At 40.4% G+C, this 138,120-nt stretch overlaps 3 protein-coding genes and 3 long non-coding RNA genes across 8 annotated transcripts; 1 reads left to right on the top strand and 5 right to left on the bottom strand.

Moving 5' to 3' along the window:
• Positions 1-18,957: 18,957 nt before the first annotated feature.
• Positions 18,958-26,383, bottom strand: LOC124282018 (glutamate receptor ionotropic, kainate glr-3-like). Its single transcript, XM_046718020.1, has 10 exons — positions 26,340-26,383; positions 25,512-25,708; positions 25,032-25,208; positions 24,178-24,330; positions 23,216-23,313; positions 22,692-22,782; positions 21,889-22,204; positions 21,177-21,391; positions 20,789-21,051; positions 18,958-20,560 (listed from the first exon to the last, which is right to left on the bottom strand). The coding sequence occupies exons 1-10, from the start codon at positions 26,374-26,376 to the stop codon at positions 20,344-20,346; spliced, it is 1,764 nt and encodes a 587-aa protein (XP_046573976.1). The 5' UTR covers positions 26,377-26,383; the 3' UTR covers positions 18,958-20,343.
• Positions 26,384-55,984: 29,601 nt separating this feature from the next.
• Positions 55,985-57,652, bottom strand: LOC124281997. Its single transcript, XR_006900033.1, has 3 exons — positions 57,615-57,652; positions 57,251-57,299; positions 55,985-56,440 (listed from the first exon to the last, which is right to left on the bottom strand). It is a non-coding gene; the product is annotated as an uncharacterized LOC124281997 (long non-coding RNA).
• A 1,291-nt stretch (positions 57,653-58,943) lies between these two features.
• On the bottom strand, positions 58,944-69,012 carry LOC124281996. Its single transcript, XR_006900032.1, has 2 exons — positions 68,779-69,012; positions 58,944-59,365 (listed from the first exon to the last, which is right to left on the bottom strand). It is a non-coding gene; the product is annotated as an uncharacterized LOC124281996 (long non-coding RNA).
• Positions 69,013-71,578: 2,566 nt separating this feature from the next.
• On the bottom strand, positions 71,579-104,896 carry LOC124281992 (lysine-specific demethylase 7B-like). Of its 3 annotated transcripts, XR_006900029.1 has the most exons (14): positions 104,775-104,896; positions 92,852-92,937; positions 87,945-88,000; positions 87,497-87,555; positions 87,094-87,257; positions 85,969-86,110; positions 84,879-85,077; positions 84,178-84,428; positions 82,117-82,223; positions 81,838-81,932; positions 81,231-81,248; positions 73,782-73,881; positions 73,272-73,431; positions 71,579-71,737 (listed from the first exon to the last, which is right to left on the bottom strand). XR_006900029.1 is itself a non-coding variant. In XM_046718002.1 (12 exons), exons 1-12 carry the CDS (start codon positions 104,876-104,878, stop codon positions 74,152-74,154), a joined length of 1,287 nt encoding a protein of 428 aa, XP_046573958.1. In that variant the 5' UTR covers positions 104,879-104,896; the 3' UTR covers positions 73,888-74,151. The 3 variants fall into 3 exon arrangements, 1 of the variants encoding a protein (XP_046573958.1); XR_006900030.1 differs by lacking the exon at positions 81,231-81,248; XM_046718002.1 differs by lacking the exons at positions 71,579-71,737; positions 73,272-73,431; positions 73,782-73,881 and adding an exon at positions 73,888-74,157.
• LOC124281993 lies at positions 78,081-95,075 on the top strand. Its single transcript, XR_006900031.1, has 3 exons — positions 78,081-78,173; positions 94,399-94,404; positions 95,035-95,075. It is a non-coding gene; the product is annotated as an uncharacterized LOC124281993 (long non-coding RNA).
• Positions 104,897-113,506: 8,610 nt separating the features above from the next.
• LOC124281991 (mitogen-activated protein kinase 14-like) lies at positions 113,507-134,493 on the bottom strand. Its single transcript, XM_046718001.1, has 13 exons — positions 134,230-134,493; positions 126,789-126,918; positions 125,312-125,370; positions 124,074-124,185; positions 123,630-123,659; positions 121,969-122,016; positions 121,280-121,394; positions 120,641-120,712; positions 120,008-120,087; positions 119,169-119,247; positions 118,603-118,776; positions 118,245-118,293; positions 113,507-117,728 (listed from the first exon to the last, which is right to left on the bottom strand). Coding segments are annotated over exons 1-13 (1,068 nt in total). The 5' UTR covers positions 134,349-134,493; the 3' UTR covers positions 113,507-117,727.
• Positions 134,494-138,120: the final 3,627 nt, after the last annotated feature.

Raw genomic sequence — 138,120 nt, 5'->3', positions numbered from 1 at the left:
TTGTTGTGCTTCGTTTGGTACGTATTGCTTCTGATATCTTTAAATCTTAAACAATATTCTTCATACATGCCATATTATGTTTTAAGCACAAATGATAATTAGGATAACTTACATATTGAATAACAATAACAACATGGTAAATAAATATTATACATGCATTTTGATTAAACAATCTCAACCAATTTTTACCAATTAATCTTTATTCTCTGAATAATGCGTGAAGGATATTTCTGGTGTCCGCAACGAGATAGTGCTGGAATGCTGCTGAAAGCGGCTAAAACTAAACTCACTCACTACCTCCATGGCTATGAGATGGGTTTGTCATCTCAGAAACTCTCCAACTGCTTGAGAAGGATTTTCTGTGTTACAATGCCAAAATGTAATCAATATTGGAATCGTTTCAGAGAGATCAGAGAGAAACTGTTAGGATACATAAGTTTAAGTAATGTTTACTTTAGTTGGGAAAATTTCATTATGTAAGAAAACGTGTGTTTTACTGCCAAGATGCAAGTAATCTTATTTTTGAGAAAGTGAATAATTTTCAATTTACCATTACACTCGAAACACATATTGTGGTTAACATATTGATAATTTGTTGTCCTAAAAAACAAGTGATCTTATTTGAAGAAAATGGATAATTCAAAATGCGTGCCCATGCTACGCCATTAAATGTAATTTAGAAAAATGGTCTTACCTGAGTGGCAGCGTCTTTGTTGAGGTATAGATAATCCTGTTTTAAGTGCGCGTTCAGTTTAGAGATAACTGCGTATCTCTTTCTTGGCTGTATGCAAAGTGACACCTACCCTGAGGGATATGGTGTTTTGCACTAAGATTTCTTTTGTCAGTGCTAGTTGTCGATTTTAGAATTAAGCATTCATCGTCACCTTCGTCTGATGACGAAGGAGATAGTGGAATAGTTTCATCACCATCGTTCATTGAAAATCCATCATCGTCACGTTGAATTTCCTCTTTTTAGGCAGGGACATGCCACTTCGATGCTATTGGTTCCATTTTGTCTCAACTTTGCTGTGGTGCTTTGACGAATGATATGGAACTTTCCACAGCATTTATATTAGTTTTACACTTAACCCTTTTAACTGTTGGGATTCACATTATATAAGATAATTTCCCAACAGATGAAGAGATTAATTATTCCATTATCCAAATATTCATTATTGGTATTTAATTTGTTTTGGATGAGTGAAAATCCTCTTATTAAGATTTGGGTGTGGGTTATAAGTTCTACCACTTTTAGAGTGTCGCCACATTTCTGATAAGACATTTACGACTATATTTTACAAATCATGATAATCTGAGGTTATGTATTCAACTTATATATACCATCAAATATTTTGAGGTGAAAGGTATTCTTATTTGAAATAGATTAAGCTCTCAGCTTTTAAGCTGATTTGATGAAATTCTAACGTGGGGATAGGAGTACACAAGCTGTGATGAGAGGTGATAGCTTCAATGTCTTTATCAGCTTGCGACACAACAAAACCTTTTATCCTTCATTGTTCCACGGGGATGGCAAAATAGGTGTTATGTTCCCAACTACCTTCACATTCCTAAACCTGAAGGTAATATCCAGAGAAGGGAAATACTCAGTTCATTGTTCGGTACTTTGTTAGCACACTGAAAACCATTGATGTGATGTGATGTGACATTAGGTTTTACGATATAGTTTGAGAATATTTCTTGCTCATATGACGTGTGTGTGTGTGTGTGTGTGTGTGTGCGGCTGCTTGTACTAGCCCAGACTAAAACTGGTTTTATAGTAAGCTAGCCCACTAAGATACCATGCCACGGTGAAGCACGAATACCCCACTCAGACACATTATACTGACTCCGAGCTGATCCGTCCTTGGTGTACCCGTTAATGCTGAGCGCCAAGCAAAGGGACCAACAAGTATCAAGTCTTTGGGTATGATGTTCTTACCAACTACACCATGGAGGCGGTGGTCGAAAACCATTGAAGACATGGTGGTGGTAATAGAAGGAGAACAGTGAATGCAGTTAAATAAAGTTACTCTTTTTCCCTTGTGATCTGACTAAGAATAATATATGAAAAAAAAAGAAGAAGAAAGAAATGGGAGGATGACTTCATCAAAACTTAGACCACCACATACACGCAGTAACCATAAACAAACTTAGACCACCACATACACGTAGTAATTCATAAACAAAACTTAGACCACCACATACAATGTAGTAACCATAAACAAAACTTAGACCACCACATACACTCAGTAACCATAAACAACTCAACTAACATATTATTTCAAATCTTTATTATGTAACAACAATCATGGCATTCAAATGATATACAAACATTGGTAGTAATACCAAATATAAATAATGAGTTGTGAGAGGTAGTTGATTGTTTGGGGTTTGTTTTGTTGTTGTTGTTAAGTTATTTTTTTTTTAAAGATAAATACTTAGTTGTGATAGGTAGGTCTTGAGGGGTATGTCTTAAATATGTACATTTGAGTACCAAACACAGGATATCAACAAATATAATATTTAATAATCAAATCATTCAAATGTAATACAGACATTAAGCAGTAATATCAAGATACAATTAGTTGACAGTATATTGAGTATTAACACAAAAGATTAAAACATATCATCATTAAAACAGACTTATTGTGTCCTGAAACAACATTTAAAATCTCTCAATATAAGAGAACAAATGAAACCAACATCTAAAACACATTTTTCTACACAGTTTTGGATTATGACTTGAGAAGGGTGATCTCTCTTTGTTCTTTAGAAGTATAATAATACTTGGTATGTCTTAAATAATAAGTATATATATCTGAATATTTAACACAGGATTCATAATGTTGAATAATATAAATAATACAAGTCAATAATTTATTATTTGACAATCATGACATCCAAACGTAATCCAAACAGCACCAGTAATAGCAAACACAAATAATTAGTTGTAAGAGGTTAGATAGGGTATCTGTTAAGTAAAAAACCAGGTTCTATGGATAGTCAACTTAAAAATCAAATACAGAACATCAGCAGTAATATTCAAGATAAATACTTAGTTGTGAGAGGTAGTTTGTTTTGTCTCTGCTTTTTGTTTGAGGTATTGTTTTTGATATGTCTTAAATAAGTACATTTGAGTACTCAAACAAAGGATTTAGAAACAATATCAATGCAACACATAAAGTCAAATATTTATCAATTTAACAATTACGCTATTCAGATGTAATACAGAGATTATAAAGTACAAAATGAAATAAACAACTAATAAACTAAATAAATAAATATTGTATTATTAGGAATTATCTAGGACAATCAAATCATCAACTTATGATTAAAATGAATCAAAAAAATGTCTTATAATACTACACTGAGCATAATTTAACAACACAAAGAACATACTATATCATTACGAGATTATCCAGGACAATCAAATAATCCCAACTAATGAATTATGATGAATAAAAAATGTCTTATAATACTACACTGAGCATAATTTAACAACACAAAGAACATACTGTGTTATTACAGATTATCCAGGACAATCAAATAATCAACTAATGAATTATAATGAATCAATAACTTGTTATAGTACTACACTAAGCATTAGGTATGGCATATTTCTTTCCACACAAACTGGCTCACGGTTTGCATAAATTGTTTTATTTATTGTTAAGACAAATTACACTAGCAATTAGTTTAGAGAAGAGGTTTTAAGTTTCAAGAACAGTAAATATGATGTTAAAAGATATGATACATAAAATGTGGAATGTTCTTTGAAACTATAAAGATGAACTCAAAATCTGTCATACTGTAATCTATTTAGGTTTAGTTCTTATTCTTATAGATCTCACGTGGCATAATCACTTCATTATCTTCTCTTCAGTTGGTTCATCATTAATCCTACCCAAAGCATTGTCTACAAAGTTATTAATAACAAGAAATATTTTATCTAATATCATCATAATTCTGTTTTTATTAAAACCAATATGACTCCAAATAAAGCTTAACTATGCTGCTAACGATGTGTTGTTGAATATCTGAAACAACAATTAAGTCACATAAGTATGAGAAAAAGACAAAAAAAAAGAAAAAGATGAAGACATCACACTGATTAACATAAGATCAATCAGCTTTACACCTTATTTACAACCAAATGAGGACATACAATAAGCTTTCTGGAGATCACTTTTGGCAAAGGAGAAGTTCTCCTACCCACTTTCACTAAATATATAATCATAATCTGATGATTGAAACCAAGCAAAAATATAAAGAGAATATAAAATGAGTACATAGATGGTTTTAATGTAACCAAAGAGTTATATCAGGGATTAATGATATATTATTATTATCTGATTATTTATCACATATTTGGTTGTGAATGTGTTAGCTCTAGCATGGTGTTAAATATCTGTAATTAATGAATAAATGAAATAACAAATATTAAGTAACAAAACAATTAACCATCATAACTCCAAGTACCTAATAAATATGCTGATAAGGATGTGTTGTTGTTGAGATCTAAAGAAATTACAAATAATGCTAAAGGTTACATAGGAATGAAAAATAAAGAAAAACACTGATTAAACATGAGCTTAATCCAGCTTTACCCCTCCACTAACAGAAGAACATGAAGTTGGTTGACTTGAGATCACTTCTAAAGGAGGAGTAATGGATCTTCTCCTCAGGCCCTTGCATTGAAAATTCAGTCACATCAAATTCGGTAACACTTTCAGGAATAGATGCTAATGATCTGAAACAAATCTTCCTAAACTGAATGTTTCCTCTTTCTCTCCAAACAATTCCAATTATTAGTAGAATGATAATGAGAACAGAAATTAGAACAGAGATAATGGATAATGGTTGCAGTAGTAGGAAGAACTGAAAGGGAACAAATGATAAAAAAACAATTACATACATGGAATAATATCAGGGATTAATATTATTAGCTGATTCTTCATCACCTATTTGGTTGTAAATGTGTGGTTCCACAAATATTTCATTGTCTGAGTTATCAATAATATTGAAAAGAAAGGTTGAAGTTCTGAGCTTGAGGAAGTAAGTTAGTTTTGTCTTAAGGAGAATAATGTGGTCTTAAATGTCTTTAATTGATAAATAAATGATAACAACAATTATTAACAACAAAACAATTATGAAAAAACTTCAACAAGTAAGTTATAAAATTAATGTGTTTCTTCCAAAGGAATCTGATAATTGAGGATATTTGATGACTTTACTCTGTGCTGTGATGTAGCAATGGTTATATTGTTAAGCAATGAAGCAAGACATAGTAGTATTAGTAGTAGTAGTAGTAATAGTAGTAGGAGTAGTAGGAGCAGTAGGAGTAGTAGTAGTAGTAGTAGTAGTTGTAGTAGTAGTAGTAGTAGTAGTAGTAGTAGTTGTAGTAGTAGTAGTGGCTGTATTGTAGTAGTGGCAGCAGCAGTAGCAACAACAAAAGCACTACTAGTAGTAGTAGTTCTTTCTGTGATAAAAGGAGAGAATAATTAATTGAGAACATATAAACAGATAACATGTTTAAACTGATAATATCACATTAAGAATATTTACCCTGGAATGTGTTGATGTGAGCGGTGGTGGATGGTGTAGTAGTGGTTGTCATTGTACTTGTGGTAGTGGTCTGCTGATGAGTTCCTAGGTAGTTGATGTTGTAGTAGTTCTCTCTGTGTGATAGAAGTATAGAGTAGTTTATAGAGAACATATAAACAAAGAAGATGTTTAAAATCTTCTTAGAAAGGAAATGATAATATGACATGAAGAAAAAAGAAGAAAAAATCTTAAACAAAACCCCTAAACATTAAAAACAACAACAAACAAACAAAAAACAACAACAACAAAAAATTACCCTGGAATGTATTGATGTAGTGAGTGGTGGTAGTTGTTAGGGAGTAGTGGTTGGATTGGTGGTTGAAGTAGTGGTTTTTGTGGAAGTTCTCGGGTAGTTGATGTTGATTGAGTCATTTTCATTGTCTGAAACAAATGTTATAATTTAGCACCAAGAAGTCATAGTTCTCAATAATTTGTTTGCCAATATTACTTTCAATCATTATAAAATTACAACATTGCAAATATTATGAACACAATTCTATGTTAACTTATTATGTATTTATTAATGAATTTATTATAAACTTACAGATGAAAAAGTTGATGGGTAATGTGTAAGTTGACTGCATAAAATAAAATAAAAAAAAATATTTAAAAACAACAACAAAAACAAAACAAAACCCAACATGTTTGTTAATTATTGTAATAGGAACTCATAATTCTAAATATTTTTAGCCAATATTACTTTGTAATTGGTAACATTTACAAGTATTGTAAATGACATGTTGTATCCTTAATAACAATTGATATTTAATCTCAATGATAAAAACCAAAAAAACAACAAATTACCTGATTTGGGCAATCGCTACCACCGATTCGTAATCTGGTGTCTTCCTGGGATAGGTCACCATCTCACATGTTATGGCACTGCCAGTCAAGCTGCACAAAGTGCAAATTTGGAAACATGTTTCCATCGATGGTTGTTGATTTCATATTTATTGTCTCCTTCTAGTCGTTTGATTTCAGGAAAGACTTTGTCTTGTGCGAAAACATCACATGGTCGTACATAATTACACTGCATGAATGTTGTAGAAATGAAATCCACATCGCTTCGGTTCAGTAGCTACAGTTGTCAACAAAACAATGGCAAAACCACCAGGAGAGAAATGACGTCGTCGCCATGTTGAACTTGAAGATACGGACGTATGGATATGTATGACCATAGTCTAAAGTTCCCTACAGTTATTAAGATTAGATTATATTATCATTAAAAGTATGCCTAATATCTTTATTTCACTTATATCAGCTCTGACTTATAGTTCGTGGGGATAATGTGATAATGTTGTAGTTTCGTATCCATTGATGCTCGCTCGCGAACTGAGTGTAGCGGAGACTTTCTTGAAATGGAACATAGCGAAGAAAAACAAAACAAAACAAAAAAAACCACCCCAAAACAACACAGTCAGCTTGGCAAAAGTTCAATATAAAACTAACTTTAAGGATAGCAGCTTCTTTTTATTCATGAGTGCGATGTTTCGATACAGATTCTTGTACCGTTTTATCCATAAAGTTTGTTCTTTATTGTACTTCCCAACTTCTAAATGCCACTCAAAGAAGTTGTGTTAACGATGTTGAATGCGTTGATCACCGCGCGAGAGATTCATACTATAGTCTTTTTTTTTCAAATAATATGATAAACTTTTCTCCTTTTTTTTTCCGTGAAAAGATTATATTCCTCATGCAGAATAAATTTGTACTCTCGCGTAACTTTGATTCTTGGATATAATGGAAAGTACGGCGAAATTCATGTATTAAATAGATGATTTCATTTTGTGTACGTACTTCTTACTTTATTCATTGATCCAGCAAAGAAAATGCCTAATATTCCACTCAAGAATGAAACGTTTGTTGAATAATTATATTTAGTATGCTTGCATGTAATGCAGAAATTCGGAACTTTTGTCAGCGAGGAGTGGCATTGCATGTACATGAAAATATCGCTTCGTGACGTTAGTCGAGACTTAATTTACGAGCTTGCATGAAAATTTCCTCGATCCAGCAATTAAGGTTATTCATGAATTTTTGATTACAGTTCTGTATATGTTATATAAAGAGACTAAGTAACACTGTATCGATTAATAGTCGATAAATAACTATGCTACATTTTGGCTATAAATTCCCGAATAAATCCATTTTCGTTTTTACGATTGCATTTTACATTCCAGATCATATAGTGATTCGCTTGGTAAGCTCGCGTGTTGATGTGAATTATATTCATTCACTTCAATTCTGCACTCACGGGGAGCAGATAACGTTATAAATCTGAATTTACATTGTCATTCCTAATGAGACTATGGATCATTCATATTTGCTAAAACTTACCCTGGTTCATACAGACAGATTGTACAGGGAACAAAAGTAAAGGGATCCTTGTTCATATCGTCCCGGACACGTGTCATGTCACTGTCATGTATTAAACATTATTTTTGCCTGTTTCTGTAGTTGTCATGTCTGTTAGAACTTGAGGTGCTTACACTGAGAACAGCTGCCCTTAAGACTCTACCATTCAGTCCATGTCCTGTGTTCGGGAAGACCCGTGTAATGGCGTCCTCAGTAGCAGTCCGTGATACCTGTTGCAGTTTTCTCGAATCTTTCTCCCACATCAACGTATAAACCGAGGAGGTGATCTAAGAACAAAGACAAATGGTGTTTTTGAATACAGAACAGATTTGTGCAGCTTCATACCCCGAATTCATACTTGAAAAATAGAAATATACCAAGTGCACTCAGGGCACACCATGTGCCCGAAAATCGTACCAATTCCATTCAAAATGTGCCTTAAGAGCAAGATATAATTATGGTTTTATAACTTGATTACCAAAGGGGATGTTTTTCATTATTTAGCCCGGTACATATTTTTCGTCCATGTCATGGAATTGTCACTAAGATGAGTTTTAAAAATGGCTATGAATGGAAATTGTATATAGGGATCCCTCAACAAAAGTGCTGACATTTGGCCTTAGTGTTTACAAAACAATTGTGTCAATTGTTTAGACAGTTTACACTAATGTGGAACTGAAAGACACACTTTGTTTTAACTGTGCCCGAAAATCGTACCATATCCATTTAATATGTGCAGCTTCTGAAGTTAAGCTGGAGCCCTGAAAATATGTGATGACAATTTGGTGTTCACTGGATAATTGTGTTCATTGTTGGAACAGTTGACACTACTGTGGAACTGAAGAACGAACCTTCTCCTCCGTGTAATTGCCACCTATATTTCCTAGGGACGTCACGGCCACGTTGTCCAGGAGGATGTCGTCCAGCATCAGGTCACCAGCATCCCCTCCATCCGTCAACACAATCAGCCATTTAGACATATGTCGGAGTAACGAACCCCATCCATAATTACGGTCAAGGCGCTGAGCCTACAATGAATCACAAGCTATATCAAATGTGTTTAAGATGAACTTAACTATTCAGACGTGATGGCCTATTGTGATTAATCCTTTCAGAAAGTCATTACATCTGATGTGAATGTGAGTGATGGGATATATTTTTATAATCATAATGACAGAATTCAGCTGGTGGTAGTGGCACAATCATCAATTCAGGGCCGGATTCTCTACTTTATCCGTTTTCTGGGTTAGCGTACTTCAACAGAAATACATACCTGAGCTAGAATCACATTGACTCCATCAACATCCAAGAAAACCAAGAAGTTGAATCCACCTACATTTGCAGGTTCTTCCCCATCATGTCTTATTGTCCTCATTCGAGAAGCGATTGTACTTTGAAACTCTTCAAAGTTCACCACAACTGACATCCCCTTTTCTAAAAGGGATCTTATGATAACATCAATTCTGAAGTCTGAAATAAACATCAATGGAATTTCGTTATCTGATCTCATCGAAGAAGCTTAAGTAATAACGTTACATCTTAGTAAGTTTACATTAATCACTTTGACGGTCATGTTTATAGGTTGAGCAGGCATTTCTTATGGTCAAATGTTGCATTTGGGCAAGATTTACGCTGTCCTTGGCTGACATCCATAAACGTTACTCTATTTCTTATACTTAAGAGAATTAACTCCCTCACCTCCTTCCTTTTGCTGGACAACAGTTAATGGGTACATTCCGATGTGAAGCTGGAAGTCGGAGAATACCTCTGAGCGTGCAAAGATAACAATATAGTCTGAAATGTGAATGAAGGCACGACCAAGATTCACAGTTGAATCTGTATGCTAAAAAGTAAAAGTGTGCATAACATAACATTGCATGAAAACATTATTTGAAAAAGTTATAAAAATAATAACCCTAGATAAATATAAACAGACTTTGCATGAAATTTGGTGTCACGTATCGCACGTGGCACGTGCATTTTGTGCACATTGAACATACTCACTTTCTGCATGCTTTTGACACACCTGAAGTTCACATACCTGATATTGAAAATGGAAGGACGATTAGATATTCTCTGAATGTTGTTTAAAACACATTTAATTAATGTCAACCTTAACTGCATGTACGCATGGCACGGCTTACAGGAACTCAGCGTCTCAGTGTCGTTGGTATGCAAGAGACTGGAATGGCCCAAAATAAAGTGGCCAAACATTTTGGCCAGGCCTCATCTCTATGGAGACGTTTTCAACATAATGGGAACACGGGAAAATTGTCCAATTAAAATTACTGTCGGAAATAGGTAAAAAAAATTGTTTTTTCGCATTTATATCTACGATTAATGTAGTTAATATGTGAAAATGTGAAATATCTGTTAGTACTAAGTTCGGCCTATCTGCAGTCTCAGTAGTAGGGAGATAGGAAACGCAGAAAAAGCACTTTATTGAGGAGAGATTAGTGCAGAAATGAGCAATGTGGTTTTTTTCTAAGTCGAAAGCGACTTATTTGCAACAGACCATGGCTTTATGCAAATTAGTGTGCGATGATATTGTATTACAAAGGAAAACTTTTAAATGCCCATTTTGAAATTGAAATTAGCTTCATTATAAACGATAGCTGACGTAAAAATAATAACTTTAAGACTGAAACTATAACTGAGTCAAAAAAGAAACTTCACATTCTTTCTTCAGGGCACTATAAAAGAACAAGAGATGGTAAGATGGTTAAATTGTTATTATTTCATTGCTAAGATCTGTGTGATGTACTTGATACACTGACAGTGCCATAATCAGTTCCATTAGGCTACACCGACGTTCCAAAACATGGGTATACAGAATGTCAAGTCACAAGAATAAAAATGCGAAATTTCTCAGTTCAATATCGTGTATGGCCGCCCCACGCATTCACCACTGCCAAACACCGTCTCCTCATCGACTGCCTGATGCTTGTGAACACAAGGTTGGGGATTCTGCGCCATTGCTCTTGCAAGGCAGCGCCAAGTTCCTGCAAATTCTGAGTTTGGTTCCTAAGACCACGAAGCCTTCTCCCAAGTGCATCCCAAACGTGCTCTATTGGATTAAGGTCAGGGGACCTCGATGGCCAGTCCATGACGTTGATTCCCGCGTTTTGAAGGAAATTTCGTGTCAACATCGCGGTATGCGGCCGAGCATTATCTTGCTTGAAATGTAGACCTGGGCCATGAGCCGCCATGAAAGGAACGAGTTCAGGGGTGAGCACCTGGTCGCGGTAAGCAGCAGCTGTGAGGTTTCCACGGATGACCAGAAGTCGGGAACGGTTGTTCCCACAGAAAGCGCCCCACACCATGCCACTCCCGCCCCCGAATCTGTCGACTTCCTGTACACAACATTGGGCATACCGTTCACGACGTCGTCTCCAGACTCTATGCCTGCCGTCCGCGAATCTGAGGGTAAACCTCGATTCATTGCTAAAGACGACTCGATTCCAGTCTCTCTGGGTCCATCGGAGGTGACGTTGGGCCCACAGCAGACGTTGACGTTGATGAAACGGTGTCAATATTGGCCCACCGTATGGACGTCAAGAATGGAGATTGGCAGCCCGCAACCGATTTCGAATGGTCTGTGAGGACAGTCGACCTCTAAACATCTTAGCCCTGGTTCGTGTAGCCGGCAGAAATCTGTCACGTAGGTGACGTAGGACGATTGGACGGTCTTCTGCTCGTGACGTCACACGTGGACGACCCGACCTTGGGCGATCAGAAGTGGGGCCAGTTTGTTGTAGACGACCTCGCAAGTCATTCACAGTACGACGGCTGCATCCCATTGCTCTTGCGACGTCAATAACTGATCTTTCCGCTTGCAACATGCCAACGGCACTTTCACGTTGAACATTTGACAATCGTGGCATTTCAAGTACCGTTAGAACAGTGGTTTAAAAGTGTTTTTTCAATTCTTGAGGCCAATGCAAACACGTGCATATGAAGAAATCTTCGATGCGAAGATCACGTGATCGACTGCACTAACGTCATTTGCACGACGAATGGATGGGTTTGAGTGGGTTTTGCTAACGTTTTTCTAGAGTCGAAAGATAGGGATCCCATTTCGGATACATAGATGTATCATCAGAGAAAAATTATTCATTATTTTTCAAATTACATTTTGTGAAGTTTCTTTTTTGACTCAGTATATTAAGGATGCAGCTACCATGGAGTCTCTCTATCACTATAAAAAGAAACATGTAGGAGGGGTCGTCACAAAAGCAAAACCAGGATGGGTGTCGCAGACGGTGGTGGGCGTCGGGCTAGGGGATAGAGATATCCCCTAAGATGATATAATCCTTTAGGGGAATTAAACTGGGGAAGTAAAAGGCATGTCATAACAATTTACAAATAATATCCAGTCCTGTCGATCTCCGGGTGCTCAAGTCACCTATATATTTTTAGACATTTAATACGATGGCTAATTTAAGCTTTTCTATGGGTATCATGCTCCTTTACATATCTCAACACAAACTTTATGAAGAAAGACACGTAAGATGTTCATCAATAGATGAGACATATACAGCGCACATGAAAAAGCATAAACAATCTTTGAGATGACCCCTTGTGCCTGTATGCAGCACATGCATTTCATGCCAGTTGAGTCGACGGTCCGTCGTCATACCTGGCTGAGCGACCTAATTGTCATCTATAGTCTGATCTATTGTTTTCAGCAGCTGTGCGTCTTTTTTGTAAGTTTTGCCCGATTTTACGAGTAAACATGCTTTTATGGATATCCTATTACGCATCCCACTGAATGCCAAGTTAGGCCGATGTTGGTTATTTCGACATATGCTATTTGCAATTGTGTAAATTTTAGGGATACAGAATAACAGCCTAAAACCTTTTTTCTATTTCCGACAGTACTTTATTTCCAGTACTGTATGGAGCCGACTGAGGGACCACAACACCCGGCCCCGGCGGTCTGTAATACGTCCAGTTTTGCTCCAACATCACCGACAGGCACATCTTGCAGACAGCATCTACGGTACAGGAGACGAGATCGGGATGGTGTTTTGTTTACTGACGAGTCGAGATTTCATCTGGACAGCTTAGATGGCAAGGCATGGTGTACAGAGGGCGAGGTGAACAATATGCTGACGCGTGCGTTGATCAATGTCGACAGTTTGGTGGCCAAAGCGTTATGGTATGGGGTAAGCACCACATCTCATGGTCGGACGCAACTTGTCATTGTCAATGGCAATCTGACAGGTGTGTGATACAGGGATGAGATCAATGAGCCTTGTCTGCGGCCGTTCATCCAAGGACACGTAACTTCACGCAAAATAACGCCCCTCCACATGTAACAGATTTCTGAAACAGTATGCAGAACATTCCGGTACTCCCCTGGCCAGCTGTTTCTCCCTGTCCCCTATCGAGCACGCTTGGAATGAAATGGAGCGACGTTTACGTCAACCCCAGAGATGAGCCATTGACGTTAGCTGAATTGGGACAAGGGATTGGTTCAGTCATGGAGCAACATTACCCAAGCTTTCTTCAATCGCATTGTGTCGTCTATGCGTCGTCGTTGTCTGCATCAACGCCAATGGTGGACACACACGATACTGAATTTGTGAACTGATTTTGGACACCTATGACTAGTGTCAATTCATACAGATTTCGATATTATCCAATATATATTATAGATAATAACAGTTAAACAGTGAATACGGAAAACACCACAAATTATGTTTCAATCTTTTTTGCAATAAAATGGCATAATGCACAGTTAATACTTTATTCCGGAAGTGTATGTACTATATCTGAGGTTTGTTTGTCTCTTTGTTTGGTCTATTAGTATTTGGTCTCTCTCTCTCTCTGTGTGTGTTTGGATATATATTTATGTTTAATATCTGCAATATGCAGCTGATGAATGTATGTGTAACATATTCAAAGAAATAGAATCGTTGCTATTATGGAAATGGTAACATGGGGGATCAACAATAATAGTTCACGAATTTCATCAATATGAAACGTTCAATAAGGTTAAGTATATGGATTGAAAAGAATTATACAACATGAACGACGTGAATACTACTATCAGAGCGAACGACGCTCATCCTGTTGTTGGCCAGAACGATAAGAAAACTACACAAAGTGGCTTCTGCAATCATACCCGTGGCGTGCTCCAGCGTTGTTTCTCGGCAACGTTCCTTGCAGCAGCCCAATAGCAAAGAGATAAATACACTAGACATGACACTAATGCATCACACACCGAGCTGTTTCAGCACAATATATGTGTGCATCGACCAAGGATTGCCACAGAGCTCCAATCAAAATTTGACTTGCTCAAGTTGAAATATACTGCTTTCCATTAAGTCATGTGTAATTATTAATATGTGAGGCTTCTGTAAAAAAAACGTCCCGATGTCACACAAACCTGTGACAATATTAGTAAAGGAACCCCCCTAGGTCGTTGGAAGATGCAATTAAGCATGCTACAGAGTCGGATCGAATAAGCCGCCTTTCACAACAAGCATTACTGCCTAGTCGAACAACTACCTTCTCGCATCCTATTCAAATCGAAACAGAAAAGAGGGGCGGGGATTGGGTGAGGTTGAAACTCAAGAATTATTATAGGATATTTATATAGCGCATATATCCACGCAACTAGTGCATGCCCAAGGCGCTGGTATTTTTCCCCTCGATCTTTGGATGTCAATCTCGTATTATCAATCTCAACTCCCTGAGGATTATACACTCTTGCAGTCACTAGGCGCACAGAGTTATTGTGGTTTTCCCATCCTAACGAGGTACCCATTCACAGCTGGGTGGACTGGGACACATAGTCACAGTACTTTGTCCAAGTTCACTGCACGTTGCTGTACCCGCAACTAGGTGTTTGCACGTATTCATGTAGCCACCATCTGGTCATATACCACCGGATTCGTGGGTTCTTTTAAGTGCTCAGGTTTGTGTAGTGTACACTAGGAATTGTGACAACACGGAAAGAGTCTACACCCGGTCACAGGTTGGCTCGATCCCGACACCTTAATCTCGCTGGATCATGAGCCTAGCGCCTTAGACAGCCCACCGACCGCGCCCCCCCCCAGTCCAGTCCCCCCCACACACACACACACACACACACTTCAATCACAGATGAGATATCCGTTTTTCACACGGGTAACTAGATATTATCAGTAGTTGGTGGTAAACTATTACTCACTCACCCACTCATCGGTTGATGATGCTCATAATTTCAATCACTTGATTGTCTGACCCTGATTCTAGGATATACACAATATGGCCGGAACAGAGTGCGGCGTTTAACTAAGTCCAGCTCAATTACTTCACCACGGACGTCAACGAGAATGTATATCATTAGAATCCAAGCTAAAACAAATGAACATATTACTGAAATCAATACTGAACATTTCCAGATCGGTAGTTTACTTGCAGGGCAATTCATCAACGGAAGTCCAGATTATGTTTCGCCATAATATCGGGACGGTGCAAAGACAAATCGATGCACGTAAAAAAACATTGGTTTCATTTGATCTACAATCACGAATATACTATTTGGTCTCAGTAGAAGCAGAGTTTATGTAAACAAGGTATTAAATTGCGAATGTTCACCTATGTTGACGAGTTCAATCTGATTTGTCACTTCTGCGCTTCAAACAAACAGCGGAAACGTTGTATAAATACAAGATATGGACAGGAATCTATATATGCCTTGCATGCGTGTTGTTTAAGGCGTACAGGCATATATCACAGGAGTAATCTTTACAAAGCTTTTAAAGTCTTGTTTTAACTCTTGCGGAATTCGGTTGGAATTTCAAATCAAAACCGCGAAAAGAAATCGACATATGGTTAGTATACTGCCCCGCGGATTTCGGTAGATTGCGGGATTTTCAAGGAAAGACAAAACCTCTTTTAATGTTTTTACACCCGGCTGGATTGAAACTCGACTTATTATATCATGAGTTAACTATCTCGCCTGTTGAAGATGCACATAGATGTTAGATACGCAGAGTCTGGGCCAGGCAATCCAGGGATCGACATTATATGGAATTTACACTGTCAGTTAGCACACGATATCACGGAATCAAAACCTGACAGAACCTGGCCGACCGACCCATTTCGTGGCCTCTAAATGACAACCATTAACACTTCGTCAGTACAATAGTGTGTGCACAATATGTTCCTCTATCCATCCTGAATACAACGGGCTGCTGTGTAGTGTAGCCTGGTTCCAGTGCCAACTCCAGTGATAGCATGTGTCACAAACATGTGTCATTTCCAAATGTTTTTCATAAAGCGCGAGAAAGGCGTGAAGCACATAGCACTTGCAGGGAGTTACGTAATCACATTTGCTATCGCACGTGAATTGAAATGCAATCACACAGACATTGCTAAGATGCAAAATTGCAAGTTTGATATTAAAAAAAACACGACTCACAAATCAGAAACGTGAGCTTCTTTATGCTGACAATCCCTTGAGGCAGTTGCACCAGCTCTTGGTTGTAGTCGTCAGACGATACACAGTCTGAGGATCCGGGTACAACAGACGACGAAGTAGTCAGGTTGCACTAGTAGACACTTGTTAAGAGGTAAAGCGTCAGCTCATTCCATCAGAAATCGACTGAACACCGCAGTGGCCAAACTAGACGACAATACACAGAACCTAACCTGACGTAATTTCCTAGTGCCCAATGTTCACGATAGGTCCACAGACACGCCAGATTCAACAAGAGACAAGAAAACAGTGTCTTCAGTGATGAATCCCACTCCACATTGCTGATGGCAGGTTACGTGTGTTGAGCAGGAGGGGGAACGTCACGTACAGGGTTGGGTTCATGAGATTGACCTATTTTGAAGGGGTTTGGTTTGGGGACTATATTGTGCCAACCGCTGATTTCAACTGATTGTCGTCCAGGGGAATGTTACCGGTACACAACATCAGTACCAAGGTTTTGATCCCGGTCCTTCAGCCATTCATGCAGCTACATGGTCCTGGACTGATATTTCAACATGACCATTCTGCAGTCCTCACAGGCGTAAATAATGTCGGTTTTATTCCCATGGTGACGACGACTTTACAAGTGTGACGGTCGCGTTGGGTGGTCATGGAACGTCATGCCACTATCTACATTTCATGGTCCGTATTGTTTCCTGGATGACAACAGTTTGATACACATGTAGTTTTATAATAATGCACACACTACTTCCACTGTGGGATTCAATTTCATAAGCAAGTCAAAACATTGATTACACAACAGTCTCTTTCCTGTTGACTGGGTTCCGTCCTATTGCGCAACTTTGTACAATATCCAGTTCAGAATTTTGAGACCAATTCATTTAACTGGATACCTAAATATTAATCAGTATTATTTGATACATCTAAGCACTTGTACATTGCAACATTACGCTCCTTCTAATCCTTGCAAACGTGTCGTGCAGCATGTTTGTGGTACAGCGAGCTCTGACAAACGGAACACTGGAAATCGTCGAAATCTCAAAACGAGGCTCTCCCGCTTAAAAAGTTTGGCGTCTTGTACGGACTTGATATTATATCAATCAGATTGTGCGTTACGGAACTACACAGAATAAGCGCAAAAAACACATAACAGGTGTAACCAGTGAGTCAGATACATTGGGAATCATCGTACGACCTCATCAAACAGGGGCAGTCTGTGACGTTTTAGTTAAGGTCATGCTGTTACACCTCGCCATAAATATAGAAATACGATACTATTATAGTTTAAAATTAAAATTCATTTGCAAATACCATTTTATAATAAAACAAGACATTGGAATGCAGTGTAACCATAGTTGTTTGTGATGTCTATTTTCACTTTCACACGAGAAAATTCGGATCGGCTGAAAGGTGGGGCATTGTCTGAATAGGTTAATGAGACTCATGCTTCGGTTTGCTTCAATTGTATAGCGATTTCAGTGCATCAACACAATATTCGTCAGTCTATCGGTGCCGATGCAGCCTCCATTTTAACTCACTCACTATCAGCCTGCACATGAGACAACGTGCACGTGAACGTGGCCGAGGTAAAATTCGAAATTACGGTGAGACGAATCGATGTGTTGCTGTACCTTCAAGGGACAAAAACAGACTGAAAGTTGTTCTGATATTATTTTGAAGTCAATTAAACGGGCTTATGGCAATCTGCATCTGTCACGTCAGGAACAACTACGAGCAATTGGCATGCGGGGAGTTGGAACTAGACAGACCATTATGCCAAGGGAGACAACTGGCGTACAAAACCTTTTCATCAAAATGTCTGTGTTACGAAACCTTCGTCAAAAAGGCCCTCAAGATGAGTTTCACAGAGTTATTGACGTTCGAGTGAAGGTGCAGTCTATTCGTTTTCGGTTACACAGACGGAACCCACATTCCCGCCGTGTTATCCCCCGATTGACGGACTGTCACATTACTACAAGACGTCGTTGGTGTCAACAGCGCTAGACCAATCGCCATTGGTGATACGTCACGTATTCTGATTAAGCAAGGTTTACTTTGGATTTCTTGACAGGATCAAATGAGTGTCGCGGAGACAGAATTATCTTTTTTCATGCCGTTAACGTTAGCCAGGATCGAGTCGTTTCGGGGGCAACTCGGTAATGGTGTGGGGTGCGATCACTTTGACTGACAAACGACCTTTACATGTTGTTCACAGAACTGTGACCTGTCAGTACTACCGTGTCAACCTTCTGGAAGCACACTTGGTGATTTGCGGGCCAACGTTGACGTCTTTTTAGTGTTTCAGGTCAACAACGACCGACCACTCTCACGCTGCCCTGCAGGAAGAATTAGACTGGATGAGCCAAGTTGACATTGGACGTTTGATTAGGAGCATGCCTCGTCGAATCCCGCATTATCTTTGGATTATAAACGAGGCGGGTTCACGTAATCATCAAACAAAATCAATGGTCATCTGACGTCCAACAAGTAATGTAAATCTCTGTCAGATAACCATGTGACACTGTTAAATAATTCATTTTATTAAAGATATAAATAGGCAATAGTTGTGGCACCATTTTATTGTACATACTCAACTAAATAGCCTTATTGTAATGTTTCAAAAGGAATAAAGACAACAGTTAATATACGGTCATGCACCGTTGTGTCGGCTGTCTCCAATTACAGGTTTGGCCGCTGTGTGTTCATTCATAGTCAGCATTTCAGCTTGAAGTACATACGTAGGTGCCTGTAATTTTGTTTGATTACTGTGTCCGTTTGTGAATTGCAGTATTGAAAGGACATTCCAATGAAACGTAACTTTCAAGCTGAGTGGTTAAATTTGTCTTAATACAAATATATCTGTAATATATACTGGAACCAGGAGACTTAAACATGGAAAAGTCAACACTTCAACCTATTGGTTTAAATACGAATCACACAGGTGCCAAAACCAATCAATGTTCGACATTTGTCAAGCTTAACCACACGTAAGATCTGGTTTGGTCCTTTTTCATCAATATACTGTTGTTTGCTGAGCATAATGGTTGACATGAATCAATGAATGGATCGTCAAAGTGACTATCTGGTAACAAAGAATTTAAAGACACATTTAATCTGGTTGTGCGAATTATGACTTAAGCATTGACAGGGTGGACACACATCTGATCTTTACAGAGCTAGATACACGGGAAAAGGTTTGTTCACATCCATTCATACCAATCAGATGTAAATGTATATATGATGTAAATGGGTAAAATTTCAAGAAGGTCCAGTTTTAAAAAAGGTTGCAATACCCCACTGCACAATAGTATGATACTGGTAACCTATTTACAATATTGCTTGGGGTGCTAAACATTTCAGCTGTCCCGTGAGACGCATTTGGTTGTCTGCAATCTCGACAGACGCCATTGGTTGTCATCAGTCTGGAAAGTTGTTGTGGTTGTGGTTGTACTGTGTACTGTTGTTTCAATGGTCTCTTTGGTTTCGGCCGTTAATATCTGGAACGTTGCTGAATTTGGCGTTAACAATGCAAACAAATACACAGCAAACGTCTGTAGTTTCTGATTAAAGATGCGCTCCAATACCACCTTTCAGCTTATATTCACCAAGGACACTAATTTACTACAAAGAAATTCCTACACTGCAACACTGCACAAGGCACAAGCCGCTCATTCACAGTAACGCAGAGCCACTTTCACAATGAAAGCTTAGCCATTGTAATCATCCAGTACCCCAAAGATGCTTCACTCTAAACATTACGTGTCAGTTATCTATAATTGATATTACTTGATACAGCATCGTGCCCTGTAGCACTCGATCCCCGATCATGTAAATGAACAAACTCCAAAGTATCCAATAAGACAAACTAGCTGAAACCCTGACTTTCTATGCTAGAGATTGCACAGGTAATGTTCTCAGCCCTTGAAGCGCTGGGACACAACACACTGGATTTAGGTACGACCCTTTCCTTTATGGTATCGAATTATAGCGTGTTCCACAACTAGGAAGACAGTTCCTAATACAATACAGATTCCAGTTATCACAAACACCAGGAACAAATCTTCTATTTGGATTCTGTCCTGTCTCTCGGTCGCACATCGCTTTCTTTTGGGTGTTGAAAGATCCATCCAATATCTTGGTAGACCCCTATCCACCAGGGACAATATTCTGCAGGGAAATGAAAATGAAATCTAAAACACTGTTCATACAAACTATGTCCAGATTGTACGGGTAAAATAATCATAAGATAACGAACCGGTCTCTGATAGACACATGAGAACAAACGGAATATATTTAAGCAAAGGAGAATATTGAGTACTCGTTAGTTTTCAACCATCGTCAAGTCGATATCGATGTGAATAGTCACAAATGTGAATATAAGCCCAGGGCACTTACTCAGGATCAAACAACCAGGCCAGGGCAGAGTGTTTTGGAAGGGGAAAAGACATATAGGACTGAAACCCTTTCTCTTTGGTTGCCACCATGTCACATCTTTTGGCCATATATTTCTCGATGTTATGCGCACTTGTTATCAAGGCATAGCCACCAGATTCCAGCTGGTTGTTGTTGAAGGTTTTATGTTCAGAAACCGTCATATTTGTTGGTCTGTGTTCCAGTATCTTCTGCCATAGCCGTTTGTAAAGCGAGATACTAGAATTCTGAAAGAGTGGACACATCTGTTAATTCCTTTATCATTAAAGAATATTTGATATAGTTTTTCTAACGTAAGCACTATTTAGTACTTAGTAGGATGATACCAGTACGGGATTAGAATGCAAGATACCTTTATCATTGACTCTTGAAAACTTCCTGTATCTACTCCCAAATTGTACCCACTTTCCAGAACATCGCCCATCCCCGTGAATGGAACACTATCTTTGGCGACGGCTAGATAGGCGATGAGGTTACCGGAATATACAGACGTGACGAGAATACAAAATATCCACCAGAAACTGAACAGGACACGATGTGAGTCTGCTGGTGGTAATACAGGCGAACCTGTAACATATATAACCGGATCATAATAACGCCAAATAAGGATAATTTAGGTTGACATTAAGATACATTCATCAATATTGGACTCATCAACTGATGTTTCTCTTTGTGTACAACATACAAACTCGTTCTGGTACTCGTCCTAACGCTAGAAAGTCAGAGATTTATCATGCATATTTCAGTCTTCGTCCTCTCATAAAAGGCTTTTAATTAAATTGTTCAAATGGCAACTTAACCCATGTGTTAAGAATGTTTCAACAACCCATGACTTGCTAAAACAGTTCAGTATATTTATGTACATTTACATTTACAAATATTGAATCCCTAATTAAAAAATTAAAGAATATATAAAAGATATATTCTCTCTGACATCCTATGACATATTTATCTCAATCTGTTTGGTTTTTTCATATTTGGTGATTTTGGATCTAGGTTGAACTGTATATCAGTTGGCTTATTATGCAATGGTTGAAATAGAAGTGGTGGAAAATCATACTTACCCTGTTTTAATGGAACACCTAAGATGAGTGCAGTCTTTGATACAAACAGATTGTCTGTTTTCATGTCTCTTTGGGGAAACAACCACTCGCTGGCCTGTTTTAATGTTTGAAAAGCAATAGCAACCCAAACCATCACAGCAAAGCCCAGCGCATATATCTGCCATTGGAAACAGAGCAGCAGAACACCCCACTTCACACCGTGTACAGGTTTCTTGTAGATTATATCACTGTGACGGAAGTCGACTGGGTGCGAAAAGGTCAGATCCATGGACCTTTCGTAGGACAGGGCATATGGAACAGGAGATATGTCGGCATTCTGCAAACAAGTTCATGAAAAGCTGGTTCCTGGGTGTTTCAGTAGAGAGTACATGGGCAAGTGTGACTGTGTCGATAACTCACTACGGATGAATTACCACTGTCAGTGTTTCAAGGCATTCACATTTGCTTCTACGTCACGAAAGTACTGACTCCAAGGAGAATGGAAAGGGTAAAATATTAGATCTTGACTTAAGAATCACTTTATATTTTCACTTTAAACATCGGGTGTGTGCAAAAGAGATGACAGTTCCTCGTTAGTGGGGCTGTTGATAAGTACCAATCAAGACCAATCAAACACCAAAGAATTTAACCGGAAGTTTCAAGTCCAACGAATATCAGGGCTGTGATCAGACTGTTAAGTACGATACAGTTGCATAGTACTGATGCATCAGTGATGTGTATTCTTCTGTGAGAAAACTTATGAAAAAATAACAGGGTTTAAATATTGTCAATAATAACATAACGATATACGAAAATAGCAATACCCCATCTATCAGCATCCTAATTATTCCATCCCACGTGCCATTCGGATGTCGTACTCCCCAGGACTGGTCCGCTGGCTCCACATATGTATAACTGAGAGAAAAGAACAAATTGTCCACTCCAATTTATAAAGAAAAGAATTATGCAGTTATATGGAAACATTCTCGATTATAACGATGGGAAATAGTTTCAACGACATAGCCTATTGCATTGAGAAAGTAACGTGTCATTTGGCAAGTTGTTTTTTTTCAAAATAGCATGTTTAAAACTTGTGTTATTGAAAAATAGTAAGTAAATGAGCTGGATTTAACGGCGCTTTGAACAGTGTTGCAGTTACATCAAGGCATGTCTGCTAACTGTGGGAGGGAATCCCGACGTGATGCTAGTTGTAGACGTTTACCACTTTAGTGAAATTCACGATCATGGGTATGTTGTTGACACACCTACAAACATCAAACCGCTCAAATTTCCAACTGTGCACAGCGAAATGGACACCCTGGACACATTACCTTCAACAATACTGTACCTGAAATTGAAGGTTCTGGATAGATGACTGAGGAGATGATCACAAAATCCCAAATAGGTGAAGGTATCGTTGATGAATTTCTTTTCACACGTGACCCACTGTAACGGAGAAGACACGCGTAAGGTGTAATAAACGTTGTAAAGGTAATAAAGTCAGGGACGTGTACTAATGTCCCTACAGCATATGTGTTGGTTGTTTAAAGACGCTGTTGTATGATGGGGTTCTGTCAATAATCGCGTCTGGACCAGACAATTCAGTGATCTTTGCAATTGGGATACGATGACATGCATCAACCACGTCACTGATCTTCACCACCCGATTACGTAAGACGCCGCTATTGACAAACAAGGGTTGTTGAGGATCAGTTACAACCCGCCTCTTCATGCGTAGGTTATACAGACAGATTGTATAAGGAACATAAAATAATAAGTAAATCGTCAAAATTTTGGATCGTTCTCCATAACGTTCCATACACCAAGAAACTGTCAGGGGCGTGTCCAAATGTCTCTACAGCATTATGTGTTTGTTGTTTAACGCCGCACTCAACAGCTTTCCAGCTATATGACTCACAACTGATTTATATATTTAGGATATGAAAATCAAGGCAAGTAATACACGCCTTTGTTCCAGATACATGACGGTGGTCTGTAAACAATCGCGTCTGAGGCAGACAATCCAGTGAACAAAATAATGAGAATCGATCTACGAATTGTGATACGACGATACGCAGCCACCAAGTCAGTGAAGCTGACCACCCGATTACGATAGGCATTAATTGCTGAGGACCAATTATAACCCGCCTCTTCACAGGTACGTTATACAAACAGATGGTTAAAGGACCAAAAGTAAATGGATATACAATATGAAGTTAATCATCAGAATTTGGGATCCTTCTCCATAGAGTTCCATACACGTGTCACGACATTAGCCTTTTTCTGTAGTTGCTTGGACGTGATGCTTACGTTAAGAGCTGCTGCCCTTAAGACTCTACCATTCAATCCATGTCCTGTGTTCGGGAAGACCCGTGTAATGGCATCTTCTGTCGGAGTCTGTGATACCTGTTGCAATTCTCTAGAATCTTTCTCCCACATCAACGTATAAACCGAGGAGGTGATCTAAGAACAAAATCAACTAGTGTTTTTTTGAATACAGAACAGATTTTGCAGTGCAATCGGAATATGATAATCTGAACTCTTAGTTGAAAAAAAACCATGTGTACTTCAGCCCATGTGAAATTAAGCCCATAGGCCTTAAATCGGAGTATTTTCAAGTTTTTAAACCCATGGGTATATATTAAGATTTCTTATTACATTGTTGGGAGTGATGTCTATTGATAGAAATAAAGCGAACGTCGGTATTTACTCTCATGGAACTCCATGTGTTCAGGAGTCATTGGACTCCAGAGACAAGTCAGAAACTGATACGGAATTATGCCACTTAAATGAATACAACTCACATGCGTTTTTTTATCATGTTGGAAAATATTGTAATCTGACATATTCAAGATCAGAGTATTTCTGTTTAATACATTCTTCGTGTCACTTAAAGTTCTAGTTTACTGTTATATTTCACGTCACACCCACGAGGTGGCTTTGAAATACCTGCAGGTTTCGCATTGCTGGAAGCAAAAGTGATGTCATGTAATCATATATGTAAGTTTTAACTGTGCCCGAAAATCGTACCATATCCATTTAATATGTGCAGCTTCTGAAGTTAAGCTGGAGCCCTGAAAATATGTGATGACAATTTGGTGTTCACTGGATAATTGTGTTCATTGTTGGAACAGTTGACACTAATGTGGAACTGAAGAACGAACCTTCTCCTCCGTGTAATTGCCGCCTAAATTTCCTATGGACGTTATGGCCACGTTGTCCAGGAGGATGTTGTCCAGCATCAGGTCACCAGCATCCCCTCCATCCGTCAACACAATCAGCCATTTAGACATATGTCGGAGTAACGAACCCCATCCATAATGACGGTCAAGGCGCTGAGCCTACAATGAATCACAAACTACATCAAATAAGTTTAAGATAAGTTCAAATATTCAGACGTGATGGCCTATTGTGATTAATCCTTTCAGAAAGTCATTATATCTGATGTGAAGGTTAGTGATGGGTTATATACGTATAATCATAATGACTTAGTTCGGTTTCTGGTCCTGGCACAATCATCAACTGCCCCTATACGCCAACCTTCTCATTGTTGTCGTTGTTGAGGTGGTTGTGTTGGTGGTGGTGCTGATGTGGTGGAGGAGGCCGTTAACATTTGGGTATCAACACTCAACACAAATACATACCTGGGATAGAATCACATCGACTCCATCAACATCCGAGAAAAACAAGAAGTTAAATCCACCCACATGTGCAGGCCTTTTCCCATCTTGTTCTACTGTCCTCATCCGAGAAGCTATTGTACTTTGAAACTCTTCAAAGTTCACCACAACAGACATTCCATTTTCTGAAAGGGATCTGATGATAACATCAATTCTGTAGTCTGAAATAAACATCAATGGAATGCTGTTATCTGATCTCAGCGAAGAAGCAGTAATGTTAAAGGCACAATGTTACACATTTTCGACAATATTTTGGCCTATATTATATTATTGGGGCATGTGCACTCATTTAGCTTCCTACTGATGCAATAAAAGACTTATTATCCCTTATGACTGGCCTGAAATCGATATTTGAAACTTCGAGGCGTTCAGTTTCCAAACAGAAAACTCTTGCCATATATGGAATGTAAGCGTTTGCTCCGCACATCGAACACTGTCGCACGTGGCGTTGTCGGTGTTTGTCGAACTGGTTTCAATCAAAAGTTGTATGTAGGATATTCGTAAAGAGCGCTCCTAGGGACATAGCTCTATGTTCGCTTGAAAAATGTTTTGGAAGTCGTTTTAATGCAACGTTGCATTATTTCATTCGAACATTTTAATTGAATATTGTAACCTAAATACGTAATTGTTAAGCCTATAACAATCACTTTGACGATCATATTTGTATGATGAGCAGAGTGATGAGGTAATTTCCTGTCATCAAATGTTACAGTTGGGCAAGATTTACGATATCCTTTTATTATCTATTAATAATATTCTATTACATATGTTCAAGAGAATTAACTTCCTCACCTCCTTCCTCTTGTTGGACAACTGTTAATGGGTACATTCCGATGTGCAGCTGGAAGTCGGAGAATACCTCTGAGCATGGAAAGAAAACAGTATAGTCTGAAATGTGATCTCAAGCAAGACCAAGATTCAGTCGTATGTGCACATGTATGTAAGAAGGAACCAACTGTACCTAGGTTTGGGCGCGAATGTGGTGTGTGCATCTGTCTGTATAATTGGGTATCTGTGTGTGCATGTGTGTCGCTGTGAGTGTGTGTTGTGTCTACATCTGTCTGCCTGTATGTATGTGTCTGTATGTTTTGATTTATGTTTGTGTTTTAAAACTGCAATATGCATCTGATAAAGATATGGGTATTTATATTTTGGCGTTAACAAATAGAAACATTGCCGGTATGACAAGAAAATCAACATTAACAATTCACAAATTTCATCAAAATGAAACTTTCAATAAGATGAAGTATATGGATTGAAAAGAATAAACAACATACATGAAAGGAATACGTACTATCAGAACGAACGACGTTCAACCCGATGTTGGCCAGAACGATAAGAAAACTATACATAGTGGCTTCAGCTATCATACCCGTGGTGTCACTTAGCATTGTTCCTCGGCAATGATCCTTGCAGCAGTCCAATACCAAGATTAATACACGAATCCCTGACATACCACTAATGCATCACACACCGTGCTGTTTCAACACAATATATGTGTGCATCGATTAGGGATTGCTTCAGGCTTTGTATTTTTGCTTTTCGTTCAGCTGTGTTGTTTTGTTTTACTTTTTGTGTTTCTTAAACTTGCATATAATAATATTAAGTAGTAGACCATTTGTATGGCACCCTATAACCAATCACCATGATTGCTCATGGCGCTGACATATGTACATATTTACAAAGAGAGTTCATTTAGTGCTTCTAAGATCATGTACATAAAACACATACATCATTTCATTCACTTGATTGTCTGAACCGGATTCTAAGATATTCACAATATAGCCATGACAGGATGCGGTGTTAAACCACGTCCACCTCAGTTACTTCACCACGGCCGTCATTATAATTTGTCATTAGAATCCAAGCTAAAACACATTAACATATCACTGAAATCAATACTGAACATTTCCAGATCGGCAGTTTACTTTCAGGGCAAGTTATCAACGGAAGTCCAGATTATGTTTAGCCATAATATCGGGACGGTGCAAAGACAAGTCGATGCATGTGACGAACATGGGTCTCAATAGAACCAGAGTTTGCGTAAACAACGTATTAACATGCGAAGAAAGGAACGTTCACTTATGTTGACGAGTTGGATTTGATTTGTCACTACTGCACTTCAGAGGTATGAAATGAGAAGCCACACAAACAGTCGAAATGTTGTTATAATACAAGATAATGGACATGAATCTATATATTCCTTGCTTGTTTATTGTTGAAGACAGAAGCGTGCAGTCATATATCTTAGGAGTAATCTTCCCAAGGTTTCAGAAGTCTAGTTTCAACCTTTAAAATCAATCAATCAAAAAACATTCGACATCCGGATCGTAAGCTGTCCTGAAGGTTTCGGTCGATTGTGGGAATCGTTGTATGTCTAGGTACTGACTGACAATCCCTGAAATCTTCGATCTTTGCATGTTGGTATTTAAACAAAGGATCAATGAAACATGCCAAACAAAGCTTTGTATCTTGGGCAATTTCACTGACTTCAAACAATCGTTTGGAATATGATAAAATGCGTTACAGCTCATGATTGTCCATCATTACACCTTCAGAGCATTGTCTATCATTACACCATCAGATCATTGTCCATCATTACACCATCTGAGCATTTTCCATTACTACACCATCAGATCATTGTCCATTATTACACCATCTGAGCATTGTCCATCATTAGACCATCAGAGCATTGTCCATCATTAGACCATCAGAGCAATGTCCATCATTACACCATCAGAGCATTGTCCATCATTAGACCATCAGAGCATTGCCCATCATTAGACCATCAGAGCATTGTCCATCATTACACCATCCACCATCATTACACCATCAGAGCATTGTCATCATTAGACCATCAGAGCATTGTCCATCAGAGCATGTCCATCATTACACCATCAGAGCATTGTCCATCATTACACCATCAGAGCAGTCCATCAATAGTCCATCATTGTCACCATCACCATCAGAGCATTGTCCATCATTACACCATCAGAGCTTTGTCCATCATTACACCACCAGAGCATTGTCCATCATTAGACCCTCAGAGCATGGTCCATCATTACACCACTATCAGATCATTCAGAGCATTGTCCATCATTACACTATCAGATCATTGTCCATCATTAGACCATCAGAGCATTGTCCATCATTAGACCATCAGAGCATTGTCCATCATTACACCACCAGAGCATTGTCCATCATTACACCATCAGAGCAATGTCCATCATTAGACCACCAGAGCATTGTCCATCATTACACCACCAGAGCATTGTCCATCATTACACCATCTGAGCATTGTCTATCATTACACCATCAGAGCATTGTCCATCATTAGACAATCAGATCATTGTCCATCATTACACCATCAGAGCAATGTCCATCATTACACCATCAGATCATTGCAGAAACGATCGATTTCTAAGATGCTTTCCTGTTCCCAGTAGCAATTGTTAAAGGACGTTGTAGTGGGTCTGCAAACTATAGTTAAAGCCCGAATCTGCCAGTAGTAACACCCTTCGTCTGCCCCAGATCAGAGGTCGGATCCCCTACCTGGGAAGTCAATTGGGAACTCATCCAGGTTGATGTTGCTGGGATGTTGTCACAGGTGCCAGGTGTTTCACGGGTTCATGCACAGCTGATGGAGCGTGGTACTGTTGTTCTAAAATATACCTTTGGTTTCACTTCCATGGTCTCCCTGTCCATTGAGTTTCAACTTGAAGCTGGGCACTTTGTAATACTGGAAATGGAAGGTGTACTTTTTGGCTGCGTGCATAAGTTTCAATGTCATCCAGTCCCAAGAGCTCCAATTTGGGAACGTGGCCTCTGGTCAGTTGATCTTTGAGTAAATCGCACTCCTCCTGGAATGTCATGGGCTGTGATTTGGATATACTTAGGAAGTTCACTTATCTATATTTGTGTGTCGGCGTAAATGTTAACGCCAGAACTCGTACAAATCTTGATTTTATAGAAAATGATATTTTGGAGTACAAAGAAGACACCGACAATAGATTAGGTGAACTTCTCTCGGATGTTTCTACAATGAAAAGGTATTCACTACACAAAAGTGTAAATATTTTTGGAAATCTGTACTTGATCTATGCGTAGTTTTAAACATTTATAGCATGAATGGAAGATGGTGATCAGGGTGTGGGTGATTTTACATTCACCGTACATAACTGGGCAAGCTTGATTGATTATGTAATATAATCTCCGGAGCTCTTTCAACGCTGAACAGATTAAAATACTTTCTCGTACAGAATCAGCACACCTTCCACACGTGTTAGCTTTACGAGCTCCTCACACGTGTGTTGGTTGGGACGAGGATAATTCAAATATTTTCTCTTCTAGGTTCATGGGATACGGATAAGAAAAATACATTTGTCGATAACTTACATTCTGATACTGTGCAAGGACTATTCGAAAAATCTCTCGTTGTTGCATTTACAAATATTTTATGACAGTATAGATTATGTGTGTAAAGGTTTGTGTGCTGCTGCAGATTGAATGCATCGACAAACTGGTAATAAACATAAAACTGGTAAAGAGATGACAAAACTTTATAGATGATGAACTTCTTTATTTTCACAATAGCGACCTCTCTGTCTTCCACGTGCACTAGGCTGTTGTATTTGGGCGTTTGAATCAAACATAGTGCTGGTGTGTTTCAGCTCCCTTGTTTTCCGCTATTTTTGACAATGTTTCGTTTCATTCAAACTCAAAGAATATTGAATCAGTTGCTTCACTGCATGTTCCAACATGTAGTTTAAAGTGCCCATTAAGCACACAGAAAGTTGCATTTACCTTAGGGTATAAATGACCTGTCCTCACTACCTTTATGTTTATATATGACTATCAAATTTTAGGGTGTTCCCAAACTTTTTGTTTGTAATATATTTTCTATTTGTAGATTTTGCCAAGGCATTCGATTCAGTTGATAGGAACAAATTATGGAAGCTACTCACCAAGCACGGCTTGAGAGCAAAATGGGAACCGTATTAAGTAATGTATTTAACAATGTGAAAGCATGTGTGCGTTATAATGGTGTTATGTCATCAACATTTTATAGCAATATCGATGTACACCAAGGCTGTATAGTATTACTAAGTCCATTTGTTAATTTCTTTATAACTGAATTAGTGACAGTTGTGTATCAAAATTGTACAGATGATATTCACTTGCAGCCAGATATTGGTTAGGTATCTGTGTTATTGTTTGCTGATGATGTCATGATGTTTTCAAGCAGCTGCACTAAAAGTGGCTGTATGACGGAGAATACTCAGATGTTGTTAAAGGCTGTCCATGTTGCGTTATCATGGTATCATCATGCAAAAAGTGCTGCTTTACAGGGACGAAAGGTTTTCATGGGCATTTACAGAATTTTAAAGAAATTGGGCAATGTAAATTTCAAAATATTTGAAACAATAATTACACCAATTCTGTTATGTAAGGCAGAGGTTTGGGGGCTTTTCTTGTTTGGAAGCATTGGAAAATGTTAATATTTATGCATGTAAAAATGTCTTAGGAGTTACTCAAATACCCCAAATGTGATATATGGTGAATGTGGTCGCTTCCTACTTTCTCTGGAAGCACAGGTAAAAGTTATCAAATACTGGATACAGCTCTTGGATATACCTGTAACAAGGTTGCCCAAGAAATGTTATAATAATATGTGTTTGTTTGACACTGAAGGAAAATCAAATTTGGTAACGAATGTTAGCAATTTACTAAATCCTTGTGGTTTCAGTGATGTTTTTGTCACAAAAGATTACTTGCCCCTAGTCATTCCATAATGCTGTATCACAATGATTAAAAGATGTGTACATTCAGACCTGGAAATCATCTTTATACAGTAGCCCAAATCCACATTTTACAGTACTTTTAAATCTGTTTTAAATACAGAGCAATACCTCCACGAAATTAATCACAGAAAATTCTTCGTTTCATTATCCAGATTTAGATGTTCTTCACATGACCTTGTGATCGATAAGGGCAGACATTATAACAATCCAAGAGAAAACAGATTGTGTAAATTTTGTACATTAGTATTGAAGATGTGTTCCACTTTTTGTTGGTATGTCCTTACCACACTGACAAAATATCCGCAGTATTACCATAAACAAGTGATTTCTGCAGGTGTATAAGCAATAAATATATAAAATATGAGTGCAGATATTTATTCTTGACAGATATTTATTCAAATCTCCTTTATATATTCACAAGATCTTTCGCCGTTCAACGGCTCTTCAGGTGTACCTATTACCGTTATGTGTCACCTATGACGACACTCAGCTTTCATTGTACCACGCTTTTATACATCGAAAAAACGTACTATGTACTATAGGCATTTGGCTTCTTCAGTAATGGAATAAAAGAGATTTGATTTGACTGTACTCGGGTTAAGGAGCATTTAGCTGTTACCCCATACATTTGGCTCTTACACAGCATATGTGTTGTTCAATGTTGACTTGGCGCGCATAAAACTGACATTTGACATCTCCTGCATTGATCAAGCTTCAAATCGGTTCCAATTTCATGTCGACCCCATCCATGAGATAACGCTCTTGGAGTAATATGTCACAATGGAGACGCCCTGTCAGTTCCGATTCTGCAGTAGGCAGAATGACCCGTCGCCATGCTACCAGAACTGCATTTTTATTCTTGTTACATTCGTCCATCTTCCAGCTCCATGTGTGTACCATCTATGTGGCCGCATCCCCACAACTCAGCAACGCTTCCAAATAAGCCCGGTAGGGGTAGGTTCATGTGGATGGTGTGATTTTCAAGTACCGTTTATATTCTTAATTTTGAGACCGACACGAAGTTAACACTGACATGGACAGGCTTAGCAAAGTGAAACTGGAGGGACCGAAGTGGACTGTGATGAATCACCTTTTTGTACTGAGGTAACTGCATGGGGGACAGAAAAGGGATCCAGTTGAGCCTTGCGACATTCGCAGGCACAGTTTCCACATCTTTCAAAGCACACTGCATGGTCAAGATATTTTTGGAGGGTTTGTCTGTGGCTTCCATTGATGAAGTTCCAAAGTGCACGTCGACCATGTCGTCCCATGGGCTTGTCCTGTTTCCGTCTATGTCCCATTACAGCTCAAGGTTGACTGAACCCTAGGGTGGACGGTAGTCTCGATTTATCAGGGATGTTTTGTGTGACCTGGGAATGTATAGGGCAGTAAGGTTGCGAAAGTGATGGGTACGTACATGATGCTCTTTTATGTGGTAGGTTTCAAGTCCAAAGAAGGTGGCTTCCTCATAGGCTTCCCGAATGAAAGGTATCCAGGAAAGACTTGTGATCAGCTGGAGATGCAGCCATAGTGTTTTTGACAGAGCCATGTAACGGACATTTAAGTAGAGACGACGAAACCTTTTCAATTTTCGTAGGATTTCGATTTTGCAATTGTTACTTTATCATGAGGGTGTGTCTCTTAGGAGCTGTCAGAGAGGCGTTGTGTGGGTTCTTTGTTTTCAGACATCTGGGTAATAGTCGCAGAGGCTTCCCATCAGCCCAAACAGTGCCTCTCTTTTAGAGCACATACCTTCTAACTTGCTGATGATCCTGGCATCATAGAAATCCGATTTTGAAGCTCAATATAGTTGGTCTTTTATAACTCGCACTTAGCCATGGTCAGACAACTAACGGGATCGGGTGGTCTGGCTCACTGACTTGGTTCAGACATCGTATCGCAATTGCGTAGATCCATGCTCATGATGCTGATTATTGGATTGTCCGGTCCAGACTCGAGTATTTACAGACCGCCATAAAGCAGGAATATTGGTGAGGGTGGTGTTAAACAGCAAACAAATAGTTCGTGCCGATTGCGCCCGTGAAGATCAGGGTTAGAATTGATCTGCAGTAACCCATGCTTATCATAAGAGGCGAGTCACGGGATTGGGTGGTCAGGCTCGCTGACTTGGTTGACACGCGTCATCTGTTCCAAGTTGCGTAGATCGATGCTCATGCTGTTGGTCACTGGGTTGTCTGGTCCAGGCTCGCTTGTTTACAGACCGCCGCCATATAGCTGGAATATTGCTGAGTGCAGCGTAATTCTAAACTCACTGTAGGCTCCTATACCAGCCATACCAAGTCTTCGAGGGACTGTTCGTTTGTTGATGGTGCTTCCTAGTGACGTCGATGGATATGCCGGATGTAGCAGTGTCGTGACTCTTTCAGATTTTGTGCGGTCTTGGGTCTGGCCTGTTTGCTGGTAGTGGTGTTTCAATTTGCTCATAGTTGCCTGACTGCACTTGAAGGTTTTTGCCAGCTGACGTTGTTAAGCTCTAATATTGACCATACCGATCACGCTGCCTTGTAACAGCGATGACATCCATTTCAGAATCAACCCAAGCATTAATATAATGCACGGGTCATGGAGTCTTAACAACCACCAGTCCACATCTCCATAATTACAGGCATGTTGTATGTCTTCCATGCCTATCTATAGCGTTGAGTTCAAAAACAGTTTTTGAAAGGTCTGCAGGAAACATGCAGGTCATTGTTGAGTCACAGTTGGATGCAAACATTGCAGAATGCATCACAGCCTTGATGCAAATGTCCAGATCACTATGACACTAGGCCAGTAATTCCTCAAGCAGATAAAAAAGTTTTCCATTCAGCTGGAAACGTGCTCCTGGAGACAGGCGAATACGGACCTATTACCATTGGAAGTGCCTTTTTTAGTTCAGTCAGTGCAAACGCTTTTGGAAATGCGTTTAGAGACCATCCAAAATCATATTCAGTTTGTCTTGCAGTTGGAGGTAACCATAGAATACCTTTTGCAGACCACTACATCAGCCAAAACAATAATAGACGACTCGTCACCTTTCCCACGGCCCTTTTCAGGGCCAACCCAAATCCTCTCAAGAGAATGCTTGCACAAACACATATCTGACAACATCCTCATGTTGCTGACCTACGCATTATCAATCGATGATCCAATCTTTCCATACGCCCGCTACGTATTTCCCGCCACTCGTTTCCCGCCCCGCGAGATCCTATACTTCTCGTATTCGGTCTCATGAACGCCACTTGACCCCTAGCCGGAAATGCTGCCATCTTGAAATATCCTGATAGGATAACCAGGATGACTAATTTTGATAAAATATTATTTGATATTCATTGATCTGGACACATTGCTGTTGCACAGAAACGACCTTGATGGACTACTTGATAGAGGTCGTGTCTGGAGATCGAGTGCGGGCGATCGGATCAGATCGTCCAAACATGTCAACACGTACTACTCGCAACTTGTCAATGGTGTAGGGTCCGACAAAGTCACAGTGGATAATTTGCTATGGTACTGAATCTATCCGAGTTACACCAATGGGGCTCCGCGACACAGCATGAAGGCCTTCTGTACACGCTGAACACTGACTGACGTATTCTCGAACTTGTGTAGTGGACTTGTCAGTCATCCATGCTAAATTCCATGTACGTATCACGCCAAAATGAGCAAGATCATGATCATGCTTGATAACAGCATGCTGTTTATCTGTTGATAAGGCCTCTGAATCTTCCACGGGAAATCTTGACAGAATGTAACTTGGAATGTGATCTTTCCCAGGTATATAGATTTATAGGTATATCAAACTGATAATCTGAAAGTTATAAAGACCATCTTGCGCATTTATTAGATTTTGATGACATAATAAATGTCAAAGGCCTGTGGTCTGTTTTGATTACAAACTTCCTACCATAAATGTATTCTTTAAATTTCCGTACTGCCCAGATAAGTGCCAAAGCTTCCCTGTGTACAATGCAATAATATTTTTAAGCATAGCCAATAGGATGATCATTCAGCAGAACTACCCTGCTAACCCCGTTTTACTGGCGTCTGTCTGAACAACAAATGCAGAAGCATAAGGACTAAAGTCAGGATGCGCTAACACTGGCGCCTTAGTCAGAACAGCCTTATCTCTGCCAAACACACTCTGTTCACTTTCATGCCAAACATACGTACGAGATTCTACCATGCGACTAACATTGGGAATAAATCTAACAAAGCATGTAGCCAAACCAAGAAATGACTTAACTTGCTCCCATGTACAAGGAATACGATTATTCAGAACCGCCTTAAAGCCTTTCCTACCAGGACCAACTCCATCAGCAGAAATTGAGAAACCAAGATATTCTATAGCAGCCATAAAGAAATGAAAGTCAAACCAAAAGACGTCATTCGCTCAAACACCTCACGCAACATTGACAAATGTTCAACACACATCTACATGAAACAAAATGTGAGGTAGAAAACGGCAAAGCAGCAAGAGTGGTACCGAGTGTTACGTTCTTTACCTCGTATCGTAAACCCAAAACGGGAACGAATAATAATTTTGAAGGAGGTCTGTAAATGTCGTACTGCCAATGTAAAGCTCTCTACAATACTAGGCAGCAAAACAAATGTAACAAGACACTCAAAAAATAACACACCCTCCAGTTTATGTAAAGCTCTCTACAATACAACACGGGAAGGCGGTTATATTCTACCAAATACAACAAAGAAGATATTGAGTCGGACAGTCTATGTAAAGCTCTCTACAATACTAGACCGCGCGAGCACCGTATCCCTCGTTGTTTAAACCACCCCAAAATATACCCACGAGGTAGACAACGTCAACACTTTTATATAAAACACAACAGAGACTAGTAAAAACAACATTTCACAAATTTTATTCGTAAATATGCACATCTACATTTCTACCCACAAATCAGCTCAGTTTACAAAACAGTTCTCATGTCAGTATCAAACCTCACGGGGCACGTAATTTTGAGAAATGCGCACGACGGGCTGAACCTGTTGTGTTCAAAGTCTATATCGTCTTCTGCACACCATTTCCATAGTCTTAATCCACACCATGCACACACGACCTTGTCCGCCACGCCCGTATAAAAGAATCCTCTCCGGGCTAGCTGTCTTCCCTTTTGAACCATTTGTTCTGGCCAGTCCTGGAAAGAAACCATCTTGGCGTAGCCGCTGAGCATTGCTTCGTAACAGTAATTCTGGCTTAAATCCGTCAGTAGCCTGCTAGGTTCCCCCATGTGTCTCCGCGTGTACCTCAAGAACAGTCTTTCACCGTTTCTCCTCCATTCTCCCTGTTGCGAAACGGTAATTTTGAATCCACATTATCATCGCTGAAACGTTGGATACCATATTTCCCGTCCACCGACAAGGTGTCTTCGTTTCCAGAGTCCTTTGATGGCGATACTTCTCCCTTCTTATTGAAGAAAAGTTTACATCTTTCTCCATCGCTCTGGTCATTATACGAATTGGGAACGTAGCAGCAGGACATCGTTGTACGGAGCACTCAAAATATACAACCTCGCTCTCGGGCAGACGGCTTCCAACTAGCTACTGCGTGCTGGGGTGTGTGATACTCTCAACACCATCAGCGGTTACGTGCAAAAAGAATAGGGGGCGTGACCTAAGGGCGCATCATCCTGCCATTGGACGCTAAGGGGTCAAATACCGGTCCTGGACATAATTATACCTATTACATCAAACACAGTCGTTATCGCTGCGAGTACCTGACAGCCTAAGCGCTAAAAGCCGGGCTTAACACCTCTTTGTATGGTTGTCTAGTAAGACCGGGTTTTGGCGAGATGACGGGCGTGGGAAAAATTGACAACATTCCTACAGCTCTATCAATAACCTAATTTTTCCCTCGTCAAAATCCATAGCTCTTAAAGTTCTCGAGTATATTCTTCTTGGCACTATCATACCATCTGAAAACCATGGAATCGTTTGCAAGCGTATTACTTTTACTGAAATGACTAACTATATCGTCTTTAGAAATACCTCGAGATCGCCAGCTACCGAAATATAAACAATGGTGACCGCAAGCTACTGACGACAGACTTTGCACACAAACTCTGTTGTAGGAATAATGCTAACGACCGTATTTTGTCACAAAATCGTGAAATTCGGGCCATATTCGCGTGTAATCTATGTGTAATCTACCGGGTGCCTCTACGCTTAAAGCGAGCCAGTGACTTCCCGGTTCGCTTTTTCTGTCCGTGTTGCAAATAAACAGTATAGGATATTTCAGTCTCTTCATCCCGACTATTTTATTACCACACACCTCTTCCAAAGTATTTATGCTACTTATACCGCCATAGTTGTTTTTAAGGAAAGGCTCATTACGACCAAACCATTCCAAATCTCGACCGTACAACATTTTAGAAGCATATGTAACTCGTCCCTCGTCTACGTCAGTGTATAGCGGCATTTCTAAAGTGGTCAAATTCTATTACGCTGTCCAGCTCTCTATAACACACTAACGTCAGAGCTCGGGGCGTTGGCTGCGAAAATTTCAATTCTATGCCGACCTTACCAGAGCTCTTCGGATACACGTGTGACATGTCAGCACCTAAATCGTGCGTTAAATCGAACACAAACAATGTAGTGCCGTCTAAAACTCTTTGAGAGTCACTGTGTGCGTGGAATTTCTCCCAAACCCCTGTATTTCTAAACAGCTCTAGGTATGTCTGATACATCCGTGTAGAGTCGGGTTCGAAATTGACGGTATGGCATCTTTGCCTACCTCCTGACCATTTACTTTAACGGCTATTTCCGTCCAATCCAAAAGGCTGGAAATTAAAAGGATTTTGTTCGAAACCCCGCAAAGGATTCGTTGTCAACGAGACCGAGTACTATTCTTTTAGGAATGTGACCCATTATTAAATGTTCGAATTATATTCTATCAGGCCTTGGGGAATGTCGTGCTGCCGTAGTTTTCTCCTGGGCTATGGGATATTTCATGGTACTTCCACGCGTCAAACCTCTAATATGGCTATCTCTAATAGCTGGTGCTACGTTTACTTGTCTGACATGAAATTCGGCTGAGAGTATATGGCAAGCATAACCGGGTATGAAAGTACCGGCCTCGTCCGTAGTGGAGTGCTAACATATAGAAGTTATTTGGGCTACACGTATCAATTCGATTTTAAAGGTACCCCGTCTATGAGGTATCTATGCTGCATGAACAAATCAGAGTGTAATGTTCCAACGAGTTCTAAGGGCCTACTGGGCACACATTTTGCCGTCGTTTCGCGAATGCGGGTTGGAATCTTCATTGCCTAGAGAAAAGTTAAAAACACCCTGCCTTATCTTTACTGAAATTCTGTGCTACCAAATTGTTGTCTATTTGCGATTTATCGCAGCTCAGTAGTGTTTCTATGTACGCCTCTGTGCGGGTATGTACCCAAACTGTCTGTTAATTCTAGTTGATTAGGAGCCCGCTATTACTCTCACCTCCCGAAATAGAGAATGTAGAGTATTTGTCACGAGGGCGCACATCTCTACGTCTAGTCACCGTCTCCCCATCAGCGCTCGACACATTGTCAGCGACTGTAGCACGACCATCCGTCGTCTTAAATTCGCATACAATTCTCAGGTAACATTCAGCCAAGTCTACTTAGCTGTTTATAGGGTTATTGATATCAAACCTTATGGTGCCGTCCAACTGCCCGAGGCCTGTAACGGGACTTTATTTGGTCCAGTGTGAATCCGTCATCGTGGAAACAATACCCGGTAATGAAAATAAATCAAGTTCGCTTTTACCGCATTGCGCGTGTTCCATGTCCCTCGACATCGTGATGGATGCTATGATATCTCTACTAAAATACCAAACGCCTCTTAGACTTTCTCCTACGCTTCTTTCTGCTCGGGAGGGATCAAACAGCCGGAATTCTCTCTTTTAGACGGCGTATTTTTTACGAGGTGTCTGATTACCCGTATTAACGAGTCACGCTTATGGCTCGACGTCCCCGATGGAAATGATCCCAAAACACCTTTCATCGTGCTTTTAAGCGCCCTGCTACTTCGATGCGTTTTATACTTTCTGGCGCTTTTGAACTACCCGTCACCACGCTGCCCACAACACCCGCAGCAGCCTTGGCTCCCTCCCTCAATAGTATTTTTACCCGTTGACTTTAGCAGGGGCATCGCTATTCTACCTATAGCGTCTAAAATATTCCCGAGTCCAGCACCACCTTGACCATAATGCCTGCCCACGTTCACCGGGTATGTGATTCCCGTACATCCCTCTACAGACGTCTTACGGCGTTTATCCCTCGCTTTTAAAATGGAGTATCACCACCGACCAACCGCTGCTAGCAAATGATGCAGATTAGATCGCGATCGTCTCTTATAAGAATAGTCACAGAACGTATCTCGTCACATTTTAAAGACAGATATTGAATAGGGTTCTTTTCGGCTCCACGTATACTACATCTTTTAACATTTTCCTTTTTGACGGGTATCAATGTCAACAGAGGCGCCATTGTGTGACCAACTATCTGTTCGTGTATAATGTCGGCATAGACGTACATATTGTGGAAAAGTTGTTCTTTGGAGAAATTGGAACATCGATGCATACGGAAGTCGTTCTACGGAGTCGCCCTGTCGCCCTCGGGCACTACGGTTGTGAAACCCAGCATGGAAGCCAAGTAAGGAGACACGTCGAATCTAGGACCACACTTTCCTAAAACATGTCTCACCTCTTCAGCATCGACCCCCTCGAAATCGCTTTCCACAAAGCCCGAGGCCATGTAGACTAAATCGTCTCGGGAGTACAAATATTTACTAGTCTCTTTAGGCGTTATCAATTCTATATCGATTTCCACACCACCCCCTGCATTACTATGTTTATGATATTCTTCACGCCAGGCTTGCAACCGCATGTTGATGGAGCTATTCATGGTATCTAAGAGTCTCGCGACTGTACAATTCCTTTGCGGCAGCATTAGCTGCCCCAGAAATTTGGTTTCTAAGCCGAATTTATCCTTTCTCACCACGCCCTTCTTATACACTCTCTCACGGACGGGGACAGTCATGTACGCGCTGAAAGCGTTATGAGGAACAGGTAAATTGTGCCATGTCACGGGTATCTGCACAGTACTAACACCAACCCTGCAATTATCCTTTCGTTTTACCTTCAGGGGTAGCGGTAAATCTACGGTGTAAGTGTGCTGTACATTATCCGATCGAGTTTCCGGGACTGGCATCGCTTGGTAGGGTAATGTAAAAATCTGTAAACTTCATCACCGTTATTCATAATGCGTGGTGCTGTTCTCCCATACGCTGACGTTCGGTGACAGATGAAGGTTGTTGCTGTTATGACTTCTTAAAAGGCCGGAGGGGTATGAACCGAAATGCGTGAGACAGCGATATACTTTCAGTAGTTCAAACAACGGTTCTTTAACCTTCTTTATATCCCTCGGGCTAGTTCGGACGATGTGGTACCTTTCAGCGACAGGTAGCATACGATCAGCACGCATAGCAGGATGGTGTGTAGTGGTAGCTTCCTCATGCACGTCAACCCCCTTTTGAGGAAATCCCTACCATGTGACTTTCTGGTAGCCATTGGTCGAATTCTTTGCTTTCGGGCATCCCTTCCATCGAACTAGTATTTCTCTTTACCCGTAGTCTTATTGACCCTTCTCTTTAACACTTTTCTACTTCCGTTACGCTCCGGCTCCGACACGACTTGTAACTCATCCGGTAAAAATGTTCCTTTATAGCGTTTCTATTGTAGTCGCCAGATTTTATAGAGTGATGTCGGTTTCCTATATCTAACTTTGTTGACCATTAAAAATATTTCCCTGGTCCAGTTGGCCTCCGTAACCTTTAACAAAAATTCCCTTTACTCGTCGAAATTCTGACTGGTGTTTGCGGCAATAAAGTATTTCTCACGTTTTGGGGAATTTAACGTTTTGCTTGAGGGGAATCTTTTGACTGCGTTTGCTGCCTCGCGCTGTGTGGTTCCATACCGCTATCTCGTCGAGAATAGTTATCACGTCGCTAGGCTTATGTCCCATGGAAGCGTGGTATGCGTTATTGTAGGCTTTCAATATTTTAGCCAATACCCCTCATACATACCGAGGTTGCGACACAGTGTGTTGAAGCATTCCTCACATCCGGTCTTAGAGTTCTCTCTGAAATCTTTCCAATGACAGAACATTTCACGTCATCGTTCGGACTAGAATATAAAACATTTCCAGAACGTTCGCTAATATGATGCTTAAAGGAACTTCGTTGACAAATTCACTACCTTTTATCGGTCATTAAGCTATGGAAAATGGCGAGGAACTTAGCACGGTTCAGAATTCTTTTGAAACCGTCGGTCACTGTTACAGCCTTTTGATCCTTGAACACGTCTATAACGCATAATATAAATTTGTAACCATCGTTGACTTTGCTAATACGCGACACGTCCGACAAATCGATCAGCCTGCCACAACTGGTCCTTTGGTAATTACATATGGTAGCCGGAATAGTGCTTGTTCAGGAAAGCTTGGCAGGCGCGGTGAGGTTTATGTAGACTGTAAGGCCGGCTGTCTCTTTAACCAGACCGTTACCTGAGCAGGGTAGGTTTGACAGAAACCTTTCATTCCCTAGCCTCCGATAATTTTCTTAAGTGGCTAACCCGCGAATCAAAACCTCGATAATATCATAATACGGCGACGCTCTAATCCATTTCAGCCAGTAAGGTTTAATAACTTTTCCAGGCCATTGTCGATAATTGTCGACCCACGAGTAATCACCCTTTGAACTGTTTCACCTCCGGCATTGTCCGAGCTCCAGCCCTTCTTCATTACTTCGTTTCTTCTTCCTTTCTAAGCTGACTTCGTGAGGAGTTGACGCTCGTGTATAACCTGCCATTACGAGTGCTTCAGTGTTTCAAACCGACAGTGTCTGCCATTCTCATTTACAGGAAAGCAGCGCTACTCAAGTATTTATTACTTACCCTCGCTTTTCGTCAGCTCGTAATAGAACAAGACTTACAGAGGTCTCCGGTATAACTCAAAGTTCGCGCGATCCCCACAATCTCCTGCAAGTCTGGATCGTTTAATAAAGTCGGTAATATCTTTAGCATATGGTCTGTATGGATTGAAGTTAACCGTCAAAGCTTAAAAGAGCAATGGGTTGACAGGATAGTATCTTGCCCGATGCTCGGACCATTCTTCGCGAGAGGAATGGGCGGCGCTGGAATGCGTCTTCTGGGGAGCAATTCCAGCGTGATGGTTAAGGAGGACATCGGCTATATGGGTATTAGACCCTACCTTTCTGACACGAGGTTTGTTATGACTGAAGCTAAAAAGAGGCAGCATAAATAAATGGTGATGAACAATCTTCCTTTGTTAATATTTTCGTCTTTGCCAGCGTGCGAAACTCTGAGTCACCGGCATAGAGTATGGAGAGCTCTTTTCTCTTAGGAGTTGGCCTGAGTCCTGATCATCGATCGCCGTTAAATCTCAAGTCGGAATACACATTAATCGGCTGTCTTGCTAAAAGCGTCTATGACTCTTAGGGTAAACAATTAACGAATTCGGGCGCTCTGACGGCGGTTGGGGCCCTACGCCGGTGTAGTGTGTACAATGTCCGCTGGGCTATTTTAACCTCTGTTGACGGAATCGCCTTTGGCGCATATCTTCTCTTACCACACGGTGTTCTCTTACGACGTTTCAGCGTCGAAGTCGAGTGTAATTTCACCGTTTGAGCTTAATTTTATTGGCATCGTAACTTTATGGTTATTTAAGGGTGTCGCTTTACTCAGAACGATCTTGGGTAAAATTGACGCGAGGTACTTTTTACGACCTCTCGCGACATTTATGGTTATTTGTTTCCCTCGTTCAGAACGCATTCCAGTGCGGGCTCGTATAGAGGTATTTGACCCTATGGTATGGCAAGTAATCACCCCGCTGAAGCGGTACTGTTCTCAAAACTGTATACGCTATCATCGCCGATGAATTAAACTGCTATTCGGCTGTCATTAAGTTATACAAAGAACACTTCATCGTCCCGACAATGTAATAGCGTCATTGTCCCCAAAGCATGAAGAAGAAAAGAACTCATGGTGGTAGGCGATGGTGCTCGTGCTCACTAATTACTAGAGTCATACGAGCTGTAGTCGTAAACGACGTCGCCAGAATAGTCGATAGTCATCTGGTGCTGCTACTACTATTGCTTTCCTGGTCAGCCGTCGTGCGTGGATCCGTCGCGAGGCTACCCCCACGTTCGTCGTCTGCTCAGCATTTCATTTCCCCGAAACGGCAACTCTTTAAAACGTTATGGCAATCCGTTCGCTAAACGATTAAGGGTTGTATGTTTTCATTTCTCCGTTCTCTGTTTAAACTGGTTTCGGCCTCGGCAAACATTCGGGCGGTGGATTCGGTGTTAAATTCTGGCGTTAATGCGGGTGTTGCGGATGTGAAGGTAAGCCTCTTAAAGCTTTCTCCCATTTCAATCGGAAAATATTTGTCCCAGCTAAATGCCTCTATCTGGCTTCTATCCCGGGATTCTTCGTACACAACAATCTGGTATAATTTAAACTGATCGATTCGCATGGAACTGTGGTGTTCAGCGGCAAAAATATTCCGGTAATAAGTATAGGTATACTATTTGTCGATATGAGGCGATCTTTCGAACGAACGTATCTAAGTAACTCTTTTGTCCTCGCCCTTTAATCAAATCGCTTCGCCGGCTGCTTCACGGCTGACGCTTCAGATGAAGCCAGCCAACGAGCTCTCTTACGCCAATGAATCTTTGCAATTTAAACGAAATGGTTTCATACCTCCCCTGATGCAGATGGCTTTATAGCGTCGTATACGGGTTGGTGTTTCACTGTAGACCCATACTATAACAAGTCCTAGTAATTTTGCTTAGTAAAGGCCATGGACCATCTATATCGTTTTCTAGCATGTGCTTCACGAAAGTGGTTTTACCTGCACCGCTAGGGTGGTCTCCTATTAAGAGTCTGAATATCTTCTTGGGGATTTGGGAAATGAATCTCTGTTGACTAGACGTTTCTGCCCATCAGCCATAGTCGTCCATGTTTACTTCCTCGGGAGGTGGTGACAACGCTTATGGGCTTCTCTCTCAACATGACGGTATATAAAGGGCCCTCTCCACTGTATATAAAGGGGTAAAGAGGTAATTTAGTAGTAGGAGGGAATACGGCTTATGCTGCATTTGCATTGTGCGCCCGTATGCGCTGAAAATGTCGTAATACCCCAAAGGAGGATTATTCGTATTGGAAAATGGAAAACTATGGCAAGAGAGGGAGAAAGAGACTCGTGATAATATCCAAAGCATGTGTGTCTGACGGCCCTAGGGCTATTGGTTTAGCTATCGCGCATGCAGCTGACCGTCATAGCTTCTTGCCACTCCACTCATACGAACAACACCCTCAGGCCATTTTGTCGCTGTGGAACAGGTGTGAATCTATAACGGATCAACGGTGTATCGCCAATCAGCTACGCCTTTCGACAACAAAACGTGTTTCCGTTTGTTTGAAAGAAAATTCTGCTGAACGTAGATATCAGGCAATTTACTAGCTGGTAAAGAGACACGAATTTTAGGTATATCTATCTCCCGCGGAGGAATGGCGTAAATTAACCGGCTAACATTGCAATGAGATAAATAATCTTATCAAAGCTGCTACCGTGACGTCTTGATTTAAAACACGTACTGTCCTCGGTTTCTAGTGTCCGTGAGATTTTACTACTGAAATAAATGGCCAGGAGAATGTATAACCACACCCGAAGGTGGTTTTACACAATTGTTCCAAAAACCATTATGACGGCTATTCTAAAAGTGTCAGTTACATCGCCCTTCCCAACGTACTTAACTGCTCCCAAATGTATGATAAAGGCCGCTTCTGGTAAGCAGCGAAGGACGCCGTTGTTCTAATAATTACTGCCACGCTGTTCCAAAAGTATGATAGACCCTTCCAAAATCGTGTCATTAGCCCCGGACCCGCTCCATAGATTTTACCGCTAAAAAGTATCGGTGAAGGCGATATAATCACGCCAGCGAATGACATACCGCCCAAAAGTATGATTATCGCCATTCCTAAAGTATCAGCTTCTACAATGCATTTGACGATTAACTGATCTAAAAGAAGTACGACGGGGATAAGTTTACAAAAAAACTGCATAAACTATGCACCCCTTTTTTCCAATCCAGACCTCGACATACCCTAAGTTGGGGGTGCGCGAATAATGACAGAAATAGCGGAATGCTACGACTTTCCAATGGAACACGCGATCCGGTTCGTTTTATTTTAAAAAAATATTACTATCATCATCGTTGTTATAATCCGCCGCATCGACACGCCGAGAAGGAGTGGGTGCGCGCTTGTTCAGGTAAACGAAAATCGCGGAGTCACCAGTATCGCTCGATCGGCTTCGACCCACGAAGCCTGTGAGCTCGATGTCTACAGTTCTCCCAGCTTCCTCGGGTTTTCGCTGTTCTCGCTGCCCCGCGTAGGCGACAGTGGTAGCCATTTGCAATGCTTCTGGTGGTTCTGCTTCATTTTGCCCTCTGCGTCGATTACCGTCGTCGCCCGGGATTTCTCTTTTAGTTGCATAGTTGACGGTCAATTCGGCTTCTTGGTGGTTCGTAAGGTTGTTCGATCCTTGGTCGCCGCCGTGTGGTGTCGTTTTTGGTGGTCGGTGGTGGTGCTGCCGCCGCTGGTCGATGCGCCGAAGTGGTCTCGCGTCAGTCGTTGTTTACGATGCGTACGGTATCTCTTTTGGTCCTCTAGAAGTGATAGACTTCCGGAGGATTGGGGCTAATTAAGATTGGAGAGCCACCACTCACGATAATGATAGGGCGCCCGTCAGGGCGTAAATGACGAACGACGATCGTCGTTCTCATGATCGTTTGACTGTAGAACATAGACCGTGGGTAATGGTGAATCGGAGCGGTGAGGGAAAGATCATTATGGCTGGTGTTTCGGAGGCAATCCAGGAGAGCGTTGTGGCTTTTATAGTGAGAGACGAATCGCCCGAAGAGCTTATTACCGGTCGGATCGCGACTCATTGAGTTTGACGAGGCATTGGTTTCGCAATACGTAGCGCGCTGAGTATAGGCTCAACCGTAGAAGTTACGAAGCTGCGAATAATGTGATGCTTAGCCGTGCTACCGCCGCTGGAAAAACAAACTATAATGCTAGCCGCCGTTTTGCAATGTACAAAGCATTCTTTAGGAGAAGATGGGTGGTCCCGGAAAGTGGACCGTTGGGTGACTCACAGCCAGGTGGACTGCGCAGCGCGGTCACTGACTATTTTGAATTGTCATCCTTCTGCCTGATATGACACTTACTACCGTGCGTCAAACGTCTCAAGGTAGGTGTCCCTTCAGGATGGTACGGTTACAATACACACATTAGCGCTGTAATGCCATTGTAGTCTGGTAGTCCCGTTTTACATAGACCGGTTTGGATAACCCCGTAGATGACGCCACAACACGGCAAAGTGGTGACAATGGCAATGATGATTGGGTATGGTGGTGGTGGTGTTACGGTGTTGACGCTTCCGCACCGACATCAGCTCTAAATCCCAATTTTCTTCCGCGTTGGCAGCAGTGACTCAATTCTTGTCCCCTCTGATATACCGAGAATTAATTCCGCCTCCAGTCTTCTTCCATCCCATCGGTTCTGTAACTGAGCAGCCCTGTCCCGTCATGCAGCAGGTAATACAGCCATTCAAAGCGACACAACTTGTCATCACCTCGTGATCGACCGTAAATCTAATTCGTTGAAGTGAAGAGTTCACCAAAATTCCACCGGTAAATTAACCACGTCCTTTGTTGGGATGACGATCTGCAGGAGAGAGGTCCTCTCCAGAGGAGCTTAAAGCGGCGGTTGGGTGAGGGCTGCAGAATGGCTACCGATGTTAAGCAGCGGTTCTTCACACCTCTAGATTGTTGTGCTTCAATACGCATTTTTCTTAATTTCCAGTGTGCGATTCGAATCTTTTATCTTAATTTGGAAACACACATTTTGAGAACGTTCGATATCCATGCTGTCAGTTTTCTGCGAGATGCGGTATCTGCAGTAAAGCACGGGAGGAAGAGATGGCACCTACCAAAAGGTATGACACAGCGTCCTGCAACGTGGAACAATTCGGTTCAGAAGTATGACAACTCCTCCCAAAAGTGTAATCCGTTACAACCTCGGCGCAATTCCTTTGCCAGATTTAGTACTACCAAAGTTAATAGGACGGTTCGCGAATCATGCCCAAGTACATGCACACCGGTTCCAAAGCATGACACCCCTTTATGCAACATGATGTTGGTTTCTGCTATGACACACTGTTTCCAAAAGAGAATATGACAATTCCTTACAAAAATACGATATTGCTGTTTTCAAGAGTATGACATCCTTAATTCCAAAGCTGATGTGCGTATAACACCCTTTATAAAAATATTTATAAGCTGTTTTCAAAGCATGACCAACCGTATCCAGAAGTAGGGTAGACTATTCCAAAGCTATCACCGACCCTTTGCAAAATATGATAGTAAGCCAAACGCATTACACTCATACCGCTTCGTGTTTACTCCGCCTCTTAGCGTGTCTGATTGCTAGAGCATGAGGTCGAAGACAAGTTCCACCGCGATAGGTCATATATTGCAGCGGTTTATTGTATGTCGTATGCTGTGGCTATTACATTAGTCAGTTATAGAGAGTTGGATAGCAGCAGGCCAGCAATGTGATCATTTTAGCGGTACTGCTATACCTGAATGCAGAATGACGGGCAGTTTACTCCTCCATCCTGAAATACTTAACGTAAAGGAGATCAGTAAAGGCTTCGGTAATACTGCCCTTTCTTTAAAACCAAACTGGTGGTAATACTGTTTACGACCGCAGTTGTGGCTGATTATCGTACCTACGCACAACGGCGGAAGAGCATCGATAGAGAAAGAGGGGAGCAAGATGATAGTAGATGTAATTCTTCGCGACTTCATGTGAGCTTTATTGGGGGAAAACTGGTGAGACGATTTGCGGCGACGACACGCAATGACTGTGTATTGAGACGATGAGTGAATTAACCCTGTTGACGATGTACGCAGAGGCTATATTTCGAGACGGTAGGTAAGTCTGTATGAAGAAGGAAAAAATGAACACGACCAGGGTGGGATAATTCAGCGATCGTGTACTCATAGGAGGACGATTAGAGACAGTTAGGCTGATTAACGTGATGTACGTAAGGAGTTTATTTTCGAAGGAAAGCGTGTAGAGACAGACGGGGTGACACTCCAGCGGTCATGTATAAATAGGGACGAATTAGAGCACTGTAGGCCAATTAACGATGTATGTAGGGGTGAAGGCTCTCAGTTGGAAGGGTGCAGAGACGAAAGGGAGGGTGGAACCTTTAGCGGCCTGGCGTATAGATAGGGGACGATTGAGCAGGTTCAGGCTGATTAACGATGTACGTAGGGGTTATTTTCGAAGGCTTCGGCACACGCGGTGGATTGGAAACGATTGCGTAATAAAGAGGGTGGTTAGACTCCATCAGCAGGAATTATACGATAAACCGAGGACATATGGCGCGTAAAGATAATAGGAGGGGCGATTTTCTGGAGTCTTCCTGCTGCGCGTGTCCGGACGTGTATGGTCAGCGTCTACAACGCGATTACTGCCCAATTACCCTTCGGGACCTTTGGGTGCATATCGCTCTCCAAACCATACCATCACCAGCTATCCGCAGAAGTTTGGACGTAATGGAGCCTTTTCTTGCAAGAAACAACCGCGGCGGTATAAGTAGCAGGAGGATACTTTGAGTAAAGGTGTTAATAGTAATAAAATAGACTGCAAATTTGAGGTGGAAGATTGGAATATCCATGGTTTTTATTTGCCCGCCACAGACAGGAAAAGCAGACCAGGTAGATTACACATACGCACTCACTTTTACGGTATAGATTACACGCCGAATATGGCCCGAATTTCACGGTTTTGCATTATTCCTACAAAAGAGTTCGTGTACAAAGCCTTGTCGTCGGTAGGCGCTATGCGATCACCATTTCAGTAAAAGTAATACGCTTCCATGGTTTTCTGTGGATGGCATGATAATACCAAGAAGAGTATACTCCAGGAACTTTAAGAGCCATGGATTTTGACGAGGAAAATTAGGTTATTGATGATAGAGCTGTAGGAATGTTCTTCGATTTTTTCCCACGCCGCCGTCTCGAAACAAAACCGATTTTACTATACCAACCATACAAAGAGGTGCTTAAGCCCGGCTTTAGCGGGCTTACGCAATTAGGGTACCCACAGCGATAACGCCTGTGTTTGATGTAATAAATTATGAGTATATGTCCAGGACCAGACTTGACCTCACCTTCCAATGGCAGGACAGATGCGCCCTTAGGTCACGCCCCCTATTCTTCGCACATTGCCAACCGCTGATGGTGACAAGAGTATCACGAGCACCGATTTACGCCCATAGCTAGTTGGAAGCCGTCTTCGCCCGAGAGTGAGGTTAGACATTTTTGAGTGTCGGGGTAACACGATGTCCCTGCTGCTACGTCTCTGAATCGTATAATGAGCAGAGGGATAGAGAAGAGATGTAAGCCTTTCTTCACAAGAAGGAGAAAAAGTACTACCACCATCGCACTGGAAACAGAAGACACTTTGTCAGTGGACGGGAACATGGATCTCCCAACCGTTTTGGTGAGTAGGAAATGTATTGTGCATATTTACGAATAAAGGGAATCAGTTGAAATGTGTTGTTTTATCTAGTCTCTGCATTTGTGTTTTATATAAAAGTGTTGATTTCGTTCTACCTCGTTAGGTATATTTTGGGGTGGTTTAAACAGCGAAGGATGCGAGGTGCTCGCGCGGTCTAGTATTGCAGAGAGCTTCTTTACACAGACAGCCCGGACTCAATATCTTCTTTGTCGTATTTGGTGGGAATGCAGCCGCCTTCCCGTAAGTTGTATTGTAGAGAGCTTTACATAGGCTGGAGGGTGTTATTTTGAGTGTCTTGTTACATTTTGTTTTGCTGCCTAGTATTGTGGTAGAGAGCTTTACATTGGCAGTTACGGTCATTTACAGACCTCCTTCAAAATTCATTATTCGTTCCCGCTTTGGGTTTACGATACGAATGTAAAGAACGTAACACTCCGTAATTTCTTGCTGCTTTGCCGTTTCTACCCTCACATTTTGTTTCATGTAGAATATCACCGTCTCACCGTCTTGTATTGTGGTAGAGAGCTTTACACAGACGGGGTGGTCGTGTGGTTAAGAGTGTCTAGGTGTTTCTTTTGGTCTAGTATTGTAGAGAGCTTTGCATAGACAGCACGAGATTCCTAGCCTCCTTTCAAAACTCAAATATTGTTGGCACGCTAATGGTGAATTTATGAAATTAAAACGCTAAATCTCAGAGCAATTGAGAATTCAGCTTGACGGACGGATTCTTATGGTCTTCCATTTTGTTTGTGACGTCAGTTTAGTAGGTGTCATAAGTAGAATGCGCGCACATGCCACACACACACACACACACACACACACACGTACATGCACGAACACGTACTAGATGACCATCATCCTATTTGTGACGGTTCAATGACCACGTGACGTCAATACCAAATCGTTGTAGGGCGTGACGTCAGTGTGGCAGTATATTTTGCACGAGGTTGCGTCACCATCAAGTGACGTCACTACCTTCGTTTGTAGGTCGTGACGTCACGAGACCTATCGTCGTCGACGTCATACGTGTATGACGTCAGTGCATGGCTGCATATTTTTCCGAGGTTGCGTCACGTTACGTCAACTCGGAAATGTGCGGTCACCATACTGGCTTTCCGCCCATCACGGTCAGATACACGCGAAGCATGATCTTTGGACAACCTACTTAGGACAAGATGTATAGCACGCTGTAATGCTAAAGGGCAGATTTTAAGCCAAACCACATGCGCGAGAACTGCGAGAACTATTTCATCCAAAACAATCTTATTATGAACAGAGCTCCTATCAAGAACTCTGAATTTTTTGAATTTTTTTGAATCTCATCAGTGCCTCATTAGGAGTCATTAAAGGGAAACGTTCGTCAAGCAAGTTCTCAGGTCCAAACAAAATCTTAAACTCTTATCAGCCTTCTTAACCAAAACAATTGGTGAACTGACAGTTGATGTACTAGGTTCCACTATACCTTGACCCACCATTGATTTAGTTTCTTCATCAACAATCTTATCGGCGTGAGGACCAAACTGGCTGCGACTCAAATCTGCATTCGGTTTAAGTATAAACATGAATGTTTGGCCATTCACCTTGCCTAAACCTGTGAACAGTGTATCTTTGTATTCTCTGAGCAATGCTATCAACTTTTCCCGGTGTAAATCATCCACAGGTCCTATGTTAAACTTCGGATCGCTTAAATCCCTCTGTTATGAAGTTGAAGGTGTATTTGAAATGTCAACTCCATCAACTTTCTTATTGGAGAATAGGGGTACATTTCCTTTGAAAGTTATTCGTCTAGACAGGATTATCAAATATTGGCTTAAGATTTTGAGAAGTAAACTAGATAGATACATAGTTTTGATATGCAATTCATTATGGAATAGTTCAAATGAGTGAGTGAGTGAGTGAGTATGGTTTTACGCCGCTTTTTAGCAATATTCCAGCAATATCACGGCGGGGGACACCAGAAATGGGCTTCACACAGTTCAAATGAGAACCCTGATGTTGAAAATTGGGCAAGATTATTGAGAGATACGCTCTTCAGGTTTGGTTTTGGTTATATTTGCCCAATATCTTCCTGAAAGTTGTGATTTTGTGAGAGAATTTACACAAAGGGCTAAGGATATTTATTCTCAAATATGGAAACATGAATTATCAACTTGTATCTTCATATTAAGGAAACTCTGTGCATCGAGAAATATTTAACTAAAATTGATGTTAAGAGTGAGTGAGTGAGTGAGTATGGTTTTACGCCGCTTTTAGCAATATTCCAGCAATATCACGGCGGGGGACACCAGAAATGGGCTTCACACAATGTGCCCATGTGGGGATTCGAACCCGGGTCTTCGGCGTGACGAGCCAACGCTTTAACCACTAGGCTACCCCACCAGCCCCTTGATGTTACACGTTTCCGTCTCAGTTCACGTATGCTTATGATTGAAAAAGGAAGATGGAGTGTGCCTAAAATCCCACTTGCTGATAGATTATGTCCCTTTTGTACTAACGAAATAGAAGATGAGTACCACGTACTCTTGATTTGTCCAAAAATATCGAGAAATACGTAAACAACATTTAGGAATATTTTATTGGAAAATATAAGTATGCTTAAGTTAATCAAATTGTTAAAAGTGAAAACAGTTTTGGAAGTATTGAAAGCTGCAAAGTGTATTTATTCTTATCTTAAATGAAAGAAACAAAGTTGAATTTTTGTAAATCGTTCACACATATCCTCACTCTTGGGCAATAATAATGATAATAACAATATGGATTGCTGTCTATATATTTGAATTCATAGCCATACTTTTGGTATGAATATTCAAATTATCTATATTGTATTGGTCTTTGACCTAATAAAAATCGTGTCTTGTCTCGTCTTGTCATTGCTGCTTAACTCTCGATGTTTTTGCCCACTAGATTAGTGATACAGTTTGAAATAGCGAGCCATGGCACCTCATTGACAGAATTAGGCAATACATCTTTGGATAAGGGTGCTGATGACAATGGTGTTGAATGACTCATGATGGGTGCAGTTCACGGGTGAAGCTGCCTCGGCTTCGCATGCTACCTTTTTGCAGGTTGTACATATGAGGACTTGGATAAGAGTGGATGACAGCATAAGTCCACAAAGGCAGCAGCACGAGATACTGTCTGATGTTTGTTATCAATGTGACCTCTTATAGGAGGCCTGAGATGAGGGAAATGCAGTTGGTTTGTCTGTAATGTTTTGCACCTTCCAATAACACTTCTAATTTCAAAATTTAACGCTTGCTTACTCATGAATAGCGGCATCTGGTGAGTGCTCGATAGCCTTTACAGCCTTGTCTTGTGGTGACCGGAAGCGGAATCGATCCACAGCACTCTTTGCTGTTCGTAAAGTCTTATTATCCTCCTGATAGGATACGTCCAAAACCTTCGAAGTCAATTTAATCTATCAGGTGGGAATATATGTGTTTTAAATGTGTGGCTTTGTCTAGAATTGCTTTGAAATTTGAAGTTTGGACAGAGTCACGAAAGCGGTTCATGCACGAAGCAATGTACTGTACCAGTCCCACGATAGTCCCTAGTATAGTGATCTACCTTCAGTTGTGGGCGATCTATAGCCTGTTTATTAATTGCAGGACGTCTTCTATAGTTAAACTGTTTTAGATTAAATTACTAGTTATAGTTATGCGATTGTCTAGTTGTTTTGCTGTCGATTGTTGACAGAGTGTTTATAATTTACACCCAATTATTATAAATCTATAACTTGATTTTACTACGATGTTGCTGAAATATTGCCGGTGTGATTCTTAGATACTTAACTCACTCACTCACTCACTCATAAAAGTCAGAAGCGGAATTAGGGCATCTAACGTGAGTTGCCGCTCGCAATGACCGATGGAGGGACGAGATCCTGTTGGGCAAGGGGCGCTGGGCGGCATTTCCTTTTGCACCTTACACCAGTTTGACCCTGACTTCGCAAGACGGGTGATAGGAATGGGCAGTTCAGCCGTCGGCTGTGCACGAAAGCCCTGTTCATAATGACGTTTTGGGTGCGGACGGACTGTTTTAAATCATTAATATGGTGGCGCTGGTGCAGCCGGGGTGGGGCTGGGTTTAATGGGTAATGTTTTGCTATTGCTGTATGCAGACATTGTTTGAAGCAATAGTCGTTTGAAGTTTGCAAGTCTCCGTAGTATGTCATCGGTATGGTTCTGATTGTGAAACAGATTGCAAGATGATGGCGCAAATCACCGCTTCACCAAAAGGATGCACTGTGAAACGAAAACCGTTCCTGAAGGCATGGAACTCGAAATGCTAATTCAACGAAAATAAACCTAACGTATTTGTTTTATCCGAGGACGGATTTTGTGAACCAGCTAACTGCTAATCATATGGGCTACCTATTGGAATAAACCGTTGATCATTCAGAATGGAGGCCCACGCTCGAAGCGTTTGCGAAACAACTGGGCCTCAAGAAAAGGAGAAACACTCGACCTGGGGAGGAGGAGGACGTCTTCCGTGTATGTTCTGTTCACCAGAGACGCGTTTTCGCAAATACCTGAAATCAGACAAATCCCAATCATCCCATGTTTTTCATAATTTCAGCAAAGACGCATTTGAATAGAAGAATAAATGGACACTAGCACACTTAGCACATGAGGGCAGCGATGACAGCTTCCAAATCTATGCATGTATATCGCGACTGCATGCTGATACCGGCACATTTGGATTTTGTTAAAGCGCACCTCAATAGATTATCCCTTACAGGCTGCGTGACGGGTTTTATGGCGGTTGAACTGCATTGCATCAGGGTTCTATTCTCCTGAACTTTGTTAGCCATGGATATGCTCATGTTTTGTGGAAAGATCACGGGTACAATATTACTCTATTGGACTGCGGAAACTTAATGGGAAAGATCACAAGGGAACATATCTGATTACGTTGTGCTTGCGAAAGAATAGTTTATAGGACAACATTTTGGCTGTGTAACAAAGAAGTTCTTACATCATATTGTGATAACTAAAGATTACAATAAGCTATTATAATAATAGAAATGTTTTGGATAAAATGTTGCAAATGAGATACCGCATTCAACTAGCAGATTCGGGACTGGCACTTTAAGAACATCAACGGTAAACTGATATTTATAAACTAATGTTCTTCTTGGCACCCCAATCAGATTTTGTTAATGTTTCCAAACCAAAATTGTTACCGGCTTTGAACGATCGGCATCTTTTAAATGTATTAAGCGCATGCATTTCTTAATCCTGTGGCACAAACGGCGAATCGCTCAAATTCGTTTTTGTAAACGCTTATTGAGGAAGGGAAAGCGACCATGCGAAGTATGGTGGAGACTGGACTAAAACCTGTTACATTTTCGGGTGGCGCTTTATTTACCAAGAAAATATGAAATCTGGCAAGGAAACGCATAACGTATATTAGCACATACATGCAATCTGTAACGAAAGCGAAGCCGCAGCAGCTGTCAGTGCCATACAAAACTATACAGTGTACAACTGGCGATGACGTTGCCGCTGAAGGTGATGTCTGTACAAGTCCCAACATAGAGAGGTATATATGAGGAGTGGCAATGGTCAATCACAGTTGTCTCCTTCTGGGGCTTACTTCCCACAAAGAAACTGGCTTTTCGGGATTTAACTGACTTAGTACGGATGCTGTTTATTGTGTCGGCGCGTGCGTGCGCACGATGATATTGAGAAGAGACTAAATGAGTGAAATCAGGTTGCTATGGTACTGGGTTAGCTTTAGCAATATTCTGACGAACTATGCATTTGGGGAATTTGAAGGGCGGGATTACGTGGCACGACTTACCAAGCAGGGAATTGCGAAATGGGTTGCCAGTATTGCGAATACATGCTAACGTCTGAAACGGCTAGAGGTACAGTCCACGGCACCGGCATACTCGATTTGTTCAATTGCAAATTGACGTTTCTGCTGGAAGCTTTGGGTGTGATGATGGCGATTGGCCAACAGTTATTTTGAGAACAACGTACAAATATTTCTAGAGGTGGATGTTTTGAGTGGTGGGTAAATGAATGTGGATTTTTTCAGAACAAATAATCGACTTCAAAAATATGTGGGATTGGACCCTGGTTTTCAGTGTGACGAGGGCGGATGAAATGAGTGAATGGTAAATGATGGATGGTTTAAACCTCTGAACACAACTTGAAAGCTGGTAATGAAAAGAAACATTCAGAATCTATTCATCTGCGGGGTGTTTGGTGGCGTAAGACTCAGTTTCCTTGTCCTGGACGGGTTTGTCACGCGCGGCAGCAGGACAACGATGTCAGGCGTGCTGGTAATGATTTGCAGAGGGCAGGAAGAGGACGTTGCTCTCTCCAGGTTGCACGCACTACATGCATAGACGTTAGGCTTTAACTTCCGGTTCATCTGAATCAGTTGCTCCCGCTGGTCTGAGCCAGAATTGAAGGGAATTGCGGGTTAGTTAGGCTCCTTACAGTTAGAACAGTGTATTTCAATTTATATCAAGCTTGATGTCGAAGGGAATACCCGACGTGATGCAGATCTAAGGCCTTACTACATTCGAGGGAAACCACAGCACCAGCCGCCTTCAACCACAACTTTGAATGGAGCGGACAAATGTAGAAACATCGTCTAGTATTTGAACCCAGAGTTTTGCTCACATAAGGGGCGTTACTACCCGGCGAATTGCGGGCGCTTGGGCATCGGCCTGGGGATACTGTGTAAATGTTCATATACTGGTTCCCAGTAACTTCCCACAGACCTACGAAGATAACGATGCGGTACATATAAACGGCCTTTGAAGAGGTTTAATTGGCGCTCTTCTGTTTGAGTTCAGCGCTGCGGCTTCGTGGTGGCGAACCACAACCTTATCTCATCTGCTCCGTAGTGACCTTAAGGGGACATTATTCGTGACTCTGTTCGAACCTGACCGTCGTATGTTTCACGTAGAACCGGCAACTTTAAATGCTGTAATGCGTAACGATAAGTGTTTTGTTGTAACGGGGCAGAATATTTTAACATTTAGACAGATATCATCAGAATTAATTTGGCCCCAGAATTTTAGATTTGCGTGGGCGCTCTCAAACATCTGCGGAAGATGAATTTTGTTTATCGAAGCGTCAGTGGGCTGAATGATCTTCAACTCCCGCACTGCTTTAGACTTGACTTGTTCTTCACGTGCGGGGAGATGGGGCCCTGGCTTCGAGAGTCACAGATTTTTCTGCAGTCTTTGTTCTTACCCTTGAAATCAATTTCCTGCACAAATACGTTGACATGTCCGAGTGGGATCTGACCAGGAAAATAAATGGCAAAATAGTACATATAACGGTAGATAATGTGCAATGTTAAAAGAATGGGGAGTTGAGTTAACCTTAGTAAAGGTTGCTTCGTGAAAAGGGCCTGTACAATCAACATAAAACAGAATGTATTTGAGATGGATTGACAATGCTCCCATGTAAATGTATAGTCAAGCGACCAACAGGGTAGGCCGAAACATGGGATATTATTACATACATCGAGAGTAATATCAAAACATATTGGCGGTGTTGGCCTCTCTTCGAGGCAGCAGTAAGTCGCCAGCCTAGTCCACCAGTTTGGCATTACTCTTTTTTTCGGGCAGATATGCTTTAAATGGCTGTGCTACTTGCTACGGAACGGTGAAGCCTCCCGTTATGCTGGCGGGCGCGGACGCAATGACCACGGATATAACGCGAACAAATTATGCTAATTCGACAAACTTCGTGGGTAATCAGGTCCTGTTCTCGCCGAACCAGCGTGGTGAGGTCTGGAAGGACGGCACCAAAATTAACCAGGAAGGCCTGGAACGCGGCCTGTATATATGCCGTTCTACTCCACTCGTTCATAGTTCAAATTTCCGATAAGATTTTGGTATTTACGCAAAAGGAGTGAATGGGTTTAGCATAGTTTTGATGCCGTTTTTGATGAGTCAGTGTCAATAGAGAGTATTCTTTGGCTAAGAATATAAATAGTAGAAAGATACATAGGCAAAATAATCCAATGTAAAGGATTCCTTTTCTTGTGTTTGCAGGCTGGGGACAAAATCATTGAACCCCCTCCCTTCCGTAATTTCTAAGTATAATTTAAACATTTTCAGGTACAAAGGTGCTGACCTCCTAGTAAGTGTATACAAAATTGCTGGAACCCCACCCACCCCGAAAATCATCACCACCCCATAAATCATTAACGGTCCTAAGGCACATAGTAATAAAGTAGTGGCAATGATTTTACTATACCTTTTCTTGACTCTCGGCTGCAACAGAAAACGAAGATACATGAAAGAAGTGGGACGTTCGTGAACGCATTCAGACTGGAGTTTGAATAGACATCCCTTATAACCCCATTGCCGCGATGCCACAAAACGGCTGTAATTTTGTCACCCATGCTTGAGCTCAAGGCAGGGCAACAAATACCCTAATGTGCAGCCCTTCTCCGGACGGCGCTGAGCGTGAGCATCTGCAGAAGAAAGTGAGTGGTGAGACATTTTTTACGCCGTTCGGCAACGACTATAGCGAAATTGCCGGAGTTATACAGAAGCCGACGTACTTGGTACTGTGAAGAATCTACGAAGACACCGTGCTTGACCAAAATAATAATTATAGTATGGAGCGACCTCATTATTCAGGCTGACCCACGATCATGGTTCTGGCACTACTACGGAACCAGCACCATCGGTCCGGGCCATCCATTGCGTTTCTTAGAATAAAACTACAATGATGGAAAAATCTCAAGATCTGGTGGATTACCGCCAACAGGCTGACCGACTGGTGACAATCGGTGCGTATGTGGGATTCGCGCACTAACAATAAGAGAGTGGCACAGGTACGTACGTACAATCCTTGTGTCACTACTGAAATGACCATATATAGACGGAATGATAATCTGTCACCAGGCGGACGTTTACCGTAGATTTCGCACAGCATGAAGTTCCGTTGCACCTTCTCCGGGAATGCATCATGGGCGGATGTCCCCGCTGTTTCTGATATGGTGTAGATATCAAGGGGCAGGGTCAAGGCAGATGGGACAGCGCCCCTATCTTAACAGCAAAGGCCCTGTCTTCAAAACACACTAGCTACAGTCCTGATTTGTCGCGAAATGGCCTCTAATTGGCGATTGCCGGAACAACGGCGGTGAAACCTCATCGCCCGCCGCCAACACCAGCCACACTTAACGCTGTCGGTTGGCGACCTCCTTTAGTATTGAGATTGGCTTTAAAGTCCATGCTCTTGAGGACCTGCTGCAGCAACTCCTTGTCATTCAGGAACCTTAGATATCTGTAGAAGCATGTTGGTGGTATTCTATGTCTCTGGCGGCATTGGCTTCGCCCGGAGGCCTTACTCCTGAGATTCTACCGCGGTGGTGCTACGGCTCTGCGGGCGCTAGGATTTAACTTTGGGGACAAAACCGGTAGCGGTTCGATTCTTGTGAAGGATAGAAGGGTACCGCAATGAGCACCAGCTTAACAACGGACCAGATGGCTACGATCCTGTTGGAAGCGAATGTCAAATTAGCGATTCTGAGTATTTAACGGGTATATCAAGTTCATGTGTTGGGCAGGAACCAAATTATTACTGGTGACACGTTCCTTCTCCTCGGCTTCCTTCACTCCTCTTGAAGCAGGATAAGGTACCTTCGGACAGCGCATCACTGGAAGAATAAATACTGGAATACTGAAGTAATTCGTTAAAGGGTTAAATGGTCACTGTTCCTGGTGTTTTGTTTATGAGCAAGATTAGTACCTCGAACAAGAAGCTTCTGCATCCCTCGAAGACACAATGGACTCGATAGCTTTCGGAACTGGATTGGTTGCAAAATTGTCAACAGGTTTCTTCAGAACAGGTCTTACAAAGATAATTTGGCTTAAACTGAAAATTGATGCATTCCTACCAACTGGAGATCGCCTCTGTTTTAACACGATAATTAGGTTCGCGGGGTACTGTCTGGATGATACAAAACATTTCGAAAAATATCTTTGATTAGCCAAGTCAAATACGAAGAGTATTTTTAACGGAAAAGGCAATATGAAATAGTGAAGCTTACATATGCTGGACCAATCGGAACGATGCTCATGTAAATCTATTCCCGGACCAAATTTTTGTCAAATGTGACGGTTTATGGCGTGACACCAACGCCCATAACAGTGGGCGATATCAATTTAATGCCACTATTGATTTAGGGAACTATATGTTTATACAGGTATTATTGAAATTGCTTTGGTATGGTATCGGCAGGAAGAAATGGAAATGCAGGATGAGAGCTGGCTGACTTGTACCACCACGCTGAACTTGGGGTGGCGAGTGAATTGGGTTGAGTTTAACAGTGCTTTAACAATTTCAGGTATAATAAAAAGCGTAGCTTAATAAGAAGGAGGAATGCCCAGAAGTGATGAATACTGGAGGTTTTGGGCACCCCGACATAAAGCGATCAGCTAGCGCTAAGGTGATCGCAACTCATTATCAAACGCAAACAGTCGCGCTACGGTCGCTGGCTGGGCCTCTGGTTCGTGAAACTTTCAAACACGGGCATGGCGACCGAAACACAATCAGGGTAAACCAGGATTCGAACCTACAATCATAGATTTCTGATAAGGTTTTACGATCAACACAAGCCTCGCGGCACTTTCGGAAGTAGGGAGTGTAACAACAGGTTAAGGTAATGTATACATTGCGATTATCAGGCCAATGGCGGCTTACATCGTGGAGAGCTGATACTAACAATTGAGTGAAAATGACACGCCAGCACTGATATCAGTATTTCAAAATGGGAAGAAACCGACATAACGTTTAGCATGGCTGACGCTATGAATCCCAGTTGATTTGAGGCAATGTCGGTAGGTATTATTCGTTGTTAGGTTTGGTTGCTACCTCCAACTCTAATACATGCATCAGAGTACAGTCATAGAAGAATTCGCCTTGAACTGGAAAGAGACAAACCAGTGACTGATATTATGAGCAAAGTTCTATGGGGCACGGCAACATACAACCAGATAAGAGATCAATGGCTGATTACCAGATCCGTTTTGCGAGGACTCTGGTATGACGCGTGTGGTTCTGAGTCTACCTAGTGGTCCACACGGGGAGTAAATACCTAGCAAGATAAGGAAAAGTGAATGGTAAAATGGTTGAAATTACAAAAAGTATCTTCGTAGACTTGGGCGGATCTTCATGGACACAGGTCGTTTTGTTGTCACAATACGAATAGCATTTTTGCACTGGGCTGGCTTCTTTTTATCAAATGGTTTGCTCAAAGGGCAAAGTAGGTCTTTACTTCACCAATCTGAATGCACCTTTAATATTTTTAACCAATTGGGGAATTTAATTATGAAAAAATTATCTGTGTTTCGATTTGTCAGTTTTAGGATCATTTTGCGATTTCGCATTCTCGCAAGAACCGCAGCGTAAACTCTGAATTTACGTTGCTCCTTTCCATGAAAGCTGAGACCTACCTACAATAATCGATTTCTGGAATCAAAGGGCTTCTCCCCAACCTATCAAAAGCGAAAGCAAAACGGGCTTGCTTCAAATGAAGAAAGCTTACACCTTGCATGGATGTATAGAAATTATGTTCAATAGACCAACGACTCGAAAGCGATGTTAATTTTGTTTCATTATGCTCTGTAAAGGTGGTGGTGCAGGCGGAGGTTTGTATTCAATGAATGGAAACAGAGCGGAACTGGAATAAGTTACCTCGGTAAGTTTTCGTTCGGTTGCTGTACGGTCTACCTGCAGCGACACTCAGACTCGAGTCTCAATCGGCCTGAACATTGTTTAGTTAGTAGAACCCATTCAGTAGCAGATTTTGTTGGCTGCGCTCGGCTGAAACGTCACTACGTTTCCGTCTGGAAGACTTTAGCCAGAACTTACATTGACCGGCAAGCACGATAACAGTGACTTATCTGCCAACCTGCTGCTGCGTAAATACAAAGTCACATTGTCGCCGAAAACCAGCGCGAATATGCTCCAGGAACGCATGAAAATTGCGCAAATATTGTATTGTTATGCATGATGTTTAATGTGATCATGTGACCTCCACTTTTGTCACGTGGCATGGTAACGCCGGTGCAGTTTCAAGTGTACGATATACGCGAACGCGGGATGTTTAACCAGACGACGACGCTGGATATTATACCGATATTACTGTTTTGCTATTTTAATCAAGAAACCAAAACATGCGATAATAGCGTAATTTCCAAATTCAGCGGGTTGCTAGCAGGGATGACGGAAACTAATCACCATCACTGTTTATTCGCCTTATTTGCTGCGGCACTTTATTGCAGTAACGTTTCGCTGAGTATCAGCCTGTATATTTCCGGCAATGGCTTCACCACGAAAACAAGAGGAGTGCGCCAGTGAGTTTAAACAACGACACCGACAGCAATTGTTAGAACTACCCGAATAGAATGGGTTTATGGGCGGGTTTTGAAGTGTTGACATCGCTGGGAACAGCGCGTCTTGAAACAAATGTTGATTATTGTCAAAAGGGGCGGATGCGAGCTTTGGGGTTTTGGCTGAAAAGGAGAATTGCACTTCATTTTCACCCAGTTTCAAGGGTCATTTAACAAACTTCAACTACCAAAAAGGGGTTTAACAGCGCTCCTCTGGATCCACCTGTGAATGTGGGTTGGTTTAGCTTTACGCCTCTTTAGCAATATTTCAGCAATCGGCGGGAACACCATAAATGGGCGCCACTCATTTGTGTTTACATGGAACTGAGCTTTGAGTCTTCAGAGTAACCAGCGAACGCATTGGTTTTGGGAGATGGCGTGGGAGGTTGGTATGGGACTAGGAGATGGTATCGCAATGTTACACTTCAGAATGGCTGGATGGTCCGAATTACAATTAAAGACCTAAGAGCCAACGTACAAATAATTCATTTGGGCGTTTGGGGTATGTTGTATGGCTATGAGTATCCAGTATTACAGCAATGGTAATCTTTATGTATCTCGGCGATATCTTTTGTTGGACATAGAATGCAAAATTTCATTTTCATTTTCGAACTTTTGCTCTGGCTGCTTCACCATTCAACCACTATGTTGGCACAGGAAAGTTGATGACACGTTCTCATCTGGAGCAACCATCATGACCCCAATGCTCCTGGAACCGCCTCAATAATCAACACCTAGAATTAAGTTTACGATGGAAACAGGCAGCATAACAACCCCGCTTTCTTGGACATCGCCATTGACAGCTCAAACAGCAGCTCATCACGTGGTCTTCTCGCGACCTACCCACACAGACCAAATATATTCACTATCATCGTTGCATCCCGAATCAAGGGAAAGCTAAATACCCATCTCGCTTTCGTAAAGCATGTTGGACATCAATACCAATAGCGACCTGAAGGAAAAACCCATTGCTTATTGACACACTTTCTCGTCTGCTTAGCAAAACCGCATAAAACTTTGCGCATTACGCAGTGGAGAGATTCTGGCTCGCATATCCAACCTAAAGGCTGTGTGTATAAACTGAAATGTGACTGTGGTGACATCTACATTGGTGAGACAAGCAGACCAGTAGCTACACGTGTGAAAGAACACAAAGAGCTTCAGTGGACAAATCAGATCTGAAATCTGCGGTTTCGAACACATCATGAATAATCCCGATCATGAAATTGACTGGGAAACTGAAGTCCTCGCAAAAACATCATTGACGCGGAAGCGCAGTTGGTGGAAATATCTTCATCAAACGCACGGGGCAAGCAATGAAACGGGGATCAGGGTATCTACTCTGAAATGCATCGGTATAAAACCATAAGACAATACCTACGCAATCCTGTTCCATGTATAAAGCCTCGAATTTCTATGTACACTGCTGTTACTTTACATTCTATACACGTTTTGCCGAGAAGCCGTCTCTGTACATTTCGTATTCGGCAATTTTGTATAAAGTATCTGCTGAGTTCAAAATTGGTCGACGAACGTGGGCATCTTGTGGTCTTGTAACATGTATTCATTAAGCGCTGTCATCTGTTTATTGACCGCATGTATTTAAATCGTCATAGCATTGTAGCTGTGACGTCATAAAGCATTGATGCGGCTGGTGCATTTCCGGTTTACCTGATGATGGGGCCAGAACAAGCCCTGAAACGTTGTGCTCGAGAATAAAAGGCGGAAAGATCTGTTTAGTAAATATCATCTTCATAAATGTAATCAAGCATCTAGATTACAGACAACTTTTTAGGAAACACAAGCGGGTATTTAGGCGGTTATAAATATTTAACTGTTATGCTATTCATGGGGTTACCGCCAAATTCAATTCCGGAAATTTCGACGGCAATTGGCTGACCCGGTAATCCACAATCACTTAGTTCCCAGAGGCCATATTATAAGTTGTATGCTTCTCGGGAGACAATTAAGCTTTGGAACCGATGTGCCGCTCTTCTTAACTTAGTGTCACGCTGAGCGGTAGGCGAACACCTCAACATTAGCATTTCCGAGCCGACCAGTTCTTTGGCTTCGTGGACGGGATGGCGGAATGATCAACCATGGCGTCGCGGTAGCAGGCTTTGATAGGGGATGAACCACGGGCGCTCCCGGAGCGGACGCTCTAACTCACTACATACAGGGCGGTCACGGAACGGGTAAGCTCGGGCGACTGGCACAACAATAGCAGTGATGTGTCTGAATATTCAGACAAACGTTTGATGACAACTTTGACATTGATCATCCCAATGACTGAAAGAAGACTCGAGAGGGCATTGTGTCTGTGTAGCCTGGACAGCTGTCTACGGGACTGTTATTCACATAATATGAGGAAACCTTGTTTAAAGATTGTTTGGTATAAATAAAATGGCTTTCTTATTTTGACATTAACGACATTTCGGGCTGAAGAATGATTTCGTGGAATTTAAAGTAACCTTTCGGAAACTGGGCTGTAGCCCGACATGCTAGCACGATCTGGAAGCTTTCCCCGCACACTGCTGATGGTGCGTGTTGCTGGGCGCCTGGGCCTTCGGTTGCCAGATGTATGAAACCGTACTGATCGGTTGGTGCCTGCGTGATTGTATCCGAATTGCAGACTAGTACTTGCACACGCTTACACGCACACACACACACACACAGAAAGTGACCTTGAACGCGACGTTAAACCCCATTTCACGTAGGTAGGTAGAGAGGAAGTAGATGGCAACTGGGCTTTAGTGAAATATGTATCATGTACTTTTAATTGCGTAGCTGGGACAGAATATATATAACATAATGAAATCAAAATGGTATCACATTGGTTGAGACGACATTCTAAAAGCTCTGAACAGGACAACTTGCCTCATGATAATTCACGAATTTGCGGTATGAATACGCAATAGGGAGGGGAAGTGTAGTATCTGTTATATTAGGAATGTTTGAAATTCAACTGAATTCCCAGAGCAAAGGTGAGAACATTTTGAGGTTCAGGTACCTAGGATCCAAACAAATATGATAGAGTTCGACATCTCATAAGCCAGTACGAAATTCAGCAGCGATCTAACCCACCCTGCCAATACCTGGCGTCTGACAACTGGTAGTCCACATAGCATACTCGATTTGATACTTGAGTATCGCCAATGACGGTTTTCCTGCCATGGCTGAAGCTTTGAATAAACAATACCATCATGATTGGCCAACAGTTACCAGAAAGGGAGCAACGTACAAATATTTCTAGCGATAGGTTTTGAGTGGTGGGTAAATGAATGTGGATTTTCTTTCGTCAGAGCGTTGGAAACAAATAATCGACTTCAAAATATGTGGGGATTGGACGCTTTCAGCGTGGCAGGGGCGGACCGATAATTAGATAATTTTTGGGAGTGGATGGTTTCAAACCTCTGAACACAACTGCCGCAGAAAACTGGCGATGAAAAAGAAACGTTTCAGGAATCTATTCATCTGTAAGGGTAGATGGCGTAGGTCATGAACAACTTTGTGAGACCGGGGGTGTTAATGCCCATACAAGACAGCAGGTCAACGTATCCAGGGCGACAACGGGCCATGATGTGGTTGCAGGGCAGGAAGAGGACGTTTGCCATACATACTAAAGCGCACCATGCATAGACGATGAGCTTTAACTTCGGTTCATCTGGATCGGATTTTATGAGTCTGTGGTAGAATTGAAGGAATTGAGTTAAATTCAGGTTCGGCACGGATTCGAGAACAAATTAGACCATTTCATCGGCGCGATATTATCAAAGGGGTACCAGGCGGAATTGCCAGATCCACAAGGCCGCGCACCACATTCCCGGAAGCCGACTAGCCGCCTTCAACGGTTCGAATACCGGAAGAACGATATTTGAACCCAAAGGTTTAACCGCATAGGGCGTTCGCTACCCGGCGAATTGCGGCACCTTAGACATCAATGGGGACACTTTCGGCGGTAGAAAAGTGCGGTAAACTCATATATACTAGTTTCCCGAAGTAAACTTGCGGACCTGCTGAAGTCTGTTCGGTCGCGCATAGTTTGACGGCTGGAAGGGTTTATTGACGTCATCTATGGCGGCTCAAATAGTATGTATCATTTAAAGGGTAACCTTATTGCGTAAAGCTCCATGCAGTAGAACCAGGACATTATATATTTATATCAAACTCGATGGAACATTTCGTCGTATGTATTACTGACAACCAACTTTAAATGCCAACATGGGCATGCTGACAAATATTTCTTTCTTCGCGTGAAGGCGGAAGTTTAGAATATTTGGCATGCGGAACGATACGCCATCAAAATTATTCGTTTTAGATTGTCAGGGTTACCATGTGATTTGTGCATGTGCATGGACATCTACACTGAAAGAAGTCCTGGACTTTAGAATCGCCGCAGCTTTGAATAACGAAGTCGCTTCACCACAGGCTACGAACGAACATCCCGCCGGAGCAGGTTCGGTAGGCTGGTCGAAATGGTAGCGGCGATGATTTACGTATGAACTGATGTGCAAAAGTGAATTGCGGACGTTTGATGCTCTTTACTACAAATACGCGTTGAAAATTACGAAACGGGAAACTTGGTACATGTGTGACATAAATTACTGGTAATATCAAAACATATTCCATGGTCGCGGCATTTACTCTACTTCGGGGTAACGATAGTATAGCTGATCCTGGACGTTCACACCTTACCTTTTTTCGGGCAGATAATGCTCTTTCAATGGCTTTAATGCTGCACACGCCGGTTGCTCGTTGGTTCCTTTGTTCGCCGCACGCGTAACTGTGACCACGGCGATAGGGCAGGGAACGACGTCGCTATAACAAATTCGCTACTGCAGACAAACTGGGGCCCTCCGGGTCCATAATTTCTCCTTCATCGGCGTGGTCTGGAAGGACAACGCGGCCGTAACCAGGGAAGCAGGACGGCTATTATATGCCGTTTCGCTCCTTGTTCATAGTTCAAATTTCGACTAAGATTTTGAGTATTAACATAAAAAGAATTGAATGGGTTAGCATAGTTTGATGCCGTTTGCTGATGGAGTCAGTGTCAGCAAAGAGAGTAAGTCTTGCACATTCATGCGTACGAGGTACCTAATGGTAAGAGATACGCTACGCAAAATAGTAATGAAGGCCGTTTCATACGATTTATGGCTAGAGTTGAAATCATTGAAACACCCTCTATCCCCTGCTAATTTCTAAGTATAATTTTAAACATTTTCGAACGGTATTGCTGACCTCCCCTAATTACGTCGCGCATGGTGCTGGAGCATATCCACCGCAGAGTACTGCACCACCCACCATAAATTACCGAACGGTCCCCAGGCGCATAGTAATAAGTGAGTGACGTGATTTTGCGGATGTCCAGAAGTGACATTCAGACTGGAGTTTGAAATACGGGCATACATATAACCCTGATATGCGATCTACAAAACAGCCTGCGCGGTTTTTGTGGGGCATAATGCCAGAGAGAATTAGGTGAGTGACTTTATTTTTGCACTTTACTCGGCTATTTACGATATGGCGGCATATAAGAGAAAATTTGCCGACCAGAAACTGCGGCATTGCCCCATTTTGTGAATCTGGGGCACTGGCGATGCTTGACCAAATATTATGATATGAGCGACCTCATTATTCGAACGAACTACACGGTCTGGATTCACCGACTTTACTGGAGACGGCACCAAACTTGCATCAGTCGGGCTACATCGGCTACTACTAATACACAGAATATCAAAGGCACAATGATGGAAAAATCTCCGAATCTGGTGGACGGCTGGTGCGCCGTCAGTGCGTATATGGGATTTCGCACTAACAACGACTGAAATTGGCACAGTATGGTATCAACTCGTCCTTATTAGGTTTCCCGCTGGTGTCACAGTTATTTTAAACCGATATAGACGGAATGAAATCTCGTACTGACGGACGGATCGGTTTAAATGGTTTGTTTCGTAGGAGTTCGCAGCCCTGCTCCGGGAGTCAGCTATAATGGATGTCCACGCTGTTTCTGAATATGATGCGTCATCAGAAGGCAGGGGTCGGAAGCGGGCAACCCTATATCAGCAACAAAGGATCCACAATATCTTCTGCAAAACGCTAAGCGTTAGCGCCAGGATTTATGCCGTGAAACGCCTCTAATTGGCAAACGATTGCTGGACGCTGGCGGTGAACATAATAGCTATGCCGCGCCAGCGCTTAACCTTTGTCAGTTTGGGCGCTCGCTTCAATAAGGATAGGCTTTAAAGTCCATGTTCTTTGAGGACCCGCTGCAGCAACTCCGCGTAAACCATTTGGAACTTAGATATCTGCAGAAGCATGTTATGGTGACACTCTGGCGCTCCTCTCCGGTATTAGCTGGCGGAAAACCTCTGGAGGATTCTACCAGCAACGGTGGTGCTACAGCTCCTACCGGCGCTTGTTGGCAGGGCTAAACCCCAGGCCAGTTAAGCCCAGTATTGATGCTCGAAGGTGAAGAGGTGCCGCAATGACACCGGCAACAGTGAGACCAGTGGCTGCGATCCTGTTGAAGCGAAGGTCAAGTGGCGATTCTGGCGTGGAAGGATGGCATCAAGGTCATCAGCCAAAGGCAGACATTGTACTGATGACTGCGGTATGCTTCTCCTCGAGCAACTGGCTTTTTATAAGGATAAGTACTTTTCAGACCAGAAACTCTGCATCACTGGAGAATAATGGAATGCACAGAAAGTAATTCGTTGGGGACTGAAATGGTCACTGTTCCCTGGTGACTTTGCGTTTTACTTTATTGTCGATTAGTACCCTCGAACAAAGCTTCACCATCCCCTCGAAGACGTCTGGACTCGATAACTTCAGCGTGGTGCACGGGGTGGGGTCAGTTACTAAATTGTCAACAGGTTTCTTCAGAGCAGGTCATACAAAGTCGTTTTCCTCCTCGTCACTATCTACTGACCGCGCCCATGCTGCTGCCGCTGACTTGGCCGGAACCCCTGGCCGGGAACGAGTCTACTCCTCCCATCCGACTCCATGGACTAGCATGCCCTGGATTGCATCCCTCATACTGGGAGATGAGTAGCCACTGACATGAAGAGCGATACATGTCCGTACAAAATACATAACACAAGATAATTGTTCCACATACAATGGATTGTTTGCATCAGCAGTCAGAAATTGTTTGAATTCACATGACAGAAACTAACATTCTGAAAATGGCCACAAGCTATGTCTGGTAATATGTCAAGCTTGTGGGAAGTCGACAAACATCGTAATCATTACGCACAACATCCCTTTGTAAAGTAAGTGAATTGAGTTTTTAACCTGCTTTTAGCAATATTCCAGCTTAATATATCGGCCGGACACCAGAAATGGGCTTCACATCTCTTGTAAAGAGCAGCTTAAATGATCATATAATGATCTTAAAAGACAAAACTGACTCTACCATATATCTTGTCATCCAAGCATAAAGTGAACCTAGTTTCAGGCTGCAAGAAAGGGGATTTTTCAAGATCTGCTTCAGATTTCCTCTACTCACCCTATTTCATCATCAACCCAGAACTCAGTCTCCGTTGCCATACCCACTGGCCTCCTCCAGGATATCTGCTATGCTGCTGCCATTAAGTCCACCTCGTGCTCGTAGGCAAGTTTAGCCTCAATGCCTGCTGTTCCTCTGTTATCTCTGTCTCAGGTATTAGACCCTTCATGAAAGTACAGACTTCGTGGCTGGTGATTCTTATCTAGCTTCACTTCTTCTGATGGCTTCTCATCAGAGTCTGCTACCGTCTTGCCTAAAAACTGAAAAAGCCATAGCTCTTGAAGGTGTGGGGTGGTGAAATTGGGTTGAACGTCGAGTTGGAGAATATTTCGCATTTCATATGACTGACATTGATGCATGCATGTGTATATTAATGCGTGCGGCTGCTTGTAGTAGCCCAGACTTAAGCTGGTGTTATAGTGCTAACCCACTGAAGATACCACATGCCGCAGTGAAGCACATGAATGCACCCACCTCAAGACACATTATACTGACTCCAAGCCCGAACCGTCCTTGTTGTATCCATTAATGCTGAGCCAGACAGGGACCAACAAGTACTATATTTTAACGCTCTTTTGGTATGACGTCAGGATCGAACTCCGCGAACCTTTCTGCACTGGGCAGACGTTTCTAACCATTACAATTCACACGGAGGCGTGTCTAGCTCTTGAAAATCACACTTACAAAAATGGAAGTCAGACAAACACAAGAAATGACGGGTGATTTTGCTAGCAGACATACCACATGACTAACCTTGTACCCAAGCAAATTAATTCCCACCAGAAGCACTGTTTCAAGCTTTTTGCATAGACACAAGTAAAGAAAATATTTGTATCCTCACTTGACAGTTTGAGTTTGAGTGACCCAGGTTTTGGTTGTGGAGGTTGAGAGTCCTGGCTGTCGCTTTTGGGCTTGGGGTTTTCATCCACCACCAACTGGTCTCTCATCACTGTCCAGCAGACTGTCATTCTTTTCCTTCACACCTCCAGTTTTAGTTTTCTTCTCCACCTTCACCTTTCTTCTCATTCCTTATTGCTATAATTAGCCGACAGTCGCTGAACTTCCCCGGTACTAGCCCCTTGAGACCCTCTCCTTCTCACTGAAGATACAAGGTGAAAACTGGTTTAACACAAAATAACACCTCATCTACATAACTTCATTTGATGAATATATCAAGTCTCAGCAATAAAAGTGTGTTCCAAAAACCCATTCTAAGCATCATCTTCTTCAGATTCTAATCAGATTCTAATTTCATATTATGGACCATTGTTACCCGAGGATACCTGACTGTATTTGATTCAATTTGGGTATGGACTACTGAATTAATTTGTAGACAAATCAAATATCCCACTTTTTGAAATGTCCCATACCAGTGTGTTGATTCATTCTAACATTCATCTTTGACAAACCTTTAACTTACTGAAATTTCAATAGCAAATTCCTTTACCTTATTATTCTTCCATTAGAAACTTTCAACTTTAATGCTGTCAAGGGTTCCTTCTTGTCGCCTAACAACCCACTTCTGTCCATTGTAAGCAGACCGATATCTCCTAACAATGCAGATCCGCTTAATATCTCCAGCTATTGGCCAAACATTTTTCTTCATCTTTGTCCTTTTCTTTTCCGGCCATCTTTCCTCCTTATCTTCCCCATCTTTCCCCTTGGCTTCTCCTCCTTATCTTTCTTTGCTTTTGCTGCCTCTTGCCTTCCTTCCCATCCCAGTCTCCTTGCCTTCTGCTGCCTCAATGTGCTGTCTAAGCAGGCCCCTGCCTTGTGGGATCCTCACCTTCAGTGTGGCAGGGCTGGCTCATCTTCTTCCTCCTGAAGACTATCAACACAGAAACGTTCATCAGTAGCCCACAGTGCACCTACACAATCCTCATCTCACACACATGATCCATTGTTCAATAGAAACTGTTTCTAATGTAGGCAAAAATGTTGCCAAAGACAAAAACATTTCCAGTACACCTTACTTATCAATAATCCATAATGTCTAAACAGCAAAGTCCATTTTAGATTACTTTTCATTCTGGAATTTTATGCATCCAGTTCAAACATAGGGGACCCGTGAAGATCTGGGTTAGAACTGGCTCTCAGTAACCCATGCTTGTCAAGAGGCTAATTACTGATCGGGTGGTCAGGCTCGGCTGACTTGCTGGGATTACCATGTCATCGTGATCCCACTATGAGATAGATGCTCATGCTGTTGGTCACTGAATTGTTTGGTCCCAGACTCGATTATTTACAGACTGCCGCCATATAGCTGGAATAATATTACTGAGTGCAGCTGCAAAACTAAACTCACTTCACTTACTCTCAAGCATAGGGCCAAGAGCAATGCTTGATTTTAAGCTGTTGGAGGAATGGGATATTTTTGTATGTCACAAGCCTAGTTCACTAAGAACCTGTTTCAACTGCTTGTCCTTATTACCATCATATACCATCAAGAGTCAATCATCTGTCCAGCACCACGTCCAACCTAATGACACAGTAAACATGAACAGATTTCAGTGTGTGAATCCTTGTATCGGTGTTGATTAAAGAATCAGGTTTTAACAGCAACATACAAAAGAGCATTGACTGCCCATTAGTGAGCAGCATCTGCAACCATCTTTACCATCTGGACATTAACACACAAGTGAGTTTAGTTTCTACCAAGACTCAGCAATATTCCAGTAGTATGGCTACAGCCCGCAACCCATACAAACCAGCAGAATTGCATGAGCATCAACATGTACCAACCAACCTGGATCCGTTTTAGTCAAATTTCACGACAAGCATGTTACTTAGAAGGACTGTTCATAATATGTGTATGTGTGTGCCGTGTACAAAATGTGTGTGTCGTGTTAAAGGTGTGTGTGTGTGTGTGTGTGTGTGTGTATGTAATGGCAAAATGTGTGTGTGTGTGTGTGTGTGTGTGTAAAGGTCGTGTGTGGTAGGCAAATGTGTGTGGTGGGTGTGTGGTAATGTCATTATTGGTTCAGGTCAGTTAATGAAAGAATAATATTTGGGGGTCAGTAATTGTACATAAAATATGTTTAAAACTCATAAAGGAAATTGGTGGAAGGGAAGGGGGTCATTGATTTTGTACATGACATGCAGGAGGGTCACTTTATTTTGTACATAAATTTTAGGGTCATCCATTGTACATAAGCCGATAAAATTCATCATCACGCCTCGTGAGCTATAAATTATGAACCTGCAAATTTTAAGATCAATTTTAACCTGATCTTCACGGGTTGACATTAACACAAACAAGGATCCAGGTGACAGATTATCTGAACAACATGCGCAGGACTCACCAGGAGCCTGTCCCAGGAATCCACTACTAGATGGGTAGTCTCCAACTTACATCAAAGTTGTAGATATTCTTGCTGTGCTGGGCTTGCACCTCCCTCAGCTTCTCCTCGTGTGCTGATGCGGCAGACAGATGTTTACCATGCTGTTTTGGGGGTTAGCGTGTCGCTCTTCCTCACAGCTAGCGTTCAGGCTTCTTAGGGGATAGGTTTCTGAAAAAAAAGTACAGAAAGTGAACACTGTTTTCCTAATGAACTCAACAACATTATACCATCTCAACTGTCCGGCTATTCATCTGGAATCTACCTACATGTGATTTTGTTCACCCCATCACTTTGGAAAATAGGGAAGGAACCTGATGACCAGGCTTCACGATTTGCCACACAGGTACAATGGTGAGAAACCTACATACAGTTTGATCCACTACTGCTGAAATATTGCTGAGAAAGCAGCTTCAAACTGAAGAAACACATTCTGGCCACTCAATGTAGTTGTGCACCAAAATCTGGCAAAATTACCTTGTGCGGACCCCGAAGACACAATGTCTGTTGTGCTTCACCCTTTGGTTTTCAAACTGTTTCAATTCTTTGGCAATATCCTCTCGGTGAATCTTTCCATAATTGTACATGTATTGGGTGCCTCAATGCTTGCATTGTCTCTACAAACTGGAAATCGTCATACAGACTGAAGGTTTAGAATACAGATTTCTGTAGTACTATTACAAGAACCAAATAGTTTCAATACAGAAAATGTCAAAGTCCAAACAGATAAATACCTAAAAAGAGCTACCAATTCCATATGATGTGCATCAGGATCAACTGGACAAATACCCATAGCTTACACAGTACATGTAAACATGCTGACATCAAAGCGACTTAATCTGTTGCCTGCCCTCTCTGTTGATGTCTCAGAAAATGTTCAGGAAATTCACATTTTTAGCCCTTCAAAAACGGGGAAACACACCTGAACAATATGTAATACAAAATTCAGAGTGGGCCGTTGTTTGACCATCTGCACATTTAGTGATATCTTAGGAACTAAAACAGGGCGGCCAAAATATTTCTCGTACTAAAATATTAAATGTGTGCCATTGTTTGTGGAGCAGCAGCTTAGTGTCAAGAAACTTGGTGAAAGATGACACAAGCAAACCTACTGATACATATGGTGTATCTGTAAACCTCATAATAAATTTGGAAATGTTGCAAAGGGCGACGTATATTTTACTTGGTTCAAATCTCTATATCCTGGTCAGTAGTTTTCCAAATAAACCATTTATCCCTGGTAGAACCAAATATGTCTTTCTAATGGCACCCAGTAACATTTACTTTCAAATAATTATGTTCTGTTACATTGTCTTATACTATGATAGCTGATATACAACAGAAACATAAATTCCCCAATCGCTAACACTATCGTTACAGGCGTTTAGACAGGACGTGTAAATGAAATTAACAGACACTGAAATAAAACATCATCTACTGTAACACATGACACAAATACAATGCTGCTAGAGTAAAATGTCTACATGAGTGTAAACATGATTAGTAACAAGTAAAATAAAAACTACGAAAGTCTAAATAAAACCCTCAAACAGAACTGATGCAACAATGGAATTAGGCAATGGAATGAACAGTCCCCTATCATGTGTTAAATGCTTTGACACAATTTCAAAATATTTTGATATGCTGTTACCTCCCACAGAGATGGCTGTAAATTAACTTTTAACACAAATGATTTATCAAAACAATAACTAACAGAAACATTTCCAGTGCAGGAATTAAATGTAAATCAATTTGTACCATGTATGTAAGGAAAGCCTGGCTGAAAGAAATAGGCAATAGATATATCATTTTAAAAATTACAATAAAAAAATAATTTAATTTCTAATTATCCAAAAATTAAAAAAATATATATTTCAACTGCTACTGTTGGGGCCATTCTTCATTTTCATACAAATATCTACAAATGATCTATATACCACTGTGTTTCTCACTGAACCTAAATAAACATACAGAACATTAAAGGTGTTATGTGGCTAGTGGACAGCGTCAAGATACACATGGATCTACTCTACCAGGGTGATCCCACACAGAGTTAGGCAGCCACCCAGCAGGCAGATTGTTGTGTTAGTGGCAAGAAGCAAAAATAGAGCAGTACAGATGTCACTTTAGTCAACGGCCGACATGGTATCAGTGTTAATGATTGGTCTATCATGATAGTTAGTTCATTGTTCATCAATATTTCTTTAATTCCTATATCTCATTTAGTAGTCAGGATGAACTCTTGTTGATGCAGCTTGCATTTTTCCAAAAGTATGTTGAGGAACTCAATTCAGCCTGTTTTTATCCCTTTTACTATCCAAGAAGAATAAACTCACAGGAATGAAAACAATGTCACATACATTCATCATGATTGTATTAATGTAATTGTGAAGAAAAATTAACAGTAATCCTGACTTAGAGAGGGAAAAAAAATCATGCATAAAGGTGGGGTCATTTCATTTGTAAAAATCTCATTTGTTGAACTATGTAATAAAACTGATATCATTGGAGTGCTATGTTCCGGACTGCATTATTAACTGAACCTGTGAAGAACAATGTTCCACTTCCCTTCTAGTTTAACTATTATTAAAAGGGGTTCCATTTCTTGGTTTACAAAACATTTTGGCAAAGAAAACAAAACAAACAGGCTAAAGAAAGCTATTTTAAAAGTTTCAGCTTCCAAATCAACTTACTATAAATGAATGAAAAAAAAGTTTGTTTTTAAAGCCAGACATGGCAATATTAAAGCAATTTAATAGACCCTAATGATAATCAAGTCTGGGCACAACAAACCAATGATTGATATTATGATGGACATTACATACATTTGTTGAATGACTGCACACAGTCATATGTCAAGTCACTGTGAAATGACCACCTATCCATTTAAAGTTACTTTCTTAGTCACTACACACAAGAATAGTTTGCTGGAAAGAAAAACAGAATTGCAAAGTTGACTCCAGCTAGGGAGGCACTTGAGTTTTGGGTGGTAGTTGATGATGCAGCACTTGCTCACCCAAAAGTTAAGTTTCCAAAGATCAGGCTTCTTTAATGGCCAATCTAAAGTAGTTTCAGGAGCTATCATTCAGTGAATAATTGCAGAGATTGCTACCTCAAAACAACTAAGAATACCCAAACTCGCACAGCTTCTGCCTTGAACATGTTGGAAAACATCTAATTTGAGTTGGATCTTAACATGAATTTCAAAAGTATTTTGTGACTTTCCTAAGTGATTTGCTTCTTATCAAGAGTTTTGTAAACAAACTCACAAAACATATATGGCCTAACATGGCACTAGCCTCCACTGTGAACTGAAGATACTGACCACTGAGTCATACAGTCTGTACAGACATTCTTAAAGAACAAATAAACTTTGTTTTTGTTCTCTTTAACTATTACATATGAAAGATTTGTGGTTAGTCTTATGCGCGAACACCAAATTCATTCTTTAAAATACTTGTGGTTAATTAATACCGAAAGCGCATTAAAAGTTGCCAAAAGTCGCTTCCTGCTTCAATCTCACCAACAACGAAACCACAGACAGGTTACGTAACTCTGTCGCCAGAGCACTGCAGTGACGCCATATGAGGAAGGATTTTCAGTTAGTTGTATAGAAAGTGTGTAGCAAGCTCTGCCATTTTGATGATTTCACATCAACGGAAGACATGCCGAATCGCTATGCTGTCGCCAATTGCTCCTGGGGTCGATGCGATGGTGTGGTCATGAACAACAGATTTCAACAGGACCCCTAGAGTTCGGTGCTAAATGGGTTATGTTTGTGAGTGCTAAGAGGCTGTTGGAAGCCTGAAACGATATCTCTTGTGTTCAGATCGCTTCAATGGAAGTTAAAGAATCAAAACTATTTACTAGTTGTAGTAAAATATGTATATGATTGATGGCCATAAAGATTTTCCATGACACAACTTGTAACATAACGATTTCTTCCTCTCAAAAAGAGGTTGTGGTCGGCGACATTAATACTGTAAATAGTATTATATTGATATTCCACCTCACTTCCACGAGAGAAATTGTTATGTTATAGTTATCATGCAAAACTTATTGGCTATCAATCAAATACATATTTTACTACTTCAGTAGAAAGTAGTTTTGATTTTGTAACTTTTCGGTGAAAAACAAACCTAAATAGCATTTATCCCTCAGACTGGCGGATGTTCAAGTGACAGGGCTGTCAGCCATTTTTGAAAATCGTAAAGTCAATGGCTAAAGTCTGTTGGAATTAATGAGATTATGGTTTGTTTTCACTGCTAGAAAATCAAAACTACTTTCTACTCAGAAGTTAAATATGTATTTGAATCATGACCAAAAGGATTTTGTATGACACAACTTATAACATAACGCCATTTCTTCCACGGAAGCTTAGGTGGGAGTCGAAGCCACAATACTGCGCGATAAATTTCTTTGCTACATTCACATGGTTAATGTCCACTGACCAGTATGTAGATACTAGTCAATGTATGTCTTTATATTTGGTCTTATAATCCTTATTAGTTTATTATCATTCTTGCATGCATTTTGAAACTTAATATAAAGCAGACGATCGGATGATACTCTATAGTGAATTTATAACAGGACTGTAATATCTGGATATTTTATAGTTTGCCAATGTGAATCTTAATTCAAGACACATCCTTTTTAGTGTATGTTGTCTGTCTCATTACACTTCACGGCTTAAAAATGCATTCTGTTGAATGCTACTTACAAATGAATAAAAACAAAATCCAAATATTAAAATTAAAACATTAAAGTTATAGGAACAATGTCAGGCTATTATCTTGTTCAAGGAATGTATCCATCAATGTCCACAAAAATGAGTGATATGCCATTCATCTGCAGCTGTTCCAAGTGATGTGTCTTTTAACAGTCTAATATACTTAAAAGGTGACATATCGCTTCAGGTATTTCTACACTGGTGGTATTTCCGCCTACATTTTGGGACCACAAAAAAGCAGTCTGTAGAAGGGGGTCTCTTTATCCATGGTCGCTTTCGCCAAACTTTTTCCAGGGTAAGAAAACAACATCGTGATCACTTCAAGCGAAATGAACAAACAAAGAAGACGACTTTGTCTTAGAGACGAAAATTTGCAAATCATCACTAGACAAGATTATTTACCTTTAAAAAAGTTGTTTTTGCTGGGCATGTAATTTTGCAGGATTAAGATTACCGTGTGTATCTGAGCCGAAATAGTTAGCAACATGTTTCAATCAAGCTCAAACATGCACAATAATATATCGGACCTAATTTGATGAAATTCAGTAAAATATAATACAGAATACTATCTTTTAACGCGAAAGAAATATATCCCTAGGTGTAATTTTAATTACAGCTTTGCTCCATAAATTAATTCAAGATTAAGATTACCGTGATGTATCTGAGAAATAGCAATCGCATTGGTCACCCAAGATAGTACACCTGGCAACTTATTGCATAATGTCCGCCTTTTCTTTAAAGTATAGATTAGTAAATCTACATACATAAACACTACCTTTGACAAATCCGCTGTGCAAGATAAAAGTAATTAATCAATCAGCTGGTTATCGGTTAATCCTTTGATTGATGTTTATAATGATGAATATTTACTCCAAACACAAGCCAAATGGGAACAAATCAACATGTTACCACTAGGTATACCTGTTATACATATTAACTGACCATCAAGTGAATGATAACAACATGGGTCTATACCACCTAACAAAGAAGTATTATTTGTATTGCTTGCAATTTTATTGCAGCAAAAACTCATGGGCACACCAGAGAATGGGCTTAACACATTGTTGCATAAGAAATACACATAAGCATTTTCTGTGTGCTAAAACTGTCTGTACCCCATTTACCTAAGTAAATTTTCAGATTCTTCTAGCAATGGCAAAGTAGGGTTGTTTCTAGTTTAATTGATTCAAATAAATCAAATGTCAATTTTAATATCATATCGTAATAGACGCCATATTTTTTACATGACATGATTAAATACTGAGGTAAAAACACAGAAATGGGATCAATTTGGATCAGTCATTATACCATCCAGGCATTAGAAAACCTGAAACAGCCCACACTGACACTGCTTTGATACTTTATTACAATCAGACAAGAACCGGGATGCAAATCTGATGGGCATCCACTCTTCTTAATGTCGCGACTGTTTAGGTTGAAGAAATTAACCAGAACTGTGCATGAGCTTAGGCTGATCATCGCTTTCATTATCACTAGCATCTGGCTTGAACAAATAAGGCCTCAGCGACATTAATTCGCATTTTGACAGAATCGCTCTATGAAAACAAGTTGTAACTTGGAAACTAGGCAAAGCAGGAAACAAAATCAAATGACAGTAGATTGTGAGAACATATAGCTTTCATATTTCACAACAGTTGTCACAATTTCAGGTTTATACAAACCTGTAAACAAGATAATTTGACCCCTGAAATGTACTTGAATTCTGCATCAGCCCTCATATATCTATTCCTCATATGACTTCACAGAGATGCTACTCTGATTGGTTGAAATTTCGCTCATGTGGGTGAGAATTGTGCAGTTGTCAAAAAGGTCAATTTAAGTTAATTAAAGATCGAAATGAGTAGTTTTAATGACAGGGTTTCATTTATAACGATGACAACTAGTGATTTATGTATTTGTACCCCTTAGAGTATATGTGATCTTTAACAATCTGTAACAACAAAGTGTAGGAACAACTGACTTTGGCCCCTTTCAGCTTCCATCTTCTATCTTTGACAGTGGTGCAATGGTGGGATTAAGCAATGCATCTCACCCCCAAGACAACAAGAATAATTCATGCATTAGGTGCAATGAAAGCCCAACCTGCAGTAATTTCGGACAAATGTAATGTGCATATTACAGACCGAGGCATGTGAAAGCTGGTCATGATGCTAGCATGCGAACATAATACATCACTTGAGCGCCGAAAACGTGCGGCGTACCCTCAGCAATTTTAGCAATTGTGGGTTGGTTCACATATGTTTTACTGGTTGATATTCCAAGATTTGTTTAACATATTAATCTTGACCCAACATATTAGGAAAGCCTGCGTGCGAACACACTGCAAAACTAAAGCATGCTAATCTTCACCAAAATGCTTTGCTAGCTTTGTTAAATCATTACGTTCTGGCATGCAATACTGATAAAGCACAAAATAGATTAATGCAGCCACCAGCATGGTTAAGTGAGTTATTTATTTCAGTGCAATAAATCCATTGCAGCATTCTCTGTGAGTAAGTTTAGCAATGTACATTTTCAACATGCAACAGTTTGAATGGTGTGTAAATTACCAAACATTATTGACAATGTATTGGGCTGAAGCATGTACAGGATTTCCTATTCTTAATCTCTGGCCTATCTTAGGGTAAAGCATGGCACAGAAATGTATTCATATTTTCGTCCTAAGTGCCAACATCAGCATTTTCAGGCCTAATGTCATCTAAAAAATACTTTTTGTAATTAAAATTATAAGTCAGTTTCAGGTAAATATCTTAGATCAGCCTCTTACCTTATCAGGTCCTTTTACTATTGTTTATGAAAGGATATATGGTGGGAATAACTTAACTTCTCCGTTGATTGTCATCAGGTCATTTATGAGGCTATCACTTATTACCATTCACTGGACCAGGGCATCATTACTGATGGACATGGTAAAGTGTCTGTGAAGATCAAGTGTCTGCAAGTGCGCTGCCTGTGTCTTATGATGGTGAGCTACAAGCTGGCTACATGACACTAGTGCACTGACCACGATACAACACTGTAGCCTATGCAAGTCAGGCATGCTACATGGGATGATGATGATGATGATGATGAGGAGGATGAGGAGGATAATAGTGATGATGGTAAATATGGAATGGGAGACAATCCACCACTCAGAAAATAGCTGAAAATAAAGCTTGTGTGAACGAGTAGCGATACATTCGTAGACCTTGCCGTAAGAGGCAGACATAAACAAGCCACTCACGAGGAAGGTGTTGTTCAACTGCAAGAGGGAAAACAGAAGTCATAACTAAAGGCTTCTTGTCTCTCTCAAATGACATACAACGTCCCATAAACAAAACAAAATTCCAACTGCTACCAAGTGAACTTTAAAAGTTTTCCAATACAGAGAGCTTGCACAAAAACATTGGAAATATTCAAAATAACACTTAGATAACCCTTGCTTCAGAAGTACAAGCATATTTGTATCTGTATCTATATCATGACCTATACAGTAGTAACAAGTCCTTCAAACTTAACATTAACATGTCCTTCAGTTACTTCAACATGTTTAATTACCAAAAGCTAAGCACTTCGATTGCTAAGCAAGCCCTTACCTATACAAAAAAACAAAACTTTAACCTTCTTAAAATAATCATATATCATTGCATTATCAAAATGGTTAAGATAAAGTTCAAGACAACTGATCACTAACAGGTTCAATACCCAAGAAGGAACAAGTAAAAATCTGTTCTAATCTGAAAAACACTTGACTAATTCAGCAACTGTAAATTGAAAGAATTGAATAGCTCTCTTGTTAACACTACAATACCCTACAAAGTTCAATACAATCAACATATGAATACACATACATCTTTCCTCTGTGTCCAGGACTTGAGATGCTGTGCAAGGGCCTTGGCTCCATCCAAGATGTATTTCCTCGGGACTTTCTGATCTTCAACACATTCTGAAACAAAAACCTCTTGTTAAAAATGACCACCTGTAACATGCATGACTGTCAACTGAAAACTGTGTAAGGGAGATAACTCATGTGAAGGCAGATGTTAACACTCATGTATATATTATACTGATAGTGATTTTATTCGGTGTACTACACTACTATGACAGATACACACACAATTGTATCTTACCTTTCAGTATATCTAAGAAGTGTTTAGCTGCATACCAGCAAATTGTTTCATAAAAAGGGAATAGGTATTTTTCTGGTGTTTTAACCCGCCGCTCAATCTCATAAACTCTGAAAACAAAAGATGAAACACATAAATAACTTTAATACCAAACATCCAATACCAGTCTATTCTGGTGAGTTGGGTAGTCTAGTGGTTAAAGCATTCCCTTGTCATGCCGGAGGCCCGGGTTCAATTCCCCACATGGGTACAATGTGTGAAGCCCATTTCTGGTGTCCCCCACTCACTCACTCACACTCTCTTGAGTGATAGTGAATAAAGCCCCAGCAGTTAGAGAATGCATCATGAAAGTGAGCAATCACATTCAGTTATAGTAACCAGTTCACACACAAGCTCAGTGCACTGCAGGAACATTCTGAACATTCTGAGTAAGTAGATACTAACAGATAGTGCTTAAACTCAGCTAGTTTATCTACTCACAGAATTTACAAATACTACAGTTCGCCCTTATGAGTACTCTTTGGTGGAATACATTCTGACACCTCATTGTACAACAACCATGACTCCTTGGACCTTATTTCACACAACAGAGGTTACTAGTTTAACCTCAATGTGCAAAAGAAATTATGGCTAGTTTTACCACATTAGACAAGAGAGATGATGGCTAGTTTAACCTCATTGGACAAAAGAGATCATGGCTAGTTTAACCTCATTGGACAAAAGAGATGATGGCTAGTTTAACCTCATTGGACAAAAGAGAGATGGGCTAGTTTAACCTCATTGGACAAAAGAGATGATGGCTAGTTTTACCACCTCATTGGACAAAAGAGATGATGGCTAGTTTAACCTCATTGGACAAAAGAGATCAATTGGACAAAAGAGATGATGGCTAGTTTAACCTCATTGGACAAAAGAGATGATGGCTAGTTTAACCTCATTGGACAAAAGAGATGATGGCTAGTTTAACCTCATTGGACAAAAGAGATGATGGCTAGTTTAACCTCATTGGACAAAAGAGATGATGGCTAGTTTACCCTCATTGGACAAAAGAGATGATGGCTAGTTTAACCTCATTGGACAAAAGAGATGATGGCTAGTTTAACCTCATTGGACAAAAGAGATCATGGCTAGTTTAACCTCATTGGACAAAAGAGATCATGGCTAGTTTAACCTCATTGGACAAAAGAGATCATGGCTAGTTTAACCTCATTGGACAAAAGAGATGATGGCTAGTTTAACCTCATTGGACAAAAGAGATGATGGCTAGTTTAACCTCATTGGACAAAAGAGATGATGGCTAGTTTGCATTGGACTCATTGGACAAAAAAAGAGATGATGGCTAGTTTAACCTCATTGGACAAAAGAGATGATGGCTAGTTTGCCCTCATTGGACAAAAGAGATGATGGCTAGTTTAACCTCATTGGACAAAAGAGATGATGGCTAGTTTAACCTCATTGGACAAAAGAGATCATGGCTATTTAACCTCATTGGACAAAAAGAGATCATGGCTAGTTTAACCTCATTGGACAAAAGAGATCATGGCTAGTTTAACCTCATTGGACAAAAGAGATCATGGCTAGTTTAACCTCATTGGACAAAAGAGATCATGGCTAGTTTAACCTCATTGGACAAAAGAGATGATGGCTAGTTTAACCTCATTGGACAAAAGAGATGATGGCTAGTTTTACCTCATTGGACAAAAGAGATGATGGCTACAAAAGAGATGATGGCTAGTTTAACCTCATTGGACAAAAGAGATGATGGCTAGTTTAACCTCATTGGACAAAAGAGATGATGGCTAGTTTAACCTCATTGGACAAAAGAGATGATGGCTAGTTTAACCTCATTGACAAAAGAGATGATGGTTAGTTTAACCTCAATGCAAAACAGAGATCAAGGCCACTTTAATGTCAAAATTCAAAAAAGATGATGGCCTCCTTAACCTCATTCAACAGGATATGATGACTAGATTACCTCACTGCATAACAGACTCACAGTGCAAAAGAGATGACCATTAAATTGACCTCAATGCACAACAGAGATGATGACAAGTTTGAACTTACTGCAGCTGTAGAGGAGCATTGTAGCTGTGTAAGAAGTTGCCCCCAAACACCAGGGAGTCGATGGGGGTAAAGACTGCATGAATCCAGCCTGTGGGAACAAAGAAAGTCTGTCCCGTCTTGATGACACACTTGTAGCAACTGTCCACCTGGTCACCGAAGAAGGTCTCACTCTGGTTGCTGGACGACAGCCAGTTCTCATACAGTGACACGTTGGCACTGGTCGGTCGGATCAAGTAGAACACTTTCTCTCCCTGTTAATGTCCATGAATAACATAAGTTCAGTCAAAGATTACCATGAGGACTATATTGTATCTTGATAGATCATTTAGACATTACTACCATTGCTGACAGTGTTCCAACTTAAGCAGAAAAGTCAAGGCATGCCATTCACAACAAAAGGGTCTGTTGATTTAAATACCATAGAAGAACTCAAGGTCATCAGGGCCTACTTTATAAGAACAATGTTTCACATTCAGGATATTAATATTCAAATTAAGTAAAAAGCAAGAAATTTGTGATTTCTAGGTGGAGTTTTTTGTTTTATGCTGTAATGAACAGTATTCTTGAGCAGGTCTGTATTAAACGTACTTTTGACAGCTGAATCGAAAGACTGAACACCAGACCACTACTGGAAATATTAGATATTGTAGATATATTCAAAGTCTTTACACCATAATCAAGATGACGATGAGTGAACTCACCCTGAGAACATGGTACCACACTGAGGTTCCACCAAAGTCTATGTGAAAGTCTGTGAAGCTGTCCCTCACTCCCATGAGACAGTATTTCTGTACTTCTGGACGGTTGTAGGGGCTGTCATCAGGCAGCTGGTCGGGCCACACATTCTGCACCCAGCTTAGTTCACGCACTATGGCTGGGGGGACAACAAACTCAGACAATCTGAAAAACACAGAAATGTAAATTTATTTGGAAACTTCAATACTACTGCCTTCAGTTCCATTTCAATATGATCCTGGTGATTGTAGATACTTATCTTCCTTCAATAATACTACCAAATAACATGTTCCATAATCCCTGTTCTGCAAATGCGGCAATATATTTGTCTTTACATATATTGATTTCAACAAACTGGAAATATCCCAAATGTTGCCACATTTATAATTTGGTGTCAGTTAGAGAGATAAATGTTGAGTCTTACATAAGATTTCAAACTAATATTCAATATATATATATGTTTCAAATACAAAATTCATAAGATATAAAATCACTACTGAAAACTTTGTAAATGAAATTTATAATAGAACTACTAAACATGCTTACAGCAGAAACAGCTTCTCTGAAAATAGTTACTGAAGCATCCTGAAGATGAACAGTCAACCATTTCTTCAAGAGTCTTCACAACACTAATGCCTTGATCATTGCACCATACCATATCATTACCAGAGCAATTCAACCCTGAATAAGTACTGGAAGTCATCATGGTGAGGAAAGTGTCAATGTTAACTGCTAAGGTTTAATAGTGGAACACTCTATACTGTAGTATGACAGACATATGGCCACCTTCAAGACACAGCCCATTATTGCTGGTTTATGGAAAAAAGTGGCCATCTCACAACTGGAGGTGTGGATGTGGCTCATTTAAAAAGATGACAAGACGACACAAAACCATGGAAACCTTTTAGATACAATAATGGGACCAATACCTGCAAAACTATAGTATTCCAAACCTGCCCTTAAAGTTCATTTTAAATATTTCCATTGCTTCTCTTGCCAACATTAGCATAATGTCATGAGAAATAAGCAGGCAGAAATATGGTAATCATTACATACTTTGTATTTGAGAACTCCAGACTGATGACATTGAAGATCTTCTGCCTGTTGGGACTGTTGTAGTACTCTGTCCACTCTCTCATCAGCATCTTGTAGTCCTCCTGTCGGGCAACATCTATCACATCGATCTCACGCATAGACCCTGCCAAGTAAAACACAGTGTTTTACCACACTTAAAGTCTTCAACAAGACACAGAGTAATACATGAACTCTCAGGCACTTGTCATTCAAAGGCAAGGCAGCAATGATACATCTACAAAGAGAATGCCTGGAGTCTACCAAAGGAATACTTAGCAAACTTAGCAAACAGTGACATTAATCAGAAACATTAGGGCACAATAATGTACAGTCATATCAGTAATGTTTTGGCAATATGGCTAAAGCCCAACTGGACCAGACAGCTTGATTTTAACCAAACAATGAAACTATTGTAGAGACAACATCTGTTACTAGTTGTACATGATGTGTTTTGTTTGTTGTTCAACACTACACTAAGCAATATTCCAGCTATAAGATGATGATTTGGAGATTGTATGTGTGTTTTCTGACATAATACGTATTTCGCACACGGAGCTACCAAGTGTCTACCAGTAATAAAGTCAAATTTGGACCAGACAATCCAGTAACCGATATTAATGATCCAGAGCATTGGCATAATGTCAACCAAATCATCCAGTCTAACCAACCGTCTCCGTGGTGTGAGTGCCTAATCCTCTGAAGGTCGCCACCTGCATCATACCAAAAGACATCAAAATATGGTACTTGTTGGTCCCTGCCTGACGCTTGGCATTAATGGGTAGAACAAGGACTGGTCGGCTCGAAATCAGTATAATGTGTCTGAGTGGGGTATTCATGCTTCACTGCGGCATGGTATCTCAGTGGGCTAGCACTATAAAACCAGTTTCAGTCCTGGCTAGTACAAGCAGCCGCACACACACATACACACGCATGCACGTCGTCATATGAGCGAAATATTCCAAAGCACAACGTTTAACCCAATTTCACCTCACCTCACCTCCAGTCTGACCACCTGTTGCCTCTAACAACAAGCACCTGTTGAAGGCACCAATGGCTCTCCACAAGATAGCATGGCATAAGCAATGGGAAGGCTACATACAAACTCACCAACATGGTTTTCTACATCTTGTATTGTGAAGTTGGATGGTGGCACCGTCAAAGACAAGCCATCTTTCTTCTCAATCAGTATAGGTGTATCAAAGCCATTCTTATCCAGGTAATCCTTTGTCAACTGACTGCCATGGAGACGTAGGATTGGTATCTCATCGGCACTGCAACATATAACATAACCAATAGGATGTACAGTGTCATGTGATGTGCTGATCTGGAACATCAGATCAAAATAGTTCATTTTAACACACTGCAAAAGGCTGGGACCAAAACTGACATTTTGTTGTATCCGTTAATTTGTTATAAGCATGTTTGTTATGAACAAAGCATCTTCTATCTATTGAGCCTGTTCTGAGGATCACCTAGTCAGGGCTTTGGTTAAACTTGCATTTCGTCCTACCTTGGAAACATCCTGTTCTTGAGTTCCTTAATGAAGACAACAGTGCCTGTCTGAACTGCCTGTTACAAGAACATCAACAGATAGACAATTAGATGATATTCATCTCAGTACATCAATTAACAAGTATAATGATTGACATGACATGAAGCCTTAAGGATAAATTTAAGTATGTCAATTACAGAATGAAATAACTAGAAATAATCACAAAATCATAACTGATGATTAGCCATATTAAGTGAACATGATGATATTTTGTCAACACTGGTTATTTGTAGAATTACATCATCTAATGTAAAGAATATGTCTGTCTGTTTCCAACCCACACAACACATATCAGATGATCATGTTACGAGAATATTTTTGTGGTTTTCTGATATTTACATGACTGAAACACAGTGGGTTAATAATCTCCCTTTCATAAGACTTAGAATGTGACATCTGTCCCCACCTTTCCTGTCTCCTCTTCAGAGTAGTCATGTCTGTGCCAGTTCTTCCTTCTCTTCACTGTAACACAAAGTACAATCAAATTTTAATATAAATTGTACATTTACATACTTATCCTATCTCACGGTATGCACTTCTCTCTCTTGATTCGACACTGAGTGGAATGATGTAAACTTAATTCCCTAGGCCTCTCTTGTCCATCTGCCCAAGCACTCCATGCTACCCTCATTATAAGACAGCTTCCTAGCTCTCATGCAAAGCATGCAGCATGCACCACTAGCTGCCCACGTGACTATCTCCAAATCATCATTCTCATTCTTGGAGCCACTGGACAATATCCATCTTGGAGAATCTGCACAGCGGACAGGATGGGCGGGAATCCATGACATAGGATAAGTATATAAATATACAATATATATTAAAATTTTAATTTTATCTTAAACTTTTAAACTTATCCTATCTCACGGTATGCACTTATCCCACGGTCGGACGGCAGGACGCAGATACCCTGTGTCTTGACAGTGTGAACAGCAGGAACTGTGTAGACTGGAAACGACCATAGATAGAGATGCACAAGGGAGGCCTGTTAAGCATGCAAGCAATGCCTATGCTTGTGCTGAGTTCTTTTGAAATCCTTGGCTTACTAAGCACAAAAGCTCCCAGGGAGATGAGTGCTCCCGAGCATTGTGGTGTTCGGCCGCAACCTCCGAAGTAGGACGCAGCTCAGCGAGAAAGGATGTCACTTCGCCACGATTTTCAAGGTACCCCCATAAATTATAGTCGAAAGACAATAATTGGGCCAGCCCCTGCTTCGAAAAGATCCCCACAGACACCGACCAGGGGTGGGTGAAAGAGAAGCACAACTCAGGAACCCGGGAAGATTTAACGTTCAGTTCCGGAACAGCATCAAATTTACCCTCACTCCTATGCATAAGCTTAGTCAAAGGATGTGCCCGGCAACTTCGGAGTCTGAACGCAACAAAATCCACTGGAATTCGGGAGTGTCACACTTCACTGACGTAATTGCTCCATTGTGAAGAAGACAGGAAGCGTGAATGTCGAACACGTCTGCATCGCCGTATTCCAATGCCTTGGTATAGAAGTCAAGTGAAGTAGTTCTTAAACCCACAACTTGAGAACACTGATTGTGATCATGTTCAACTTTGTTCCGTATGTAGAAAGAAGCAGTAACGTGCAAGCAGAACTGTCCCTCAACAGCGTTAGTGGGCTGATGTAACCTGCTGAGGTCCGAACTAGTATAGTCCCAGGACATCTGTGACAGACAGGTCTTGCAGTTAATGTGAAGAGTAGACTATATCTGAACGTCAGAAGCAACCTTCCATGAGAGCGGTCAAGGAGCAGTTGCTACGGAAGGCCATCGTCAAGACTAATGCAGGAGTCTCATGAGGATTGGCGGCGGCAACCCTGCAAAGTTGAGACTCACAGGATCGCGCGCGCATTCAGAAAGTCAATGTGGCTCGGGAACCTCAGCTCTTGAAGCGGCCAACAAGGGTATGAAGAGGCGTTTTCGTAGCCATCGATGATCCATGGAGGCAGCAAGGTAAAGGTGTAGAGCCCTAACAGGGCAGAGTGTCAAATCTTCAGTATCATCAGTCCCAAAGATGGACAACGGAGGAATGGTTAACATCCAGTCCAGTTGCCCCGGCAGTTGGTTTTTCACGATGAAGTCCCAGTGGAGCCCCAGGAAAAAACCTTGCCATGCTTCTTCCGCTCGAAGATCGGAAGGTAGATATATCCAGAATGATATGAGCTCTGGTCACGTAGTCTAAGTCTGGGAGATCAGGTATCGTCAGAGTGTCAAATGCCGGCGTAATCTAGTTGTCTGTGCTACTGACATAGCTACGCCATCTGTTCAATCAGCAGAAAGGGGGTACCAGGTGGGATAAGTCATGTGACTAAAATCTTCTACCGCCTCACATACCGTAGGGTAATCTGGAGAGCCAAGTCGAATGGTCATGCTAAGAGCATGCCACTCCGTGGTGAGGAATTCAGCGTATCACAAATGCCCTGAATATGAACATCGTGTTGAAAGCTGGTCGAGTTTAAGTAACAGCTGGTATAATTGACCGTATCCAGATGCAAGGTCATGATCCTCAATGAGCATGTAAAAAAACAGTGTTGACAAGTTCTGATCCATCAAGTTGAATGTAGTAAGTAGATCATCTGGTATCTTGCTCAAGATAGCTGTAGATGAGTGAGTGAGTATGATCTTACGCCGGATAGCTGTAGCTGTAACCAAGTAACCATGTGTGTCGACTGAACCAACATTATTGCTGTACCTTAAAGGCAACATTTATGGTTCAGCGAACGCTGTCGGATCGGTGAACGCTGTTGGATCTGCGATCTGGCACGGTTCACTGACCAGGATCGGTAAAGTGATCTGGCTCGGCGAGGTAAGATCTGAAACGGTACTGTGATCCGGTTCTGGTGCGGCGACTCAGTTTGGTGCGACGACTCAGTTTGGCCCGACGAACTAGTTCGGCGATGAGCAGATTGATCTAGTACGGGGATGTTGTAGTGAATCAGTTCGGCAATGTGGTTCGGACGAGATGAGCCATTCTGTGCCGAAGAATTAGTTCGATGATGTCGTGGTAAACCGGCCTTCCGAATCGGTTCGACGATGATACTTGGATGAGTTTGATGAACCATGGGACGGCTAGTTAAGTCGAAAAACGGTGATTCAGTGACTGCTGATTCGATAAATGCTGGTTCAACGATCTCCGGTTCGAGGAAAGCCATCTGGCAAATTTAGGTTCAGTTGAATGCCAAATAATTAGATGCAGCCATGGTTCGTTGACGAATGCTAGTTCATTGAATGCGCATTTGGTCCCTGTCGAGGGAGCAGACTGTTGCTGATTCCAAGCAGTAGTAAATGGCACTCAACATCGCAGCCAGATCTGGGGGAGGAGTAGTTTCCTGCGCAGGAGTCCAGGAATCTGGTACAATCCGACTAGACTAAAGACACGCGAGGAGGCAGGAACCCCGTCAGAAGTCGTAGCACACTGAGGTCTATAATCGGAGCCCCGTTGAGTAGATCTCCTATCTGTAGAACCATATTGATATCTGGAGGGGGGACGAACTGGAAGAAGACGTACATATGGAGACCCGATGAGGAGATCGGGAACAAGGAGGGGAAGTATCATAACGAGAATGATGATCCCTGGATCTTGAACAATAGGCAGCAGTCGATCATGTAGGAGATCTAGGTTGACGGTTCGAGTGTGTAGAAGAGGAAGTCCCATGCGACGAGAAGACGAAGTCCGAGGAGCTGACTTCGATCGAAGAACCGATCCCAACGAAGTAGATGGAGGTGCTGCTTAGTTGAATGCAAACAAGTCGAAGAGTGGCGTCTCGGCGGTGAAGCAGACCTACCAGGTCCATCCGGTGAACAAATCCGAAGAATAATAGGAGCCTTGACCAAACGACTCAGTGAAAGCCGTGTCTGTGCTGAGGAGACATGACTGTAGGATCCAACAGAATTCAGGTGAAGTACACTGATGATCCGGAAAAAAGCGTTCCGTTGAATACCACTTGGAAAAAAACCGTATCAACGAAAAGTCGATTCGCCGCGTTCAAGTCGGTTCATCACATGCTGTTTCAGGAGAGTCTGTTTAGAAGACCATTCCAATGTTGATTCGGCGGTTTGGCTGATTCATAGAGAGTGAAGTCTGTTTAGAAAGACGATCGAGCCGGAGTCTGCGATCTGGCTGTAAATTCAATATGGCAGAGCCTTCAATGAAGATCGAGGTAGCTGGGCTAAAGACACACATCTTTTCCACTGACAGTCACGGGGCGAGAATGCCAAATCAGCTGATTCTTGTCCCATTAAGCCAGGTTGCCGTGATAACTGGTCCGGTGAGACAGAGGCGTAGTTCGAAGGTCCCGCTATGGAGGAGGACAACCAGGGTGGTCGGGGAGGGTTGGAAGAGCGGACAGGTGAAGCGTGATCCGGCGAACTGTGATTGACGATATGGCAGGCTTCAGCGAAGCAGAAGATCGAGGTAGCTGGACGCCTAACACACATCTTTTTGCCGAATGGGAATTCAGAGATAGTCACGTGGGCAGCTAGTGGTGCATGCTGCATGCTTTGCATGAGAGCTAAGAAGCTGTCTTATAATAAGGGTAGCATGGAGTGCTTGGGCGGATGGACAAGAGAGGCCTAGGGAAAAAAGTTTACATCGTTCCACTCAGTGTCAAATCAAGAGAGAGAAGTGCATACCGTGAGATAGGATAATTTAAAAGTAAGAAAATTGCCATCCATGTACTTGTCTTATATATTCACCAACTTCTAAATGCCTCTCTAGAATCTCACAAAGTACAGCCTTCAACAAAATCTCAACTAGTGATATAGTACACAATACTGGATTTACAATAGATACTCAAGTGACCTACAGATAGTCATATGATACAAAATACTGGACTTACAAGACTCAATTAAGAAACAACATATCATTTGTGGACATGTTTTTGTGTGACAAGCAAATTCTGTTGTCTGTTGTCAGGGACTGTCACATGTATGTGTAAGGGGATCGTCTCGCATACACTTTACAAGTTCTACTGCTAAACACTGCCTACAAAGAGTCATGCTACAAAATGCTGGACTTTCAGGACTTACTAAAGTGACCTACAAATAGTCATGTAATACAAAATACTGCACTCACAAGACTTGCTCAATATGCTAAAGAAACCTACAAATGTGATACAAAAATGAAAGTGTAATCCCAAATATAACATATGTTACAAAAATGCTGGCCATGAGCTTTATGAAGAAGCCTAAACACAGTCATGTGTTACAAAATGCTTGACTTACTAAGGAAACCTATAAACAGTCATGTGACACTTTCAAAATAGTTTTAGACATGTGACCAAGGAGAATGAGAATATACATACACACAAGAGGTCCCTTCAACAGTTGACAGTTGGGACAGTGGTATATTTCAATGTCCGATGCTTGATGTTCCAATACCCCAACACAGCTGAAATAAACATGCACCATGAACAACAGGTCATAGGAAGTCACATGTAATTGGGATAAATAGTGTTAATCGTGTTTTCATGAATACAGAAAGAAATTACATATCCACTTTCCTGTGCACTCATCATGCTCATATTGATTAATACTAATTGATTCTAATGAATACTACTCATGCTAATATTTCCATTGATGTCATGAATGGCCCATGGAAGAATTTGCAACATAATCATATAAAAATGATGAAGTATAATAGCAGACTCTGGTAATTAGTGGCAAAGTGACTGATTGTATATTGGTTTAACAATCAAGTATACTCAGAATGGTAACTGATTCAATATAAATATCTCTTGTCACGGTAAGCATGTTAAACATTAAAGAAGAAATAAACTTTTGGTTTTTTTCACTCTTTTAACTATTTCATATGAAAGATTTGTGGTTAGACTTATGCGGAACACCAAATTCATTCTTAAAAAACTTGTGGTTAATTAATACCGAGCGATTAAAAGTTGCCAAAAAGTCGCCTGCTTCACTCTCGCCCACCAACGAAACCACAGACAGGTTACGTAACTCTGTCGCCAGAGCACTGCAGTGGCGTCATATGAGGAACGATTTTCAGTTAATTGTATAGAAAGTGTGTATGCACGCGTCATTTGATGATTTTTTCGACATCAACGACGACATGCCGAATCGTTGCTTTGTCGTCCAATTGCTCCTAGGGGTCGGGCGATGGTGTCACCATGCACCGATTTCCACAGGACCCCGCAGTTCGTACTAAACAAGTTATGTTTGTGAGTGCGAAGCCAGCGTTGTGGAAGCCTGAAACAATATCTTACTTGTGTTCAGATCGCTTCACGGAAGTTAAAGAATCAAAACCACTTACTAGTTGTAGTAAAATGTGTATATGATTGATGGCCATAAAGATTTTCCATGACACAACTTGTAACATAGCGATTTCTTCCTCGGAAGTTAGGTTGTGGTCGAAGTAACAATAATATTGTAATTAGTATTATATTGACACCCACCTCGCTTCCACGAGAGAAATTGTTATGTTATAAGCTATGTCATGCAAAACTATTGGCCATCAATCAAATACATATTTTACTACCAGTACAAAGTAGTTTTGATTTTGTAACTCTGTGAAAAGAAACCTAAATAGCATTTATCCTCAGACTGGCGGATGTTAGCGACAGGGCGCCGCCATTTTTGAAAATCGTAAAGTCACGGGCTAAAGTCTGTAAGAATTAATGAGATTATGGTTTGTTTCCATCAAGTTAGAAAATCAAAAGTGCTTTCTACTCGTAGTTAAATATGTATTGGAACCATAACCAAAAGGATTTTGCATGACACAACTTATAACATAACGATTTCTTCCACGGAAGCGAGACGGGGGTCGAAGTCACAATACTGCGCGATAAATTTCTTGCTACATTCACATGGTTAATGTCCACTCAACAGTATGTAGATACTAGTCAATGTACCTCTTTATATTTGGTCTTATAATCTTAATTGGTTTATTATCATACTTGTATGCATTTCGAAACCAAATATAAAGCCGACGATCTGCTGATACTTATAGGGAATTTATAACAGAACTGTAATATCTGGACATTTTATAGTTTACCAATGTGAATCATAATTCGCACACACACGCCCTAGTGTATGTTGTCTGTCTCATTACACTTCACGGCGAAAACAATGATTCTGTTAAATGCCACGACAAATGAATAAAAACAAAATGCAAATATTAAAATTAAAACAGATTTAAGTTATAGGAACAATGTCAGGCTATTACCTTGTTCGAGGACTGACTGACTGACTGAGTTTAGTTTTACGCCGCTTTTAGCAATATTCCAGCAATATCACGGCGGGGGACACCAGAAATGGGCTTAACACATTGTGCCCATATGGGGAATCGAACCCGGGTCTTCGGCGTGACGAGCCAACGCTTTAACCACTAGGCTACCCCACCGCCCCCCTTGTTCGAGGAATGTATCCATCAATATCCACAAAAACGAGTGATATGCCATTCATCGGCAGCAGTTCCAAGTGATGTGTCTTTTAACAGGTTAATATACGAAAAAGTGATAAATCTTTTCAGGTATTTCACATTGGTGTATAGTCTCATTGGTCACCCAACATAGCGCACCTGGCAAATAATTGCATAATGTCCGCCTTTCTTTAAAAACAGTAATTTAGTTAGCCAATAATGGGCAATCAATCAATGTATTGCCGGTTAATCCTTTGAAAGAAGGACGTTGTTTTTACGCAGACACCGACACGACAGAGTGTATTCAGTATAGATTAGTAAATCTACATACATAAATACTACCTTTTGACAAATCCGCTGTGTAAGATAAAAGTAATTAATCAATCAGTGTGTTATCGGTTAATCCTTTGATCGATGTTTATAATGTTGAATATTTACTCCAGACACAAGAAATGCTAAATCGGAACCTTTCTCGGGTAATCTATGTGTGTTACCACTAATTATACCTGTTATAAATTCATTAACTGACCATCAAGTGAATGATGACAAATAACATGTGTAGGTTCATACCACCTATAACACGGGTTACAACAAGGGAGTATTAATTGCTGTATATGCATGTGAAAACTTATGGGCCGACACTGTTTTGAGAATACAAACAGATTTTTACATGACATGATTAAATATCGAGGTAAAATAACACAGAAATGGGATCAATTTGCATCAGTCATTATACAAATAAGGCCTAACGACACCAAGCAATTTTGACAGAATCGTCTATGAAAACAAGTTGTAACTCAGAAACTAGGCAAATCAGGAGACAAAATTAAATGACAGTAGATTGTGAGAACATATAGCTTTCATTTTCAACAACAGTTGTCACGATTTCAGGTTTATACAAACCTGTAAACAAGATAATTTACCCCCTGAAATGTAGATGAATTCTGCATCGGCCCTCATATGTATTCCTCATATGACGTCACAGAGACGCCCCGCTCTGATTGGTTGAAATTTCGTTCGCGGGTGAGAATTGTGCACTGTTGTCAAAAAGGTCGATTTAAGTTAATTAAAGACCGAAGTGAGTAGTTTTAATGACAGGGTTTCATTTATAGCGATGCCAGTTAGTGATTTATGTATTAGTACCCCCTAGAGTATATGTGATCTTTAAGTTTCGGTCTTGTTACATGATGCTGAAACACTCCAAGGACCCCAAATCAACTACAGTGGAAACCGCCTAAGTAAAGACCGCTTAACTAAACAGACCTGATAAGTAAACACTTTTCTTTGGTCCCGGCAAATTTCTTCATTAATTATCACTATTAGAGTCCTGTTAACTAAACTTGGATAAGTAAACAATACCGCTTAACTAAACGTATTCTCACAGTCCCTGGAAGTAAATTACTTAACAAAAGATACTGGATAACTAAATTAGCGATCACCACATAATCCGACATGAGGGGCACGTGTCAGTCTCCAGTTAAACAAACATCCTACTTACAGCTCGCTGGCGTCAAGCAGTTGACAATACACTGACAACTGGAGGCCAGCCCTGATAAGTGGTTCATTGTTACATATGCATACATATATACATGCATATGGTTGTCATTTGCAGATTTTTATAGGTTTGGATAAGTAAAATACCTGATAAGTAAACAATTTTGGCGAGTCCCTTGGAATTTTACTTATCAGGTTTCCACTGTATACTGAAAGGCAAAAGAAACGTTGTAATATTGGAAATGACATTTAAGTATCAATGGAGTATTTGAACCTATTTTTTTTAAACATGCGCCACTGAAATGCAGTACCGACTTTCATCATAGAAGATATCCCCTCTTCACTGTCTCCCACGCCAGTTTTGCCGCTATTGGGCCTACTGGAGACGTTCCCGGCAGGGACATTGGGTGAATATGGGTTTTCCTGGCAGGATGTTGACAAAACAGGTTCCTGGCTTGGAGACGTTGCCAAATGGTTCGGTCACTGACTGGTCGCTGGAGGTTTCCTATGGTCACCCAAACTGTTTCTGTAGCCCTTGCGAATCTGTCTTGCAGGTGTTGATGGACGATATGACAGTCCTGGTGACGATGTTGTTACACGGTGTCGACCACTACGTGGACGGTCATCAGTGCTGTTGGTGGCACTGTATCGCTGTCTATCGTTCATACGCTGCAATTGAAGTCATTAGCAATGACTTGAGCACGTTGACCAGCCTGTAGACGTCCAATGGCGTGTTCTCATTGATCTCATGTTAACCTAGCCATAGCTGCTGTGTTCAGAAAACAAGTGAACGTTTGCCATTCAAGCCGGCAATTTATGCCTGAATGCATGCATGATGCACGTGCATCTCGATTTCAATGTTGTGTTTGTGCGGACTCTTCCCTTTCCACAAACAAAAACATTTCTAACCTCAATCTCAAACAATACTTTATTGGGCAAAAGAGGCTATACGACCACAATTCACGTTTTCTTCAAACTTGGCTTCCGGTGTATATTTAAAACACATAGGTTCAAACACTCCATTGATACTTAAATATCATTTCCAATATAACTTTTCTTTTACCTTTCAGTATATAATTCTGAGTGAGTGATTAACATATTTATGGCAAAATTCTAGCAATTTAACAGCAGAGGAACTAGAACCAGACTTCACACAATCTACCCATGTAGGAGCTGAATACTGGTCTTCTGTGTGATAACTAATGCTTAACCATTAGCCTAACTCACCACCCTATAATTCTAAATAAAGGTGGTTTAGACTCGATTATTTACAGACCGCCACTATATAGCTGGAATATTGCTGAGTGCGGCGTAAAACTAAACTCACTCACTCTAAATAAAGGCCTATGTAGCCACTTAGCCACCCTCGATGTATAATGTGGCATAATTACCAGTAGATGAGAAGGTTATGATCCAACTAATCAATTTAACTGAGAGCACTGATTATTAATATACATTTTAAATAAGCCCTAATGGTACTACATGGAAATATTCTACATGAGTGAGTGAGTTTACGCTGCTTTTAGCAATATTCCAGGCTTCACACATTGTACCCATGTAGGGAATTGAACCCGGGTCTTTAGCGTGACGAGCAAACGTTTTAACCACTGGGCTACCCCACCACCCCTATATTCTACACGATAACATCCCATCATGTCACCTTTACCTATTTCAGTCATATGCATTATTACGAAAATAACATTAATGATGAGTATGTATGATAACATTCCTTTTTAATTTCTGTAACACACCTATTTTTTTATCTTCCCAGGCATACTAGGACAATGTCATGTCACATTAAGGCAAGTTGGCCTACATTGCATGGGAAGCTAGGGAAATGGGTTTGATACAACACTGAACATTATTTAACATGTTTAATGTCATACATCTCTTAATAGCATAGTTTTATCTGTTTTATACACAAACAAAAATTGATGTTAGCCATAAGCATTTATAACTTTGGTAGAATGCAGGAACACGGATATGGTTCCGATACAATGAATTCTAGACTTTAACATAGATATGTGAAAGGATGTTAAATCTGTAACCTGTAAAGCTTGTATATTCATTAGGATGTTAACTCAGCTTTACTCTACCAGTTGGTATCATGTAACTCACAAAAAGGTTCAAATGTGTCTTAACATGAAAACACGTCCTTCAGCACTGCTTAACGTCTAAATGAAGAGTCTCACATGGTCTCAGGAGGGTTCAGTTTGTAGGACACTGACAGTGACAGATTTTATGTCAAAATGTCAGAAAGAATTTTTCTAATCATAGTGATGATACAGAAGAACGTCCCATCAAAAGTTGATGAAGTAATGGAAATGTCCTACAACCATGTTTCTAGCAAAATCACAGTAAATGCTTCAGCAATGTTTATTTGACCTCCAGGTCAGCGCTCAGCATGCTCAGACTATTTTAGTCCTTCTATCAAATCATCACCAACATGATCAAAAACCATACCAAAAATAATGACATGTGACCTGAACACCATGCCATTTCTTTTCTGCACCTAATAACAGATTTGAAACTTCCAGTGTACCATGTTGTAGGTTGCCCATAAAATGTGCCATTGATATCAGAGAACATTGCTGTAACATGTGTTTTAACACAAAGCCCACATACAACCCAGCTGATTCACCTAGGGCACAGGCAACCAAACATAGCAAGCCATCTGCCACATCATTCACAGCATTAGTGGTATCCAGAGTCTGACATGCATTCTGCCACTGCATGCAGTTCACCACTATAGCTAGCTAGTTTGTTTGTTTTACAACACAATCTCGGCAATATTCCAGCTATATTGGTCTGTAAAATAATCAAGTGTGGACCAAACAATCAAATGATCATCATGAGCATTGGTGTACAAAGCACTCAACTGTCATACAATGACACACATCAACCAAGTCAGCACCCAAACCTTCTAGTTGCCTCTTGTGACAAGCATGGGTTGCTGAATACCAGTTCTAGCCTGGATCTTCACGGGTACATGCATACAATAATATCACATGTACAGTCAACTCTCGTTAATCTGACACTTGTGGTTGCAGAGAAATATGTCGGATTAACGAAAATGTCGGATTAATGAAAATGTCGGATTAGTGTATTTGTGTGAAAATATCAATGTTTACTAAATGTCATGATCGCCATACTTTATAACTTGAAAAAGTCTTTGATGGTCATTAACATCAAACACGTCTAAGTGGTGTGTCAGAAATGTTTGCAAAGTGTTCAACGATGTTTTGGTCTCAGATAGCTTGAAGCATTGGAATCAGTCGTAGAGACGTTCAACCACTGAGCAGACTGCTTCAGGATGTCAGATACGGTTGATCGTCCAATCTTCACATCAAACTTCTGCTCAGCAAAAGTGATAACTTCTTGTTGTGTTGTCTGGGGTTTGTCTTTCTTCAAAAGGAGATTTCTTTCTTGATCAATAGCGTAACTTCTACAAGGGGTCGCTTAGCAGGTGGTGTACTCGTGACAAACATCTTGTGATGAAAACTCATGTCGGTTGTAAACATTTTATACAGTTCGCTCTGTTATTTCTTTATTAAATCGTCTCAATTAATTATCCTGTGTTCCTAATTAACAAGTGTGATGTTCACTGATGCCAGTGTCAAGCAGCCAGTAAGGCACACGCTAATTACCACTCACGTGTGATTGTTTGTATACGTTAGGATCATCCGACCGGCTGTGTTGATTGTCGGATTAACGAATATTTTTACAATGTATTTACAATAATCAGCTGCTAGATTGGTGTGTCGGAGTCGGAATGTGAGAATGTCGGATTAAAGAGAGTAATTATCACTGTTTTAAATGGTTCCCTATTTTTTTGTCAGATTAACGTGATTGTCGGATTAATGAGTGTCAGATTAACGAGAGCTGACTGTACTTCCTATTCCAGTCTTACTGGAATGATTACTTTGGATCAATAGACCCTCAAACGGTTGTTCATAAACATTTTGATTGATGGATTGTTGGTGGAAAAACCTGTAAAATCTTCATTTTTCACTTGGGACATAGCAGCATGTGAAACAAGCTCTCAGTGGCTACCTTTCATGGCTAGGTTGTTTGTGCTGTAATGCTCATTTGCAGCTGTTGCAGACAATGCAAACATGACAACTGTAGGTTGGTTCTTTGTTTTTAACGCCACACTCCGTAATATCCAGCTATATGGCGGTGGTCTGTAAACAATCGAGACTGGACCAGACAATCCAGTGATCAACATCACGAGCATCGATCTACACAATTGGGATGCGATGGCATGTATGATAGATGAAGTCTTGGTGATTCCAGAACAATAATTGTTTTGACCTTAGACCCAAGAACAACTGATATACAGCCTTTTAAAGAGGGAACTATTTCTTCTCCAGAACTTCTTAAAAGGTACACAACACCTGCGACCCCTGCTGTATTTGGAAGATCCGCTGTCAAAGTGTCAAAAACGTGTTCTGGCACCATTTTGGACGATGATTTCTAGCCCTCAAATACAATTCAAACACCCGTAACTCTCAAACCAACAGTCCGATTTCGACCAAAATGTACCTGTGCAAGTGGGCTATTAGTGTCGATTATAACTACTGATTGCAGTAATGTATCTCCAAAGACTAGCAGTGAAATGATTCTTATCCAAGCCTCATGTAAGAATGTCGAGTTTTGATTGGTTCATGTGACTCTGATAAAATACCATCTATACCCGTCGACGATCCGCAAGCAGGGAGTACAAAAGTCATATCATCCCGCCACACCTCGGTGACCATGCGAAGTAAGAAAAGCGTGCATCGCCAAGCCTTTAGTAACATGCGCTACATTGAGGTCAATGGATCAGCTGGTGTCAACATGGCAGCAAGGAAACGTTTTGCCACAACTGAGAATGAAATTGAGGCGTATTGTTTTCTTTTGATTTAGTAAAAACATTCGGCTAGATAAAAGCGTTATCACATCGTAGTGCTCGGGAAATCGAAATCACAGTAAGGTTGTTACTCTGGCTCGGGAATACAACCTTATTGATAAAACCCCACAGATTTCCGAGACCGATGTGATAACTTATAATATTAACTAAAACAATTACAACTTTCATCAAATATGTGACAGACACAATAGGCTAGATAGAACTAAAGCCAAGGAGCCCTCATCATTGCTTTCAACTATATGGTCATATAATTGCATTTGCATGACTTTTAAACCATATAAATAAATAATACAAAATTTGTACCGGCAAACCAAAATGGCGCCACGCTGCTGCGGATGCTTTTCCTCAAGTTCCAAACTTTAGAGCGAAGTTTTCAATTTGAAACATTTTCAATTGATCTCTTGTACAATTACACCTGACTCCTGACAGTGGCATTGTTTCAAATGAAAGGAAACAGTAATTTCATTACCTTATATCAAACCTGGGTCTTTGATGTGATGAGCGAATGTTTTAACCACTAGGTTACCCCACTGCCCAACTAGATATAAGAAAAACTGAGATGGTAATATCCCTTCTGACTGGATTTGTTGGGGCACATTGTTCAAGGTATTTCTATAAGTTAAATCAGCATTCGCAATTTAGCATGAAAGTCAAGGGGTCCTTGCCATAACCCCCATGCTGAACATGTTGAATACTTGAGACTGATGGGAACCCCAGACTCAAACAATTTAGGACCAAAAACTTCCACTTTCACTTTCAAACAATGACAATGAAATGGAATATTATTCTCTAAAGAATGAGTTTATAAGTCCATCTATATAATTGGAACTGGAGATTCTGCCTGTAAAATCTTTTGACTAATTTAAGTAATAAACATGATACATAGTGAGTGAGTGAGTGAGTGTGGTTTTACGCCGCTTTTAGCAATATTCCAGCAATATCACAGCGGGGGACACCAGAAATGGGCTTCACACATTGTACCCATGTGGGGAATCGAACCCGGATCTTCGGCGTGACGAGCAGACGCTTTAATCTCTAGGCTACCCCACCGCCCCACATGATACATAAACCTGCATCTTGTCCCCATAGCTAGTTCTTTCAGTTCTGTTTCTTTATCTAACCAGAAATTATTTATAACAAGTCATATGTTTTTATCATTTGTACTAAAACGTTTCAGAAATCAATATGAACATGACAAAAACTAACTCATAAAATGGAATAGATGATGTTTAAAAACATCAGCCAATCAAAAAAGTTGATAGCCTATGCAAATGGCAGGTCAGGTTAGGTTAAAATTACATTGTGTGTATTAAGACGAGATAATAAATATTGTATTTGGCCATGATTATGTTGGTGACAAATTTTGAATACTAGTAGTATTTTCACGATTCTTGACCTATTACCAGCCAGGTTGATATTACAATTTCATAATTTTTATAGTTAATTCCTCACTTAGCATTTTAGCTAAAAGATAGCAGCCTGTAAATAATCTGAAAACATGAGTGAGATGATAAATTTAATAGGGTAAATTGCAAGGTTTGATGCTGGTCAAAATAAGTCAGTGGTCAAAAGTACCAAAACACTGAAAAATCTACTCAGTAACTCAGCAATCTCTACTACTAGTACCAGACACAATTGTGTTGACTGAAAAGGGTTTTAATAATATTACTTCATTCAAATTCTGAAAGCATAGAAATCATCATGATGAGATATCTAATTTCAACCAATAACAACAATCCACAGGATTCTGTGGCATTTGATTGGCCAATTAAGCATTTTCTTTTGCCATTAGGTTTTCATAAGCTTTGACAAAATTTGGGCACACCCATTAATGGCCTACTGTTTCTTTGTCAGAATGGGCGTGGCTTGTGTTGACACTTGTATTGACTTTGTCACTGATTTCATATTGTTGTCTAAAGTTTTAAATGTTAATGATTAAATAAGCTGTCTGCTGTTACTGCTGACATATTGACATAAATTCATGTTAATAGATATGCATTTGGGTGTATCGTTAAAAGCCAGAAATGGCACAGTTCTACCTTATTACACTATGTAAGTCTGAACATAATTTAGGGTCTGATCATATATAATAGGGAAGGGTCATGACAAATGTTACATGATGTGCCTAAAAACAAACAAACTAACACACATAAATTAATCTGTCTAAATTAATTATAACCGTGAAACCATTGTGACAAACTTACTGCAGGGATCTAAGACTCAAACCGAAGTGTCTTTGGCAAGTTAATGAGAAAACAAATATTATTTTTTTCAAAACTATTTTCGGAGCCCTATTTTCTTTCCTTCAGATATATTCTTTCATCATATTTTTGCACCACATTCAATGCAATTATTATTACATGTCTCTTTATCATAATTACTGTTCCTGTAATCAGTCAGTAATCAGCGAGTTATCATGGTTATATTTATAAGTCACCTTAACCAGCTTTGGGTGCTGGGCTCAGAATTTGGCAAAAAGAAATTCATGTGGTTGATTAAATCAGGAGTTACAGGTTACCATTAAGTTTTCCTAAAATATCAATGTATTACACATGCTCATTATCATGATTCTATCCTAAGCTTACTTAGAAGCAAGCAAATCTATAATTACCATGATTACAAACTACCCCAGTCACCAATTTTATTGACAAATTCAACAGTGCTTTTTAAAGCAGAGGGGAAGTCTCAGGCTTATCATAATGATCATAAGATTCACATTATAATAATGACATAAATTCTCATTTAACCATAATTCCCAGAACACAGTGTAAAATAAAATGAGAGTTCTGAGTTTTGATAACTATGAGTAATATGTTTTCGGTTCATTTATCGTATTATGAATTCAACACAACATTACTAATTGTGGTTGTGAGTTCTATTGTTACACACTTGTACCAAAGAACTCCAAGACATTGGTGTATGTGGTAATTTGGGGCTATTTTAGTCACCAACAGCAGACACTACACAAGAAAGCAGGAAAGCCACAACAGTATTTGGTCCAAGGGTACATGTGCGTTGAGAATTACGTAACGGTGTGAATTGAAGCCCGCCGTTGACCGCTGTCCGGCTCCGGCCACAATGCTAACTGACCTGTGGGGGCGGGACTCGCGGTGTCAGACAAAATGAGGCCGACCCGGTCGTGTTTACATCATGTGGAATCCATGCGATGCAACTTCCACAAACTTTTTCTCACAAAGGATTGATGAGATAAAACTGACTCGGCAAACACATGTAGGACCGAACTACAATCTCGGGAGAACTGAATATTAATAAGAAAGGATGTATTTGTATAGTTTTTGAGGCGAAACATATTGGCTTCCCAAAGTACGGACGACAGCAGTGTTGACACTGTGGCCTAGATTTCCCGACAATCTTCGGCACCGATTAGCATAGATGTGTATCATTTTCATGTGATGTTATTTGCCTGGAATAAATTTTAACATACCTTCCGTGGAACCAGTCCTTGCATACGTCACATTCGATCATGAAAAGCGTTTCATCGTAAGGTTGGCGACATAAACAATATATCGGCTCCGTATCGGACGCCATGTTGAATGCACGTTCGGACAAAAGCACAGTCTTCGGCTTCGCCCGTATAAGGTCACGGAAATGAACGAACAAAGGCGGAATTTACCGACTCCCACGCACCTGTTTTGATTGTCGAGGGCGCGATGGCTTAATCATATCATAGCACTTTTACCATGAACAACCCGCCAAGTTCAAAAACAGCAAAACTTTCTTTAGAACTATTTGACTATAATGAACAACACACCTTTATATATAGATAATATCAAGGGCTTTGCTTCTTATTGATAATGTAGGTCATCATTTCGTAAATATTCTTTGGCACTTCTCATTCATTTGTTATAGGGATGTGGGGTGGGCCGGTGAAATTGGACTTTGGGCTTTACTTAGACACCCGCCCACGTAACATACGGCTTTATTATTACGTAAACACAGAAAAGGAATATAATACAGATGCTATCAGTTGCACGATAAATTAAGGCAGACAGAAACTTTACAACATTTGAATTTAATGATGTCAATACATCATTGAATTTATCACAATGAGGAAATACATATATAGGTATATGGGTATACATATGTAGGTATACATATGGAAGTCTATACTTACAACGATGTTTGTGATACAACGGGCATATGAAAATAAAAGGGTACATGTGTTCTCTTAGTTATTATTCTCTTATAAGTTTACTATATCATTCTGCTTCAATAAATAATGAATGCGTGTTATCAGCGTTCGAAATACGTGTTATCAGCGTTCGAAATACCTGCCTGCCCGACCGGTAACCTCCCAAAACTTAGACAGCCATATCTTAGACAGCTTAAAACAACAACAATTCTGGTTCAGTGCACAACTAATCCTCAAGCTGATACCTATTTCTTATAATGGATCAGTCCAGTAGAATCAATTACACAAGACGTTATGTTCATTCAGCATAAGTATTATAAGTTCAACAGAGATAAAAAATAAATAGTAAATAATAAATATGGTATGTTGATGTCCATTCTTGGCATATTAAGTAGCATTCCACCTAAGAATCAGGCAGAGGTGGATAAGTCAAAATTGCATATTCACTTGAAATTTTGTCATTCTCTTTATTTGGCCTTGTAAAATGTCATGTCACTCAGAAATGTTTCTGTTCTCAATATTTTCATTAATTAGCCGTTAATTAAAGTTCTACGAAATTGACCAAGAATCGCATGTGAAAATGTACGAAAATACTATTTTTCAGTTGACAATATTGTTAAAACCATTCATGCTGTCAGAATTATTTTACTTTGTATTGAAAGAATACATATAACTTTCACAGTTATATTTTTGACTGGTTATTTTCAACATGCACGGATTGACAGATTTCAAATTCACCTGCCCGACGGTCGGGTTAAAATGTAGAAATGTATATTAGCAGCCAGTGGTCTGGCTGAAATGTTTGGAAGTTTCATACCCTGGTGTTATTGCAGTCGGCGGATATTGACACTGTACTCGGTTATTGGTACCAATGTGGTTTCTTGAGGTTTTATGCCAGATTTATTTTAAATTACCGTACTTGTTAATGTCATACGACCATAGTTATCAGTACTAAAAGATGAGACGATTCTTTATGCGAGAATAAACTACATTTCGTTATTTTAGTTTTAAAAATATACTAATAATAAAGGATGCGATGATATCCTGAATCTGGTCAATGCGATTCTGTATTTACAGTGGTTCTTCCGTTTAGAACTGTTCTTTAAACGTAGCTTAAAACTGGCCTTTGGCTATTAATGTTAGTGAAGAGAGTCAATTTTGTATAAAATGTCCTATAGTCTATAGGACTGTAGGAGCACATTATTATAAGGACCCGTGAAGATCCGGATTACAATATTTATCTTCAGTAACCCATTGCTTGTCGTAAGAGGCGACTAACGGGATCGGGTACGTGGTCAGGCTCGCTGACTTGGTTGACACATGGCATCGGTTCCCAATTGCGCAGGTCGATGCTTATGCTGTTGATCACTGGATTATCTGGTCCAGACTCGATTATTTACAGACCGCCGCAATATAGCTTTAATATTGCTGAGTGCGGCGTAAACCTAAACTCACTCACAAGTGTATGAAATAAGCCAAAACCCCAGCCAGACATCAGGGCTGGTAACTTCAAAATGTTACCAGTCCAAAATGGATTTAACCAGACCAGACACCAAGATATGACTCAGATGTATATAACATCTAAATTTTTACCAGACCATCGGGCTGGCTAGCTGTAAATCTAGACCGTCCGTCTGAAATCTAACCCGTCTCGGGCGGTCGGACGAGCCTTATTTCATACACTGCACTCATTCACATTATAATAAGCTCATCAGGAAACTCTTCATGTTGACTCTGCCAAATATAAACACTAGTGAACGTTCTGACCGATAAAATGCACTTTTATTTGATTTGATTAGTATCACCTTCATATCATAACACGTGTTTGGGGTTCGATCCCCGACCGCGTCATACCAAAAGACGTTAAAATATGGTACTTGTTGGTCCCTGCCTGGCGCTCGGCATTAATGGGTACAACAAGGACTGGTCGGCTCGGAGTCAGTATAATGTGTCTGAGTGGGGTATTCATGCTTCACTGCGGCATGGTATCTCAGTGGGCTAGCACTATAAAACCAGCTTCAGTCTGGGCTAGTACAAGCAGCCGCACATACCCACGCATGCACGTCGTCATATGAGCGAAATATTCTCAAGCACGACGTTAAACCCAATTCCACCACCACCACACTTTTTTGGATGGCTTTTTTATCACCACTGCACACCCATGTTTTATTTAACAGTTAGTAAGTAATGCTATATACCCTTCAAATACATGAAAGGCTTGATAGTGATACTTTACACGTCATATGATAGAGGGGCGGTTGAGTAGCCTAATAGTTAAAGCGTCCGCTAGTCACGCTGGAGACCCGGGTTCGATTCCCCACATGCACATGGGTACGATGTGTGAAGCCCATTTTTGGTGTCCCCCGCCTTGATATTTCTTGAATATTGCTAAAAGAGGCGTAAAACCAAACTCACTCACTCACTCACAGTGTCTAATGGGCGGTGGGATAGCCAAGTGGTTAACGCGTTCGCTCGTCATTCCGAAGACCAGGGTTCGAGTACCTCCATGGGTACAACGTGTGAAGCCCATTTCCGTTGTCGTGATATTGCTGGAATATTTTTATTTTCCATATTCATCAAGAAACAAACCTGTTTTGTTGTGATTGCCCAGATTTGCTTCATGTCCAGCCGCGTAGCAGGCCATTTTGTCCATGTAAGCCCGATAGGTATAAGTTTTATATTTAGATAGTATTGAGGGCTTGCCCAACCTTTTCAGCAACAATCATGTGTAAGCCCGGGCTTTTTCATAATGGTAGCTACGCCCCTGAATGTTCAGCATGAAAAGTGGGAAAATGTACCTTACATGTTAGTGGTGTTGACTGAAAATAATATCCCGAACAGAAAAACGTCAAGGAGGGATATTTGAGGGATATTTTTATTCATTGAGGCCTCAGTGAACACGCAATGCCATTTTAGAAAGTGGTCAATTGTAATTTGTGGTCATGATATTTTGGGGACTACACTTTCTTAGTAAAGTACTGGTACTAATTTAGTACTTTTGGGGTTGAGTACCCTCCGAGATCAGAAGCCACACTCTCAGCACCTGCACCAACTCAGCACACTGTAAGTGACAAAACCCACTCAGCCAGCGCGGATTCCACGAACACGGATGTCTGACAACTGACTGACTGACTGAGTTTAGTTTTACGCCGCTTTTAGCAATATTCCAGCAATATCACGGCGGGGGACACCAGAAATGGGCTTAACACATTATGCCCATGTGGGGAATCGAACCCGGGTCTTCGGCGTGACGAGCCAACGCTTTAACCACTAGGCTACCCCACCGCCCCTTGTCTGACAACTGGTAGTGTACACGTTGTATACCTTTCTGGGTGCTGGGTTGACAAGACATCCCCCAAAATGTTCATGATCCCTGACCCATGAAGACCCGAGTAAGAATTGGTCTTCAGTACCCCATAGTTGTTGTAAGAGGCGACTAACGGAATCAGGCGGTCAGGCTCGCTGACTTAGTTGACAAATGTCGTCGTTTTACAATTGTGCAGGTCGATGCTCATGCTATTGATCACTGGATTGTGTGGTCCGGACTCGATTATTTACAGACCGCCACCATATAGCTGGAATGTTGATGAGTGTGGCGTTAAACAACGAAAGAGCCTCCTCACCCAAAGGATGATCCCCCACTACTTTTGTTCAGTTTAGATAGGATCTCAGCCAGCCAGTATATATAGAAATCGTTTGTAAGGTGAGATAAGATAAAACACAATGCACTGTCTTGTTTATGTTTGGATGTCCTCGGGCATTGCATGGGTAGTCTTGGGGTTAGCTCGTCACTCACAGAACGAGGTTCGATTGGATTTAACATGTGATGTCGATTCTTTGAGCCTCCCGCAAATTTATGTTTGGAATACTGCCACAAACACCTGTCCATTCTCCAGTTCAATGTGTCTGATATAATCTCTCACTGGTAACACAACTAGTTGGTGAACGGTCCCAACCTAGCATTGTTATTACTGCTATGTTTTTACTCTAAATATCCACATACATGCAGACATGGCAACTGCACCTGTTTCGTTTCACCAGCGATGGCGAAAGATGAGGGTGTTGTGGTACAAAGTAACCATAGCACTAAGATCACTTTGTGCAACACAAACAGACCCAGACAGGGTTTTCGCCCACTTTCAGATCCGGCCACGGAGACCAGACAGCGCACCTGCAAACGTCAGAAGAGATAATGCCACGGCATATGTATGATCGTGCGGTCATGACTTGCACGACCTTTCCTCGTGCTGCACGTGCAGTGTCACTTTTCATGTTACCTGCCGTCGCAACTGATAAGATACTGTCTAACTTGGTAGTGGGAAAGTGGGAGATATGTTTGAACGGAAAGGATAACAGCGTTTGAGTAACATCCAGTTTTTAATTCACGGGGAGGTGAGTTCATCCCTCAGTGAGTTTATATCAGACACTCCAGGTGATGTTGGATCTTTAGTAATCGTGTTCAAGAGATACTTTTTGAAAACATGTTCTCTTTTCCCCCCACGGTGAAAAGAATATTCAGTTTGAGTATCACTTGTTTGATCTGATTTGTTTGTTCCAGCGAAAGGAACGCGGTCTGTCAATAATCGGATCTCGACTAGACATACCAGTGATTGGTATTGTTAAAGTTACCACACAAGTCATTAAGTCTGCTAATCGCCTACAAGGACCGAAAAGGTTGCAGGGTACAAATTCTTAACTGAAATCGAATGATTAGATTATTTAAAGGGCTATCAAGGTAGTCAACAGTTTAAAAAAGAAAGACAGCCACTGAACAAAAGTTGCCATAGTAATTTCTTATCTATTTCCCGTTTATATATATTTTTGCATTCTTTTAAAACCGTTGTGTGTGGAACAGATATGGTTGGACAAGGTATTGGATGGAATGGAGAGAGTGAGTGAGCAGAGTTTTACAGCGTTTTTAAAACAATATTCATGACAAACACTAGCAATGGGTTCACACATTGTACCCATGTGGGGAATCGAACCAGGTCTAAACACACGACAAATTAATGTTTTGACCACAAGGCTATCCTGTATGCAATGGAATGGAAAGAAATAGTGTGTGTCAAGTCAGTCAAGTGAAGGGACTACAACACATGGTACTTAATGACATGTGAGGGGAGTTATAGATCTTTCACACAATTTCAAACTCAGGATGAATTTTACATCTATTTCATCTGACACATATTCTATTCAATTCTAACACTAGATTTAGAGAACATAACGACACAGAAGAAACAGAGTTCTAGAACATATTTATTGTGAGTCATCTGTACAGTACAAGATACACAGGAAAATACTCAATTACTTCATGTTAAGTAGCAAATTGTTGAAGTAACCAGGTTTTAAAAATATATTTGAAACTCATTCACAAAAGACAAGCCATAGATACCATGCGAGTTTTACCAGCTCAGCTGAACTTCATTTCCAATTTGTCAATGTTTTTATACAGGAATATCATTAAATGCTTTAGTAGCAATACAAACTGTTTCAAACTCCACAAATCGATGTCAAGATATACAATTTCTTAATCACATGTGACTAAAAACTGATAACATGGGTGTTGGCAACCAATCACATTGTCAAATTTCATCATCTTTTGTGGTTAAAATGATAATTCATATTTGTTTTGTCTTCTTTCAAAATGTTGAGAAAACTTTGGAAGGAATCTTTGACACAAAGGTTCAAGTTACATTAGGCTAATGTTGAAATCAAGATGTATCAGTGATGTGTCTTTTGTTAGAAATATCCCTGATGAAATTTGAAACTGAAAAATCAAGTAATTTACCCTTCATATTTGAATAACTTGAGAAAAGAGCAAGACATTATGCATTATCAACAAGAGTTTGGTTTCTCTGCAAATACACACACACAATTTCAATACATTTATTCTTCACTAGCATCTGTTGTCTGATCACGACAACTGTTCTGCTGGAGAAAAGAGCACAATACATTCACAGACATTAACACTGTACATGTTTTCTTTACGAATGTAATTGTGGCAACTGGTTCTATGGTACCTACACCACACACCATAATAGCTGAATTGTTTTGAAATTCTAATATTAATGGGCCATTAAATTAATCGGATGACATATGCATTTCTGCCAATGGTGGGACCTTTCCATTTTTAAAAGTGCTTGAAATGATTGCTTTTCTTAACCATAACAGACAAAAATGTACATTTATTATGCACAGAACTGGCTGCAAAGTGCTGATGTCAAACTGTTCACGCTATTCGTGTTCTCAGTGATATTTATAAAAAACATTCGAGTAATACTATTTGGAGGCGTGAAGAGTCGATGGAAAAAGAATTTTGATTATTTTACTTTTACAAAGTCGGTGGATCAATGGTTCAACAATTTTAAGAAAGAATGGCCAAATTTTATGCAAAGCAATTTTTTCATTTTAGCCTATGAACTACATGTATCTGTTGTAATGAAAGTTAACAGGTCATATGACATTGCTGTGACGTTAACATGACATACACATGCAATACATCACACAAATTGGGAAAGTAATGTAAAGAATGGCGATACCTGATTGAAATTGCATAGTTCAGATGTCTTGTATCAAGGGAGCTAAACAGAGAGAAAGAAAACAAACTTTCTTCATCAAAGCTTGTTTTTCCGGAGCCCACAGACTGGCTCATCTACGGAGAAGGTAGGTGCAACACACACAAATAGTAACAGCCATACACTAAACAAATAGACGTTGGTTTATAGTGAAAGACTATAAATAAACATATCTGTTGGGAAAATGCAAATCAACATTTTTCCAGCTAATTTTATAAATATTTACACAAATATTGATGACATCCTAATTCTACACAATATTGCATTCTTTCAGTCCAAGCCAAACCATTCTCAACAAACAATTCTACAATGGAATTATCAAACCATAGTAGAACTAAGGTGATTTTGTTTCTTGTAGCACAATATCGAGCTATGTAAGGAAATATTTTTATTTATTTTTGTTCTTTAAACAAAATCAGCTCTGTCCTACCTACCCATGTTCACTGATGGTGCATCATGTACTGCTCGTACACGAGGTTGCCATGTAGGTATCCAAAATACATGACCAACAGAATGCAAATACCAGCAAAATACAATTTAATGATAAAAATAAAATAACATACTTCTAGGTCTGACGTTACACATCATCTGGTGAAATGTGAATAATATAAGCACAAATGAAAACAAAATTCTTACTAATTTAAGTTATTAAATACATCTTGAAATGACATTTTTCACAGACTTAGGTCTTGTTGTGTTTGAAGGATTCGTGATATGGACAACAATGACAAGGCTTTATCTGTATTTGTGCCAGAATTCAACAGTTGTATGTAATGTGAAGACCGAACCTGGTCTGAAAGGCAGTGCAGATGTGACTAGAATGATACACACTGAGTCAATGCTAATTATGATCCTAAATCTCTATAGAATCATCCTTCACAGGTTTGGATTTTCATTCATCAACTTCACAAGTGAAGGATGACACAGCCAATCTGTCTAAAATCAGATCCTTTACTTTTATTTGATTCAACATCTTGCTGTCAACATCTGACAAAACCGACACAGGTCGTACAGCTAAACTTGTTATTTGTTGGTTGTTGATGGTCTGTATGTAATCAAGTCTGGACTAGATGATCCAATGACTGACATCATGAGTATCGATCTACATCAGTGAGATATGATGACATGCATCAACCAAGTCAGTGATCAAGTCCACCCATCAGGGAAAGAAACCTTTCAAAATTACCAGTAGACCACAGGACCAGTGAGTGGACAATAATTACTGGTCCTGTCTGTACTTCACTGGTCCAAAATAACATTCGTAGATTTATGTAACTATCAATACAAAATTCACTAGCCACCAAGACCACTGCAAACTTATCATTTACTGGTCCTGATGAATTTTTACTTGCCAGGGACCAGAGGACCAGCGTTAATTTTCCCGCCCTTTCCATGATGAGTGTGGTTTCTGAAGAGATACTGACTGGAACTTAAAAATAAACAAATATCAAGTTCTGTTTGAGGACTAATACTAGCGGTTGGTATGTTGTGTGTGTATTTTATCTCACTGCTTGTGTCTTAAAATCCAAGCTTGACAAGGGAGTCAAATATTTCACAAAGATGACATCTTAACTTAAAAGATGTGACCTATGGAGAGTTTCAGTGTTTCTAACATCAAACTGGAGAATGACATCTAATTTTAAACAGATTGACAACAAAAGGTGCTGGCATCTATGTACAAACAAAGCAATCTTGTGATTTCTTGATTAAAGTGTCTACACATATGTACAATTACTCACTATGATGAACACATAATCTGTGCTTGGTGACACCGTGAATGTACCCCGCGCTATGATCACTGAATGGAATTTGGTGATGACAAGTATGCTATATAAATAATGAAGAAACCATCTACTGAATGTTAGCCGGCGCCTTCATATCCCTTCACAGCCTTTTTCGATTCTTGGTTTACAGATAATCTTTTCAATTGAAGTGGATGGTGTTCAAATGCGAAAACATATGCATATTTTCTTAAAATATCAGTAAATTGAACTATTATACAAAAACATTTACTTTCTATATCAAAGAATTTCTTCAAAGGACAAATACATGATTTCTTTTCATATAAATCTCCCAAGTCTTGTTTTTTTAAAACATATTTCAAAGATATTTTGTGCATGTTTTTCTTGGTATCTTTGCACTTACTGTAACAAGCTTTAATGATATTATACAAATAGGCATATGTCTGATTATTTGTAGACATATTTGACATACTTAAATTACAGTTAAACCAAATCATACATTAAAAGAAATGCGCAGAGTACATTTTCTGTTACCCCATGTTGAATCATGATCCATAATTGAAATGCAAAGTTTCACTAATTATCTCCCCTTAGACTTTCCTGCCCCACAAACAGCCATCCTCCCACCTGAAACACCCCACCAGTCAGTGGCAATGTGGTTGGACACAAAAGACAAGTCTATCTGCAGATACCATTTTATACCCAAAGATTCTTCATTTCATTATTCTTATTTCATGAGATCACAATTTTATTCAAACTTGAATCAGCACAATGACGCCTATACTCTGATACAAAACATGGCCTGGATATGCACTATAGCACCCAGAGTTGGTGCCATTTCAAAGATATCAGTTTCTGCAAGTGTTATCCATGAGGTGCCAGGTTTAAATATTGCATTCATGAAACTATCCCTGACATAACACTACATATGTATTCATTGTGTAAAACATTATCTGATGTAAAATGCTATACATCCTATGCAAAGACTCGACATATTTCAAAATTAACATTTTGGTTGATTTTTTTTCTCTCATCTTTTTAAACTATAGTGAAAAACAAAATATTGAGCGAAACATCCATTTTGTGCATCTGGTCTTAAGACATTTTGTATGGAACAGGTCCACTAAAAAGACATAAAACAACATTCACATGAACTTTGGGACAAATGTAGACTATGTATTATGTACATCTGGGTTTTACTGAAAATATACTTTCAAATATACATATTACTTGACATGGCTTGAGTAAAAACTCCCCATTTCTAAACAAAGTGTTGTACTGAACCATTGTTGCTGACACAAATAGTGACCCCCTAAACTGTGAACCCTTCACACAGTAGACATCTTTAGTCTGGACCCTGCATACAATAAAACCTTGTTAGTTTGAACCCTGTATGAGTGAAACCTCATCAATCTGAATCCTGTATACAGTGAACCCTTGTAAATCTGGACCCTTCATAAAGTGAACTCTTCTTAGTCTGGACTTGCCAAGATGGGGACACATGAAGGAATATTACACCTCACGGACGTGTTAATCTTAAAACTCTGAGATTGGATTTTTTTTTACAGATATATTGTAGTCAACCTTCCTGACAACACATCAGTTTGGAAATAAGGTGAGCATTACTCAAGGACCCATAATACTTGATGCCTTGAGCACGGAGTTGGACAGCAAGACTTTGTGCCACATTCAGCCTGGCAAGAATACCAAGTTGCTAAACACACAGTCAATCACCTTTTAACCATCACAATTAGATCAGCATTTTGTATCTTATCTTCAAGACCATTAAAGAACTCACCCACAATAGATGAGGGATGAACAACCTCCAGACAATTATGTCAGCTACAGTACCAGTCTGTGACGATGGTCACCATGGAATTGTCAGAAACTCTGTCCTTTCATACACATTAATGCTTTGTAATGCATACAAAGATTGTACTTATCTTGTTGACCATTAACATGAAACATTAAACTTTCAGGGTTCCCTATGTATATATGGATATGGTGACTGACCAGGCAGTTTCAACATAACAACTACAGCCCCACTGATTGGACCTGGGCCTGACACCTACACACCTTGACAATATATACAATCTGCAAATTATCTTTAGGTCACAGACACCTGCTTTTTTTCAAAACAATTTGCTCGATTGATTTAAGCTATTTTGGATAGACCCCTATGACAACATGTAATGTCAACAACAAAAGATAATCATGCATTTCCTTCTGTGTGAGACTTAGAACTTATAGTATTTCAGAGTAAAACATTCATTTTAGGCCTTTGAACATCATTTCACTAATGTGTTTGAATATCCCCGACTTTATCTTTACAGGCTTCTATAGTCTTGTTCTGTGTACAGATACAGCATCAATTGAGTTTCCATGACAACCTTACATTTTGCAGTGGTTGGATGGGGAGGGCGTGAATACAAACCACTGATAATGAACCGTATCTGGAACTGAGCCCATACCTTGTGATGCAGGAAACACCTTCTCCACTGAGCTAACCGTCACTCATAGACTGTCCACCTTACAAACATCTCACTCCAAACCCACGTCCCTCTGCTCTCTGACAACACAGATGATTCATGACAACTCTCTCCATCTCTGTACAATCAAGTTCATGGCAAGGAACTATCTATCCACATGCCATCGTCATGACAAACTTTCGACCATGTACACAACATTTCAATATACAAAACATTCATTCCAGGTAAGATACCATGTTGCAACTTGTATTCAAGAGGATCTAAATTGTCTATAAGACATGATATGGAAATACGGCCTATATCAAATGTGTTCCAAATATACAATATCCATATGTTTTCAGTAAGACCTTCAGTTGAGTCACGTCCTGGCTGTTCACTATGGCTCTATACCAATCAGTGTATTTTCCAGGGATGGCAACAGGAAAATCTATTTTCAGCTGAAAACGTAATATTGTGTCATCGATTTGAGGGTTTCTCAATGGATTTAGACGATTCACAACTGAACAATTTGACATAAAATCCATGGGAAAATTGCCATCCCTGAATTTCTGTCAACATATCCTGCCTCGGCCATGAAACTGAAGCACGAATGTGTGCACCTCAAGGCAGGCTGGAAAACAAATCTTAAGTACAGCCTCCGTTGCATTGACTGTAAAGTTACAAATGTCCGATAAGGCACATCCCAAATTTTATCTTGTTGAATGAAAATTAGGAACTATCTTAAAAGTAATAGTAATATTCAGAGGAGGAATGACTTTCTTAAAGGATGGGGTTTCAAATTCTTTGCATGTGTGTGTGTGTGTGTGTGTGTGTGTGTGTGTGTGTTTGTGTATTTGTGTTTACATGTATACATTAAGAACACAAAGTTATTTGGGCGAGGGTGTTATTGGAGTCTGCATAAATCCAAAAAGAACCCAACCCCACACCACAAAATCTGCAAATCAGAGTCCAGAGAACTATTAATTTACATTTTACTGTTGTTGATCTTCTTCTTGTATGTGCCAAAAAATATTTTCTGACAAATGTTCTTAACCTTGGACACATACAAAAAGATTCACCTAGACATAACTTCCGTGTACAATACAACTTTTGATAAAATCTCTGACAAATATCACAGCTATGATTTAAGTGGGAGTGTAGGTCATGTTTACACAAAGACTACCATGTCGATTACACCATGCCATAAACTAAACTAGCCTCCATGTTTCTTGCTGAATACTGTCCACCTTCAGCCCACCTCCCCACAATACTATAGTGACTTGCGTCCACAACTGTCCACTCTCTAGTGACTTCTCAGCAGCACTCCGGGTACGCCGTGTGATGAGGGAGGCGATGAAGTCCGAGCACAGATGAAGATGGAGATGAAGATTAATGACTGGGGGATGATTACTCTCGAGGAACCTCTTCCTCCAAACCGCTGGCAGCTTTCACTCACGAACTCTGAAACGGGCATGAGAGAAATTCTAATTTGAGCAACAGTGGTGGAAATAACCCATTGCCCGACGCCCAGTCCAGTGTTTTTTTCTGTTGAGCTAGCAAATTTGTATATCACTCTGTACCGGTGTCCAGTTGACTTTCCAATGTTAATTATGTTGTTTATTATAAAAATCAACAAGAAAACCGGTATAGTGGAAGAATTATCAGGGCAAGTGATTTTACATGTGCCACTGTACCGGAGTACACTAGCAATTTTAAAGTTATTTCCACCCCCGATCGAGTGAGTAAGTTTAGTTTCACGCTTTAAGCATTATTTCAGCAATATCACAGCTGAAACAGAGCCACCAGAAATGGGCTTCACACATTGTACCCATGTGGGGATTGAACCCAGGTCTTTGGCGTGACGAGTGGATGCTCTAACTACTAGGCCACCCCAACACCCCAAGACAAAGGAATGTCCCTGCTGTATGTGGCTTAGTGTTTAGAACCAGCAAGTTAACTTCAATTTGAACTACTCACCAGTCCACCGTCTTTAAATGCCCAACTTCTACCTCCTGATATACTAAATCTGAAACACAACACAAGGATGTGATGAAGACATTTACAATGATGTCCGGACCCAGGAATGTACCACCTGATAACAGTGGGAAATCAAAGAATATTTTGTTCATAATAATAAATTATAATACTATCAAAAATGGCCTCAATAGGTTATCAAAAAATTAATTTCTTAGATTCTGAAGCTCACTTCAAGTCTCAACGCTATTTCGGCTAACAATCCACACACAAAAACCATCATAAAGAAGCAGCTAATGGATTTCAAGAGTCTGTGTCTTGCCATGTGACTCTAGCTAGTGAGAACTTTACACAGACTTACTTTTCCACTCTGGTATACTGTAATCACTGTCCTCGAAGCCCCAGTCAAAGGGAGCTGATGTGGGCTCGTCAGTTGGGTCTGCGTACTGACCTAGATACTTGTGTGCCAGAGCCTCTTCCGCAGTCAGACGGTTCTTGGCGTCCAGGTTCAACATCATCTCCAGCAACATGATGGCTGATGAGCACAGGGAGGGTGAATTAGGGGATAAGACAACTGTGTTTTCAGTGGATTCAAAAGTAGATTCCACAACTCTAAATGTCCAGTTTTATTACACTGTTTGCAAACGGGAAAACGTGGCCAGGATCTAACCAGGATCTTAAACTAAGTGCTCCTGGCAAGCAAATCGGAAAAAAATGTGCATTATGTCAAAGATTTTTCTATGTTTTCACGTTCTTGACTTCAGAGGTAAGCCTATTTTAACATTGTAATTTTTGACTGCATTTAATGCAATAATTACATAATGTATAGGGTGTTTAATGACATTTGTAGTATACTTATGACCGAATATTGGCCTCTGAGCAAGTCTAGTTCAATTCAAGTTGGCATGTATTCTGGGCAGTACATACCATCCGGACTGGCACCTATGAAGAGCTCCTTGAAGTCTCTCTTGTTCCACTTTGGTAATTGAGCAATATAATTCCTGGCCTAGATTGAAAAGAGAAATAAGAAAATTAAACTGTGAACAAATGAATCAATCTGTATACTAAAGCAAGCCATTAGCAAATGCTCTTACCACAAGGCTACCCCACCCCTTCCCCATCAGTTTAACTTCAACAACCAATGAAATGAATCTCTGGACCACAGTCCATCTCAGATCTAATTTAAAAAAATAGACCATGAATAATATTTACTGATACATTTATACAAGGTTAATATAACCTCATATCTGAAAACAATGTTTCCTGACTAGAGCGAGTTTAGTTTTACACTGCACTCAGGAATATTCCAGCTATATGGCGGCGGTCTGTAAATAATCGAGTCTGCACAAGACAATCCAGTGATCAACAACACGAGCATCGATCTGCGCAAATGGGAACCGATGACATGTGTCAACCAAGCCAGCGAGCCTGACCACCCGATCCCGTTAGTCGCCTCTTACGACAAGCATGAGTTATCCTGACTAGAAAAACATGAGTGAAGCCTGAACTATAGTGTTCCTATTGGTAGCAAAGATGGTCTGCAACAAAGCAAGTCTAGTAGAAGTAACGTTGATCTTTCAATAATTCACAACAGAGTAACCACCCAACTGTTTTAAGACTACATCATTCTAACTGATCACAAAATGAAACCAGGTTGCAAATGGGTCCAGGAAATATATCATCATCGACTGAAGACAAAATATACTGGATAATTTAGGATGTTATATACTTCATGTCACAATCAGATCAATGTCAACACAACTCACATCTTTGCTCTCTATGCTGTCTAGCAGCTCAAGGCCAGGGGTGCCGACCAGCGACAGGATTTTGTTCAGTTGATCAATGTCTATGTTGGGTTAAGGAAAAATCTCTTGCTTATTACTGGTGTACAGGGTGGAATGCTGTCTCGCAAATATCAAGTCAAAACAGACAAACCAGAGGTTGACAGTATCAGCATCTAGAACAATTGTTTACAATGGTGATCACCACTGGTGGCTAAAATTTGGGCTGTTTTGTTAATAATCCATACAAAAACATGCCACTACTCACCAGTGACATTTCTTTCAGACATTTTTGCTCAGTTTTATCTCCGATATTGATCGATATCGATCGATATTTAGTTAACGATCATCTATCTCTATAATCTATATCGACAGCCAACCCTCGTGCTGGCGGTCATTATACCCATTCAATCCACATTTTTACTTGCAGAGATTCATGTTTATGTTTTTAGAGTTGCAAGATAGAAGTCCTTGGATAATTAACTTCCTAGGCCATTTTTAGTTAATCCCTTTCATCTTCAAGGGGTAACTTTAAGGCAAGGCAAGGATCCCAAGATGTTTTTATACTAGTGTTAACCACATTTTTACACATTTGGTTTTGCCTGAGCGTAAGGATACGATCTGTTCCGGGGAACAGGGGTCTGCTGGTCAGCATCTCGGCCATTATACATCCGACTGACCAGATGTCCACTGAAACACAAACATCAACAATAAGTTTCCATCACCAAATGTCTTACTGGGCAGTCAGGGATTGTCTCCCCTCTTGCTGATGTCACCATTCAGCCCAGTTTTAAACTGTTAAAATACATTCTAACATAAATTTACAGTCAGTATCTCGGCCATTATACATCCAACTGACCAGATGTCTACTGAAACATAAATATAAACAATACGTTTCCATCAGCACGTGTCACTGGGCAGTCAGGGATTGTCTCCCCTCTCGCTGGGGTCGACATTCAGCCCAGGCTAAACTATTAAAATACAGTCCAATATAATTTACATCCTATGCTTTGCAAAGGTGATTTGTATTTCTCTGACAGCTATTAATAGCAAGATGAATCAAGAGAAAAAGGTTCAATATTCAGTTTCAATTATTGCACTGAAAGCAATCTTTAGACTATCATTATTTCCAATTGTTGACTACAAAATTCATCTTTCAAAAAAAAATTGTCACTTACTTTGTGCCCACAGACAATGAAATCTGCCACACACAACAACTAGAAAACAAAGAAAATTGTACGTATTTTGAATACCCACCTGTTTGCGTGTATCTCATCCAGTTGAGCATAATCTCGGGCGCCCGATACCATCGTGTCGCCACGTACCCAGTCATCTCATCCTCTGTGTGGCGGGCCAGGCCAAAGTCCAGGATCTGGTCAAGTACACACACAAGATTAGGAAACTCCATACAGACAACAGACAACAGAAATCATTAAGTGGGCAGGAAGTCAATAAGTGAAAAACCAGGTTCTGTATATCTGGATTATGAGAATCTGTGCACAAACAACAGCCCTCTGTGCTGGTGACATGGCTATGTTACAAAGGTCTAACCACACTTAGTCTCTACAATGTTTGTCTTGCTACTGGCATAGTGACACTAACTTTGAAAAAGTTTGAAAGGCAAATGTCACAAATATTTTTATGCTATATTTCTTAGTTTCCGAAATTCCTGATTAATATGAAACATTAGTGTAATACAATCAAAATCAATACCAACATTTAAAAAATGAAAATTCTTTCTTTTTTTTGTTAGTTATTGATATTTATATTTCTGCCTTGGACTGTGGAGCCAGGGGACTGTGGAGCCAGGGTACCACCGAGTCAGGACTACCAACATGTTTCAGTCAAAGCTTCACAAACGCTAGTGCATCTCCACTTGGGGAACAAACAAATGGCATAACCATGACATCCACATCATTCCTGGCAATGTAACCATGGTGACCTACCTTCAGTTCACAGTCTTCGTTTACAGCAATATTACTTGGCTTTAAATCCTTCAAGAAACGAAACAAATTTTGTTACATGAATTACAGTACATCTATCCCAAGACTATTTCAGTCCTCACAGAAAGCATCTGACTGGGATTTAAACCCAAACCCAAAAACCAAAACACCAGGATTTAAACCCACAACCTAGACAATGGGATTTAAACCCACAACCTAGACACCGGGATTTAAACCCACAACCTAGATTCCGGGATTTAAACCCACAACCTAGATACAAGTATTTGAACCCACAACCTAGATACCAGGACTTAAACCCACAAACTAGATACAAGGATTTAAACCCACAACCTACATACCAGGATTTAAACCCACAACTTAGACAACGGGATTTAACCCTACAACCTAGACACCAAGATATAACCCCAAAACCTAGACACCTGCATTTAAACCCACAACCAAGACACCGGGACTTAAACCCAAAACCAAGACACTGGGATTTAAACCCACAACCTAGAAAACGGGATTTAAACCCACACCATAGACACCGGGATTTAAACCCACAACCTAGATACCAGGATTTAAACCCACAACCTAGATACCAGGATTTAAACCCACAACCAAGACACCAGGATTTGAACCCACAACTTAGACACCAAGACTTGAACCCACAACCTAGACACAGGATTTAAACCCACAACCTAGACACCAGGATTTAAACCCACAACCTATATACCAGGATTTAAACCCACAACCTAGACACCAGGATTTAAACCCACAACCTATATACCAGGATTTAAACCCACAACCTAGACACCGGGATTTAAACCCATAACCTAGACACCATGATTTAAACCCACAACCTATATACCAGGATTTAAACCCACCACCTAGACACCATGACTTAAACCCACAACCAAAATACCAGGATTTAAACCCACAACCTAGAGGCTGGGTTTTGTAACTCACAACCTGGAGACCAGGATTAAAACCCACAACCTAGAGGCTGTGGTTTTTAACTCACAACCTAGAGACCAGGATTAAAAACCACGACCTGGAGAACGGGATTCAATGACACAACCTAGAGGCTGGGATTTAAACCCAAGACCTAGAGGCTGGGATTATTTAAACCCACGACCTAGAGGCTGTTATTTAAAAACACGACCTAGAGGCTGGGATTAAAAAACACGACCTAGAGGCTGGGATTTAAACCCACGACCTAGAGGCTGGAGTTTGAAACTCATGACCTAGAGGCTGGGATTTAAATCAACGACCTGGAGGCTGGATTTAAACCCACGACCTAGAGGCTGGGATTTAAACCCACGACCAAGAGGCTGGGGTTTTGAACTCAGGACCTAGAGACTGGCATTTAAACCCACCACCTAGAGGCTGGGATTTAAACCCATGACCTACAGGCTGGTATTTAAACCTACAACCTAGAGGCTGGGATTTAAACCATTGACAATAGGTGACTGGCATCCATAGAGAAAGCAACTCTGCACAATGAATTCTGGTGACTATGATGACTAGACAACCTACGCCCCCAGTTATACCCATAAAATCAGATGCAGGGAATCAAACTGAGTCTTCAGTCCAGATGGACACATACCCACTGAGCTACCACTAAGCCCATTAACTGAATGGTAGTGGAAAGGTCAACTTACCCTGTGTATTATGCCTGCAGAATGAATGTACTGAAACAAAACAAAAGTAACATTACATAGAGTAGCTGACATCACACTACCACAGCCATCACAGTAAAATAGGGAATCTAAACGATGAGCTACAGGTGAGTCCACATAATTTAAAACACTTCAGGTAATTCTTGAGTGAGTGAGTGAGTTTGGTTTTACGCCGCTTTTAGCAATATTCCAGCAATATCACGGCGGGGGACACCAGAAATAGGCTTCACACATTGTACCCATGTGGGGAATCGAACCCGGGTCTTTGGCGTGACGAGCGGAACGCTTTAACCATTGGGCTACCCCACTGCCCAGGTAATTCTTGAGAGTAAGTGAGGTGGGTGTAACACAACCTTGAATGAAGCTATGGATTCTACACTTATGACATGTTTATGTGAAGAAAGAACTCATCTGCCCTGCACTTACTTTGAGCCCTCTGAGTATCTGGTAGACTAGAAATTGTACATGGTCGTCACTCAGCTTCTGTGTCTTCAGGATGTTGTTGAGGTCAGCACCCATCAATGGTGTCACCAAATATCTGAAATATATAACATTGATACTAGACTCAGTTCAACTATGTACACATGAACATTGAGATTTTTCTGGGTTACATCTTCTTTTTATTCTCTATGTTCATCAAATATCATCTTCTAAAATGCCAATCAAGCATCTATGTACACATAGCTTTTAATTGATATGACTATCAGATCTTTATTACTACACATCACTCCATAAGTCCCATACTCTCACAATAACGAACAAACACTTTGTGGAATGGTGCTGTACCACAAACCGCACAAACACATCACAGTATCCTATGACATAATTTATGAAAATTTGTTGCAAGATTCACTGGTGAAACAATGCATAATCTCCTCTCAGGGATCTTCCATCTCTATATGCCATAACACAATTGCCCGTGAAGATCCGGGTTAGAATTGGTCTTCAGCAAGCCATGCTTGTCGTAAGAGGTGAGTAAAGGGATCGGGTGGTCAGGCTCGCTGACTTGGTTGACACATGTCATCAGTTCCCAATTGTGTGGATCGATGCTCATGCTGTTGATCACTGGATTGTCTGGTCCAGACTCAACTATTTACAGACACCATAGAGCTGGAATATTGCTGAGTGCGGCGTTAAACAACAAACAAACCAAACCAGCAATCATACAATGTCAATTAACAAGCCCAGTGATTGTGAGAGTTTACAATATTTGTTTGCGAAACTAGTTCCGACACATAGCAACGAGCTTTGGTCTTAAACACAGTGTAACACCAGGCTATTGTTGACTGGTATACGCAATGAGTAATACAGCGTGGTCCAGCGTGGTTTAACTCAAACATTGTTTGTGAAGAATAGTCCTAAAAGACCTTAAATACAGCGTGGTTTAACTCAAACAATGTTTGTGAAGAATAGTCCTAAAAGACCTTAAATACAGCATGGTTTAACTCAAACAATGTTTGTGAAGAATAGTCCTAAAAGACCTTAAATACAGCGTGGTTTAACTCAAACAATGTTTGTGAAGAATAGTCCTAAAAGACCTTAAATACAGCGTGGTTTAACTCAAACACTGTTTGTGAAGAATAGTCCTAAAAGACCTTAAATACAGCGTGGTTTAACTCAAACAATGTTTGTGAAGAATAGTCCTAAAAGACCTTAATACTTACACATCCTGGAAGCGTTCAAATGACGTCTGAGGTGTGAATAGATCCAACAAGCCAATGATCTGAAAGAAAAGAGAAAAGACTGATCTGTAAACCTCTGTAGAAGATGAAGATGGGTTAAAAATAATGCTGGTTATCACTCACAACACAGAGATAAAAAAACGGAGCTGAGTAATTGATCAATAAACGATTGTAATTATTAACTACAAAACTCATCTGGGAAGCAACGGGACACAATCATAACATTGTGCAAACAAAACACCAATAAATACCACAACCAAGATGATTGTGGATATTTCCTGTTGAGGCACCATAGAGCTGGAATATTGTTGAGAGCAGCACTAAACACCAATAAATACCACAACCAAGATGATTGTGGATATTTCCTGTTGAGGCACCATAGAGCTGGAAGCAGCACTATACACCAATAAATACCACAACCAAGATGATTGTGGATATTTCCTGAGGCAGCATAGAGCTAAACAGCACTAAACACCAATAAATACCACAACCAAGATGATTGTGGATATTCCTTCACTGAGCTGGAATATTGATGAGAGCAGCACCATAGAGCTGGGATATATTGAGCTGGAATAATGTTGAGAGCAGCACTAAACACCAATAAATACCACAACCAAGATGATTGTGGATATTTCCTGTTGAGGCATAGAGCTGGAATATTGTTACTTTTAAAATTTGTTACCTACAAATACCTGTTTACAAATACTGGCCTGCATCTTTCACATGATGCTGATTTGGAGATTTTACGATCGCTTTCCGACATGATGTGTATTTCAATTTCAAGAATGGCTAGTGACATTTATAACTCACCAGCATGGCAGAGTAAAGGCAAATCAGACAGTCTGGATCATCTCCATGGGAGAGTGAAAAGTGGATTTTTATCATTTTGGGTGAGCTCTTATCTACGCTGCTTTTCAATTTCCATAACTCCCTGTAGGTATTCATTTCGTACTGTTTACACCCATTTTGTCCTGTGTCATTATCAACAAAGTCTTAACTCAAGCCAGGAGAGACAAGAATAGGAACACAATATTAAGTTGGTATTTATGTAGTTCTGACTTAGAAATATGTTTCCACTCAGTAAACTCCCTTGACTAGAGAAGATGAGCCTGAATATGCACGTACAGAGAACCATTGTCAGAGGCAACATGGGCAGCAATCAAAATATATACACAGGTAGATGGACATTCAGCATGGAGAGTGAGTGAGTGAGTTTAGTTTACACCTCATTCAGCTATATTCCAGCTATATGGCGGGCGGTGTGTAAATAATCGAGTCTGTACCAGACTCAACAGCATGAGCATCGACCTACGCAATTGGGAACCGATGACATGACTCAAACAAGCCAGCGAGCCTGACCACCTGATCCTGTTAGTCGCCTCTTACGACAAACATGGGTTACTGAAGATCAATTCTAACCCAGATCTTCACAGGTTCAGCATGGAGAAATTCCACCTACATTTTCATGGTGCATGTGTTTCAACATGCGAATCTCTCGGTACGTCCTCTTGGCATGGATCGCTGTCTGGAAGGGACGGGCAAGCTTCTTGATGGCGACCTTGGTTCCCACCATATTGTCATGCGAGGAGCTGCAACACAAGCACAACACTGTACAGTAACGTAAGGGGAGTTCATGTGGTGGTGAAAAGGTGTTTAACAATGTATCGAGCAACTGACAATGGCTCTGGTGAGGTGAGGTGAGGTGAAATTGGGTTTAATGTCGTGCTTGAGAATATTTCGCTCATATGACGACGTGCATGCGTGTGTATGTGCGGCTGCTTGTACTAGCCCAGACTGAAGCTGGTTTTATAGTGCTAGCCCACTGAGATACCATGCCGCAGTGAAGCATGAATACCCCACTCAGACACATTATACTGACTCCAAGCCGACCAGTCCGTGTTGTACCCATTAATGCCGAGCGCCAGGCAGGGACCAACAAGCACCATATTTTAACGTCTTTTCGTATGACGCGGTCGGGGATCGAACCTTCCGCACTCCGGGCGAACGCTCTAACCACTACACCAAGGAGGCGGTCGACAATGGTCCTGGGATGATGAAGAGGTAAACAGAAAATACAATATCTTGAGTGAGTGAGTGAGTGAGCGTGAGAGCGTAGTCTCAGCAATATTCCAGCAATTTGTTAGAAAAATAATTCCTTGATTCAGCAGCAATTAATAATCAATCACACCCACGACAGTATGTCATACAGCATAAAATGTCATACATCTTCAAATTGAAATTAGTGATTCAATTGAAATTGAATCCTGTCAATTTGCATTTATCAGTGCTGATAAATTCAAGCGTTACCACAGTTTAATCTATACAATTTATCATGACTGTGTCTACCACTATATATGCAAAATTAACTTTAGTAATTTCAACCCGGATCACATCAAATTTATAATATTTCAGCGTCAGGGCAATCCCTGAAGTTGATCAACTTTGTTCTTTCTATCCAGAGGAACTCAATAACCAGGTGATGATAACCTGAACGACCAAATTCTAGGCACAATGACATACAACCAGTTCAGTTAAGTATTTGTGCAACAACCATTTCATTTATGTTTTATTGTTTTTAATTATCTTTTTATTACAGAAAGCCCTGTTACATATAGGGACCCTAGCCTATGGTAGCAGGAGCTCCATTGCACTAAAGAATTAAAAAGAGAATTTCTGAGTTTTTGGTTTTGTTCATCATGTTCATCAGGCATGGACATCCCATTCACTCACACTTTACACTCTAGGTACATATGATGAGATGTTAACAGTAAAATAGACAACACATTGAGGTAAGAAGGAAAATACAATAATAAAAAGACAGTATTGGAAAATCAAACAGCCATTCATCAAAATGTAAAGCATCCATTTTTTATCAAACTTTTGCTGGTTCACTTTTAGCATAATACCTGTTCTTCTCAACATAATACCTAGCCTGTAAAACTCTTAAAATGGATCAAACTTAAAACATTGTTGGCAAGTTTGCATGTATAGATATAAGACTACACTAGCACCAGTAACAAATCAAAAGTTCCATCTGTGCAACAAGCATTACATTAAGCTGTTGTGACAAGCATGGAAACCACGGTTTGTTGGATACCAGGGTCCTGTTCAACCCAAGAATCCAAACGAAGGTGAAAAGTACTGCAGATTAACTTATAGAGATTAACCTGGAAAGACCTTTAGCATGAATAATCATGGTTTTGATTACACACAACAGGCTTGACAAGGCCTCAGTATGTGAAACCTTATACAGACACCCTTGGCTTGAAATGAAAATTAATGCATTGTGTACAGCTCTCAGGTGAACTTGAATACAGTGGTGTTATCATCCAACTGAGTACTTAATCAAGATAATCGCTGGTTTCACTATCAAACTATTAACTCAATAAAATACTTAAAATTACCTGAAGTTAAAACTAAGAAATTTCCTGGGTTGTTGAGCATTATCACAAACCTGCCTCATCCTATCTATTTTCATTTTCAAAATGTTTAACATTAGCCGTAGAGATGGGTCCCCCATTACACGTACAAGTGACTGTCTGAGAGGGAGTCACACGTACATGTGACTGCCTGACCAAGGATTAATGAATTCTGCATGTCACACAAAAACAGGTCTACAAGTGTTATTTATCAAAATAATGAAACAAAATTAAGTTCACTCATTCAAATTTGTACAAGTTACTGAAAATCATGAATGATAAATTATAAAAAGAAAATGTAGTTGGAGAAATTTGGTCAAACATGTACAAATTTTGAGCAACATTAACAACAAATTTGTTTCATAAACATAAATTTAGTATTTTCTTAAATCTTATTTATTGTAGTTTCAAGATATATACCCATGGAAACGAATAAGGGAACGCATGAAAGTACAAGTGTTCCTTTATTCTTTTCAAGGTTTCTTCACAAGGTATGTATTGCACTGTGGGTGAAATTCTGGGAATAGATAAAGGAACACATATACTTTCATGTGTATATATGCAGTTTTTGAGGCACTGTTAAGTATGTACTAGTGTTGGGAAAATGGTTAAAATCTCATAATTGATGATTGATTCATTACAACCAATCTATCATCGAAAATAATTGGTTAGCATTCTTTCGAACATCTTTAATGACTGACTGACTGAGTCTTTTTCGAGCAACATGGGTACTTGGGCTTCATTGTGCCCATGTGGGGATTCAACGGTCTTTAACCACTAGGCTACCCCACCGCCCCCGAACATCTTTAAGGATGACTAGTATGTTAGGAACATAAATATCCTGGAGTCTTTACGATAAATTCAATCATGACAAGGAACCAGCTGGTACTGGTAGCGCTTATGAAATTTAACAGACAAAACCAACCTTGTGGAAAATATTGTTAAAGCAAACAAGTGTTCCAAAATTGTTTGTGTTCGATTATGAGAACACATGATCGATTGCTTGGTCATTCGGTCATTGTGACCAATCTTCGATTATTTCATTTAATCGGACCACCACTAGTATGTACTGTTTTGTACACATTAAAAAAGGCCATGTACCTATTACCCTTAATTCCACACAATAGGATAGCATCTCTTAAGGTGAACTGTTAACATTCAAACAGGTAGCAACATTGTCTGAGGTTTGGGGACCAATGCTGATGTTCATGGTTAAGGAAAGCTGACAGGGAGAAATAGATGGGTGGTTAAACCGACAATAGTCCTTGTTTTGACAGATGTTGGGATGATGAAGAGGCAAACAGGAAATACAATATCTACAAGTTACAGATGCGGAATCAGGAATTTGAAAGGGGGGATTTCACAATACCACAAAATCAGATGATAGTTTGAAACTTCTCTCGACAAACAGATGTTTTTGTTTGGCTTTATTTTTGGTGAGTGTGTTGCATGTGCATGGTTTGTATGTGCATGTATGAGGTTTTTTGTGTGTGCATGTATGTGTATGTGTTGTTTGCGCATGTATGTGCATGTGGTGTGTGTGTGTTGTGCATATGCATGTGTGTATATGGTTTGTGTTGTGCATATGCATGTGTGTATATGGTTTGTGTTGTGCATATGCATGTGTGTATATGGTGTGTTGTGCATATGTATGTGTGTATATGGTGTGTGTTGTGCATATGCATGTGTATATGGTGTGTGTGTTGTGCATATGCATGTGTGTATATGGTGTGTGTTGTGCATGCATGTGTGGGGTGTGTGTGAGTATGCATGTGCACCTGTGTATGAGAGTGAATGTGTGTACTTCTGTATTTGTAGAGTACACTGGAAGGATGATGACTCACTGTCGATCTCCATATTATCATACGAATCAAAAGGAAATATTGACAGTTGTTGACAGTCATGAATACGATAACAACTAATTGCATCTATAGATGTCTCAGCAGCAGGAACAACAATCAGGAGCAATTCAGCTCTAGAGTAAACTGTATTTTGCAAAACCTTTTTAACAACAAATAAATACACAACATTTGTTCTTATGAACATGATAAAAGCGATTGTGTCATGTCTTTTCCCATTCTCTCTCAGTAATAATAAAATATACAGATATTCTATGTTGTATAAATAAAACGAATATTTTCTGAGACATTTTAAGAGACACTAAAATACATGAACAACATTTTTAAAGCATTCAAATCTAACAACACTTTTTGTTAAAATAGAGCATAAATGGCAAATTTTTGCTCCTATTTTGAAACAAGCCAGTTTCATTAGCCTTGAATAGCTGTAGAACTGTTGATGTAGCAAAAACCTATACATATTCATTGTTTCATTACATTCACAGTTTCATTTACACAGAACAATTGTATGTATAGAGACCAGTGAATACAAGCCCTCTCACACTGTGCCAAAGAAACCGATTGTCCCAGGAAGCAGAAAATCTTTTGAGCTAATAATTTTGAGCATCTACTTACAAGTTTTTAATGCATTCTTTATACATTTACTATCTTGGTCCAGACTATTGGGTCTTTTCACACAAATAAGTAGAGTAAAGAAAACATTTTTACGCTTTAATTTGGGCTAAATTTCAGTAGTCCTCATATCTCTTCTGTTTGTGTGCTGACCTAAACAAGCCAAAAATATGTCACACAAACTCACTGCGATTTACACGTCTAACAATAGCATTTTAAGCGTTTTTCACTACTGTAGATTGGGGCCTAATTTTGATCAGTAAATAAACATCCTTAAACATAACCAAACAATGGTATGCAAGTTGACAGACAGATAACTGGGGTTTTTATCATTTTAACTGAGTTAAATTCTAGATACATTCCTTAAGCATGTTAACATGGCTAAAAGCTTTTCCTCAATCATGTTTATATTGATCCCGTTGTCTTCTTCTATCGACGAACAAGGTGAAACACAAAGAAATTCTCTTTGAAACATACTCATCCATTGTTTAACTGCAGTATAATAAGTTTTATCAGGTTAACAGGGACATTCTTAATCCCTGTTTGGGAATATCTGCTGACATTTGCTGGTTCACACATTAATATTCGGCTCCAACATGTCCAAGCCTGCAACAAAAGTCACTTAAAAACCTCAAATTGGAATTAAGCTTCCCAATATATTGTAATACTATTGCTTAGAACATATATGAAGTTATTCCTTAACTGCCTGCCAAGAGAACTTAGTTTGAAATCCTTGACAAATCACTGATATGTATATATTGTATGGTACCTCCTGCCTGTTTTGATGAAGAAAATTTTATTAATAAATAATCAGAAGACAAGGTAGACAGAAAAAAATTCAATTATTTTTTTAAAATCTCAGCATTCTGGCTTTAAGACAGTTATAATAGGAGCAAAAGCCAAAGACAAGTTTCTGATAATTCAATGCCACACAAATGTTTCAGGTGACTTGTGTCGGATGTTATCAATACAATCAACTTGACATGCTTGAAGGACCTGGTTAAACACCAGGTAATGGACATTCAGCCTGTTCAGTGGGGCACGTTCATACATCATTAACCCATGTCTACTGACTTACACTCTGACAATAACACTTCATGGTGATGAAGGAAGTTAAATGATAAGAAATAATAACTGCACACCGCAACTATGACAAGCACATCATCGTGCAGCAAAAAACGCGAACGGATGCATTATCATAAAGCTGGAAGTTACAATAAGCATGATAAACATAACAATCACCTCGACTTCCCTACATTCCTGTCTCGCCACAGTGGGAGTGAACACTCTGTACTGTGTGACTTCAGTGACTCTCCCACTTACATATATTTGAACAAGTCAGGAGATAAACACTGAGATCAACGCTTTCATTTCCATGCATTTTTAACTGTTTGAGCTATGGCGGGAAGGGCTGACAGCTAAATCAAAATGGAAATACCACCCATCAATGTCTCACTTGTGTGAATAATAATTCTTTATTAAAGACAATGCGTTAACAAAACAAATTTCATATGTCCTTAAAAATATGTTTGGCGTTACCCTTCATGAAAATGTTTAGCCCAGATCAAAATATTCACAAATATGTCAGTAAGATTTTTTCTGGCAGTTCAGTTTGGTACAGTTTGATAAATTTACCCATGAACTGGTTCATTGTGTTAAGGTTGCAGTCCCTTGTAACCACAACCACTGCTGAACATCTTTCCATCAGCTGTGTTTACACTAAGTGTATGCACTAGAATTGTAATTTGTAGTTTGATATGAAAAGCCACTTTTCCAAGAGTTCACACTGACCTATAAATACATAATAAATGTCAACGTGCAAGGATAAGTATCTTTACCACCTGCATAATGGTGCAAAATCAGACGAAAGGCATAATTTTTCCTGGAGGAAATAAAAAATATTAAATAATCTTGAGGAAACTCAGCTTATAAAAAAAAGAACAAATGTGATAAAGGACTTAATTACAATAATGTCAAAGACCTTTTTTAATCAAATTCATTAAAAATTATTGTTGTTTAATCATGTTTTCATTTAACACCTACTTGCAGGAACATCTGTTGCATACAGTCATGATATGGTTGATGAACAATAGGTGGGCAGTAAATTAACAATTATACAAATATACATCAACAAGTATGGATTAAAATGTTGCAAACATTTCTGCTTTGTCAGGCATTTCATGGAACTTTGAAAATTTCAGGAATGTTTTGAGAGCACCACAGGCCATAACAGCTTGACAAGCTGAGCAATGACACCCTACAGAAAATAACAGCAGTTAAAGTGGACGCATTTTAGTGAGAATGTATTTAGATTCAAACATTACTTTGTGTGTCCAGATACATTATCACAAATTATACTGGCATTGTGCCCACTGATTAGCTATGGTGAGATGCCTTGTCACAATATTGTAGAGCATAAGCCAAATGTTACACCCTTGTTGACAGGAACAGGGCTAAACAACCAGGAGCAGGCTATAGTTTATACTGCAGGCACCCCTGGACGTTTGTTAATTAGATCACACATACAAAGGTGGTTGTACAGCTTGACTCTATTCAAAGTGTAGCAGAGGTTACAGTCAATGCTTATCTAAAATGTATGATTTCGTGCATGTCTAAATTTACAGCTGATTTCGCTGGCGTAAATAAACACGATAACGACCTTGATCACAATTATACAGGTTACATGCGTGTGGGGAGCTAATGCAAGCGCAATTTCAAAATTGGCAAAGTTCTAATAATAACTGCGTGCATAATTCCTGATTCCACCTTTGTCAAAATATGCTGCGCACCAGTCACACCCCGTATCGCGGATACAACCACCGAGAGGGAAGACGCTTGTCGTGGATTAAGTTATGGCGAAGTGTTTGACCTAGATTTTTCATTCAACGATATGCACCATGTCGATTTTCGTTCAAAACTATATTAAGTGCAAAGGGTTTATCGGGAAAAGATGTCGTATACTACAAGGGCTAAGATAGGGGTCTAGAGGTCACTAATAGGTAGCACTTACCACACTTGCCCGTACGCTCCCATCCCAACCGGAGACAGCATTTGATATCGGCTCGGCACCTCCCATACCGTCTTATTCAGCTCGATCTGAGAAAAACCCTCCTTGATCGGATCAGACATTTAGGCCATACAAAGTAGCACGTGCGCTGATGGCAATTGTCGATTTCAGCTGGAAATATTAAATCCAGGCGTCTTAGCGACCTAAACTTGAGTCTACCTGTGCGTGCAGAGGTGAATCGTGAATCAACGGGCACTTGCTTCCGGATTCCGACAAACAGACGGAAGTGAGGCTCGTTACAAGGGGCGTAATGCAGTCGAATTTCAGAAGCGCCAAATTTGAATTTATTTATTATATAGTAACCACCAGTGAGGAATCTATCCACAAATGTAGTGTCCACATTAGTTGTCTTTATTCGTTCAGAGATGGAAATTGCCATTCCTTTAGCCAAGCAAAACAACGTCAGTATTATGTCAAACAGTATTAATTGTTTCATTCCCTATCAATCTACTGTAAAAGAAACACTAAAATAGTCACATAATTAATTATTCGAGGTTACTGTATGATATAATGTATATTATTTCAAGAATGGCATGAGAAATTCTGAAATGGCGATAACCATTACAGTTAGTTTTGAGAAAACATCCATTTGTACTGCCATATAAACACGGTCGGCGGCAGTGAACAGGTTGGACACATCGGCGAACAGCATCATAATTAATTATGTTTCATTAATTTAACGAATGGCAGAGTAATTTTTAAAATACCGCTACAATATGGCGATAACTGTCCGGCAGCCAGTACTAGTCCAGTACTGTCAACTAAATTAGTGTTAGTTATCCAATGCTTGTCGTAAGAGGCGACTAACGGGATCGGATGGTCAGGCTCGCTGACTTGGTTGACACATGTCATCGGTTCCCAATTGCGCAGATCGATGCTCATGCTGTTGATCACTGCATGGATTGTCTGGTCCTGACTCGATTATTTACAGACCACCGCCATATAGCTGGAATATTGCTGAGTGCGGCCTTAAACAACAAATGACAGCTGACTAATCAGCTATTATGTTGTTATTGATTCTCCACTAAATATCCTTTGTGAGCGCGGCGTTAAACAACAAACAAACATAAAATCAGAATGAACTTTTAGCCGAAAAAGGTTTTAGAGTATTAATCGGGATGGAATCCCTTAGGTAATCAGGCATTCCCAGTTTTATTTGAGATATAACTCAAGTTGATGGGATGGTTTGGTTTATTTCAGTCCCCTGTCCTTCGAACTGGTCTCAGAATGAAGCTTTGACGGTACATCTGCTCCCAGGGAGAATAGAAGACGCTGTAGATTATCCCTGATCTGCCCAAGATCGTCATCACTAGGAAACGCTGGACAATCCTACATTCGCTGAATGAAGATTCACACAGTAATCTACTCACACAAAGTGGCAGTCAATTCTCTACTAGGGACATGGTCAATCAGGGCCGACGTGGTTAACGTTACAGCAGACACTGGGTTCGAGGCAGCTGCTTCTATGTATTTTACTCGAGATAAACACAAGGCCTATTCAAAAATAAAACAAGGCCGTTTCTGAAGGGGCCATATATTCCACGGACCCTTGCAAACAATACACGCTGGAGAAAAAGAACAATTGAAAAGCAGTATATTCATTGTTCGGCTCAACTCAAATCTAATGTATTCATCGCATACTATAAATACAATAGGTTCAACTGACAACAAATTACCATATTACTAACATTGACAAGACGATGTCTGGTAAATTTGCAAAACTCGCCAGAACAAATGTTCGGATATCTATAGGTTTCTTTTGATTATCCTCAATTACCATCCCCAAATCCGCAGCAAAAACAATTCCTATAAAAGTGTTTGGGATCAGCAGAGGACATGGTAATTGAAGGAGAAAACACCCTTTGTTGTTTGTATCACCTAACTGCATCACATATCTCCCTGCGAGTATACTTCGATCAGGAAGTAGGCAATGTATCACAGTGAATGCTTAAGATAGCATTTACACTGCCCTTGAAGAAAATTGTATGGGCTTGGTGCATCTGGACCGTGGTGTCGGTTTGTTGTCAACTGGAATCTCCTCAGCTATTGTGCTTGGGATGAAAACAGTCGCTTCTTCTCTGGGTGTCGGGAACTCAGGTCTTGCGGCTTGCAGAAGAAAACGATAAAACACAATCAATTATGTGTGCTGGCTGATTCCTAAACAGCGGAGCCTGATAAATTATATATCCGACGAGGAGTCTGGGCTGTTCTCTCTGACATTGAAACCCTCAGTGAGAAGGATGACATTCAAGAAAACAAACGTCTGGAGTGAGAAAAAAACATTACTGGAAAAGGGATATTGTAAGTAATGTTGCGTACAACGGCAATGACACTGGCTTCTGAATTCAGGGTTACAATATATAATTTTCTAGACCATGCAAACCATGACAATAACATTAACAAAACGCATTTTTGCAGCCTCTATCCAATCTTATTAGAGCTATGGGTTAGCTAAGCCATAACTAGCCAATTTCCTTTGAGGAATTGGCAAAGTCAATTACTTCATGGGCGTCACAATATGGTTGTCAAAAGAAGGGAACTACAACTGGATTGAGAATGCTATGGATGTCGCCGTTGAGATTGTCCAGTACTGTCACCATGTAAACCTTCCAGTAAGGGTTATTTGCTCCCCAGACGTTGACAATACCTCCACGGGAGAGTGTGTGAGATGTTCGCCAGTAGATATGCGGTGTTTCTGTGCCTAAAAACAGGAATATACTCTGGTTGGATCTCAGATTATCGCTCGTTGTTGCGAGATACCAGTGCAGCCATACCAAGCACCATGTCAAATGATGTCTCATGTGCCAGGTGCCTTTAAAAAAGGTTTGATGACCCTCTTGGACTCCAGTCCAAGATTTAAGCCGATTCCGGGAGCCGTTGCTTCCGATTCCCGCACGTTGCAGCCGCTGTGTGCTTCAGAGACTGCCCTATACTTGTAAGCCCTAACGTCATATGTCTGTCGATATTTTCGAACAAGACTGCAAACAACACAACCACAATATCTAGGTTGTACAAATAACATTGAAGGACAAGTCTATATCGTACATGCCAATGACACGCCATCTTACAGTACGCCCAATAGCCATATTCAAACATTGTCAAATGCATGTCTCACCACTTTATATGCCTCCATTTGTGAGCCAATGGTGTGTTAAGTACAACCCGGAAGTATAGTGATGCACGTGCAAATCTCGGTATGTTCGAGAGACGCAGCTGGCGACAAACACGACACGACAGCTGTGTTGAAACCTGTTCACTACCTCCGGATGTGCTTAGTTCCGTTCCTTATGTAATGATGTGCTACAAACAACACTTCAAGAAAACAATATATGGATCTATATGGAAACGTTTCTAGTTATCACACATAAATTACGCCCATTTTGTCGTTGCCTTCTAAGAAATGTCTATCAAATTGTTTTCCAAACACCATATACTCGTGCATCGTTCAGCTCTGCAATAACCCGTGGAGAAATTAAGATATTTATACATATACTACTGGCATTACTTGATGCTATGCCATTTTTAATGCCAATTTATAATAACATGATTTGTGGTGTTTTCCTGAATCACTGTTTAAACGTTGACAGGATAATATTGAAATCCGTTTCATTTGACACTACAGTAGGCATCGTGACAGATGTGGAGATGTGGTATCACAAGTCAGTTTACAAATTCAGCATCGTGTGTGTTTACCATTGGCGTTGGTGCAGGCTTGACAACGACGACGCGTAGACGACACTAAGCTATTGAAGAAAACTTGGGGAATGTCTGAACTAACGCTTGTCCACATTCAGCTAACGTCAATGGCTGATTCTGGGCTTGACGTATAAACGT

This window comes from Haliotis rubra, unplaced genomic scaffold, assembly GCF_003918875.1.
Source record: "Haliotis rubra isolate DU_JTF1 unplaced genomic scaffold, ASM391887v1 Scf291, whole genome shotgun sequence".
Classification (NCBI taxonomy): domain Eukaryota; kingdom Metazoa; phylum Mollusca; class Gastropoda; order Lepetellida; family Haliotidae; genus Haliotis; species Haliotis rubra.
Note: the sequence above shows the minus strand (reverse complement) of the source record. Positions and strands in the feature narration are given on the sequence as shown.

Excerpts from the sequence above, each read along its gene's own strand:
- LOC124281992 (XM_046718002.1), bottom strand. The coding sequence starts at position 104,878 with ATGGCGTCCGATACGGAGCCGATATATTGTTTATGTCGCCAACCTTAC. Across the intron at positions 82,224-84,177 it reads AATGCTCCTCTACAGCTGCA|AGTTTATGAGATTGAGCGGC; the intron begins GTAAGTTCAAAC and ends TTTTGTTTTCAG. Across the intron at positions 81,933-82,116 it reads CTTCTTAGATATACTGAAAG|AATGTGTTGAAGATCAGAAA; the intron begins GTAAGATACAAT and ends TTTTTGTTTCAG.
- LOC124282018 (XM_046718020.1), bottom strand. The coding sequence starts at position 26,376 with ATGTACCCATTAACAGTTGTCCAACAAGAGGAAGGAG. Across the intron at positions 22,783-23,215 it reads TCCAGAACCTTCAATTTCAG|TTATACATATGTGGAGCCAG; the intron begins GTACAGTATTGT and ends CTTTTCTCTCAG. Across the intron at positions 21,052-21,176 it reads TTCAAGAGTCAATGATAAAG|AATTCTAGTATCTCGCTTTA; the intron begins GTATCTTGCATT and ends CCACTCTTTCAG.
- LOC124281991 (XM_046718001.1), bottom strand. The coding sequence starts at position 134,348 with ATGTCTGATCCGATCAAGGAGGGTTTTTCTCAGATCGAGCTGAATAAG. Across the intron at positions 123,660-124,073 it reads AGATACTCAGAGGGCTCAAA|TACATTCATTCTGCAGGCAT; the intron begins GTAAGTGCAGGG and ends GTTTTGTTTCAG. Across the intron at positions 122,017-123,629 it reads CTGCAGGCATAATACACAGG|GATTTAAAGCCAAGTAATAT; the intron begins GTAAGTTGACCT and ends CGTTTCTTGAAG.